A 144179-nucleotide genomic window follows, 5' to 3' on the forward strand; every position below is an offset into this window, starting at 1 on the left:
AGGTTAGATGCTTAATTTCTGATGAATAGCTAGTTAATAGTGGAAGAATTCCTGACTGCCTAGTCCTTTCCATTGCACCAGAACTGTCTTAACTAAATATAATTGTATTTTCTTTAAACACATCCTACTTGATGTTTTCAGGAATATACTTGAAAAAGATGCCGTTTTGATAACCATCAGAGTATTGAAAGTGTTTAAAGGAGTGTGTTCAGTGTAAACGAGGTGAAAATAGTCATTTGCCCCTTATAAAAATACACTCAGTACAAACTTCTATAAGACAACTTGTAGCAAAAATGCATTAGTTCAACACTGGCAAGAGCACAGCACAAATAGCCTTATTTAAGAGAGCTTTATGAAAGTTATTAAATGGAGACATTGAGCTCATTATTTATACATTTACTTTATACTTGAGTTTGAGAAGCTCTATTTAAAAAAGATGATTATGAATGAAATGACAGGGCCTAGCTGTGTATATCTTAAGGATTTTTTTTGTAAACAAAACTAAACCCTACCAAAAGTTTATTTTCACATTAAAATGAATCTTTTTTTTTTTGCAACTTCTGAATTCTGCAGTTTTTATCACATTTTTGTGTCCATGAACCTTTCTTCTTAAATTTAGAAATAAAGATGTAAACAACTTACGATCTGGCTAGTTAACACTTATGGGCTCCCAGAGCAAGAAGAGTTGGTAGTGTTGAGTAAAATACTATTTCGGCAACTTGAGGGAAGTTTGTTGCCAGTATTGTTTCTTGTGTATGCCATTGAATCACCTCCAGACATGGAGGAACATCCACTTTTTAATTTTTAAAATTATATTTGGAATTACTGCTGTGTACTAAGTTGAACTTGACCTAAATAAAACCATACAAAGTATACCTTTGTGCCTTGTGAAATTATTTATGAAAGTAATCGTTTCAAAAATGGTATGTAGGGGCCGGGAGTTTGGCCTAGTGGTAGAGTGCTTGCCTAGCATGCATGAAGACCCAGGTTCAATTCCTCGATACCACATACATGGGGAAAAAAAGCTGGAAGTGGTGCTCAGGCTCAAGTGGTAGAGCTCTAGCCTTGAGGAAAGCCCAAGGACAGTGCTTAGGCCCTGAGTTCAAGCACCAGGACTGGCAAAAAAAAAAAAAAAATAGTATGTAGCCTGAAAAAGAGGGATTTTTTTCATTGTAAGTCATCAAAACAGTTTATATTTCTACTGTCTTTAATTGAAACAAAATGTTTATAACTTGTGGAAATTTAAAAAAAAAGGTATCTTAAGTGTTGCCTTAAAAAGTATCTTAGGTGTTTGCCTTTGTTCTAGGTTTTTTTTCAAGGCAGTTCTAATTATGAACTGTACTTTCCTCTAATACATGTGAATTTTACTAATGTGGATTTTTTCAAACATAGAAAATGGAAGTTGACTTTAAAAAATGTAGACCAGATGTGATTAGCCTGTTAATTTTAGCTAACTAAATAAAAAGAAATTTCTAGTGATGTATTTGAGAGTATAATGAACACAAAGTTTTATCTCCAAGAAAAAGATATCCAAGAGTGCTGCTTCAGCTGGGCATGGTGGCTCACGCCTGTAATCCTAGCTACTTAGGAGGCTGAGATCTGAGGATCAAGGTTCAAAGCCAGCCTGGGCACAAAAGGACCTGAGACTCTTATCTCCAGTTAACCTCTGTGAAAACAGGAAGTGAGGCTTGGCTCAAGGGTAGGGTGGTAGCCTTGAGCTGAAGAGGTCAGGAACAGTGCTCAGGTCAAGTTCAAGCCCTGCAACCCACACACTCAAAAAAAGTGCTGCTTTAGTTCTTCCTGCCCTCCAAATCCATCTTTTATTTTGGGTGTCATTACATAACGTGTGATAGTGGTCAGAGAAAAGTGAACAATGAGCTAAGACATTTCTGAAAGAGTATTTTAAAAAAGAAGAGTTCTTTATAAATAACTTTTTAACTTAAGAGCAATCTAGTATCAAAAGATAGGGAGCAGGGAGTTTGGCCTAGTGGTAGAGTGCTTGCCTAGAATGCATGAAGACCCAGTTTCAATTCCTCCGTATCACATACATAGAAAAAATCTGGAAGTGGTGCTGAGGCTCAAGTCTTGAGGCTCTAGCCTTGAAAGTCCAAGGACAGTGCTCAGGCCCTGAGCTCAAGCCCAGGACTGGCAAAAAAAAAAAAAAAAAAAAAGAGGGCAGAGTTTGGCCCGAGGGGTAGAGTGCTTGCCTAGCATGCATGAAAACCTGGGTTTACTCAGTCCCACATACATAGAAAAAAAGCCAGAAGTGGTGCTGCCGCTCAAGTGGTAGAGCTCCAACCTTAAGAAAGCCAAGGACAGTGCTCAGGCTCTGAGTTCAAGCCCCAGGACTGGCAAAAACAAAAACCTTAGTATCCAGTCTTTTCTTGGTTGACACCTGTGTAATCCCATCTGGTTGAAATGTTTTGGGGAGTTGAGGGTATGCTATTATGCCATTTGTTCCGTTGTCTTGTTACCTCATGCTCAGTGTATACAGAAAAATTCTTCCTCCAAAGCCAAAGAGGTGTAAGACCACCTAAGAGAGTAGCTAATAGCAAAAAAAGGAGGGCTTATTTTTGGTTCTCAATTGATAAATTAGAGGAAAAGGGATCTGTTAACGTGAGCACACATTTACATGTATCTTGACATGGCAATCCAACAGAAAATTTCAAACCTTTGGGGGAAAAAAGCATTCCTTTTGTAGTTTGTACCTAGTATGCTTTATTTAAAATCATTCATTTACTAACATATTTAATGACCAGAGCTCTCCAGTTTGTTAGTATTATTACCCATCTCTACACTTGTGGTAAAGCCTATTTTAGGGTTACCCTGACCTCAAGCAAAACTAGGTTTTTAATGGTGTCGAACCACAAACACTCAAATCCCCACGTTTAAATGTAATCTGTGTATTATTTTTATTAAGGATTGGGTAAACTGACATAATGAAAACATGTAACTGGGAGAAACAAACCACTGGCTGGGTGACTACCGCCCTAAGCCATTGTAATAGTTGACTGACAGTAACTGGCAAGAGTAAAATTGAAAATAACTTAATCCAGCAGAACAAAAACATCAGTAGTACTGAATATATCTTTCATGTATATATAATTATATTTGTGTGTATATATATATGCATATATATATATATATGCTTGCACAAATCAGGGAGCAAGGCACATGATGAAATGGACATACATTTATACAGAATAAACAGCAACAAGGCTGAAAGATAAAAGTTTCATCTTTACTGAGCTGTGCATAATCCTCAGAATAATGTCCTCTATCTGGTACTTTAATAATGCAGTTTCTCCTGGCATCTGTTCATGCTTTGAAAAGGTATTTCTACATTACAGCTACTAATGACAAAGCTCCCATTGCCTAGAAGAAATGAGGGAAGGAGCAGTCCCTGTTAAACATGATGTGCAATTTTCCTTAAACAGTAAACAATGTTTTTACAACACTTAACACAAGTTATTGGTATTTTTCTTAAACATCTCTGTAAGAAGACTTCATAGTGGCTTAATTTTAATTTCTTAAAATTAAGAAAAATCATTCGAAACATTCCAGTTAAATGCTTAGATCCTAGATGGGATATTTACAAGTAGAGAAGAACTAGGAGGTATTGGGGAATCATGAAAACAGCAGTTTTTGGTATGAAGATAGAATTTATAAACTTATTGAACCAATGGGCAGATTCCAAAATGAAAGATACTCTCTCCCCCCACTTTTAGGTGCTGCAGACATGTTGTACTGCCTAGGAGAGGAGGTTCAGGCTTCAATCCCACTCGTGCATGTGGTATTTAGAGCTACACACACAATGCGCATACTCACTTCTTCTGAACTTGGCTGTATCGTAAACAAATAATTTTCACCATCACTGTGACTTGATTCACTTCTCTAAAATGTCTTTGGTAGAAAGCATCCAGATCCCATTTAGGTAGATGAAACCAACTCTTTCAAGAGTTTACTTTTCCTGTTTTGTCCCAAACCAGAAGTACTTCCCTTTGCTTTAGTTAGCACCTCAAAGTTTACTCGATGGTCTGTGTGCGTGCGTGCGTGCGTGCGTGTGTGTGTGTGTGTGTGTTATTACACCAAAAGGGTTCACGGCACTGGGGATTATTATAGCAAATAGTTTCCTCAATGTTTAAGCAACAATCAAACCAGTTGCTGTTTTTTTAACCCCTTAAATATTAAGTAGGTTAGTTTTGCTTGCTTTTATTGAGCCAAGTTTACTCTCCTGTTCAATTACAAATTTATTTTACAGATTTTTAAAGATTATATAACTGAGCATTTTTGATTTTTTTGAGGGTTTGAGTTGTCAAGATAAAATGTTCATGGATTTAAAAGGGAATAGCTTAAAATGGTGAAATATTCTGTTCTATTTGCATATATATCTCTTTCAGTCAGTTCTCAACTTTGCAAGAGGTTGCATATTTTTGTAGGATTAGTTATACCATGTTTTATACAAATGATGTAAAGTTGAATAAGGAAAAAAAACCCCTCAAAATGCCAAAAGGTATTTAATTCACTATCTAAAGTTGGTTTTTGTTTTGTAAAGAAAGTCATACTTTGTCAAATATATAGACCTAAATTATTAGGCCTAACCTATTGAAAACACATCATTATACCTACACACAAGGGATTGAATTTGGTCTGTGTAAAAATCTATGTGATTAGAGCACTTCTGTCAGTTCAGAAGTTACAGGGAAAATGTTTGGTAATGAATAAAGAAGGGACGGGTTTTACTGGAAAGGTATGTTGCATGTGTAACATAAAATTGGTTGTAGCTGGGGAAGAAAGGTCACAAAGGCTTCTGCTAGAAGTGGGATGAAATCAATCCACACCATCACCTGAAACTTGCTGCAGAGTAAATGATCATTTTACATCCTTGACACAAGATTAGCAGTTTATGGCAGGTTACGGCAGCATCTGAAACTCACACTGGATCTCCAGTTCCTACAGTTAACTTTGATCTTAGGAATAGCACTCTACTGGAAGACCTCTCAATTTTAACTTGCCTGACTAACTCAGCATTATTTACAGCAACAAGGTAAACAGAGAGGGGACCCCACACAGCATCAAGACTCAGCGTCAGTGGGCAGGTGCACCTTGATGCTCCAGAACCATAAGAACACGATTGCATTGCTTTGAAAAATTTTGAAATGTTACAAAAATTCATTTTCATAAGATCCTATTGTTCTCGTTTTTAAAAGTTCCAGAATTTGTTTTAAAGCCCACTTACAGTTAAATGGATATCTGTAAAAAAAAAAAAATTGGTTTTTCTTCCCAAGTAAGAGTTATATATCATATAAGAAAAACAGGTATTTTAAAATATTTTGAGTACTAAAAGCCAAGCTGGTAAAATTCAATACAGAATAGTTGGATGCTTAAGTTAACTCTTGCAAACCTTACTATGCAATGACAGATCTGTCCTTCCAATTTTGAAGTTATCTATAATGAAAGTTAGTGTCACTGATGACGCAAATCAACATCTCTCTCTCCTAGGCACCTATTTACACTGTCAATAGCAGGATGGGCTAACCCAGTAAAACCAAGTGAACTCTCCAGATGTTCTCTGCTGCCTGAAGAAGCTACATGGGCTGGAACTACTGAGCAGAAGGCAGTGAAAGAAGGCACAGTAACCAGTGTTGTCTGGCAGGAGTGACATTAACACACCAGAGAACGCGGGAAGTATGAAACTACCACGTAATACCAGGGAAAGCAATGTTACATTCAACAAAACCCCAAACTAATACAGGGTCACTTTGGGCTCTTCTGTAAAGGAACAGTTTCCATCACTGGAGAACTCTGGAAGCAGCCCGTTGTTCAGGACCACTGGGCTGGGGGCAGAAAGGACCTGGTCCCGGGCTGGCCATGCTCTTTCAGCATCACTACACTAGTGTGCAAGAAAATACACTAGCAGCAGTGGTTCAGGATGAATTCAAGGAAGATCAAGAAAGCCACATGGCTATCAGTGTGGAGGTCTAACGTAAGTGAAGGAAAATAACTACTTTCCCTCATTAAAAGGTAATTAAGAAAAACAACCTCAGAACTCCTAGAGATGAACAGTTAGAAAAGCAGATACATATTCTAAGTCTACCTTACAAGTATGGTGGCTCGAAATACAAAGCAGGGTAGAAGGCTGGGAAATTAATTCATTTGAGTCCCAGTGGAGTCTGGCAGCTTGTACCAAGGTTACTCAATTTACCGTGCATGTTTAGATGCCCAATGCAGATGTGTTAATGGTCACTTCCCAAGTCTATGAAGCCTAACAAAACTGAACAACGGACCCCCAAAATAACCTTGAAAAATCAAGGAATAAAAAAAAGGTTCACAATGCCGTGTATTTTCTTATTATCCATAACCACAGGACTGGTGCGTTGGTCTCTGAGTTGCGGAGAGGGAGGTGCCCCTCAGCTCTTGGGAGTAGCTGCACTCACATCACCGTGCATACACAGCACAACTTATGTGCCCCATTTCTTCAGCACCACTCCTGGCTTCCCCAGAAGTGTATTATCATTGCCAGGACAGTCAGCTTTACAAGACAGCATTTTGTTCCTAACAATTCACTATCAGAGATGGACAAGGAAAGTCACAGAAAAGAAAAGCACATAAAAGCGTAAAGTATATAGAAGTACAGTGTGTCATCAGAGCAGATTCCACACGCATAATATGCAATGTCACTTATTGCACTCTGCTGCCATACTATGCTGTCTAGTAACCTGAACACCTGTCTACAACCAGCAAAGTCTTAGCACTTCTAGTGGCCTTGGATAAAGCCTTCTTTTAAATTTTCTTTCTTTTCATGGTCTTACATATTACACAAAACCCATAAACAACCCGATTCAGTGACACCAGGCCCAGGATTTTTGTCTTCGTACTCCCCTCCTAGACAGGAATGCACAAAAAAGACAGGGACTGGAGAAGCCGACTTTGTTTCCTAATGACCACAATGGGTACCACACACGTACGTTTCATACAGCGATTGTCCACAGGTATCAACATCTACCTACACACACACACTATAAGAACTGCGAGCTAAAGACATACAAGACCAGCGTGTGACAGTCATACTGTTGTGCATCTTCGTAGGTCAGGAAGCCAAGGTGATGAAGCTTCGTAAAACAGTTCTCAAACTACTCAGTACGAACTGTAGGCAGAGCGCTTACCTGTTCAGAGAACTCGTCCTACATCTGAGTGGCAGCACTGCAGCTGGAGCAGGTGATTACGCCGGGGGTTTATTTTCTATGGACAGCCACGTACAATATCTGAATATTTTCCCCTTCTGTACTAGTTACCCGTTCTGTGAAGCTGAGAGATTTTCCTGATTTAAAGTGCCCCTTAATGTATAGAATAGCATCGAAATCTCAGTCAAGTTCTAACTCCAATCAACTGGGGGAAAAGAAAAACAAACACAAAAGCCCTATACAGACACACCAAACATTCTGGTGGCTTTCTCCAACAGAGGAGAAGCACTTTATGCATCTATTTCTTAATTATACAACATGCACAAATAAGCTGCACATGGACAGACACTTAGAAAAATGCCTTCTAAGAGCAATCAGAATTTTCTTTTTTTGGTCCAATCCACGTGAGAGACAACAGAAACCACGAGACTGAACACATAGCCCCTTCTACGTCTCTTCCACCGCAAACGCACGGAAGCGCACGTTCCGATCAGAAGAAGGGAATAAATAGAAGCACTCTCCGTTCTGTCCCTATATACACACACACAGACGTACACACATATATACACACACATCTGTCTAGCTCTGCGTACACGCTCGCGTACACACACGGAGGCGGACACTACCTGAATTAACATCACCTAGCAGGAGGCTCGGAGCACCTGCCGAGCAGGGGCTGGGGAGCTGATTGTAGAACTGATGAGGGACGGCCAGGAACAGTTTGGGGGCCGCTACCAGTCTCGGGAGAGCTTGGTGTTCTGGTCTCTCTTGGGGGGCGCGGGAGGGGGCCCCCTCCGCAACGTTGCATAGCCTGAAATGTGAGTGCCCCCGAGCCCGGCCTTGTGTGGGTCGGAGAGCAGCTCGGGGGGCGGGGGGGGCAGGGCCATGTCGTCCATGGTGGCTGTGGGCTCGGCTCTGGACAGGCGGGAGGAGGAGAGCGAGCCGTGCCGGGTGATGGACTTGCGCTGCAGGGTCCGGTTGAGGTCGGCCAGGAACCCGGGCTGCACGCTCAGGCTGGGCTTGGGGGAGGTGGGCACTTGGGGCACGACGACGACGGCGGCGGGGGCCGCCGGCGGCTCGGGGGCCTCGGCCAGCGTGAGGCGCGTGCTGTCGTGGCGCTTGGGCCGCGTGGGCGGGGGCGCCCTCTTGGCCGACGGAGCCCGGGCCCAGGTCTGCGGCTGGGGGGTGACCACGGCCACCTTCGGGGTCGAGCTTCCCGAGGAGGAGGAGGAGGAGAAGGCGGCGGCGGCGGGGATCTCGATGGGGGGCAGGGGCAGCTCCACCTCGGGCGGCGGGGGCGGGAAGTCCGAGTCGGAGGGGGGCGAGGGGAACTCGTCCGTCCCCCGGCCCTGCTGGGCCAGCCCGGGGAGGTGGACGCCGGACAGGTGCAGCTTTCCGGGCTTCGGGGGCGTGGCGGGCGGCGCGGCCTCCCTGCCGGGGGAGCCCGAGGCGGGCGCGGCGGGCGGCGCGAACCTGCTGACCAGGCTGTCCACCGACGGCCTCTTGGGCTCGGGCGGCTCTGCGGACTTCATGCTGGAGTTGCGCTGCGGGGTCGGGGGCGGCTTCTTCCCGCCGGGGCTGGACGTCTTGCCGGGGGGCTTCTTGCCGGGGGAGCCGCCCTTGTCCTGGGCGGGCGCGGGCGGCGGCGGCGGCGGCGGCGGCGGCGGCGGGGGGAAGGCCAGGCTGCTCTCGGGGGGCGGGGGCGGGAAGTCGGCCGCGGGGCCCGGCTGCCACTTGGGCTTGGCTTTCACGGCCGGGGGGGACTGCGGGGCGGCGGGCGGCCGGGCCTCGGCGGGGGGCGTGGGGGGCGGCGGGAACTGGCTGGCCATCTGCCTCACCACCGAGGGCGCGGGCGCCAGCGGCGAGGGCGGCGGCTTCCCGCCGAAGCTCTGCTGCTTGGGGAGGGTGGGCGGGGGCGCGGGGGTCGTGGGGGTCGCGCAGGAGCCCGGGAAGGAGGGCTGCCTTTTCACCGGGGGCGCGGGGGCAGGCGCTGCCGCCGCCGCCTGGGTGGCCGCGGGCGGCCCGGTCTTGGCACTGACTGGCGGGGGGAGAGGCTTGGGGGGGGCCTGCGGGGGGAGGGCTGCGGGGGCGGGAGGCGCCGGGGGAGGGGTGGGGGGCGCCGCCGGGGAGCCCAGCTGAACTTGATGGATCTTCAGCGGAGGGGGCGCGGGGCTGAACTGCGGCAGGGACGGGGCACAGGGTGCGGGCTTCAGCTGGGCCATGGCCGAGCCGGGGGTGGGGGGCGGCGGGGGAGGGGGCGGCGGGGGCACCACTCCGTTGGGGGGCACCGGGATCTGAGGCTTGACGGCCGCTGGCTGCGCCCCCACGGGCGGCGGAGCCTTGAAGAGCGCCCCTGAGCTCTGCGCGGCCTGGCTCTGCAGCCGGGCGATGGTGCTGTACTTGACAAACATCGTGGCCGTCGAGCCGGCCGAAGGTGCGGACTGGCTGGGGAGGGGCGGGGGCGGAGGGGGCGGGGGCGGAGGGGGCGGAGGGGGGGGCAGAGGAGGGGAAGGCTGTGAAGCAGTGTAAGGGGTGACGGTCTTAGTTTGCGGGGACAGAGGAGGCATAAGTGACGTGTAGGGTCGGTTCATGGATTCCATTCTGGCCTAAAGGGAGGAGGGAGGGAAGAGAAAACAGCGCGGGTTAGAGGTGAGCTTGGTGTAAATGGAGAAGCAAGGGGTCCGGGGCATGCACGAAACAGACACAGTGGTTGTGGATGTCAGAAGGACAGAGGAGACTGCTCCACCCAGCACTGTTCTCCAGCGGCTCGCTCTGGAGCCCCTGACCAGCTCCCCGGCCAAAGCCTCTGCAGCTTCCTGGGTGGTGGCTTCCTTCCCGAGGCTAGGGCAGGATTTCATGGGAGCTTCTGGCTGGGATGGGATACTCAAAGCCTCCCGCGAGTGTGGGTGGGCGCTAGACGTGCACAGTCACACAGGAGTGAACGGGCTGCACCACACACACACACACACACACACACACACACACACACACACACACACTTGCATCTGCCATGTGGCGGCGGGGGGGGGGGGGGGGGGGGAGACATTCTTTACATTTGCTTTACTGGAAAACTACATAAAGAAATACTTTATCAACACTGCAGCAAAAGATCAACTATCACAGGGAAAAAAGTCAGATAAAATGAAGAGGAAACTGGAAGGCTAAAAGAAATGCACCAAACTATGGGAGCTCCAGTTTGCCAGCCGCCTGTCAATCACTCCATCTGGGCCCCGTACTTATTAGTTCATGGAGTCTGCAGCTCCATGACTGTGGCTCAGATATTCCCAGCATGAGGGAAGGAAGGGCCCTTGGTGTACTACAGAGCTTTTCAGTTCTGTGAACAAGCTGAGGAAATGAGGCAGACCATCGTTTTCAGTTATGATGGCATCTGATACAGAGAATGCTTAGGTTAGTCAACTCAGGCTCAATGACAGGGCGGAATTCTAATGCTTATTAGGACATTCACACATTACTTCAAAAATGACACATCAACGTAAGAGCATTAGTTTGTAAGATTGGTTATAGAAGTCACTGGAGTTAATGTGTTCCCAGAGAGTAGCCCCTGACCTTAACTTGACCCTGTCTTGGCTGCTTCAGGGGTGCAGACCTTAGCTGTGCTGGCCTTCCATTGTGGCACCTGAGACTGAGGTAACAGAAGAAACAGAGGGGTCAGGACTGGAACAAACGGACACTGCGCAACACGGGTTCACTCTTGCTGAAACTGCAATTGTGGGACTTGATGTCTTTTTTTTTCTTTTGACCAAGCATCTCAGTATGCAGCTGGTGGCCTGGAGCTCTACGTAGCCTGACGGCCAGCCTCACTTTCCCAGCGCTGGAGCTTCAGGTGCACTCCTAGACCTGTCTCAGTTTTTGCTTAATCGCAGAATACTGGAAAGCCTTGGCTTTCCGGTCATAAGCACGTGGTTCTAAAACCAAAAATGTATATGGATCTTGCCATCAGTAATTTGGTAAAGGATTTTTGTTCAGACACCTTAATATGTAGACCAGCTTTTCAAGAATAATTTGACGATACTAGTGCCATTCAAACTGATAAAAGGAGGAATAAGAATTATTTCTTTAAAGAGTGTTCTTAAGAGTAAAGAGTGTTCTGGAAATTTACATCATTAGAATCAATTCTCAAACACTTATTTCTGAAGGAAGCTCTACCTCTCAACACTAGGAAACTAATGCCTCCTCCTTTCCTTCTCTCCATACATACTTGGCAACTACCGGTGCAAATTAAGGAATACATTTAATAAAAGGATTATGTTTAAATCTCACTTGTGTAAGTGACTCCCAAAAAAAAAAAGAACAAAAAAAATGGAAATGGTTATTGGGTAAGAACCACAGTGCAGGCAGGGGTATTACTCCTCCTGAGAGGCAGGCTCAAGTGGTGTGCGCTGTAGAACACCGCCAAGACAAGCCCTGTTCTATACAGCGAAAGCTATTTAAGGGAGGACTCTTGTGTCTTTCAAATGATTCACAGAACTTCCTGTTCTAGTGCAGTATATACATTTTATTTATTTATTTACTGGTCAACTGTGAGGCTAGAACAAAAGCCAAAAAAGCACAAGGCTAGTATTCTACCACTTCAAGCCACAGGGCCATTTTCAGTTTCGATTCTCATGTATTTTCTGGCCTGGACTGGCTTTGAATCCTCAGATCTCAGCCTCTTGTGTAGTTAGGATTACAGGAATGTACCACCAGTGCTGAGCTACATTCATTCTGTTTTGTTTTTTTTTTTTTGCCAGTCCCAGGGCTTGAACTCCTCTACCACTAGGCCAGACTCCCAGCACTACATTCATTTTTTAGTATCCCTGAATAATCGATCACACAAAGCTCAAGAATCCAAACTTTTAAATAGATAAATTTGAATTTAGACTGTCACATATTTGGGGAAAAAAACCCACCTCACATAATGCCCTTTTTCAAAAAAGAAATGATTCTTGCCAGGCATGGTGGCTTGTAACCCAAGCTACTCAGGAGGCTGAGATCTGAGGATCACAGTTCAAAGACAGCCCAGGCACTAAAGTCTATGAGACTCTTATCTCCAATTAACCACTAGGGAAAAAAAAGAGAAAGAACCGCAAGCAGCTTCTCTGAAATGTGTTTCAGGAGGCTCAATGGCACTACATGGTGTTGGCCCAGCCAATGAAAAGAACAGGAAGATAAATTTTTAACATTTTAATTTTTTTATGTTTAAAAATTTCAGGACACTTATAAGTGCACATATGTATGTGTATATATATGCACTTTTGGGGGGGTCATTCCCAGATCTTGAACTCAAAGTCTGGGCACTGTTCCCAACCTAATTGTGTTCAAGGCTAGTGCTGTACCAACTTTGGGCCACAGTACCATTTCCAGCTTTTTGGTAGTTAATTTTAGGTAAGAGTCTTATGGACTTTCCCTGTCCAGGATGGCTGAGATTGTCAGATTTCAGTCTCTCTAGTAGTTAGGGTTACATGCATGCACCAGTGCCTGACAGTGACCTTTTTCTGGGAAAGGAGTGTAGGTAATTAGAGTCCATTTATAAACATTCATTTCTGAAGGGAAGTCAAATTATCTCTCTCTGAAATAATTTTCTATATTTCAACTATCTAAAAAGATACAAATTAAACTCCGTAATACTATGGATTTCCCTAAGTAAATTAAATTAGTACTTACCTTGCTGGACTCTTCCAACTGAGTGCCTCGTTTCCAGGCTTCAGAGAAGATGGAGCTCACGATGCTCTGGGACCGGGCGTGGCCTGCTGGCTGCGTATCACAAACTCCACTGTCAGACTGACTGGAGTGATTTGACTGAGACTCTGAAACAGTTGTTTTTAAAGATTATTAACAGTATTTTCTGACAATATGACTATGCAACTGTAATTTTTTTACTCAATTCATGTCATTATAAACACAGCCAGTACTTTCTACTTACTACAGGAAATCTTTACTCTTTGAATAATTCCCATGAGAGTGATAATTACAATAAAGGTCTTCTATTATTGGCATTGACATTTTATTAAAGGAATACACTAATAACACTAAAGAAAAATACTGATAAAATGTACTACACTATACACATCACTTTTGTATTATTCTTATCAATAGTATTTACTCTGAATCTAGGAAACAATCAGATAAATCTGGGTAAAACAACATTCAGCAAGGCAATTGTTTTGGACTATCTTATATAAAATAAAAATGAACTATAATGAACAAGTAAGTAATTTCTAATCCAGACTTCACTATCAGCTCTTATGAGGCCATATCAGAGTTACAACTTATTGATTCAGACCTAAGAATGATGATCACTTCTATTTTCCAAAAAATTAATATGTTCTGTTGTCCAAGTAAGAAGATAAAATGTGCTCCCTAAAAGTTTAAGTACTGGCTCCACAGGGTAAGAGTCATCTGCAGGCTGGACTCCATGGCAAAGGGTGGAAAATAAAGGGAAGAAGGAGTGATGTTGAACACACAGTGTACCTGTCTCCTATCTGGGCTGAGGGAAAAAAAAGTATTTCTTTGGACTGTAGGTTAGGTAAGATAACTATGTTCCCTGAATAATGGCCGTATCATCTACAAGCAGATTTTTTTCATTGTCTGTTGATTTAAAAGCTATATGACTTGATTTTATCTCTTACATACTCAAAAATAACATGATGAGGAGTATGCCAGAGCAATGCAGGAGGCCAGGTGAAAGACTACTGGTCAAGTATTTTGCAGAGTGTCCCTGGAGTATTGGTCTGTCAGACAATGGGAGATGGGGAGGAAAAGCCCACAGGGAAGAATTCACTCTCATCACCTTACATCAAGGGTAGTGATTTTACATCATGGTAGTGATTTTGGTTACTTGGCTGAAGCGTAGCTCCTCAGGTCTCTGCACTGTGAAGTAAGCTGCTCTCGGGAAGTAAGTCACTGTGCACCCACACTTGAGGAAGAGAGAGTCAGGTCTACCTCCTTGAGGGAAGTATCTACATCAATCATTTGGACAACTTTTGTTTGGGATATGTGATTTATTTAATAATTTATAGCAGAATGGACTCATGGTACTTATTTCTAACATGGGTCACAATCTTATACTACATTATATATTTTATTGCTCAGATAGTTCCAGCTTTGGTCACATACAAAGAAAAAAGCCTGAAGTGGTAGTGTGGCCCACATGGTAGAGTTGTAGCCTTGAGAAAGCCCAAGGAGTGCACAGGACATGCCAAAGAAAAAGGTGGAAGTCAAGTCATATAGTTTAAAAATCAATAAAACATTGTGCTTTTAAATGATATGGATATCATTCAGAGAATATTCTGAAAGAGAAGAAGCATTAAGTTTAAATGGCATACTTTTTAGAGCATGTGGGAATCTGAAAGCCCCTTCTGAAGGTCACTTTAGAAATCTGGATGACCTAAATAGCTTCCTTGACTGTGGTTCTGAAGTTCTGGTATTCCCATTTCACTCAGTTGTCCAGAAGCCTATGTGAAAGCAAGAAGCTCTGCATGGATTTTTGAGTTCAGACATCTCCCTAAACCACTTTTTTTTTTTTTTGCTAGTCCTGGGCTTTAGCTCAGGGCTTGACCACTGCCCTTGGACTTTCTAGGTTAGAGCTCTACCACTTGAGCCTCTGCACCACTTCCAGCTTTTTTCTATTCATGTGGTACTAAGGAATCGAACCTGGGTCTTCGTGCATGCTAGGCAAGCACTCTACCACTAGGCCAAACTCCAGGGCCCTAAACCACTTTTTAATCCCATATTATTTTAGTAATATATGTGAGTTTTGAAGAAACTTAGTAAATATAAACAACTAAATGCCTAGCTTTCTTTATGTCTACAGAAATGATTTCCTGTTTCAATGATATTACCTTTTCACAATTTTGGTAAAAACCAAAACTTAGAAATTAGGTATGGCTCTGGTTTTTAAGAGACAAGTTAAAATGAATAGGTCTAATAGTTGACAGCAAAATAGTGTTTTGAGGCATTTTTAAGTACCTGGGATGCTGGAAGAACTAGATCCTGATTTAATGCTGGAGCTGGATAAAGAAGTCCAATCATAGGCTGACTCTGTCCTCTTCCAGGCTTCTTGATAGTTCAGGTAGAGTTGCTTCCCATACTGAATAGAGGTGTAAATGATCACATTTGAAGGGTGAGATGGGAAAGGACCATAGTTCTATGTAATAACTCAGTTTGAACTAATACCTATAATACTCCAAAAAGTGTTTAATAAATCTGCTCTTATTTAGTTGTAGAAGAGCAGCAGGAAGCTAACAGTTATATAAAGAAATGTCTTTCCAGTTGGGCACAATGGCTCACACCTGTAATCCTAGCTACTCAGGAGGCTGAGATTTGAGGATCAAGGCTCAAAGTCAGCCAAGGCATTAAAGAACATGAGACTCTTATTTCCAATTAATCACTAGTGCTAAGGCTCAAGGGGTAGGGCAGTAGCATTCAGCTGAAAGAGCTCAGGGACAGTGCCCAGGCCCAGAGTTCAAGCCCCATGACCCATTTAAAAAAAAAAAAAAAAGAAAGAAATGTATTTCCTCCAAAATTCCTCATTAGGCCAGAATCTCAGCACTATTTAGAATATTACTCTGAATCTGGTTAATCATGAATTCAGTAATTCATTTAATTATAATTTTATTTATTTATTTTGTAGGATGGAGGTGTAACTCTGGGGTAGATCACTTAACTATCATGTTTCTGCTGATGCTCTGAGTTTAAATATAGCATTGAAAAAAAATTCTTTTTTTTTCTTGCATTCTCCTCTGCTAAATATTTATATAGATGTAATATATTCTCCCAAGCCAAAATATTTTGAGCTGCAAAAGCTTTTAACAGCAGTATTTTTCCATAAATACCAATGGATTAAAAAGTATTTTCTCGGGCTGGGAGTTTGGCCTAGTGGTAGAGTGCTTGCCTAGCATGCACGAAGTCCTGGGTTCAATTCCTCAGTACCACATACATAGAAAAAAAAAAAAAAAGCCAGACGTGGTGCTGAGGCTCAAGTGGTAGAGCTCTAGCCTTGAGAAAGTCCAAGGACAGTGCTCAGGCCCTGAGCTCAAGCCCAGGACTGGCAAAAAAAAAAAAAAAAAAGAAAAAGTTTATTTTCTCTATCAAAAGGAAAAAAAACATTTAAGAAATAAAACTTATGGTCAGGAACCAGTAGCTCATGCCTGTAATCCTAGCTACTCAGAAGGCTGAGATCTGAGGATTGAAGATCAAAGCCAGTCCAGGCACTAAAGTCTTTGAGCCTCTTATCTCCAATTAACCACCAGAAAACTAGAAGTGGTGCTGTGACTCAAGTGGTAGAGTACTACCACTACCTTAGGCTGAAGAGCTCAAGGACTGCACTCAGGCCTAGAGGTCAAGCCCCACAACAGACAAATAAAACTTAGTAATATTAGTTACTTGGGAGGCACAGACTGGGACAGTTGTGGTTTGAGGCCAATGTGGGTTTGTCAAGACCCCTATCTCAAACTGGGCAGTATGTGCACTTGTCACCCCAGATGGTCCTGGCAAAAAAACGCACCAGCTCCTACTTGAACAACAACAGGGCTGGTGGTGTGGCTCATATGGTACAACAGTCTGCTTAGCAAGTACACAGCCCTCGATTGTTTTTTTTTTTTTAAACAAATGAACAAACATGAAAGCTAGGCTTAAGAAAACAGCGAAATTATGAACATGAAACAATTTGAATTGTGGAGACAATCAAACCTACACACTCAGATTCTCTTATCAAACCCAACAAAAAGCATACCTTTGCAATTCGGATTCCATTGACCCACTGATGCAGTGTCCTAACATCGTCACAACAAAGATATTTGATATACTGAGATTTCTTCTGAATCTGTGGGTGCTGCAAGATTAAAGGCAAAATTCAAGTGAATATCTTAAAGAACTGAAGAAATCCAAACTCTAGCAAAGCTTAAACACACCCCGGTAAGTTACAGCTCTTAAGGGCCAACTAATACCTACATCTTACATAGTCATAACTAAACAAAATAGAGTCTACATATAGTTTTGCAAATAAAACTTGTGTTACATGTTAGGGCAAGATGTCTAAGTTAAAGTAAATCTATGCATTGGGAAATTCTCAAATATCCAATTATAACGTTCATCAACAGTAAGCAGGCAGCCAGGTGCGGTGGCTCACACTTGTAATCCTAGCTACTCAGGAGGCTGAGATCTGAGGATCGAGGTTCAAAGCCAGCCCAGGCACAAAAGGACCTGAGACTCTTACCTCCAATTAACCTCTAGAAAATGGGAAGTGGGGCTTGGTTCAAGGGTAGGGCAATAGCCTTGAGCTGTAGAGCTCACGGATAGCAACCAGGCTGAGTTCAAGCTCCGCAACCCACCAAAAAAAAAAAAAAAAAAAAAAAAAAAGAGTAAGCAGGCAGAGTTCTCAATGTGTAAGTCTATGAAAAGGGAAAGGAATGTTTTTACTTTGAAGTGTCTGAAATAATGGCTTCAGGAAATGCCAAACAGGGCCATGAGAGAAGCTTCCAGTGTTTCTCAGGTAAGTGGCCCACAGCAAAGCACAGATTAGCACCAGAGACAGGAGTCCCTGGCTACACCAGACGCTGTGGTGGGGACTGAGAATCTCCTTCCCAGGATTCCCTCTGCCAAAGTACAAACAGCCTGCACCCTCCTATGGGCCAAGCAGCTTTCCAGCAGCAGCATCATTCACGTCAACAATCGAGTGTCCTTGTCAGCTAAGGGTTAGATGGGAATGAATGATGTAACTTTAAGCATAAATTGAGTGTTAAGAACAGATTTAGGCTATTGTAATTATACTGGGCCTAAAGAATAAACTCCTTAGGAAGAAAGGTCTAAATCATGCTGGGTTTCAGAGTAATGATTAATTATTATTACTCTTCTTCTCAGTCATTAAAAAAGACAATGAAAGCTGGGGGGCGGTGGCTCATGCCTGTAATCCTAGCTACTCACGAGGCTGAGATCTGAGGATCACAGTTCAAAGACAGCCCTAGCACTAAAGTCCAGGCACTAAAGTCCATGAGACTTTTATCTCCACTTAACCACTAGAAAACCAGAAGTGGTGCTGTGGCTTCAGGGGTAGGGTGGTAGCCCAGAGCACCCAGGCCCAGAGTTCACGCCCACGACCGACAAAAAAAGAAAAAAAAAAAGAAAAAAGAAAAAAAAAGACAACAAAGGCTCTATTTTACTTGATAAAGTGCTTAAATGTATGTACCATTATAAGAAAGTTTCCAATTACTTTGAAAGATTTTAGCTTTTCCAGAACTTCCTAACCCATTTATTGGTTGTGGAAACTAATGGGAACAATAAAATAAGCAATCTGAGTGAGTTCTCAGTGCATCAGAAACAGATGGCTACCTATATATATTATGTATATGCAATTACAGATTAGTCACTAGTTTGTAGTGATAGGAAACAATATAAACCATTTACTGTATTTTATTCAGTACTTTACAAAAGTCAGCTCCTTGGTTATAGCATAATTTTCACCAAGGTCAACTGACTTTTCTTCTTTCTCCCCTTTTCTTTGGCAGTACTTGGAACTGAACAGAGTGCCTTGTATTTAGGCAAGCATGCTACCATTTAGGTCAGACCTTTGAGTCCTCCCAGCCAACTTTCTTGTTGAAGCCTACAGTCAAAGTTTTAAATAATAACACTTTCAACAACAGACGGTTAGTAATGAAACGATACCAATAGTTTTCTTTCCTGGAAATGTGGGTCCCTTCTTGGAACATGTTCCTTGTCCATACTAAATCTCACTCTCATAAAAGGCCATAGCAATCTTGAAAGAGCAAAGGAGAATAGGTAAAGGAGTGTATATTTTTCTACAAACTGAAGAGGAATTTTACCTCATTTTTATTCATTCACCAAATATTTATCTACCAAGAAATACTTGCTACATGCTTCACCTCAGTTTTAGAATATAGTGAAGAGCAATCTAAAAAAACTCCTTGGCCTTAAAGAGGCCACCATCCATGTAGAAGTAAAACTAGTTGATTCAAATGGAGCTTTTTCCAGACAAGTAAGGCTGGAAAAGATTCTTCTCCTGCTTCTCAAAGGCACTGCCACATGATAACTCTCAGCAATTATCATGATACTCGCCCTCTATTGTTGACCTGTTTTGTTTTTGAGACAAGTTCTCACACAGAGTATAGGCTGAGCTTATACTGCCTCAGTTTCCAAGTATTTGGATTACAGATATGCATCATCATATGCCCAGATCTTCTGGGCACATTATAGGTATTCTCAACTGCACATGTTAAGTAGGCGTTTGTCCAATCTAGCAGCTGACCTCCTGAGTTTCCATGTGGCTTCTACATGTAAGATTTTCTACATGAAAAGATGGGTTTTATTTTTATTAACACATCAAGGATCTTTTACCCTCTCACATACCTCTCTACACTGGGATTCCAGATAATATCCTGGAATGTACTAAAAATATCTGAGTATCTATAAACTACACATCTGCTTGCTCATTTAAAAGTTCACTGTAGAGCTGGGCACTGGTGGCTCATACCTGTTCATTCCAGCTATTTAGGAGGTTGAGCCAGAGAATTCCAATTCAGAGCCAGATCAAATAGCTAAATCTGTGAGATAATTATCTCCATGTAACTATCCAAAAAGCCAGAGAAGGAACTATGACTCAAGTGATAAGGCACCAGCCTTGATGAAAAAAGCCAAGGGAGAGTAAAAGGCTCTGAGTTCAAGCCTAGTACCAGGACAAAAATAAGCAAAATTTCATTTTAAACCCCCATAAAAGGTTGAGAGACAATGCCCAGCCTCTGAGTTAAAGACTCAAAACCAACATAAAACAAGACAAAAACAACAACCAGAAAAAAATGTCTTCTCAAAAGTACAGATAGCTGGGCGAGGTGGCTTACGCCTATAATCCTAGCTACGCAGGAGGCAGAGATCTAAGCTGTGAGACTCTTATCTCCAATTAATCTCTAGAAAATGGGAAGTGGGGTTGTGGCTCAAGGCTACCGCCCTACCCTTGAGCTGAAGAGCTCAGGGACCCTGCCCAGGCCCAGAGTTTAATCCCCATGACCTCACCCCCTGAAAAAAAAAAAAAAAGTACAGATGTAATTAATAGAGGGTTAAAAACTGGATTAAAGGAGATGAAAATTTTCTGATAATTGCTTAGATACCAGGGACTATCATGACTATAGTTGGATGAAATAAGACAAAAATTATTTCTGGACTAGATGACAGTTGATTTTGAACTTGGTTGAGTATAGTGCCCTCTGATGGCTCTGATGAGTAAGAACAGAAAAATAACCCAAACAAAACATGTGTCCTACATACAGCTTTGTCTAAAATAAGCCTATTTTTTTTTTTAAACCAGTCCTGGGATTGGGCACTGTCCTTGAGCTTTCTCAAAGCTAGCTCTCTACCACTTGAGCCACAGCACCATTTCCAGCTTTTTCTGTGTATGTGGTACCAGGGAATTGAACCCAGGGATTTGTGCATGGTAGGCAAGTACTCTACCACTAGGCTATGCTCCCAGCCCAAATATGCCTACGGTTAAACCAGAGTTTCAAAGTTAAAATTAAATATATCTTATGGCTTTAGTTTATAATCAGCATACACTTCATTATTGCGTTAATTTAGTTAGGGCTAACTGGCTCACATTTAGCTGTGGAATAGCTTGCTATATCCTTCTACCACCTGCACCTCCGGGTGATGGGGAGCCAACCCCGGGATTTGCACATGCTAGCCACGTGTTATCTAAGCTGTACACCCAGTCACATCCTTTTCAATCTATAGGATTAAGGGAAAACAGTATACTTGATAGTAATTCAAACTATTCTTAAAAGGGCAATAAACAGCCGGTGGCTCACACCTGTGATCCTAGCTACTCAGGAGGATGAAACCTGAGGATCATGGTTCAAAGCCAGCCCAGGCACTAAAGAATGTAAGTCTCTTATCTCCAGATAAACCACTAGAAAACCAGAAGTGGCAATGTAGCTCCAGGAGTAGAGAGGTAGCCTTGATCTGAAGAGCTCAGGGACAGCACCCAGGCACAGAGTACAAGCCCCATAACAACAAAAAAAAAGCAATAACCTATATTTGACATCAATTAAAATTACCCAAGAGATGTATACATTTACCTTTAGCACCAGACAATAGTCTGTAGGTGCTTTGTATTTGTTCCGATAGTCCTGACCATAATAAACATTGACATGATCCAATTGGAGAAAGCACACCAGATCCCGAGACACCTGAGGCAAAAATATCCAAAAGACTGCATTAACAATAACACACAAACAAGCAAATATCATATCTGGCAGTAGTTTTTAGTTGAGAATAAAAATTTCACTAAGTAGAAATTACTTCTAATTAGAAAAAGACAATAAAATTCTGTATAAAGGTATCTTCTTTAGTCCTCAATGAAATAAAAATGCCAGTCAATTTTTCTTACTATTTTGCCATTCATAATGAATTCTGGCTTGTTCAGGACTGCTGACATTCTAAATCCCACTTTAAAGATATTATGGTATATTAAATACAACACATTGCTCTCTGGAAAGAACTGGAAAATGTCAAGTAGTTCAGCCTACAACACATATTTCAATTCTCAACTAAGAATTTTCTCATCACTTAAAAGGGGGAAATAATTTATGTCCATGAATGTTGTAAGAGTAGACTACACTCTGAAATTCATAACGTAGTCCTAACCTGAAATAAATACAAAAGTGATAACTAAGACATGTGATTCATATTATAGACAGGCTTATGCCTGTAATCCTGGCTGCTCATAAGGCTGAGATGCAGAGGATTTAAGATAGAAGCCAGACAAGAAGAAAAGCTGAAAACTGATGCACAATCAAGGTGACTACCAGTGCTTCAGGGCAAAGAGCTTGTGGACAAATCATACCTAGTAAGAACTAGCTTCTAGTCCTTCAAACTGAGGGATTGCTATTCAGTAGGTTTGAAAGAAATACATAGACTTAAGTAGAGAGGAGTTAATAGGAGAAAGAGGATGGAATGCAGAACTCAGAGGAGTTTGTGATAGGATACAACATTTGGTCAGTATTATACTATATCAGAGCCTACTACTAGTTGGACCTCTTATCTTCTAATTCAGAAAGAAATGGACCAGCACCCACTACTAAGCCATATGTTTGATGCCACAATTTCCCATGGGTTATGACTCTCTGGTTTTATTTCTGAGCCTTTAAATTGGAACAATGAGACAAAAAGTACATTTGGACATAAAAAATTATACAGGACTCTAGGCAGTCACTGAGTGAGACCAAAGGGGGATATTCTGAGGAGAGGATCACAACTGTGCAATAGCTATGTTCACATTATCATACAAAATGATGCTCATCCACATGAACTCCAAGAAATGGAAACAAGAGGGGTTTTTTGTTGTTATTTTGATTTTTCCCTTGTTGTTTTTGTTTTCCATATTGTTTCTGTAAGTTTTTCTATCTTGGGGAGGGTAAGGGGATCCCGAAATGATGGGACAAAGGGTAAACAAACGTAGCAGTAGTCTCACTAGACACTATGTAGAAAATGAACCATATAAGTTGGGGATGGGGTAGAGCCAGGAAGTGAAAAACTGAGAGAGAATGAGGGAAGAAGTGGCACTGTTCAAAAAGAAATGTACTCATTACCTAACTTACATAATTTTACATAACTAACGCCTCTGTACATCCCCTTAAAAAAATTCGACAGGTTTAGAGTGTAAAGAAAAAAAGATGGAAGCCAGAAAGGGCAAAAAAGACTGAGATTGTAGCTCCAAAGTAACCAGTGCCTGCCGATGCCTACAAGGCCTACAGCCAAATCAAACTAAACATACTATTTGAGGTTGATAGGGCTGTAATCCCAGGAAGTTATTCTCCACCAACAAAAAACAATAAAAACTGGTAAAAGCCCTAATAACAAAACCACAATTTAAGTTTTGGTAAGAAAACAGATAACTAGTTCAGTGATCAGAAGTGAAAAATTCAAGTTTCTCCTTCTTTATAATAGACAGTAACAAAGCCCTTCAGTCAGTCTGCTCTACCTGTGCTGAAACTACTAACTGAAAGTAACTAGCAGCACAGATCCAGAGGTTCATGCCTATAATCCTAGCTCCTCAGGAACTGACATCTAAGGATCACAGTCTGAAGCCAACCTGGGCAGGAAAGTCCTTGAGACTATTATCTCCAATTAAATCACAGAAAAAGCCAGAAGTGACTGTAGCTCAAGTGGTAGAGTGCTAACCTTGAGCAAAAGGAGCTCACAGATAATACCCAAGCCCAGAGTTAAAGCCCTGGATGGGGAGGAGAGGGAGAAGGGAAGGGAGGGGAGTGGAAGGAGGGAAGAAAGAGAGAGAGAGAGAGACACAGAGACAGAGACAGAGAAGAAAACTAGCACAATAAGGGAGGCTCTTAAGCTAGAAGGGACACACCTTGGCTTTTCCCTTAGGGACATAGTAGATACCAGATGCTCGCAAGAGAAAGTAACGCTTTTTCCAAGACTTTTTGCCATCATCTTTCAACCAAAGGACTCCTTCAATTTCTGGTACTGTCACAGAACTTCCACAAAAACATTCCTTTAAAAAAATAAAGGATTAGAAAAGATTTATGATCCTTGGATTTTGGAAGACAAAAACTGGTGTATACAATTCTTTGAGCTATATCATACTCTACATCAAAACGTTGCTTCTTCCTGAATTAGAACTTTGTATTTTAAACACATGAGTTTATTTTAGAATTATTATGACAATGCTAAAAATATTTAATAAGTAAAAAAATTCATCATAAACACAATGAGCTTTTAACCAATGAATTTCTGCTTAACATTGCTTTGTACAAGACTAAAATAAAATGAATTACATATAGTATTTAATTATACTTCTAAACAGCATCAATAAAAATGTCAGAAATAGCATAAATACCAGATTCTTTTTTTTCTGAGTCAGATTATTTGTTAAGAAAAGGTAATGGAGTAAAAAAGCAAGCCCAGTGTCTATGGCTCACGCCTGTAATCCTAATTACAAGGAGGCTGAGATTTGAGAATTGCGGTTCAAAGCCAGCCTGGGCACTTAAGTCTATGAGATTTTTAGCTCCAGTTAACCACCAGAAAACCAGAAGTGGTACTATGGCTCAAGTAGTAGAGCACTAGCCTTGAGCTGAAACCTCAGGGGCAGCGCCCAGGCCCAGAGTTTCAGCCCCATGGCCAACCTAAATAAATAACTAAATAATTTTTTAGAAATTTGAGAAAAAAAGGGGGAAAAACAATATGGCAACTGTATAATAAAAATTTACAACATATATCAATTTATTTGGACAAAGAGAATTTTTGTGTTTTTCTTTTTTAGATTTCTAGAGTTGAGAATTTAACCCATGTTCTTATACATGCCAGGCAAGTACTGTAACCTTGAGCCTTGAGCCATACCCCCAGTCCTTTAAAAAAAAATTAATAGTAGATGCTGACAGGCATATAAATTAACTTACATTTTGAATTCTACTGCATTCATTTAGATAAACATCTAGTATATTAAAAGATAACCATTGGGCCAGGAGGTTGGCCTAGTGGTAGAGTGTTTGCCTAGCATGCATGAATACCAGGGTTTGATTCCTCAGTACCACATACATAGAAAAGTCAGAAGTGATACTGTGCCTCAAGTGGTAGAGTTCTAGCCTTGAGGAAAGCCCAAGGCCAGTGCTCAGGCTCTGAAGTCAAGCTCCAGGACTGGCAAACAACAACAACAACACCAACAACAACAAAGAATAACCAGATAGCCTGGTGACTCATAGTTGTAATCCTAGCTCCTCAGGAAGCTGAGATCTGAGAATTGAAGTTCACAGCTAGCCCAGGCAGGAAAGTCTGAGACTTTTATTTCCTACTAAGCAGAAGTAGTGCTGTGGTTCAAAGTGGTAGTGTGCTAGCCTTGAGCAAATAGAGCTCAGGGATTGCACCCAGGCCCAGAGTTCAAGCCCCACAACCAAAAGGGGGGAAAAAAAAAGCTTCCCAGTAGCCTAACCTGCTCCCAAAGCTGACCTCTTCCGTATTATTAATGAACACATGCTTCTCCATTTATGTTTGTAATTATACTATGGAGCACTGACACAGTGGGTTTCAAAAGGTGTCTAATGGTTTAATTTCAAAATATGTCAAAAAGGAAGAGGGGATTTATACCTCTAATAGCACTTCTTTGTTTCTATCGGCCATCTCAGCTGTTTCCTTTTTTCCTAGAAGGTAATTCTGGAAACACAATGAAATGAAAGTTAAAGGACAAACTCACCAACTTGATGTAAATGCATATATTACTACTTTTAGAGGAATAGAAACTCTAGGTGCCTGTGCTGGCATGGAGTGAGGAAAATATGCCTTCAAAAAAGCTCCTACTGTTTGGACATCATCATCATTAAAATGTTCAACACTAGCCTATCCTTACCTATAGACGTGCCATCGTTTATTTCATGAACTGCCTTCCTTCTTCCACATCTTGAGGTGGCATTATTATATGCAAAGCTGACAATATTTTGTCATATTTCATGAAGGATATATTTAAAGTTTGCACAAGTTTACAAATGAATAGGGATAACAAGTTAAAAGTCTTTTAAATATGTTGAGCCAACATATCTGTAAGCAGGATTCAACATAAATTAAATTTGTTCTCTGGTGTTTTAAAAGATTCCAAATTCAGTAAGACTATAATCTCATTTGCTTGATTTACTAAAACCTAAACTGTGATCATTAGGATACTTATTTTTCAGTTCCCAATAAAAATATTTGCATTCTTCACAGGAAAAAAAAGGGATGATGGAATCTGAAGAATAACCACTTCAGCACTGCTACTGTTCTTCTCACTACCAGTTTAATGTAGAATAATGTCTAAGTTTTTGGAAGTACTAACTCAAACATTATTTTGGAATAAGGAAAGATGTCAAATAAATCAAGGTAGCATATATTATATTAGTTTACTTACAATCAAGGCTACTGGGATTTCTTTAAGTTTGAAAAAAAGAAGTAAAGACAAAGCATCAAATTGACACGTAGCTGATAATGATTTGTTTTCCCTTTTTTGAGATGACAAATGTCATATAAGCAGATGGGTTCAACACAGCTCTAGATTTACCAAGTGCAAACCCTAGAGTGACTTCTGATTCCCCCAGGGCCACCTCACTTGGCTCTGCGGGACTGGGAATCGCCTGCACCCTAGCTTACTTTCCACCTCAGTAGTAGTAATTAATTTTCCATGGGGATTTCCGGTATAATGTTCTAATCAGAAGACTATCAGTCTTGCAACTCAATAAACTTAGCTGTTATGGAATAAAAAGATGCATTAAAAAAATTCAGTCTTACCTGTGGGTTTTTGAAAAGTGCGTATTTTTCTATACGCTCCATAAATATAAGCTTGTTTTGGCTATCTCTTGTCCAATTGAGAAGATTTTCAACCAAGTTTTCATGGTCTTCAAAGATTCTCTCTGTCCCCCCAAAATATCAATATTTCATTATTTTGAAATTATTATTTTGACCCATACAGATTACCTGGTTTTCTCTCATTTTTGTAAACAAGGAACATATCCTAGTAATGTAAAATGACATAACAAAGGTCATACAATTAATATATAGTCTTATAATTTGCATAATTATTCAGCTGTTAGCTGAATTCTATACTTAAAAATAAAACATAAAACATAAGTTGCATTTTGTTAACTTTGATATCAAACATTTCCAACAGCATTTGGTTCTCACCATTCAAAAAAATTTGCAAGATGATTTCTTCCATAATCCAGAAATATTACCTAATTTCTTTTTATTTTTTGTTGGTTGTGGGGCTTGAACTCTCGGCCTGGGCATTGTCCCTGAGCTCTTCAGCTCAAGGCTACCACCCTACCCTGGAGCCATAACACCACTTCTAGTTTTCTAGTAGTTAACTGGAGATTAAGAGTCTCACAAACTTTAGTTCCCAGGCTGGCTTTGAACCGTGATCCTCAGATCTCAGCCTCCTGAGTAGCTAAGATTATAGGTATGAACCACTGTACCCGGCTATACCTAATTTTATTTTATTTTTGTTAGTTATGGGACTTATACTCAGGGCCTGGGTATTGTCCCTGAGCTCTTCAGCTCAAGGCTACTGCCCCACCCCTTGAGCCATAGCACCACTTCTGGTTTTCTGGTTATTAATTGGAGATAAAAGTCTCATGGACTTTAGTACCTGGGCTGGCTTTGAACCATGATTCTCAGATCTGTTTCCTGAGCAACTAGTATTACAAATGTGAGTCACCATGCCTGGCAATATTATCTAATTTTAAACATATGTATATTTACTAATTTCCCAGAATATAGAACATGTTCTATATACTGAACATATGCTAAAGAATATAATCTAGATACTTACTGTCTGAAATTGTTGATGTGGTTTTTTTTTTGTTTTCCCTGAAAGTACTTCAGTACAAGTACCAATAAATAAAATATAGTAGTCTAGAAAATTCATAAATTTATGCCATTCTTCTTTGAATAAAATAGTATCTGGATACCTTAAAAAACTTAGTTTTAATAATTTTGAAATCTTCTCTATTTCTCCCTATTGTGTAACCCTGTTAAGAGTAAAATGAATGACTTCAAAAAAACAATGTAGGCCAAATAATAAAATACTACCATAAAAGTTTATAGGAAAAAAATATAAAGATGACTCAAAGTGCTTCAACTGATATGAGATTGTTGGAATGACTTAGAAGTTAATAAGCAATAGATGCACTGACTTTACTCACCCATTTGTAACTCAGAAATGGTTTCCACTAGTGACCAATCTAAACTGTAACCACAGTGGGATTTGTCCATCAGGTTATCCAACACTTGTCTCACTGTCTGCCTCTCATCCACCATCATTGTTTTAGAACTATCATCAGACATATGCACTCTAATCACCAGCTGTAATATTTAAGAGTGAAATTATATGAAAACCAAAGAGTGGCATTCTAGAAAATGATTTTTCCAATACCAAACAGTATTATGATTAGTGTATTGAAATATAAATTAAAACTTTATCCTAAAAAAGACAGGCTGAAATTAAGTATCCATCTAAATTAATGTAAGAATTTTAAAAAATATATAATGTGTTCAATTATTCCGTTAAGATAATTCTTTTGAGAATTAGAAACAAGGGCTCAAAACATACTACATGTAAAAAATATGTAGGAATATTGCTCCTCTCTGTAGATGAGGAAAACATATAAGTAAGGTAATTTTTCATAAAATGGATAAAAATTCCAAGCCAGTCAATGGGACAAATATCACCTTTTTCACTTGTGCCTCTTTAATTTTCTCTAACGCGACTCTGATCTTCTCAGCCTTCAATTTTGCTGCCTGTTCTTCCTGTGGACATAAAACGTTTCAGATAAACTAATGCTAAGATAATGACAATATTTAAAAAGTCTTTTATCTTTAAGGATATTCCTAACATTGAATTTCATTGATATAACATAGTATATTTACATACATTATACTTTTTTTTCCCCCTTCCTGGGGCTTAAACTCAGGGCCTAAAGTACTGTCCTTGGGTTTCAAGGCTAGAGCCACAGCACCACCTCTAGCTTTTTTCTATGTATGTGGTACCGCGGAATTGAACCTGGGTCTTCATGCATGCTAGGCAAGCACTCTACCACTAGGTCAAACATTATACTTTTTAAAAAAGAACTGTTCAGAAAACTTGACCTTTTTTTTTTTTTTTAAAGAAATGTTTTCACAGGTTTAGTCTTAGAAATATTTTACAAGACTAGAGCCCGTATTTCCAAGGAAAAGAAAGAAATCTGTGATATAATATTTAATAAGCTAATCTATCAATATAAAACAGATAAATTTCAAAGTCTGTAATGGGAAAACATGCATGCATAGAAGATATCTGTGAGACTGCCTACACTTACCTAACCTCTGAACTTTAAATTTATATGCCCTTTCAAGTATGGCACACTTTTGCATTAGGTTTGGAATCAATATCACAAACATATATACAGCAATATAACACTATCACATACATATGTACAGCAAAAGCAAAATCCAATTATTTGTACCTATAAAAATACCTTAAAAATGTAGGTACTCTCATTAATATACTAATACAAACAAGAGGCTGTTTTATATCCTAAGTTTTACTCTGCTATAGAACACAATGATGTTATTTTAATAAATTCAGTTTTTCTACCAATTGATAAGGATTTTTAAATACCAAATATAATTTTCTAAATAACTTAATTTAGTAACTGGTATTTTAGAAATCTTTACAAACAGTAAAAATTATAAAGAAATGAAAGCAAACCATTTGTCTATTTTTTTCTAAAAACAACAAATAATAGTACACTAACACCTGTACTTACTTGTAATTTCCAGCAATAGGCCATAATATATTGCAGCATTAATCTCCACTTGAAAAAAAACTAAGTAAGTAAATTTTGATCTTAACTAGACTGTTGTTAAAACCCATAACACATGTATTTTTCTTTATAAAAGACTAAAAATTCTTGAGCTAAAACCAGAAGCTCAACACATTTAAAAATTTATTTTCTGTTCACCTAAATTCTGATGACTTTCCTATTTATAAACTGCTTCCTTTCTAATTGATACTCCAGGTTGCCTCTCTCTCATTTCGAGCTTATTTTCTACTCCTTGGAACAGAGAAACTGTGCTTAGGGACAGGCAGTGAGCTTATTTGCCAGAAATCTGATCCCTTTCAATGACGGGAGCCAGTAAATTAGCATAATAACCAAGGTCTGGAAATTTTATCTGTGAACCCAATTAAGCAGAGAACAAAGGACTTTCTCTCGAACAACAGAAGTGTAAGATGAGGCTAAGTTTTTATACGATTTAGATGAATTCCTTTAAAAGATTAAATTATCAAATAGAGTGGAGGTGCTACATATACATCCATGATAATAAAATAATAAAGCCAACTTTGAAAAGATAAAGGGAAATCTGATCAAAATACATTATATGCATATATGGAAATATCCCAATAAAATCTTTTTTGTGCAATTGAGACTAATATAAAAAGGAACAAATGATATCATTTTATTCCTTTCATCCTTTATGCAAATAAACAGAACCATGAAATATACTTACTACCTTTTAACGTAAGGTAATTTTTTAAAAATAGGCTACAAGTGAAAACACTAAACTGCTATCACTGAAACTCTTTAAAACTGAGAATCAGAAAAATAATTAGGTAAATTACCAAGCTTTATAAAAAAAATGAGTACAGGGGGATTTGAAATGCTTTGTTCAAGCCCCATGACCTACAAAAAAAAAAAAATTAGAAGATATAAAAAAAAAATTAACAGGAAAGAGCATAAACCATAGACTTGGAAGACAAACATCTGCAAAAGGCATAACTGATAAAGGGAATATGATCCAAAATATAGAAAAGAACTTTTTAAACTCAAAAAATGAAGGCCTTGATCTTTAAAACAAAGTAAATCAGAGTGGCGGTACATTCCTGTAATAGCAGCACTTGGGAGGATGAGAGAGAAGGATATGAGTCCGTGGCCAAGCTGGGTTACACAGTGAAACCTGAACAAATCAACTTGGCACTAGTGGTTTAAGCCTGTAATCCTAGCTACTCAGGAGGTAGAGCTATAAGGATCACGTCTCAAAGCTAGCCAGTGCAGGAAAATCCATGACTCTCATTTCCAATTAACAACTAAAATATCAGAAATAGAGCTGTGGCCAAAGTGGTAGAGTGCCTTAAGTGAAAAAGCTAAGGGTCAGTACTCAGGCCCTGAGTACAAACCCCAGTACTGGCACAAGGAAATAAAAAAAAAAAAAAAGAAACCAACCAAACAACAAGCCACTACTGCATAGATATTAGAATATATTAGAACAGACAAAAATCTCACACAGAACACCAAATGTTGGTAAGATATGGAATAAGAATTTTCATTGCTGGAAGGAAGGCAAAATGGTCTAGCCACTGGAGACACTTTGGCAATTTCTCCATAGCTAAACATACTCTTGGATCATGCTTCCAGGAATTTTCAAAATGAGTTGCAAAGTAAGTAGTGTCTTAAAAAAAAAAAAACACAAATCTGCACATAAGATGGAGGTCAGGCCCCCATCTCACATAGATGTTTACAGAACCTTATTTATTACTGTTGTTAAAACTTGAAAGCAACTAAGATAATTCCAGTTAGTGAATAAACTGTGGTGTATCCTGACAATAAAATATTAGCACGAAAAATAAATAAACTATCAAGCAAGCCACCAAATGGCATGCAGGACTCTTAAATAAAAGAGTAATTACTAAGTGAAAGAAGTGAATCTGAAAATGCTACATATTCATTTTCACTCTGAAAAAGCCAAAACAACAGAGGCAGTACAAAGATGAGTCGTAGACAGGAAAAAGGAAGAAAGAAAGAGGTGTGAGTAGGCAGAGTACAGAGGATACAAGGGGCAATCAAACTATTCTGTAAGAAATAACAATGATGAAAACAGGATCAAAATCTGGGCATTTGGCCTAGTGATAGAGTGCTTGCCTAGCATGCACAAAGACCTGGGTTTGATTCCTCAGTACTACATACATAGAAAAAAAGCCTGGAGTAGTGCTGTGGCTCAAGTGGTAGAGCTCTAGCTTTGAGAAACCCCCAAGGACAGTGCTCAAGCCCTGAGTTTGGGCACCAGGACTGGCACACACACACAAAAAAACCTTACAAAAATTTTGTTTCCACCATTTAACAAAACGGTCTATGAATACAATGTATCTTGAGCACTGTCAAAATTTAAGAAATATAAAAACTTACATTTATCAATTATAAATACAAAAGCAGTCTTGCTATGCTCCTGCTTTACTTTAATATACTATTTGTCAAAAAACAACACAACAGTGTTATCTTTTGAAGCATTGCTGCAAACTGTCATTCAACTATAGGCTTAGCATACCCAAACTCATAGCTTAGTCCCTTCGCCACACACTCTAAGTAAGGATTAAGCAAAGAGGCCAAGGAAACCAATTAATATATATATATAGACTTGCCAACAATTAATTTGAAGTCATTTTCATGTTGGGCAGCTAGATGGGGCTATTTTAACAAAATTCAAGTTTAGCTGTACTCCATTAGCCTAAATGCTGCTTTTCATGAATAATTTATGGAATTATAAAAACCAAACTATCACAAAAACTGTATCAAATTCAAATGTAAGAGGTAGCTTGTTTAATTTCATCATAGACAAATATTACTTCGTTCTTTGCAGGTTCTTGTAAGGCTAATCTTTGCTACAAGGTTTTTGAGGAAGCAGAGTTGAACAAAATACCTCTTCGTAGCTAAGCACTGGCGGCTTACACATGTAAATCCTATCTACCCCCAGAGTCTGAGATCTAAGGACAACAATTCAAAGCTAGCTCGGATAGACAAATCCATGACTTTTTTTGGTTGGTCCTGGGGCTTGAACTCAGGGCCTGGCCTGGGTGCTATCTCTGAGCAATTTTTGCTCAAGGCTAGTGTTCTACTACTTTGAGCCACAGTGCCAATTCCAGTTTTCTGTGTGAATTAGAGACAAGAGTCTCATGGACTTTCCTGCCTGGGCTGGTTTTGAACATGGAGTCTCAGAACTCAGCCTCCTCAACAGCTAGGATTACAGTCGTGAGCCTCCTGTTTCCATGAGACCCTAATCTCCAGCTAACTACCAAAAAAGGCAAAACTAGAGCAATGCCTCAAGTGGTATAGCACCAGTCTTGAGCGACAAGCCTAAGGGACAGTGCCCCAGGCCCTGAGTTTAAGCCTTGGTACCAACACAAAAAACCAAAACCACAAAACCCTTCTTGGTAGTGCTGACCATTCCTGGAGCAAAACTGGACATGAAAGTAATCAAATTCTATCATTACATTTCCACACATTTACAATGTATTCCAATCACTTTTATCCTTTTATCACTATTTGTCTCCCTTCTCAAAACAATTCCAACCGGCATAATGGTTCTATTTTCATAGTAAAAGCATCTACTCCCTCAGTATCCAACAACCCCCTTCCCACTAGTATCCACTGAGTCTCTTCTGATCTCTCTACCACCTATCCCCCTACGGATCAACAGTGTCCATTATGTTTCTTTATGCTGTTTTCATATATACTTGTGATCTATTTGAGAATTGTTCACTTTCTTCCATTTTTACTTTATCTCCTCCTAAGTAGTTTGATTCTGATTGTTTATCTATAGAAATACTTATACATATGTATATATATGTGTGTGTGTAATTATGTATGTGTGTATGTGTGTGTGTGATTTGCCCAATTCTTAGTATTTTATGCTCTCTGTGAGTTCTATTTGTATCTACTAGTTAAAATCACAATCTTTTTAAAATTTATTGTTTTTGTGTTAGTACTAGGGCTTAAATACAGGATCTCAAACTCTTGTTCATCTTTCCTGCACATGGCTAATTCTCTACCGCAGGGGAATGCCTCGAGTGTGGCATTTTACTGGCTAATTGGAGATGAAAGAATCTTTGACACTTTTTTGCCTGGGCTGATTTTAAACTGTAATCCTCCAGGTCTTAGCCTCCTGAGTAGTTATGATTACAAGCATGAGCCACTGTAGCCTGATTCATAATCTTTTCCTTTAACTATAACACAATTTGGGAAAGTTTTTAAGGGTGTGTATAACAGAACAGATCAATAAATCTCTGCTGATATGTCTAGATGATAGATTTAGGTGGTTTCCAATTATTTGTTTATGAAGACCAATACAAAGCTTTCTTCGTATAATGTTCTGCTGGCCAACTCAGGTCTTAAATCTGCTGTTCTTTATCTTCTGCCTTATTTCTTCTCGTTGTCTCACAACTATACTAAACATAAATACCACACACACACACACACACACACACACACACACACACACACACACACACAAAACTTTCTCTCTACCCCTTTTTCTTAAAAGAGCAAGAGACAGCCCATTTTCTATTGAAAACTCCTCCATGGCTATCAGTAGCCATCAAATGCCAAGCCTCCTCAAATTTACATAGGAGACAGAAACTGGGTGAAGATCTTATGATTAAATGAAAACTAACACTGCAGTTGCAAAGTGTTTGAACATCCTTTGTGGTATAAAAACTAGAATGACTGTACTAGAAAAATAAAGTTTGCTATATCCACTAAAAGAGAGCTAGTGAATGTCTTTGTCTGAGAAAACAAGGCTAGATGGATTCAGAATAAATCCAATTAAAAGAAACTAAGTAGTTTCTTTGGAAGCTAGTAAACATTATAAATTACAATAATTTAAAAGTTATATACAGCTAAAGATGCTGGAAAACATTCACATAATCCTAGCAGAGTGGGAGGAGAGAGGTTATATAGGAGGAACAAAGGTCTGAAGTTCCTCTGAGTAAAATCAGAAGATCCTATCAAAAAATTAACTAAAGCAAAAAGGGTTAGGGGGTTAACTTAAGTGGTAGAGTCTTGCCTACCAGGTTGGAGGTCCTGAATTCAAACCATAACAAAGAAAGGTCACATAAATTAAAATGATTCATTGAGAACTTAAGAGTTATATACAATTTAATATCCAAAAATGCTCCTGCTATAACACTGCTTAGAACCAAAATAGTAAAGTACTTCTGTATACTTATTTCATTCAAAAAAGTCATGAAATTGATAGACTTTAAGAGAACTCAGCACCCAAAACTTGCCATAAGACATACTACACATGGCATGTCATTTAGATATCTACAAAAATACCTTTTTTTTTTTTTTTTACCAGTCCTGGGGCTTGAGATCAGGGCCCGAGCACTATCCTTGGGCTTTCATAATGCTAGAGCTCTACCACTTAAGCCATGGCACCACTTCTATCTTTTTCTATGTTGCAGTACCAAGGAATCGAACCCAGGTATTTGTGCATGCTAGGCAAGCACTCTATCATGAGGCCAAACTTCCAGCCCAAGACCATTTTTATTATAACATTCACTGTACTAAGACTTTTATCTTCCAATATCTTAGAGGTATTTACCAAATGACTACTTATTTCCTCCACAATAATGTCCTAGATTTTACTTTTCAAAAGGTCATAGTTTAAGCTCCTGGGATACCAGTAAATAAAAAGTATTTGTTAATAAGTAAAAGATATCCAATAATGCAAAACACATTAAGATAATAAAGCAAGAAAATAATAGCTAACATTAGAGCATTTCTTTGACAGACTTCTCAGAGAAAGGATTAGAACTGGGACTTCAGGGAGAACCAAACTGCCCCATAAGTGGTATGTTAAGATACACATACCTAGGACTGGCCAAGTAGCTCAACAATAGACCACATGCTGTGCATGTTTGAAGTCCTAGGTTCAGACTCAAGTACCAAGAAAACAGATGGTGGGAGACACACATACTCAATTCAGCTTCACAGTAGCCAGGTTCCCCGGTTAGAAAGAACACTGACATTGGCACTAGGGCTAAGGCTGAGAAGCCCCTGTGGCTGGGGTTCCCATAATTTCTGCCATCTTTTCCATGGCTCCATCCCAAATGTTCAGATTCTATATTACTGAATTTCACTTCTCGAATTTCTTACTGTAGAGTGGTATTACTGTAAGTAGTAAATAAATAGCACAATGCTACCATTTTGCAATGGACGAAGAAGACACGAGGGCAGGGGTGAACGTCCCTGATAGAGTAAGTTACTGCTCTCTTGGGCAGAAGGGGATAAGCTGCTGACATTACTTTTCCAAGATTTGCCAAGAAAAGCATTCCGTGAGAGGAACTTTATTTCATTCACTGCTGTAGTCCATGACTATGTTCATTGAGGAACTCAATAAATATCAGCTGAATTGATGAAGTTAGTCTTTTCAATACTTTATCATCTGATTTAGAGAAAAATGCAAGTGCTCATGACAAACCTTGGTGGCTCTAGCAACATGGTCTTTGTTCAACTGTTCAGCTTCTCAAATGTATTAAGCTCATTTCCCCTCAGCCTATCTACATGATACACTCCCTTCTACAGACTGGTTTGCTTTCATCCTTAAGGCTTTAGGAAGACCCTTAGAAGGTCTGTTCTGTTCTTAACCTGAAATAGGTGAGGACTGTGTCCATTTTACACAATATTGGATCCTAGCAACCTATATAGGATATGGCCCAATAAACATTACTGAGTAAATAAACAACAGGAATGGTTAAAAAAAAACTTATAGCAATGGAAGAAATGGGTAAGGAGGGGGAAAAGTAAAAGTTAGGGTTTATTTGTAATTACTTGGATAAGAAACAAGAGCCCATTATTTGGGCAGAGGTAACAGAAATAAAAATAGATGCATAAACTCAAATTATGACAGGCTTTATTACAGATTTGAGATACATAGAAGAAATGTGCCCAGATGATCAGAGGTCTCAATCTGAGTTGTTGAGAGAATGGCATTATCCTACACAGAAGCAGAAATGTTACAAAGGTGTATTATAAACTGTGGAGCCCCAGGGAGAAAATGGATGAGAAGGCTAAACACCTGTAGGGTTCAATTTCTAGAAAGATCTTTCAGGAAGCATAGACAGGGAGAACAGGTGTTTATTTACAGTGATAGGAAGAAAGTAAAAAACAAAACAAATAAAAATCCCTCAGATATAGTAACTTACACATAATTATTATGTGTATTCTTAGAAACCAAATACAAATAAATGTTTTAATTAAACCAGATGATCATATAAACAAGAATTTCAAAACCTGCTAAAGAAACTCATAGCATAAAACCATTAGAAGTAATAAAGTTCAAATAAAAGCAACTTTTTAGACTTGTAAATTGCAATACAATATTGAACTAGAAAAAGTACAATATACATGTAAGTTAAATAAGCATTTAAAGTTTTAGAAGCTTTAACTATTGAAAATATTTTCTACTCTCAATACCATCCAATAGACATTAAGATCAGGTAGATAAAGTACCCCGCTAAAATTAACTGACATAAAGCAAAATTCTGAGAATATAATTAAAACTAAAAATTAGTTCTATCTCAATGGCAATAAATAGTTACATGTACGTGGAAAGCAGCAGTATCACCTTGGTCAGCAAATGAGAAGGTTTTCCTGCAATGTTTCTCAGAAGAAGGGAGGTTTCCCTGTCCAGATAGGAGTGCTTGTAAAGGAAGAGAGAGAAACAAAAACAAAAACAAAAAGGCAATAACAGAAGTCAGTGGAGATTTCATGTGTTTAAAATATAAATATAATGCAAACGAAGAATGATTTTCTACAATTATCTTTTTTTTGTAAACTGAGTGAAGTATGTCCATAAAGAAAAAAAAATAGAGAGAAAAAAAAAAAAAGCAAGGGAGGAGGTAACAGATCTCATCTATACTCAAGGGTGTGTTCCAGGTGATGTCTACTGATTCATTCCTGCCTCTCGGGAAACATAAATAGATGCATGAATACATGCAAAGATCACAAAGCTAGAATGGCTTCTAGGCCAGTGTTCATGAGAGTTTTGCATATAACAAAAAAGAAATATGTGAGCTGGGCTCAGTGGTTCACGCCGCTAGCTACTCAGGAGGCTGAGATCTGAGGATCAAGGTTCAAAGCCAGCCCTCACATAAAAGGACCCGAGACCCTTATCTCCAGTTAACCTCTAGAAAACGAGAAGTGGGGCGAGGCTCCAGGGTAGGGCGTAGGTTAGAGCTGAAGTGCTCAGGGATAACTCCCAGGCCCAGGGGTAGGGTGGTAGCGTTGAGCTGAAGAGCTCAGGGATAGTGCCCAGGCCAAATTCAAGCCCCTTGAACCACCAAAAAAAAAAAAAAAAAAAAAAAAAAAAGAAGAAAGAAAGAAAGAAAAAGAAATATGTGTCAGAAACGAATGATTATACATATTCCTTCCAAATGTTAAAACCTATGGAAGACCTAACAAAGCTTCAAACTGAATGTTCTGATGAGAACACAGAAGACTACAGCATTTAAAAAAAACCTCTGCAAGTATTTCTAATCATTCAGTTCAATTAATGATAGCCACACCAAGAGGGAATACACCCATATTTACAGATAGATGAGACTTGTTCTCAGTTATAAACTTAACCCCTTCATATTTGATATACAGAGGTCATGCATAACAAATGAGTAATATAACAAAATAGTTGTGTTCTCCTTACAACTGTAAAGTACAACTGTCTTGATGAATATACAGTTTTAACTTGCCTATTCTTATGTAATATCAAACTGGTATTTTCTAAACATTATATCATTAAAAAGGAACATCTGGCACAGCTGACGGGTGTTATACAGGAAATATTCTATGATACATATAACATATATCAAATTATTGACAAATTCCCTAGAAAATCACATAAATATTACAGCTGCACCCACTTTCACAAAGTATATGGTCACAGATGTTAAAAAAAGTTACTTCAATAATGGAAAATTACAAAAAGTAATATTAATTTAATCTTTGTTCAACTATATTGATTTTGCTTTATGGTATTTTTTTTGGCCAGTCCAGGGGCTTGAGCTCAGGGCCTAAGCACTGTCCTTGGGTTTTCTCAAGGCTAGAGCTCTACCACTTGAGCCACACCACCACTTCCAACTTTTTCTATGTATAAGTGGTATCAAGGAATCAAACCCGGTCTTTGTGCATGCTAGGCAAGCACTCTACCACCGGGCCAAACTCCCGGCCCAGCTTTATGGTATTTCTTGTCTACATTGTTAAAGCTATGTTTTAATTCAAGATGTACCCATACTTGACCCCTTACCAACTCTTTAAAAACAACAACAAAAAGAAACGTAAGGTTAAAAGAACAGCAAACCAAACAAAAACAAACACTCACCAAGACCAAATATCAGTAACAGAGAAAATGATTCTCAGCCCTCATTTACCTACATGGTATAGTCCTAAAGATAAAAACAGGCAAATTTCTGAACATTTGACGTAGCTTACAGGTAAAGATCAGTCAAGACCACAGGGAAAATTGAGAAGCACAAAGAATGAAAGTCTAACAAGGTGAGGCAAATGGTAGGCAAAGAAGGGGAAAGCAAGGAGTAAGGAATGCTGCCTTTGAATTTTCAGTGCCTGACACAGTTCCAGCTCAAAGCTGTCACCTTAAAACTAGTTGAATGCATTAGAGAAAGAGGAAAATGGAAAAGCAAACAACTTTAGGTTTGCAGTAGTGAAGAGGAAAAAGTAAGACCCTATTTATATGTAGCTATAAGTATTTTGATAAACTATCAACAGGTGCCAAGACTGATAGCTAGCTCATTGGATCATGTGTCAAACTAGTCTTCTTCCCTTCTCAGTCATCTCATACCTTTGCATTCTTTCCCAATGACTCTAACCTCCTAGCCAATTACTCCTTTCTGAAAAGCAAGGCATCCTGGGAGCATCTGTGAGTGGTGCCTACTAATAGGAGTATCAGTGTGTCACTTGGGCTAGCTAGTTCTGAACCTCGATCCTCAGATCTTAGTCTCCTGAGTTAGTAGGTTTACAAGCATAAGCCACCTGACTCCAGCTCACAGTTTTGGATAGTGGGAGGAAGATTTCATCTTGTAAAATCTGAGATGCAATTACTTGAATATCAAAATTTTATTCATTTGAGGTCTAATAAATTTATTTCTTGTTATTGTAAAGGTGATGTACAAAGGGGTTACAGTTACAAATAACTTTGTAAAACAAATACTATGTGTTCAGGAAATATTTTTCTTGAAATATATATGTTTTACATCTTGGTATAAAAATGTCAACAGAAAAGAATGAATAGGGCTGGTCAGTCATGCTAGTGCACGCCTGCAATCCTAGCCACTTAGAAGGCAGAGGAGCAGATAGGATCATTTGAGAACCAACCAGGAGAAAGTTTATTAAAACTCCATCTCAAGGAAATGGATGCTTGTCACTCTAGCTTACTAGAGGGATACCAGTCCACGTGGGCCCCAGCAAAACAAACAAAACAAAACAAAGCAGCCCATGAAGCCTTATCTGAACATCTTAGGTAGTTAAAGCAAAAAGTGTGTGTGTGTGCGTGTGTGTGTGTGTGTACGTACGTACTATAATATATTGTTAGGTGGTAAAGAACACACAGGAGGTGAGGACTTCTGCCAGAATTAAGTAAGTCCTGACAGGCTTATATTCCTGAAGGATAAGTAAGCAGCTGCAAGGACTGTGGACTACAATTGGGGAAATACAAAGACACAAATGATTCTCAAAGAGGGTAGTGTTGTCTTTCAGTAGGCAAATGTTGAGGATATTTAGGGCTTTCCAAGTGAAGAAGAGAGGAAGAATGAAAAGCATTTACAGTAAGTCAGAAATTCTAGATGTCCTACAGACAAGGAACTATATGTCACATAACAAAAATCACAGTCCATATGGTATTTTAATGACCTTACATGGAAAAACATACAGATGGGAAACCCTATTTATTACAACTGAGCTTTAAACTTAACTCTATTTTACATATAAACACAAACACATTTCATAATCTTAATTTTTACTTTTTTTTTTGGCTTGTTCAGGGGCTTGAACTCAGCCTGGGAGCTGTCCATGAGGCTCTTTGTGCAAGGCTAGCACTCTACCACTTTGGGCCACAGTGCCACTGCCAGCTTTTTCTGAGCAGTTCACTAGTGATCAAGGAGAGGCCGGGAGCATAGCCTAGTGGTAAAGTGTTGCCTAGCACGCACAAAAACCCAGGTTCAATTCTTCAGTACCACATACACAGAAAAAGCCAGAAGTGGTGCTGTGGCTCAAGTGGTAGACCATTAGCCTTGAGAAAGCCCAAGGACAGTGCTCAGCCTTGAATCTAAGCAGCAGGACTGGCAATGAGAAAAAGAGAGAAGAGAGAGAGGAGAGCGAGGAGAGAGAGAGAGAAAGGGGGAGAGGGAGAGGGAGAGGGAGAGGGAGAGGGAGAGGGAGAGGGAGAGGGAGAGGGAGAGGGAGAGGGAGAGGGAGAGGGAGAGGGAGAGGGAGAGGGAGAGGGAGAGGGAGAGGGAGAGGGAGAGGGAGAGAGAGAGAGAGAGACAGAGACAGAGACAGAGAGACAGACACACAAAGAGAGACAGAGACAGAGACACAAAGGGAGAGAGAGAGGGAGAGAAAGAGGGAAAGAGAGAGAGAGAGGTTTCTCATGGATTTTTCTCCCAGAGCTGGGCTCTAAAAATGATCCTTACATCTCAGCCCCCTGAGTAGCTAGGATTACAGGTGCCACCAGGGCCCAGCTTAATTTTCGCTGCTTTAAGGAATGCTTTCATCCCCCAAAAACAGATTGAGAGAATTTATGCCTTCTTTTCTCTTTGTTTTTTTGTGCCTATAGTAGGGGTTAAACTCCTTTAGCTTTCTTTGCTCAAGGCTGGCACACTACCATTTAAGCCACAGCTTTACTTTTGTCTAGCTTTCAATTGGTTAACTAGAGATAATTTCCTCATGTACTTTTTTGTACGAGCTGTCTTTGAATTGTGATCCTTACACTCAGCTTCCTAAATAGCTAGGATTACAGGCATAGGCCACTTTCTTTTTTGTTTAAAATTTATGAAGAGTTGCTCATAATGTTAGGAAATCACCAGGCAATGGAAGCCTAGCTTGAAGTAAGAACTGCCACTACTGTCAGTATTTGTGCCCTGTTATACACAGTATATGGGAGAGATTTAAAATGCCTTTGAATAGATTTATAAACTAAATAATATTAAATTAATAAAAATATGAAATACTGGAATTTCAGGGCTTAATTAGAATCAATTGTTAAAAAATATTTCTATTACTTTGCCTTGTTTAGAATATCTGTGGCAAAATCAAATATCAAAATCATTTCATAATGTCCTAATATCATATAATGCTGGGACTCATTTTTATCACTATAATTATAAATAAAATTAATCTCAAGAATAAAATGCATTTCTATAATGCCAGCATTCTGGAGGCTAACAGGAAGACTAAATTTGAGACCAGCCTAGGGCTACATAGTAAGACTGCCAGCAACAAAAACAAAATAAAAAAAGACTATGTCATTTGTTAAGTTTTGTACTTTCTCACTATCCCTACAGTGCCTGTATATTGTCTTAGTACATTATTTCTACTTCAGTTAAGGTTATTTCCCATTTCCTCTCATGATATAAAAATGTCATATTTGCTATTATCCTAACACATTTTAATTTTAGTGCCAACTTAGATTTCTGTTCTTTTTCCTGCATCTGATAAAAAATAAGTAACAAAAACTTCTGATCTTCTCACACTGGGCACTAGTAGCTCACACCTGTAAATCCTAGCTACTCAGGAGGCTGGATCAGAGAATCACTGTTTGAAACTAGTCCTGACAGGAAAGCCCATGAGACTCTCATCTTCAAAAAAGACAAACTGGAGCTGTGGATCAATTGGTAGACTGCTAACTTTGAACATAAAAGCTCAGGGACAGTGGCCAAGCCCTGAGTTCAAGCCCCAGGACTAGCACACATACACATGCAAGAGTATACACACATATACACATATACAAAGAAAACATTAAAGTAGTCTTATCTTTTATCTGAATCTGAAACAGAACCAAATAATTCCTCAACCAGTAACAATGAAACATTCTTTATTGATATCAGTCGTTTGAAACTCACTGTATACTTTATCTTTGTAGTCATTTCAATTTAGATTAGCCACATATGATTAGTGGCAACTATATGGGGACTGTGCAGCATTGAAGTGTCAAGATTTGTCAACCACTGACCAGAGAATTCATATTTGAGGAAATAAACTTGGGTTTTCAGTTAAGCATTTGTACAGGGGAGTCATTCACTAGAAAACCTCATTCTAAAGAACAGCTCGTCTTTTTTTAACATGTGGTTTTAGGTTTCAACACAAAAATTATCTCTATCAGGTAGTACAGTCAATGATACCATATCATAAAGTTAGTTGTCTATTTATTTGGTTTTGGTTTTTTTTTTTTTTTGCCAGTCCTTGGGCTTTCTCAAGGCTAGAATTTTACCACTTGAGAGCCACAGCACCACTTCCAGCTTTTTTTTTTAATGTATGTGGTAACCAAGGAATTGAACACGTGTCTTTTAGCATGCTAGGCAAGCACTCTAGGCCAAACTCATGGCCCCTTGCTCATTTACTTTTAGGATTGGTTCAATCTTTTTTTTTTTTTTAATTTTTTTTATTGTAATTAGTAAAAGGGTTACATGATATTTGCCAGATAGAAGGTGCATTAATTCACATACATTGATACCCTTTCACATGTCTTGGTACCCATTTCCCTCCCCCCCCCCACACCCCCCACCCATCTTGGTTTTCCCCCCTTCCCTAAGGATTGGTTCAATCTTATAGAAAAATTAAGGCTACATGACAAGATTTCATCATTTGGACTCTAACAAATACATTCTTCTTCATCTATATTTAAATACTCCATGACATGTGTACAGAACTTACAGGTGTCAGTTCAGCCTGCTCTTCTGTGAAGTCAGTATGATGCTTGGCCTGCTTGCTGGGACATCTCAGAGAAATAGCATGCTGTGAAAAATGGAGGAAGGAAGAAAATGATAGGTAACAGAGGTGAAAAGGGCAGCTCTCTTCATCATGCAGGAAGAGAAAAGGATCACTGAAATGAAACGAGAGTAATGAAACAGTAATGAAAAGTAGCGTGCAATCATATTTCATTCTTTTATGTAACTCAGAAAGGTAAGGAGGACATGAACTGAATCCTTCATAAAATCTTTCTACTTCTGGACAGTACAGCTGAATGGAAGAACTACACAAAATACTGTACCCAGTACCAATTTATGCTAAGAAACTTGTACTTGTTCTTGAACACTGTTTAGCTGTACTCTTTTCTCTTCACTTATTAAATCATTTCTTCAAACCTTGTTCTAAGTTCTCTCCTGTTCTTCAGGCTTTTAGCTTTTCTTCCTCCTCTTCACATGATCTTACTTCCCTTATACTGCCCAAATCACACCACCATGAGGACTTACCACTAAAGTTACCCTGTAACTAAATTTATACACACACACACACACACACACACACACAATTTTAATAACACTGGGGATTGAACCCTTAGCCTATACATACTTGGTAAGACTTTATAATTTAAACTATGCCCCAGCCTAGTTCCTGCTAAGGCTAGCATCGAACTGTGATCCTCAAATCACAGCCTTTTGAGTAGCTAGGATTACAGGCATGAGCCACTGGCAGCTGGCTATAGCTGGTTGGTTTTATTAGACAGTCTTTGCCTAGGCTACCCTCATACTTGCAATCTTCTGCTGTGCCTCCTAGGCTATTATGCTAGTTTAAATGCAAATTCTTTCTCATTTCGCTCTCTAGTTTTTGTTTTTTTATTGAAGAATTTATTAACATTGATTTTTACATCATATTTCAAATGACGTGCTTAACAAGTATTGAATAAGGGAATCTCTATACCCAATCACTGGTGCTTAGATTTTAGAACATAATTAAAATTAGGCTGAGGGTTTGTATGTTGCTCTCTAGTTTTATATGTATAATCTTCTCCAACCCCCCTCCAAAGCTAAAGTAAGTCCCAGATCCCATTCCTTCTTCTAGCCAGAATCCTGGCAGTGGAAGTTGGAGAACATACATTCTTCTTTGACTGATATGTACATGCATATTTCACAAATATTACTTAGAAATAAGTATAACACAATTGTGGAAAAGTAGGCAAGCCCTCGTGCTAGAATATCTGGGATGAAACTCCAGCTTGTCCATTTACTAACAATGTGATTTTTAAGTTACTTAACCTTTATTTTTTGTTATGTAAAGTTAGCTTTTATCTCCAAAGGCTGCTGTAAAGAACTGAGTAAGTGCATTATTATTATTATTATTATTATTATTATTATTATTATTTTGCCAGTCCTGAGCTTGAGCTCAGGGCCTGAGCACTGTCCTTGGGCTTTCTCAAGGCTAGAGCTCTACCTTGAGAGCCTCAGCACCACTTCTGGCTTTTTTCTATGTATGTGGTACCGAGGAATCGAACCCAGGTCTTCGTGCATTGCCTAGGCAAGCACTCTACCACTAGGCCAAACTCCCGGCCCCCATTATATTTTTTTAAAAACAAGAAACTATTAGCTTTCATCTGATTTTTTTTTTTTTTTGCCAGTCCTAGCCCTTTAACTCAGGGCCTGGGCACTATCCTTGGGCTTTCTCGAGGCTAGAGCTCTACCACTTGAACCACAGCAGCATTTCTGGCTTTTTTCTATGTACATGGTACCAAAGAATCAAACCCGGGTGTTCGTGCATGCTAGGCAAGCACTCTACCACTAGGCTAAACTCCCAGCCCCTTCATCTGAATTTTTGTTGTTGTTGTTGGCCATGGGGCTTGAACTCTGGGCCTGAGCGCTGTCCCTGAGCTCTTCAGCTAAAGGTTAGTGCCCTTCCTCTAGGCCTGGATGTCTCTTGGCTCAAGGTTACCACTCTACCCCAGGAGCCACAGCAACTTCCCATTTTCTAGTGGTAATTGGAGATAACGTGCCCGGGCTGGCTTTGAACCACAATCCTCAGATCTCAGCCTCGTCAGCCTCCTGAGTAGCTAGGGTTACAGGCTTGAACCACTGTGCAGGGCAGTATCTGAATTTCATTTAAGCCTAAATTTAGAATAGCTAAATTGTTATCTACAATATTAAAATACTTAAAAATATATATCACAATGCCACAAGATGGGGATGTAACTGCATGAATCTCTGCCTGTTTTTCTCCTGCCTATGTACCAATAGTATCTCTAGTCCAGTCTACTGTTGGTGTTGATTCCCTTCAGTTCTGTGATAAGGCAGTATGGTGAAGTTGGGTTCAAATCCTTGGGTAGGTTATGTAGTTGCTCCAATTCCTTCCATTGTGAAATGGAAGTACTGACAGTGCTCTCATATGGAGACCAGGGGTTAGTTGAAAAACTTTTATGTGGACTAGACATTACACCAGGCTTTTACCAAACCATCAATGAGATCTGGAATAAAACACCCAGTTAGTACACATAAATAAATATCAGTACAAAATAAAAGCTACTGGAATTAGTAAGAAAGGATAACTTCAGTAAGTGAGAAATCAACTAGTAACTCCAATCCTTCAACAGTTTATACAGGATGCAAAGGTTTCAGAAAATCCTGTGTTCTCTATTTATCATTTAATTCTTTAGCGGTAAAGCGTTAGGTTTGCTAAGAATAATTTGGGGTTATGCTGGCAGTGGGGTCACATCCTACATACTAAAAACATAATTGTAATTTTCCCAGTGTTTCAAACTTTCTGAACAAAGGATCTCTTGAAATAGTTGTAGAAGTTGAAGGAAATGGAAGAACTGCTTTGGCATTATGGTATGCTGTGTTGGGAGGAGTGTGGTTTGAGACCAGACTATGCAACAAGTTAGTGAGATCCCATCTCAACAACCAACCAGAGGTAGGGCTCCCTTCTATAATGGGAAGAACAAGTAAGAAGATCTTGATTCAAGGACAATTGCAGAAAAAAAAATGTAAGAAAAATAACTAAAGCAAAAAAAGGGCTGAGGGTTAAGCACCAGTGAGTCATGCCTATAACCCTAGTGACTCAGGATGCATTTTTCCGTGTGGGGTACTGATTATATATAAATATATATATTTATATATAAAATAATGAATAGACAAGTTAATGAGGCCTGTAGGTACAGCTCAACTGGTAAGGGCTTGCTGAATTAGTAAGCACAGGGAACTGAGTTCAAACTCCAAAAAAAAAAAAGTTAGTTTCACTGAGTGCCTTTCATATATGATTTAAAAAATGCCTAAAATTTTCAAATTTTAATAATTCACACATTAGGCAATTTTCATCCATCTTTGTTGTCTGACCATAGGGTTCGAACTCAGGTCCTTGCAATCTTCCTTAGTTGGTAATCTACCATTTGAGCCATTCCTCTAGCCAAGCTTTGTGCTGGTTAATTAGAGACAAGAGTCTTACAAGTTTGTCTGCCCAGGGGGTTTTGATCAGCCTTCTGAGTAGTTGGGATTACAGGCATGTAATACCCAGTTTCAAATTTTCTTAAGATTTAGAAAAGCCATTTGAATCTGCCGTAAATCTAGTATAGTAAGAGTATTTTTATTTTAAAAATACACTTTTATCTGTAAAATTTTAAATTCAAAAGACTGGTAATAGCTAAATCTCAACAGAAGAAAACATTAAAGATTTATTTTAGATTTACCTTTTAATTTATAAATCATATTTCATAAGCAATTTACAATATGCAATCACCACTTAAATTTGCAAATGTTGTCTTACTGGTGGTACAATGCTAGTCTTGAGCAAAAAAGCTTAGGGACAGTACCCAGAATCAACATTTATTAATAAGTCTGTAGTAACTTGAGAGTAAGTATGGGCTGAGGAAAGATGGAGAGCAACGTAAGGGGTGACACTGGTCAAGAGACATTGCACTCAACCTCAATTCTGGCACTGAAACTTCTTTGAACAACCACTTAATAGTATAACTACTGAAGGATCTTGACAGAATATTAACTATAACTATTTTATAGTTCATTTTATGTATATCCATGGAATGAAATATTCTTTTGGGGGGGAAGGGGTCATGGGGCTTGAACTCTGGCCTGGGTGCTGTCCCTGAGCTCTTCAGCTCAAGACTACTGGCCCTACCCTGGAGCTAAACCCCACTTCCCATTTTCTAGAGGTTAATTGGACGTAAGAGTCTCAGGTCCTATTGTGCCTGGGCTGGCTTTGAACCTTGGTCCTCAGATCTCAGCCTCATGAGTAGCTAACATTACAAGTGTGAATCGCCACCCGCCCCCTCCTAGAATATAGTATTAAATGCCCTGGAAATAATCCTCTTAACAACCAATCATGCTTTAAGGGTTGTTTTTTGAGGGTTTTTTTTGGTGCTGGTGGGGTCATGGGGCTTGAACTCTGGCCTGGCACGTCCCTGAACTCTTCAGCTCAAGGCTACTAACCTACCCCTGGAGCTTCAGCACCATTTAGCTTTTCTAGTCTTAATTGGAGATAAGAGTCTTATGGACTTTAGTGCCTGGGCTGGCTTTGAACTAAGATCCTCAGATCTCAGCCTCCTGAGTAAGCTAGGATTACAGGCATGAGCCACTGCACCCAACTGTGTTTTAAAGTTTTTAAAAATATAAGGAAGATATGGCTTTGGAGTTCAAATTCTCAATTATTTAATTTCTTCAGCCTGGTGTAGTTGAAATAATTTTTCCTACCAAAGGAACATTATGAGGTATAAACCAGGTAACATTTGTGAAGTACTAGCAAATACAGTATTTTGACAAAAATCCAAGGAACAAAAAGTCAGGGGAAAAATACTCTCTTTGTGATATGGAATTGCTCTATACTGTGTTTATGCTTTGGGCTTTTAGAAAGGAGACAGGAAAAAGAAAGCACAACATTGCTTTGAATTGATTCTTTCAACTTGCATTTGTGTCACAATTACAGGCGGTTTTCATGTGTCTTCACTATGGCACTCTAGTGAATATCTACTCACTAGATACTATGTTGAAAATGAACTATACAATTTTGGGGTGGGGGTTGGGAAGGAAAAACTGGGAGAACAGGAGGAAGGGGTTATACTGTTCAAAAAGAAATTTACACTTTACTTGACTTATGTAACTGTAGCCCCTCTGTACATCATCTTATAATAACAATAGAAAAATTCCAGATACCTCTATATACAGCTGTTCAAAACTAAAACAAAAGTACATTAAGTTTCATGCTAATTATGATGCAATTTTTTTTCAGGTAAACACACTGAAAATTGAAATCTGTGTTCAGATACTGTCAGTAAACATGCCAACTCATCATACAGAAAGGCAAATTGTAAAAATTAGGATAACTCATCTTTGTACAAAATCTTAAATACGGACAAATTAAGAAAAACTTGGTGATTAACTGAAGAGGATGGATTAGGAATTTCTTTAGTTCTAACAATAAAGCAAAACTGCCTTGAGAGAAATGTCAGGGTTTGAAGGGATGGAGAAAAATGATGAAATGGGTTACAGCAATCAAAATGCATTTCACTTATCAACTGTCATGTTGAATGGTAACCCCTTTGTACCATTACTGAATGAAAAAAAAAAAAGACACCAAACTGAATACATGCTTACATTTGCTCAAATATCTTGAATATTTCTATGAGCTAAATACTGTTTTAGGCATTAAGGATACAGAAAGAAACCAAAATAATAAAAAAAAAACTCTCTTCCTGAAGTTTATGGTCACTTGGGAAGAGATAAACAAAATAAAATACATAGCATGTTAAAAGGTAATTGGCATTAAAGGGCAAAATAAAGTGGAAAAGGGAAATAAATTGTAGTCATGGGACATTTAGTAGAGGTTGATTTTTAAATACCACCATCAAAGAAGGCCTTACTGAGAAAGTGACATTTCAACAAATCCCTGAAGATGGTAAGGATTATATCCTTAGATAACTGGGAAAGGGCACCTAGGCAAATAAATACAAAGGCTCTAAAGCAGTCTCTGATAGCTGGCAAGGACAAGTAGGAGACAGAGGTGCATGCAGAGTAAGGAAAGGAAGAAAAACAGGATATCTAGACCAGGGAAAGCAGATCAGGCAATGCCTCGCAGGCCACTATAGGAATTGTGGCTTTACTCTAAGATACAATGTCTGGAAGTATGAAAAGAGATGATCTGGCTTACTTTTAACACTGGCTTCAGTGTAAACAGACAAGCTAGAAGACTATTGCAAAGAACTAGATCAAAATGGTGTTGACTTGGTAGTGAAGAGGTGGAGAAGTGAGCAGAATCTGGATATTTCTGAAGGTAAAGGCAAGAGAATTTTCTACCACACTGGAATACAGACAGATAAAAAATAGTAAGAGACTCCAGGATCTTTCCTTGATGAACTAGAAAGAAAGATTAGTCATTAACTGAGATGGGAAAAGATATGGCAAAATATGTAACAGGTAAATAAGATTTATTTTAAACAAATGAAACTTTACTCTTTAGACTTGGAGAATTTGCTAATTCTATTTGCAAAAAAAACCCATGTTTATCTCTAAACTACCAGGATGATTTACAGTTTATGTTTTATATTACCTAAAAAAAAAACTACTCTATATTACAGTATGCAAACAAAAGCTGATTTTATTTAGCCACACTGATTTTTTTTTCTTGCTATATGCTACAACCCAACTGTCATCTTCAGATGAAAAGAATTCTTTCACCAACCAAATTCAACTTCGATTAAACTTATACAAAACATTTGTTCATGTCTATCACTTTTAATTCTCTGATTCCTATGAGGATGGTAGACCAAGTAGAACAAATTCCATTTTTTCTTATGAGAAACTGATATTCAGAGAGGATGAATAATCACTTGTCTTATTAACATAACAAATATATAACTAAATTCCAAGTTTTCTGAGCTGAGTAGCTCTTTATTACTGCATACTGACTTCTAATAAAATGAAGCAGACATGAAAACTGTAAATGGTTTTCTTATGCATTTTAAAAACACATCAAAAAGCAATCAGATGCCAGGCACTGGAGTCTCACACCAGTAATCCCAGCTACCCAGAAGGCTAAGATCTGAGGACTGAGGTTTGAAGTTAGACCAGTAAAGTCCATGAACCTCTAATCTCCATTTAATTAGCAAAAAAAAAAAGTTGGAAGTAGAGGTTTGGCTCTACTGGTACAGCACCAGTCTGGAGTGGAAAAAGCGAAGTAAGAGGACTAGGCCTTGAGGACCAGCCCCAGTACTGGCACTCCTCCTCTCAGAAAACAAAAACAAAGGATAGTGCTTACTAATGCCTTTGCAAATTATATTTCAATTGTTTTCAGTACTGGGGATTTCATTAAGTCTTGATAACTTTGCTAGGTCTAGTTTCAAACTTCTGATCCTCCTTTTAGTCTCCTGAGTAGCTGGAATTATTGACTTGAACTATCATTCTTGGCTTCAAGATTTTTGTGGTTTTATTTGTTTTTTTGTTTGTTTTTGTCATTGGTTGTGGGGCCTGAATTTTGTGCCTGGCCACTGTCCATGAGCTCTTTAGCTCAAAGCTGCCACCCTACCCCTTGAGCCATAGCACCATCTCCAGTTTCTAGTGGTTAATTGGAAATAAGAATCTCATGGACTTTAGTGCCTGGGCTGGCTTTGAACTGAGATCCTCAGATCTCAGCCTCCTAAGTAGGCTAGGATTACAGGCATAAGCCACCATGCCTGGCTGGCTTCAAGTTTTTTAATCATATGAAATAAATGACATTAATTCAAGGCCTTCCAAAGAATAAAAATTTCTATATCATCTTTGTGATAAAGAGCAATATATTTGAGCAATATATTTCTTCCCATCCACCTTCTCCCCCTGCTCCTGGGGCTTGACCTCAGGACCTTGGTTTTTTTTCTCAAGGCTAGAACCCTACCCTCTTGAGCCATAGCACCACTTCTGGCTTTTTCTATGTATGTGATACCGAGGAATCAAACGCAGGTCTTCATGAATGCTAGGCAAGCACTCTACCACTAGGCCAAACTCCTGGCCAGAGCAATATATTTCTTCTGATATCTTATGTCTCCAATCCATTGTATATTAGATTCTCTTCCCAATAAGGCCTCATTCTTTCCTCAGAGCACTCCAGACTTTGACCTTCCCATCTTGGTCTCTCACAAAGCAAGGATTATAGGATTGAAGAACTGTACCTAGTCTGAGAGTTTTTTGACAAATTTTTAATATAGGAGAACTAAGAAAGTTGATTCAAACTACACTTTAAAAATGATTTACTCTTTAATACTAAAATGCCAGGAGAAAAAAAAAATATTTACCTCAGTAATTGGCTGTCCTTGATAGGTTAAATCTAGTTCTTGAGGACGTGTCACTTTATCAATATCCAAAGAATCCATGCTAGAGGCTGCAGAGGTCATGCTAGAACGAGAGGAATTACTAATAGAACGAGCTTCAGCATCGCTCACGGTGCCTGCTGAGGCGGTTCTTCTGTGCTGATTCGTTCCTAAGGGTTTAGGGTCTTCTAAAAGAGACTGTTGAGCAGCTTCATCCATACTCAAGGAGGCCTGTTCTAATTGTGCAGTGATGTCATCCAGGGAGTAGTTAGCTTGGGAAGGCTTAGGTGTTCTATTAGATGAAGAAGATAATCCTCTCAAGGTGCCATGTTTGGAGGTATGTCGGCTGGCAGGTAATTTCTGAGTACTTTTTGTTTCTGTGACTTGACGCTTATTACTTCCCGAACCAATACTGCTTAGCTCCTGCTCTATAGAGCAAAGATCAGCCATCAGGGCATCCAGATCCACCGTCTCTCCCTGATTCAGAGCTTCTGTGAAACAACACACGTTTCCAGAACCAGTTAGAATTCATACATTCTATCTAAATCAGTTAAATGTGGAGATAGTTTGGGAAAGCAAAAGAAGTCATCCTTTTTGGGAATATAGTCAGTCAAATATAGTATTATCAAATAGGTATTTTTTTAATTCCCAGATAATTTTCAGAAGCACTTTCAAAATTTCTAGTAATAATGAATAAAGGTATGTATTTAAACAAATAGTTTTTCAGAATCCAAATTCTAATAATGAAAAACTATTATATTATTCTATAGTTTTAACCACATCTTCATGTAATTTTTTCTTTTTTTAGGTCTGAGACAGGGACTTGAACTTAGTACCTGCCACTTTCACTCATTGCTAACACTTTGCCAACTGAGCCATGACTCCAACTCTTCATGTAACTTTTTTTTTTTGCTAGTCCCGGGCTTGAGCTTAGAGCTTGAGCACTGTCCTTGGGGCTTCTCAAGGCTATAGCTCTACCACTTGAGCCACCAGATATCCTGGCCCCTTCATGTAACTTTTAAACCATAGTTTGTAATAAGATATTAATAGTACCCAATATGTATGTTATTATCAAAAGAGGTGAGGGCATGAAAAGTCCAATAAAAGTCAAAATAAAAAGATCAATTCTAAACGTTATAGAGTTGTCTAGGTAGACTACATTAAAGAGAAAGTCATAAGAAATGTTATTAAAATTATTAACAAATAAGGAGGGATGGAAGTTCATAGCTCTAATCCCAGATACTCTAGAGAAGGTGATTAGAAAGACTATAGACAAGCAGCCTAGATGGGAACGGGGGAGGGTTTAGTAAGACCTCATTTCATATCCCTATAACCCCAGATCTATAGGAGACCATAAGTGAGTCCAGCCACAGACAACACAATATACACACATATCAACCCATCATAACCTACATTAAAAAAAAAAGGGGGGGGCTGGGAGTTTGGCCTAGTGGTAGAATGCTTGCCTAGCAAACACAAAGACCTGGTTTCAATTCCTTGGAACCTCATATAAAGAAAAGCCGGAGGTGGTGCTGTGGCTCGAGTGGTAGAGTGATAGCCTTGAGGAAAGCCCAAGGACAGGGCTCAGGCCCTCAGTTCAAGTCCCAGGACTGGCAAAAAGAAAAGAGAGACAGCTGGGGAAATTCAACTGGCAGAAGTCCTATCCAGCAAGTACCAGGCTCTAAGTTCTAACCCTAGGACTACACATACAAAAGAAATAATATATTCCTCAACAGAACAACAATGAGATAATTAAATTTGCTGTGAGTTTCCTCCTATGCACATACTTTGTCAGTCACTAATAAAGTGACTGGAAGATATGTTTCAGTTGTTCTTTTCTGTAACAATCTACTTAGTATTATGCATAAATCAAGAAAAATACTTATTCCTACATTATCTAACATATAGTTATCATCTAACTTCTACATTACTTTATATTACATCTTACCATTCAAGTTGTATATGGAGAATCGGTAAGAAAAATTGGCCATGTTTGTTTCCTGGCGAAGAGGTGACCTTTTTACTGGTTCTGCAGGCTTGTCAGAATCCAAACTCTTAAAAAAAAAAAAAAAAGTTACATTCAATTCTTAATTATACAAAAAGATGACATTTGCCCTATGATTATGTGAACTGCCATATAATCAAGCCAAAACTCTTAAGGAAAAACGTAATTGGTTTTCCCATTACTTTCATTTATTTCAGGTTTTAGGTATATGCTTAAAAACCTGAAACTTGACACTGTCACAATTCAGAATTAGTATCTTTTTTTTTTTTCCTTTCTAGTTCTGAGGCTTGAACTCAAGGCCTGGACATGGTCCCTGAGCCTGTTTGTGCTCAAGCTAATAATGTGCTTTATCACTTGAGCCACAGAACTACTTCCAGCTTTTTCTGAGTAGTTTACCAGAGATAAGAGTTTCATAGACTTACATGCCCAGGCAGGCTTTGAACCATGATCTCTAGATCGCAGCCACCTGAGTACCTAGGGCTACAGACATAAGCACTGGCACCCAGTTCTGTCTCTGTCTCTCTCTTCTCCCTTCCTCCCTCTTTCTCTGTCTTGTGTTACTGGGGTTTGAACTTGAAGCTTCCTACACAACTCCAGGTCTTATAGTAATTCCCCCCCCCCCAATATATCCTAAACTGACCTCACATAATTCTGCTATCAAATAAACTAGGAACATGAATATGGGCATGGAAGATGGAAAAGAAACATGCAGAGTTCTGATAACTCTTTCCTCAGGGGAGATGGTTTTCTTCCAGCAGAACCTCATTCACTGGCATAAAGTATCCTGAAAATAGGGGCAGTCCTGGGCTCAAAGTTAGTGAGACCTCAAACCTTAGTAAAGACAACAACCAGCACTTCAAACAGTAATAGAAAAATCTTATCAAGATCTCGGGCTGAAGGCAAACCATAGCTCTACTGTACTGTCTGTGACAAACTATAATTAGACGTACACTCAGGTATAAGTGACTTGCAAGTTATCTGACCATCTTTTACTTAAACTTTTGTTTATTTTCATGATGCTAAAGGTTGAATGAAAGGGCTTTGTGCACAGCAAACACTCTATAACTGACCTATGTATTTCTAGCCCTTACCATCTTAGTAAATGATACTTTTTTCTCATACAACAAGGAAAAAAAGATATAACATAAGCAGGGCGCTGTGGCTCACAGGAAGTATATCTGTCCTAATTTTAAAGCTTCTAAATGAAGAACATCCGCAATCCCTTCAGTGCCCTATTTCAAAGTTTCACAGACCAGGCAGGAAATTTTCCTTTAACCTCAAACCTAACTCTGTTGCAGCAACTTAAGTCCTAATCCTCCTTCTCTCAGTAGAACTGGAGAATTAAAAAGTATCTAAAGTGTTCTATAAAAAATGAGTATTATAGGTGAGAACCTTTACCAGATTAGCTAAATCAAATAAATTGGCATTTATTATGATTGCTTGCTTGTGTCCAGAGAGCTGGGGCAACAAATGAAATAGCATATATTCCTTAGGCTAAAAATCTGCTAACAGAGTGAATGTCAACCTTTTTAGGGAGTTCTCAGAATTTTCTTCAAGAAAAATGTACAATGCAACAGTGTAGTAGAGATCCCTCCTGGCCACATCTCCGCCAGCATCTGTTGTTATTAGATTTCTTGATTATGGCCATCCTAACTGGAGTGAGGTGGAATCTCAGAGTTGTTTTGATTTGCATTACTTTTATGATCAGAGATGTTGAGCATTTCTTCATGTGTCTATAGGCCATTCTTATTTCTTCTTCAGACAAGGCTCTCTTTAAGTTTTTGGCCCATCTTTTAATGGGATGGTTGTTTCTTCGGAGATTAGTTTCGGAGTGATTCAATTTTTTGATCGGTTGACATATTTTAGATAAGGTGTGACTGTTGTTCTTAATGTACTATGTTATTTCTCATCTTACCTTGTTATCTGATATATTGTAGATATTTTTATTTGTCTATTTGAAATAGGATAGGGAAGGGGGGTAAAACAAGATGAGGGGAGGGGTCTAGGGTGGAGGAGGGAATTGGGGACAAAAACATGAGAAGGGATAGCAATGATTGTTAAGGAATGCACCTTCTATCTGGCGAATATAATGCAGCCCCTTCTATTAATTACAATAAAAAATTAACAATAAATAAATAAATAATGACAATACACACAAAACTTTTACAACTATTTTAGAAGAACTGCTAACTACTACTTAAACCCTAAATTTGATCTAATATAAAGTTGAAAGCATTATTAACTTTGATGTGTGCAAGTGACACTATATAGGGAACTAAAGTAGTGAAATAAACAAGACACTTGAACTTCTAGACACTTAGATAAGTCATGTATTTCTTAAGTTCCCAAAATGCTGAAAAGTAGTATATTAGCATTAAGGTACACTATACAAGGTTTAAAACTAAGACGTATACTTACACCATAAAAGGAACTAGAGGTTAGTTGGGGTGGCTCACGCCTGTAATTCTAGCTACTCAGGAGTCTGAGATGTGAGAATCACGGTTCAGGGCCAGCCAGGGCACTAAAGTCCATGAAACTTTTTGTTGTTGTTATGGGGCTTAAACTCTGGCCTGGCACTGTCCCTCTGAGCTCTTCATCTCAAGGCTACCACCCTACTCCTTGAGCCACAGCACCACTTCTGTCCATGAAACTTTTATCTCCAATTAACCCCTAGAAACCTGGTGGCACTGAGGCTCAAGGGGTAAGGTGGGAGCCTTGAGCTAAAGAGCTCAGGCACAGCCCCCAGGCCCAGAGTTCAAGGCTCATGAATGCCCTCCAAAAAAACAAAACAAAAAAGGGACTAGAGATAATCATGCAGAGATAACTTCCAGTCCTCAACTAATGTCTCAAGCACTACTTCTAACCTGAGTTAGTTTGTCTAGCTCCCCAAGCCACGCTCCAAACATTTTGTCCAGGTCTTGATCTTCCTTATCACTGTCTTCTTCAGCACCATGATCAATTTCTTCATCCGATAGCTGTTCCATCTGAAAAAGGAGCATTTGCATTGAGTAATTAGTTACAAAGTAAACTTGGAAAATTATGTAGTATATGCTCTGTAGTATATGCTCTGATATGTGACAGCAACTCTCAAAAGTCAACCTTTAATAGATGATTTTAAATTACATATTTTAATTGTTATTTTTTAGTTATATAACCTTGAAAACCATTTTTTTTTGCCAGTCCTGGGGCTTGAACTCAGGACCTGAACACTGTCCTTGGGCTTTCCTCAAGTCTAGCGTTCTACCTCTTGAGCTACAGCATCACTTCTGGCTTTTTTTCTATGTATGGCTCTATGTGCATGCTAGGTAAGCACTCTACCACTAGGCCAAACTCCCAGCCCAACTGAAAACCAATTTTTAAGATCTGTGTAATATATACATATATGCAAGATACAAATTTTGTGTATGTGTGCACACACCAATACTGGGACTTGAACTCAGGGCTCTGAGCCCTTGCTTGGCCCACTTCTCCCCCTCCCTACTCACCCAAAGATGGTGCTACTTGAGCCATACCATCATTTCTGGCTTTCTTTGCTGGTTAATCTGAGGTAAGTGTCAGCCCAGCTAACAACAAATCTCATTTCTCTGATCTCACCCATATAGCTACCCAAACAAGATATATATATATATATATTTTTTTTTTTTTGCCAGTCCTGGACCTTGAACTCAGGGTCTGAGCACTATCTTTGGGCTTTCTCAAAGTTAGATCTCTACCACTTGAGCCATAGGCACCACTTCCAGCTTTTGTGTGTGTGTGTGTGTGTGTGTGTGTGTGTGTGTGTGTGTGTGTGTGTGTGTTACCGAGGAATCGAACCAAGGTCTTCATGCATGCTAGCAAGCAATCTACCACTAGGTCAAACACCAGGCCACTAAATATAAACTTTTAAAAAGGTTCCTAAGAGGTTGATTAAGGCCCTCCCTCCCTCCCTCTCTCTCTCTCTCTCTCTCTCTCTCTCTCTCTCTCTCTCTCTCTCTCTCTCTCTCTCTCTCTCTCTCCCTCTCGCACACACGCACACATGCATGCACGCACACGCACGCACACACACACACACACACACACACACACACACACACACACACACACACACACACCATAAATAATAAAGGACCAAAATGATATTAGTAGAATGTCAGTCTTCAAGACTAGGTGTTTTATAACTTTTTTTTCCCCCAGTCCTGGAGCTTGACCTCAAGGACTAGGTACTGTCCTTGAACTTTCTCAAAGTTAGCCCCCTACCACTTGAGCCACAGCACCACTTCCAGCTTTTTCTATGTATGTGCTAGCAAAGAATGGAACCCAGGACTTCATGCATGCTAGGCAAGCACTCTACTACTAGGCCATACTCCTGGACTTTTACACTAACTCTTTAAGGTAATTAATTGTTCATTTGCAATTGAAGAAAATTAAGCTACGAGAAATTCAGTTACTCTTAGTTATTTTTTTTTCCAGTTATTCCAACAACCCTCAGTGACATTCTGAAATGCAGTTATTCCTTGGTAACTTTTCCCAAGGCTCACATGTATCAATAAATGGCAGTGTGAGAATTTGAAACTAATGTGTATGATTTGAGTTGTATCCTAGATTTCAAAATGCCTACTAAATAGGTGCTTTTAGTGGCCACCAGATAGAGATGAACTTGAGAAGGGTATAATAAAAACTTAAAAAACAAACTTTTTTCATTCACTCAAATATTTACTAAGTAACTTCTGCATATCAGACATTATTCCAGATAAGAAGCAACCATGTGCACGAGTAACACAGAGTAGTATTTAGTGTTCTCAGAGCACCTATGGCCTTTTAAGTTTAGTAAACTACTAAAATACCTATACTTAAGAGTAAAGTCTTGTTTTGCTTTATTCTAATTTTAAGCAGAATCTTGTAAGCAAGATAGCTGCTATGCAGTGGTGAGAGAGGAGAGAGAGGAGATACAGAATGAAAACCAGTACGCTGGTTTACATATTTACAACATATTTACAAAAGTAAAATCAAAAGAATTCAATGAAAGACTGATCTGGAGTAGGAAAGGATGATATACTGAGAAATAAAGGATAATCCTTTGATTTCTGGTTTCAATAACTAAGTGGGAAATGATACCCCTAAGACTAATGAAAGCCAGACTTTGGGGGAGGTTAGATTATTTTTAAAGTAAGGCTGGATTAAACATACAATTAGAAGAACAAGGAAGAAACATAGCTAATGAAAAGGCTAAATTTCACCTGAGTAATACTTCAAAATCATGAGAAGGGGGCATTGTTTTATTTTTTGGTTGGTTTTAGGGTTTGAACCTAAACCCTAGAGTTGGTTTTAGGCCCTGGGCACTGTCCCAAAGCCTCTCTGTGCTCAAGGCTAGTGAACTACCACTTGAGTCACAGTGCCACTTCCAGTATTTGTTTTGTTTTTGAGTGGTTAATCATTGATAAAGAGTCTCTTGGGGACTTCTCTGCCTGGGCAGGCTTTGCACCAGGATCCTCAGATCCCAGCCTCCAAAGCAGTTAGGATTACAGGCATAGGCACCAATACCTAGCTCAAAATCATGTTTATTTCAGAAAAATAAGACTATACCTAATAATTATTTAACTAATATTTCAAACTAAGTTACATTTATTTTATCCATGAAGTAGAAACAAAAATAATAGCTATGAGATCTACTATTGCTTTTCTGTTGGTTGGTTTTATCTTACCAATAAAAATAATTGAGCTTGGCCGGGAGTTTGGCCTAGTGGTTAATGTGCTTGCCTAGCATGCATGAAAACCCGGGTTCGAATCCTCGGTGCCACATAAAGAAAAAAGCCGGAAGTGGTGCTGAGGCTCAAGTGGTAGAGCTCTAGCCTTGAGAAAGCCCAAGGACAATGCTCAGGCCCTGAGCTCAAGCCCAGGACTGGCAAAAAAAAAAATAATAATAATAATAATAATTGAGCTCAATTATTATAGATTAAAATGATAGCCAGGCTAAGTTTTTCATGAAGTTTTTCTTTATGAAGTTCTTCCTTTCAGGAGATATTTACTATTCTGTTTGTGAAAGGGGGATATTACTTCTTTATCAGTAAGGCTGACTTCAAATCAGGGTTTAAGAATTTGGTTAAATACATTCCTAGAACAAATACAAAGAACAGACACAGAAGATGTGTTTGAGAGAACATCATGAGATTGAGACAAATAAAACAAGAAAACAAGAAGGGAGAGTAAGACCTTAAAGTTAAGGATCAAAGTAGAATCCTATCTTGTAAAGCCTGGAAAGCCATCACTATGGTGTCATATTATCTGCCTCCATCCACTTCCCCCCTTGCCATTATATTCTTTTTGGGGGGGAGGGGAGAAGGAAGGGGAATAGTCATGGGACTTGAACTCTGGGCCTGGGCACTGTCTCTGTGCTCTTCAGCTCAAGGTTACCGCCCTACCCCTGGGCATGGGCACTGTCCATGAGCCATTCAGCTCAAGGCTACCACCCTACCCTTTGAGCCACAGCGCCACTTCCCAGTTTTTGGTTTTTAAGGACTTTAGTACCTGGGCTGGCTTTGAACCTTGATCCTCAGATCTCAGCCTCCTGAGTAGTATTATAGGCATGAGCCTCCGCGCCGGCAACCATTAGATTCTTAAACATAGAAGTGAAGGGGGGGAGGGAGAAAGAAGTGAAGAGGGGGAAGGGTCAGAATAATACTTTGAGGTCAGGATGGCAACAGTAGGGTTTTTGTTTTTTTGTTTTGTCAGTCTTAGGGCTTGAACTCTGGGCCAGGGCACTGTCTCTGAGCTCTTTAGCTCAAGGTGAGCGCTCTACCACTTGAGCCACAGCATCACTTCCAGTTTTCCACTGGTTAACTGGAGATAAAGAGTCTCAGGGGCTTCTGTGCCCAGGTTCGCTTTGAACCGCAATCCTCAGATCTCAGCCTCCTGAGTAGCTAGGGTGAGCCACCAGCGCCTGGCTGCTCTAAGTTTTTTTTAAAAATGACAGTAGAAAATTACTATCAACACTAAGTAGAGATAATTATGGATTAGGAAATGAAAATCCTAGGATGAAAACCAACTTGCTCAAGTACAGAAAAACTCATGGCATATAGTTAGATGCCTTATAACAGCTCTTTTAATGGAAAAACATTTTCTTTTTACAAGTTTAAGTGCCCTATACTTAAAACCACATGAAAACTCTTAGAATATGGGACAGCAAAGCCAGGCACAGTGGCTCATACCTGTAATCCTAGCTACTTAGGAGGCTAAGATTTGAGAATCAAGGTTCAAAGCTAGTCCCAGGCACAAAAAGACCTGAGATTCTTTCTTATCTCCAATTAGCCTCTAGAAAACAGGAAGTGGGGCTCAAGGGTAGAGTGGTAGCCTTGAGCTAAAGAACTCAGAGACAGCCCCCCCCCCCATCGACACCCCCCCTCCCCCCGGCTCAGTTCAAGCCCTATGACCCACAAAAAAGAAGAGAAAAGAAATTTAGGAGAGCAGAGTTGCTTCTAGAGTTGTCTCTAGTGTGCTCAATGTCCCAAAGAGGCAGAGAAAGCTTCAATTTCATTTACCATTTACGGTATGTTTTCTATGTGCCAGCTATTAGAGGAACAGATGAACGCAATGACCTCTGTCACTGAGTTCTATGCGATCTAGTAAGGAACGGACAAGGAAATGTGGTGTTAAGTGTTATAAGAGTGTTAAGTGTTAAATGAGTGTTGTTTGACTCAATCTGCAAAGGAGAAAGGATGATGCTTCAATAGAGACAGGAAGAGTGGATGTACAAGGGAAAGAGAGGATAAGGTTATTTTACATGGGGCAAACATTATGTGCAAGTGTATAAAGGTATGAGGAAGTAAGGTGTACATTGAGAATTCTAAGTCGCTTAGTATTTCTGAAGAACAGAAAGGTGATATAAACTACGGGAAAAGGAGTTTAGAAAGACGTAAGAAGTATGATCTACTAAATACTAATGTTAAGGAGATGAGAAAAATTTTTAATAAGGTCACTTATATACTATTTAGGTACACTAGTTTGATAACTAAAGAAGAAATAAGTTTGTTTTGTTTCAATTACTGGGAAGATTTTTAAGGCAATAGTAATGCAGTTTTGTATAACCAAGTAGCTTAGAGGCAGAAGAAATAAGAATGAGTAATATTCCTGCAAACCATGATGAAATTAGGCAGTTTGATTCCAAAATTAAGATATCCTAATTACTCCTTCTTCATTACTAAAACCCCATTGTTTTTTTCAACTATTCAATGAGAAGTTTTATATCCAATTATGTTTCAGTAGCTTTCTCCCCAAAATGTTAAATACCTCCTACACTTCTGTAATATGATAATCATTTTAAAGATAAACACACAGTAGGAAAAAAGGACTTTCATGTTCAAGGAGTTTTCAACTGTGTAAGATACAACTATTGCAGTATAAAAGCAAAAGGAAGGAAACCAAAATTAGACAAAAGAAACAATAAAAACCTGTGTTATATTTAGTAATGCAGAGGAAAGCGGAAGAGGACCCCTCACAGGAAAGAGTGAGGAAGTGAGAGCTGAAAAGAAATAGGATACAATACAATGTAAAATGGACTGAGAATCAGGGATGGCAGGCTGTTAACTATGTATGAATACAGGATGGTATCTGGAATGTTTGACTGGGTTGTCACTTGACGTACATCTATTATTCTTTTAACCATGAATCTTCAGTTCTGCTCTGTACTAAGTGCTATCATTTATAAACTGCTAAAATAGAAACTGGGAATTTAATAATCTTTAAAAGTTGTATGATCCCCAAATTTAACACTTTTTTGTCTTTTAGTGCTTCTTTTTTTTAAAAAAATTGTTCTATACATATACCAGATTTTCTAAGCATCTTATTTTTATACCTTTTGTTAAATAAACACAATTTTATAGCTGTTCATAATTTATAAATCAGATGAATTTTATTTTAAAGAAAAAGATCAAAAGTTGCTTTTGCAATCCATCACTAAAATGCCCTCTTCAGATTAGTTGGACTCAACATAAAGGTTTCATGTTCTACTTGAGATTAAACGTTAAAAAGTACTTTTGCCTACAAACAACATTATGATAGGAACTATATAGTATGTATACACATATACCCACACGCATATACACAAGTGGCAAAAAAGCAATTCCATAGCTTTAAGAAACATTAATACTGAAAAAAGATGATAAACACAGAGATATAATGATTAACAAAGTTTTTTTTTTTTTTCTGTAGGCCCACCATATAACAATTTCCAAGGAAGCTAATTATCTCTAAGTGTTCCAAGGGATTAAGAAGGAAGCAATGAGATTACCCAGAAGTTTCATAGGAGCATGCTGCTATTTACTGGGCACCAGGGAAACTGTATGGACAGTCTGGTCCTCCAAAACAGTGCTGACAGTTTTGCAGTCTCCACAGGAAACAGAATGTCTCTAATTGAAAGCTGTACTAGTCCTGGGCCAGACAAGGTGAAATCTTTCATCAAGAAGAAAGAGAAATGTGCCGGGCCTGGTGGCTCACGCTTGTAATCCTAGCTACCTAGTAGGCTGAGATTTGAGGATCTGGGTTCAAAGCCAGCCCCAGCACTAAAGTCATTGAGACTTATCTCCAATTAACCCCCAAAGAACTGGAAGTGGGGCTGTGGCTCAAGGGGTAGGGTGGTAGCCTTGCGCTGAATGGCTCAGGGACAATGCCTAGGCCCAGAGTTCAAGTCCCATGACCAACAACAAAAAAAAAACAAAAAAAAACAAAAAAAAAAAGGAAGAGGGGGGAGGGAGAGAGGGAGAGAAAGAAATGCTACACCAGAAATATTTACATCCTCCAGCTTTCTCTTTCATTTATGTGTTTCTATCAACCTAGGATGTAAATGAACATTCTCATTATCCTGTACATTTCCTGTGAAGTAATTAGAGATAAGGAAGCACATATAGGTATTTTAACAGTTATCATAAAGGTTGTAATGCTAATGCACCTTCTATCTGGCAAATATCATGTAACCCTTTTACTAATTACAAAAAAAAAAAGAAAAAAAAATAAAGGTTGTAATGCTTAAGTGTTATAAGTCAAACCAAAGGCAATTTACCTAATTTAATGCTTTATTTATCAGCACTTAAATACATCCCTTAGGAGAGAAATTCATTTTTTCATGAGCTGTATTCTCATGAAAATAAGCATTCTTTTATTTACACAAGATTTTTATAAGATTAGATATTCTTTTTTTTTTTTTTTTTGGCCAGTTCTGGGCTTGAGCTCAAGGCCTGAGCACTGTCCTTGGACTTTCTCAAGACTAGAGCTCTACCACTAGAGTGTCAGCAACGTTTCTGGCTTTTTTTTGTATGTATGTGGTACTGAGGAATCGAACCTGGGTCTTCATGCATGCTAGGCAAGCACTCTACCACTAGGGCAAACTCCCAGCAAGATTAGATATTCTTAATCTCTTAAACCCTGAACAGTACTCTATCTAAACTAATAAAAAAAAAGAAAGAAAGAAAAAAATCATTATTAATTTAAAAAAATTCTAAGGACCAATTCTTACAGGTACCTAACTACACAACATGCAATCAACCATTATGTGAAAACACAGAAGAGAAAAAAAAAAGATGAAAACAAAAAACAAAGAGTAAACATAATTCTATTGTTTATATTTTAGCTTTTCTATTTTATTGCAAGAGCTGTGACATAAATCTTGTTCTTTTAAGCCATACAATATGTGGTAATTTATTATGGCAGCTCCAGGAAACAGACAGACACACACACACACCCCTCAAAACGTGTAGATGGGGCTTCTGCCTCAGTACAAGTTCATCTTCATCCTTTTGCACATGCTGAACTTCCTTGTTGAATGGTGCAGGTAGGCAGGTAGTTATCGCGGCCCCCAGCTTATGCTGTACATGCACTCTCTAGCTTCTCCAGATGCAGAAGCAGCAACCTCACCTTCGTGAGCAGGAGAAATCTTTAAGTTTTTGATCATAGGACACTGGTGGCTCATGCCTAGTAATCCTATAGACTCTGGAGGCTGAGATCTGAGGACCCCAGTTCAAAGCCATCCCAGGCAGCAAAGTTTGTGCAATTATTTATTTATTTATTGCCAGTCCTGGGGCTTGAACTCAGGGTATGGGCACTGTCCTTGCACTAGCTTTCTCAAGGCTATCACTCTACCACTTGATCCACAATGCCACTTCCAGCTTTTTCTGTATATGTGGTACCAAAGAATCCCAGGACTTCATGCATGCTAGGCAAGCATTCTATCACTAGGCCACATTCCTGGCCTGTGGCAGTCTTACCTCCAATTAAGCACCAGAAAATCAGAAGTGGTGCTGTGATTCAAAATGGAAGACTTGAGCAAAGAATGCAGGGACATTGACCAGGCCCTGAGTTCAAATGCTACAACATACCAAAGAAAACCAACCCCCCCCACACACAAAAAAAAACCCAAAACAGTGTTTCTTTGTTTTGTTTTTTTATACTTTCACTCCATTATCCCCTAACAGACAGCCAAATGTTTGTCAACAACTCCAATTCTAAAGACAACTCATACTTTTAAGGGAAAGAAAGTGGCAAATACCTACAGCCTACAGTTTTGATGTCATTATGTTGCTTTGAATCAACACAAGTTTTCAAACTGGGGTAATGGCGGGACAGAAATAAATAGAGAAATGTGTATGTGTGTTGTACGTATTTCCTATATGTACAACACACATACATTTCCACTGTAAGGATCTAGTAGCAGTTGCACCCCAGTGTCAATCAGCACACTTACACTTGTTGGGTTTCTAAATATACACACTACACAAAAAGTAATCAGAAATGGCTAGACAAAATAAGAGGAGTTCTAGACTATATTATTGTGCCAGTAAATGCCCAATTAATGATAGGTACAGGTCAAATGTAGATAGGAACCTGCCTGAGGCAGGTTACAGTGACCTGAGACCATTTAAACATAAAATAAATTATAACAAAAACAAACTATAACTCACTGAATAAAGTATGAACTCATACTAAAATAAACAAAAACGTTCTTCCACTGCATGCCAGTTAGTATTAGAACAGTAGATGAAATAACAGAAAAATCACCATTTTTTTTACTGAAATAACTATTACTGACATAACTATGGACTAGATTTTAAAGTAATAAAAATCCAATCTGTTTTTTTTAGTTCAGTGCAGTTCATCAACAAACACTAAAGTAGTAGGTAAAATTTTGATGAGACAAGAGGCAACATATTCTAAAAATACCTCCCTACAAATTACTGGGAAGACACTGTCCAACCAAGTGATAACAATATCATCAATACTGAGGCAAACTAACATTACACAAATCCTATTATAATGCACAACAGACACATCATTCTGTGGTATTAAGTTATTAAAAGGCATTAATAGGTCATTTTATAATTGGCCTATAGCTTTCAGAACTGTGAGGATGAGGAAATGTTCCAAATTAAGAGAAATTTAAAGAGATAACAACTCTTGTACTGCTTGATTCAAGATCCAGAACCTAGGGAAAATGGACATAACACCTATAAAGGACAACATTGGAATAAATGACAAAATATGACTATGGGTAGTAGGTGACCCAATTAATAGTTCAGTAACAGTACTGAATTAAAATTGTATTTACTGATTTTCTGAATGCTTCAGTCACATATCTCTCCTAGATCTGTAATCTCACCCCATGGGAAGAGAAGATAGGAGATAAACTTAAGACTTAGCTGGGCGCAAAGCTTTACCTAAAAAAAATAGATGAGAGTAAAAATATTTGATCTACCTATGTAACTGTTGGCAGGGAAGGGAGGGGAAAACTGGAGGAAAGTGGAGAAAGGGGTGACATTGTCCAACAGAAGAATTATATTCATTACGTGACTTATAAAATGATAACCCATCAGTAAACCACCTTAATAATAGCAATAAAATTGTTTTTTAAAAAATTGATTCTGAGGGAACATACACTAAATAATTTTGTCATAAAATGACATAATGATTCTGGTTTCTTCTCATAGGACTCAGAAGGAGGAGGAGGAAGAGAAGGAGGAGGAGGAGGAAGAGGAAGAGAGAGGAAGAGAGAGGAAGGCAGAGACAGAGAGAGAGGGAGGGAGGGAGGGAGAGGGGGAGAGAGAGAAGGGGGGGGGGATAGGGATCTAGAAATGTTAAATTGCCAAACTGTAAATAACACATGAATGTGAGTAAAGAGAATTAGGAATTGTTCATAATCTTTTTGGTGGTTGTTACTAGTACTGGGTTGAATTCAGAGCTTCATTTTTGATGCTGAGCCCTACATAAAGCCATTTTTGTTGCTTATTTTTTAGGTAAGTGCTCATTTTTTGCCCAATCTGGCTTGGACCACAATTTTTTTTATTTTATAGTTCCCACCATAACTGAGATGACAGGTGTGTGCTACTCTCTTCTTTTTGTTGTTGAGGAGTCCTGTGAGCTTTGTGGCCAACAATAGCCTGAAACCGTGATCCTCTTGACCTCAGCATCCCGAATAGCAGGGGGAACAGTTGGGTACCTCTATGCTCAGCTATCACTTGAGATGGTGAATCATGTTTTGCCTAAGCTGGCCTCAAATCAGTCTTTCTGCTTTCTGCCTCCTGAATAGCTAGGATTTCAGGTGTGAGCCACAGGCATCAATTGAGAATTGCTTATAATCGTATAACTTTAAGTTTGAAATTACATTACAAGAAACTAAGGAAGAGAGAGGAAGTAGAAGGAAAACAGGAAGAAAAAGAATACTCTGATTCTATGAAAAGTTCTGTTGTAGCTTAGTTAGGAAATATTTAAGACTCAGAAATAGATTTAAGAGACAAGAATAAAGCCAAGACATAAGACATCCTTAACCAGTGTAGTCTAAGAATACTGAAAATAATTGAGTACAGAGACCCTATTGTCCCTGGGTAATTGGTTCCAAGAAGACCTCCATGGAGGAAAATCCCCACTGCTCAGGATGCAGTGTTTCCTGCCGTATTGCAGATGCCTGATTCATTTTCCCATTACACTGTCCCATTTGCACTAAAGCCATGCCACATTCTAAAGACGTTCAATAGGAGTCATTTCTCAGAAAAGGTCATTATAGACCATAGTTTTGTTTGCCAGTCCTGGGGCTTGAACTCAGGGTCTGAGCACTGTCCTTGAGCTTTTTCAAGACTAGCACACTACCACCTGAGCCCCAGAACTCAGGGCTTTACATATCCTAGGCAAGCATTCTATCACTAGGCCATACTCCTGGCTCAACTATTCTTTTTTGTTTTTTGTAAGTTCTTTTTTTCCATACATTTTTACTGTACTTAATAGAAGTGTTACATTATATTCACCAGATAGAAGGTGCATTACTTCACAAACATTGATACCCCTTCTCATGTCTTGGTCCCCATTTCCCTGCCCCCACCCCTGCCCCTCATCTTGTTTTCCCCCTTCCCTATCAGATTTCAAATAACCAAATACAGATATATACAATATATCAGATAACCAGGTGAAATACTGTAACAATATGAGATAACCAAGGGATAGCAAAAGAGATGAGAGATAACAGTACATTAAGGACAACAATCACTCATTATATGGCTTTTGTTTCTATATCCTGGAGGTTCTTTTATTTAGCTTTATTCTATATGGCCTTATGTATCTAGGTTTTGTTTTATTGTAAATCTCTGATAGGAGAGCCCAAAGTTTCTACTGATTATGACAAATGAGGGAAACCATTGAGCCTATGTTCCTTTGAGTCTGGCTTACTTCACTTAATATGATTTTTTTCTAAGTCTTTCCATTTCCTTACAAATGGGGCAATATCATTTTTTCTGAGAGCAGCATAGTATTCCATTGTGTATAAATACCACATCTTATTGATCCACTCATCAACTGAGGGGCATCTGGGTTGGATCCATATCTTTGCTATAGTAAATAATGCTGCAATGAACATCGTTGTGCTAGTGGATTTAGTATGTCCTTGTTTCTGGACGATTGGGTAAATGCCAAGTAGTGGAATTGCTGGGTCATAGGGGAGGTCTATGTTTAGACTTTTGAGAAACTGCCATACTGCTTTCCATAGTGGTTGAACAAGTCTGCACTCCCACCAACAGTGTAGTAGTGATCCTTCCTGGCCACATCCCCTCCAGCATCTGTTGTTAATAGTTTTCTTGATCCTGGCCATTCTAACTGGAGTGAGGTGGAATCTTAAGAGTTGTTCTGATTTGCATTTCTTTTATCTGCCCAACTATTCTTAAAAGTCAGACCATACAGGGGCTGGGAGTTTGGCCTTGTGGTAGAGTGCTTGCCTAGCATGCATGAAGACCCAAGTTGGATTCCTTGGTACCACATACACAGAAGAAGAAAAAAAAAGCTAGAAATAGTGCTGTGGCTCAAATGGTAGAGCTCTAGACTAGCCTTGAGAGAGACCAAGGACTGGGGGGAAAAAAAAAGAGCTCAGAAAAGTCAGACCACACAGCAGGAAAAGGGACAGATGTGAAGGAAGGATGTTTTGCAGAACAGCACCTAGCACCTCTTGAAGGCAACTTGGCCATTTCTTTCCAGGGTTAAAGAAACTAGGAAAAAACTCAAATGTCTTCAGGAGTCAGGCAGCCAAAATAAACTCCTAACAGATATACAAGGAGTAATTAGGCATGGGAACTGTGAGGGCATACCCTAGCTAACACCATTTAAAAAGTAATAAGCAGGCCAGGGGTTTGGCAAAAAAAAAAGCAAACAAAAAAACTTTTTTTTAAAACTTTGTTAATAGCTAATGGAGACAGTTGTACAACCTTGTGAATATACTAAAACTCACAGAATTATACAGCTTTAAAAGGAAGTTTTATATATTGTTTCAGTTTAAAACAGTGAATAATCAAATGTTCAAATGTTATGTTTAACGAAAGAGCAAAGAGCTGCATACTACTTTGTTGAGGCCTATGAACTTTGTACCCTATGGGTACCCTATAGGTATTTACAGTTAATCAGCCTTGTTTTATGTAGAGGTTATTTGTATACTTACCTTATCACTTTCCACACCCAATAGATTACAAACTGTGGAAAGATTAGACTATATAGCACTCAGTTTCCACGCTTGAGCAATCCTTTCTTTCTTTTTTTTTTTTTTGCCAGTCCTGGGGCTTGAACTCAGGGCCCTGTCCTTGAACACTTTTTGCTCAGGCTAGCACTCTGCCACTTGAGCCACAGCACCACTTCTGGCTTTTTCTGTGTATGTGGTTCTGGTGAATCAAAACCAGGGCTTCATGCATGCTAGGCGAACATATTACCTAGACTATGCCAAGCTCCCGGCCCGAGCAATTCTTTCTTAATCTGAATTTCAACTTTTTTTTCAACCAAACATTTCCAGCTTAAGATGACTTAAAATTTGACAGCATTTACAATGCTGTTAAAGGTGCTCCCCTTTTTCTTTCTTTTTTTGTCTTGGTACAGGGGCATGAGCTCAGAGTCTAAAGATCACGCTTTTTGCTCAAGGCTGGAATGCTACAATTTGAGTTAGACCTCTACTTCTAGCTTTTTTTCTGGTTGGAGATTAGTCTTTCAGATTTGTCTATGTGAATTGGCTTTGAACAGGGATCTTCAGATCTTATTCTCCTGTGTAGTAGGATTACAAGCATGAGCCACTGGTGCCTGGCTAAAGGTGTACTCATTAAAAACAAAAGAGACCAATTTATGTGGTTCTAAATAAATAACCACTTGAATCAATACATTTTAAATTTAATTTCCCTAGGAAAAAAACAAAAATTTCTACAACATATTTAACTTTATTAGAAAACTAAATGTTTTCTACTTTATATTTTCCTATTTTGGGATAGTTGTTTCAATACTATTAATGACTAACAGAAATAAATGATTATTAGGAGGATTTCTGGACCTAAAAAGCAATGGTTCAACAGAAACTCCAAGTATAAGAAAGCATATCAGCATACTTGTCATAATGTATCTCTTTTCTCAACATCCTTCCCACTTTTGCCTTTCTTAAGTTTTATTCTAATGGTATATCTTTACTCTGCAATCTCCTATACATAACCATTTCTGTGAATTCTGTCTCCCATTCTAGTCACAGTGTGTGTGTGTGTGTGGTTTCTTGGTTTGATTATTTTTTTCTTTTTGAGCTGTTGTTTTAATTCCTTTCTTTGATTCTTTCTTTTTTAATTTAATTTGATTATTAGGGTGATGTACAGAGGGGTTACAGTTACATTCATCAAGTAGTAGGTGATCTTTTTTTTTTCCTCTAATGCTAAGATTGAAAACAACTTCTCATGTATGATACGAAATGCTCTACCTCTGAGCTGATGTAGCTCAGATCTGATGTAGATCTACCTGAAACTAAATGAGGAGTCCAGAGACCTGAAATTCTTGTTCTATTTCTGCTACTACCTAGATAGACTTTGTTGAGTCTTTTACCCTTAGCACTCATTTCCTAATCTGCAATGGGGGCTACACACTAATTAATATCAAAGGACTCATTTCCACTCATCTCAACCCAATCTTCTCTGAAGTTCTATTTTTTATTTTTATCAACATACACTGGTTATACAAGGGGAGATTCATTGTGACAGTTCCATACATATGTACAATATATCCCTAATGACCTTACTCTATCACTATTTCTTACTCACCATTTCTCTTCTTTTTAACTTTTATCCTTAAATAATTGTACAAAACATTCAACAAAGCAATATAAGAAAACAATGAATCTTGATCCATGTCACCTCTTTCATCATTCTCCCCCATTCCTCCCAATCCTATCCTTTCCCTCAACTTTCTTAATTTTGTAGAATGTGAACTGAATTTTATAATTGTCATTCCTCCTCCCCACTCTCTTCATTCATTTACTCTCATTAACTTCACTGCACTCTCCATGTTCCAGTATCTGACTCCTGGTGTTTTATTTTGTTGGAATGTGAGTTAACTTTTCTAAAAAATTACCTCATTTGGGGGACCAGGAGCTTGGCATAGTAGTAGAGTGCTTGCCAAGCATGCATGAAGCCCTGGGTTTGAATCCTTGGTACCACAAACACAGAAAAGGTCAGAAGTGGTGCTGTGACTCAAGTGGCAGAGCACTAGCCTTGAGAAAAAAGTGTCCAAGGACAATGCCCAGGCCCTGAGATCAAGTCCTAGGACTAGTGAAAAAAAAAAAAAGTTAAAAAAAATTACATTATTTGGGTTCTCTCCTGGATCTGCCGTATTTCTGATAATATACTGGTATACACTTGGATACTACCCCGAAGTGTATGTTTATATATTTGTAAAATTCTAGATTCCACATATGAGAGAAACCATATATATTCTCTGTCCTCTTCTTCAACTAATAATTGCAATTTTCACTTTGTATCCCTTCTGCTTTACCAGTCTTCTTTCTAATCTTAATTCCAGAGGACTGGTACTCTTTAGGAATACTGTTTAAAAGGAGAGAAAAGTTCAGGGAGCTGATCTTCTTGGCTTCTCCACAATCCAACTTCTTACCACACCTATGGATGAAGTCTTAGAAGAAGCCTGGAACTTGTCCAGAGTACTCTGACTTCTAATTAATTCAATATGTTTAGAGTTTTTCTCACTTTTTTTTGTTTTGTTCTCAGAGTCTAATAATGCACTTGAAAAGCTAAAATGATTATAAATATGATAATGAATTAAATATGATCTATCCAACAAAATGTGAATTTCAAGAAGCACAAAATATCAGTGAGAGAACAAATAATATCCAAGGATGGGCCTGTTGACATCTAAACTTTATTTTTAATCCAGTCATTTTAAATCAGGTGCCAATGGCTCAAGCTATATAATCTAGCTACTCTGGAGGCTCAGGTCTGAGGATTGTGGCCCAAAGCCATGTGAGGCATGCTCTCTCTAAGTAAGCACCAAATAGCCAGAAGTACAGCTGTAGCTCAACAAGTAAAGAATTATTGAACAAAAATGCTCAGGGACAGCTTCCAGGCTCTGAGTTCAAGCCCTAGGTCTAGCATAAAAATATACAAAATAGGCGGGCACAGTGGCTCATGCCTGAAATCATAGGTACTCAGGAGGCTGAGATCCGAGAAGTTCAAAGCCAGCCTGGGCACTAAAGTCCCTGAGACTTTAAAACCAAAAAACCAGAAGTGGAACTGTGGCTCAAGGGATAGGCAGTAGCCTTGAGTTAAAGAGCTCAGGGACAGCACCCAGGCCCAGAGTTCAAGTCCCATGACTGGCAATAATGATAATAATAATAATAATAATAATAAATATATATATATAACAACAAAATAAAAATTCAACCACTTAAAATACTCTTATCTCTTCCCTACCCTCATACCAGGAGCCTGAATTAAGGGGGCCTCCAGCTGGGCAAAATACTCTACTATTTGAGCCCTATCCCCAGGTCACCACATCAATTTTATATTTTACTCTACAATACAAACTGGAATTTAAAATGTCTGAAACTGCTTATTATCAAGTAAAAGCTTCAGGACTGTACTATAGTATTTGTTCAGTGCTTCAGCATTCCTGATCCCTCCTCAATTCCAAACTCGGTGTGCACATACATACACACACCTTGAGAGGTGGTTCTAGGAGTGTGGTACCCTCCTTTGAAAACAAAGAAGGTACCATTTCCAATCTACTATAAAGAAATTCAAGCTCAAAATTAGCCTCAGAAAGAGAAAAGATTTGAAAGATCTTATAAGATACTTATACTTGCCTTTACTAATCTTTCAAAAAAATTTGAGCAGAAGTGAAGTAAAAATCTGTAACTTCAGGAATAATTGATACTGAACTTCATTAAAATTTAAAATTTCTACTCTGTGAAAAAGTATCAAAAGAATGTCATATTGGAAGGGGGAAAATTGCTGAGGTCATATCTTTTCTTTTTGTTTTTTAGGTGTTACAATGGTTTCCAGTATGAAGTACTCAATATATATACAAGGAAGAGGGAAAGTTGTATTTTTTTCTAAGTTATGTAAGACTGATTCAAGCTGAGTGCCAATGGCTCATGCTACTCCAGAGACTGAGATTTGAGGATCATGGCTGGAAGCCAGCATGGGCAGGGAAGTCTGAGACTCCTAAAGAAACTACCAAAAAGCAGGAAATAGAACTGTAGCTCAAGTGGCAAAGTGCTACTAGCCTTGAGTAAAGGTCAGAAACAGCATCCATATCCTGAGGTCAAGCTCCAGAACTGGCACCCAAAATAGAATGGTTCAGTTAACATTCTCAGAAAATTTATATTCATTAGATAGTTGCTGAAATTTTTTTAAAAGGAAGAAAACCATACAAAAGTAAAATGATTTTTAATTTAAACATAAAAGACCTAAATATGATCAAATACTACACTTTTTACTTGACTATGTATGATTACCAAGAACTAAATATGCTCCTCCTAAAAAGCTCACAGGAAGTAAAACCAGTCATGGGTTCTGTTAGCCAAATAATTATCTCAGTTACCTGCACAGATGTCACAACATAGGAATTAATCCATTTTAGGCAATTCTCCAATATCAACTAGTCTTGCAATCAGAACAACTAACATGTCTTTAAACACTTATATCTCTGTGAATAAACAAAAATAATGTTTCATTCAAAACTTTTTTGAAAGCTTCAATTTGTGGTTGAAACCATTTCTTTTTTTTAAATGATGTAATCTTTTAATTCAAAAAACGTAAGAAAGTAGCCTCATTCCATTCTTTGCTCTGGAAAGTACTTGCAGACACCTTCCTTTCTGTTAAAATGGTAACTAAACTAAACCACAGCAAAAAATTTAAAAACAGCAAAAAAAAAAAATTAATCACCATCCCTTCACCTTTTCTCAATGTTACTATGAAACCCACAATCCACAAAGCATGAAAGTAGAGTCTCCCATAGCCAGGTGACCATGGAGTAATCTGTGAAATCTGAGGATTCACCAGCATTTCTCCACCAGCCAGCAAATACAAAAGTCACTTCACATTTCAACTACAGCAAATGAAATTCTGAACTCACGTTTCATGATTTGAGAAAACAGAAGATATGCTAATTATTAGTTTGTCACTTCAACTCCACCCACCTCAGTGCTACTTGTGCTTTGTCCAAGTAGGTGATGTATAACATGCTTCAAGGTTTCATAATGATCATAATGATCATACTCATATTAAACAAAATTCTACCCATGGTTTTGTTGAAACTATTCAATACTCTAAAACAAAAGGCAGATGTTGTAAACATTGAATTAAACTCCTTGAAGAGATTGAGAATTGACAGAAGGGAGAGGGGGGGAGAAAAGGACAGTTTAACCAAACCAAACCAAAAAGAAAAAAAAAAAAAGGAAGTAGAAAAAAATAGAAAGTTATCATCTCCAACTGCTTCACAGCTCTGTGAAACCATTTCTTAATAAACATCTACAGTAATACATTTTCCCAAGGATTAAAAGATATTACAAATATCTTTATCTTACTAACTATTCCTTCAGAAATATACTAAGGTGACTAGAAGAAAATATAGCCAAGTAGACACTGTTAAAACCAGTTGAAGAATGTTTTGGTGTCTGTAAAAATTTGTTAAGATGTCTTGGATTGTCCTTCGTTGAGGGATGACAGTGTAAATAGTTGAGGAATGTTGATAAAATCAAAGCATTCAAGCTGGGCACAGGTGGCTCACGGCTATACTCCTAGCTACTCAGGAGGCTGAGATCTGAGGATCCTGGTTCAAAGCCAGCCCAGCCAGCCCAGTCAGTGAGATGCTTATCTCCAATTAACCACTAGAAAACAGGAAGTGGCCCTGTGGCTCCAGGGGTAGGGCGGTAGCCTTGAGCTGAAGCGCTCAAGGACAGTGCTCAGGCCCAGAGTTCAAGCCCCAGGATGACAAAATAAAATAAAATAGAATAATAAAAGCATTTGGTTATGGACTTGTGTGTGGTGTTAGATGGTTTGTTTGTGAAATGCATGTATTAAAAATAATAAAAATTCAGAAATTAATGTTTAAATAAAAGAAACTATAAAAAGAAGCAGTGTGCGGGTAGCTCATGCCTGTAAGTAGCCAGTGGCTACTTATGAGGTTGAAATCTGAGGAACAAGTTTCAAGGCCAGTCCAGGAAGGAAAGTTCATTAGACTTTTTTAGCTCTAATTAATCACTAGAAAACTGGAAGTGGTAGTGTGGCTCAAAATGGTAGATTGCTAGCCTGGAGCAAAACAGCTCAGGGACAGTGTCCAGGCCTTGTGTTTAAGCTCTATGCAATAAAATAAAAATATTCATTTCATTGTTATCAAGTTGGCAAAATTGTGATAAAACTAGGAGGAAGGGCTGGGAGTGTAGCGTAGAGTGTTTGCCTAGGATGCATGAAATCCTGGGTTCAATTCCTCTGTACCACATACAAAGAAAAAGCTGGAAGTGGTACTGTGGCTCAAGTGGCAGAACTAGCCTTGAACAAAATGTGTCCAAGGACAGTCCCCAGGTCCTGAGTTCAAGCCCAGGATTGGACAAACGAACAAACAAAAAAACATATGTCCCAATTAAACTGATAAAGAGTACATTTTAGCTTTAATTCTAGAAATATTGGGCTATGTTAATATCCACAACCATACAAGCCAAAGGAATTGCCTCAATAATTATACAACAGCTTAGTTTCACACTTGTAAAACTTATTTCTATTTCTAGCATCATTACATTAGAATAAATGGTCACTTTATGCAGATAACATCATATGGAAAACAGATCATCCCTTTACATACATAATAATGCCATATGATGGAACTGAGGATATAGTTCACTTGCTTAGCATTCAAAAGTCCCTGGTTTTCAGATGAATGGACACAGAAAATCAGAAAATGTGGTGTGTGTGTGTGTGTGTATATACACACACACATTCCTAGCCATTCATTTACCAAATTGGAAGCAGCCTTGCCCATCAATGGCAAGTGGATTAGAAATCTGTGGTATATTCGTATATTCATACAAGTAAATATTACTCATCAAGACAAACAACTATTGGACCAGGAATTTGGCCTAGTGGTAGAATGCTTCCCTAGCATGCACAAAGACCCAGGTTCGATTCCTCGGTAGCACATAGATAGGGGGGAAAAAAAGCCAGAAGTGGTGCTGAGGCTCAACTGGTAGAGCTCTAGCCTTGAGAAAGTCCAAGGACAGTGCTCAGGCCCTGAGCTCAAGGCCCACGACTGGCAAAAAAAAAAAGAAAAAAGGAAAGAAAAAGAACTATTGATATAAGCTATAACACAAATTGACTCTAAAATATTTTATCATGGTGAGTACAGACGTCCTAGAAAAAAAAAACAAACACAAAATTCAATTAGTATGAAGCTACACAACAAGCAAACCCACCTGCGGTAAAGTAATTGTGACTGAAAAGTAAAAAGCAGAGTCATTAGAAATACTTTATATATTGCTCAGGTATAGAGGGGGAAAAAAAGGTGATTATTATGGACCTGAAAAAAAAAAACAGATCCATCTATCAAACACTACTGAATTAAATATTTCATGGGTATTTTGATGAAGGCACTACTAGAAACTGAATGATTCCTTGATGGTACTTTTAATGAATGATTCCTTAAAGAGTAATGTAAAATCCTAATTTAGGCTTCTAAAATAGTTCTATAATTTCAAATGAGGTAGAGAAATTTTTATTAAGGTCTCACTTTACTGAAATCCATCATCATTTTTTCCACAAATACCATTACTTTCCAATTAATAAGAGAATCAGGATGTCTTTGCTCTAGAGAAGACACTTTCTCAACAGTAAATGATTTCCTAAATTTAAAAAAGTATGAAAAAACTATGTTATCTCTCATCTCTTTTGCTGTCCCTTGGTTATCTCATATTGTTACAGTATCTCACTTTGTTACCTGATATATCGGATATATTTGTATTTGGTTATTTGAAATTAGATAGGTAACGGGGGAAAACAAGATGAGGGGTGGGGGTGGGGGGAGGGAAATGGGGACCAAGACATGTGAAAGGGTATCAATGTATGAGAATTGATGCACCATCTATCTGGCAAATATCATGTAATCCTTCTATTAATTACAATAAAAAATATATGAAAAAAGTATGAAAAACTGTATATGATCCTTCTTGAAGTAGTTACTTTGACCTGAATGAAATAAAACTGGAAGAGAAGATTAAATTTCAAAAGCAACTAGTTCTGCATAAGAGAAGTTGATGAAAGTAAGGAACCAAAGGTTGTATGTGTTATTGATGTTGTTGAAGATTGACCTTAGTATCCTGTATCTTCAAGCTTACTGATTGTCCCATGGCAAAGTATTTTAAAAATCATCAAGCAGGCATCAGTGGTTCACAGCTCAGGAGGCTAAAATTTGAGATTTGAGGTTCAAAGCAAGCCTGGGCAGACAAATCTGAAGTCTCTAATCTATAATTAGCCAACAAAAAGCTGGAACTGGAAGCACAGTTCAAATGATAGTCATATGCAAAAAAAAACAACAAAAAAAAAACAAAAAAAACCCCCAGAATGTGAGGCCTGGAGTTCAAGCTCCAGTACACACACACACACACACACGCACACACAAGTTATCCAATTTAAAGATAATTTAAGCAAGTATCTCATACAAATAAAGAGTTTTAAAATTTCCTGACTTTATGTGATGATCTTAAGCAACTGTGGTGATAAAGCTACTTAGTGCTTTCAAAACCATAATTAAACTGTCTTTCCCATAACAGCAAATGAAAAGTTAAAACCTAATAAGTTAGGAAAATCACCATCCAGAAAGGTGGAGGGACACTGTGTACTCTCGCTTTCCTTTGTATTTTGGGGGGAAACGGAGTTACTATTTATTAACATGTCCATTTGTGTGTATAGAATATCTGGATCAGTCACCACTTTCATCATTTTTCCCCCTCCCATCTGCTACTTCCCTCCCAGTCACATCATTTCCTACTTCCTTTCCTATGTATATACATTGTGTACTATGACATTAGTCCATCCTTTTTCAATTTTTCCACCCCTTGCCTTTAGCAGTCCCCCCCCTCAATTCAAGGCATGTTTTAGTTTTTTGATAATTATTTTGCTAAATCATTAATTGTTCAAAGGGTTTACATCATAAAGTTTCACTCCTACATATACCATACACTAATCAGCTAAATTGTATACATATGCACATGGCCCTGTATGTAGTCACATGACAGACGCTACAGGCCTAAGATCCACATGAGAGAGAATATGAACCTTTTTCCTTTCTGGGCTTGGTTTTATAATCAGTACTTTTTTTTACCCTTTCAGATCCATCCATTTCCATGCAAATGACACTTCATTCTATGTCTATATGTACCACATTTTCTTGGTCCATTCATTGGTTTTTCGGTCATCTAGCCTGCATCTAAAATTTGGTTAGTGTGAACAGTGATGCAATGAACATAGGTGCCTTTGTTGCATCTTGTTTTGCAGTCTTCCAAATAAATGCCCAAGGGAGATTGGTATCATGGATCATAGATGTTTAATTTTCTGAGGAATCACCATACTGACTTCCATAATGATGGTACAAATTTACATTCCCACCAATAGTGTAGCAGGGTCTCTTCTTCCCTACATCTTCACCAGCATTTGCTTGTACTTATTTTTTGTTGGTTATGAGGCTTGAACTCAGGACCTGCATGCAGTCCCTGAGCTTTTTCACTCAAGGCTGCTGCTCTACCACTTTGAGCCACTGAGTACTTCCAATATTCTGGTGATTAACGGGAGATAGGAGTTTCACAGGCTTTCCTGCTGGAGCTGGCTTCATACTGTGATCCTCAGATCTCAACCTTCTGAGTAGCTAGGAACACATTTGGGAGTCAATGACGTACTGTTGCTCATATTCTAAATGATGGCCATTTAGTGGTGTTTTGATTTGCATTAGCTTGTGGCCATGGATGCTGGGGCTTTCTTCATGTATTTACTGGCTATTTGTACTTCTAAGACATGTCAATTTAGTTCCTATGCCCAGTTATTAAATTCCCATCACGGGGGGGGGGGAAGGGGGGAGAGTTTCTTAACTGCCTTGTATATCTAGTTACTTGACCCTTGTCCGATGTAATAGTTAGCAAAGATTTCAGAGAAGCAATTTGTAGCTTTAAAAAATACCTTCCAGGCTGGGAGAATGGCCTAGTGGTAGAGTGCTTGCCTAGCACACATGAAGCCTGGGTTCAATTCCTCAGCATCTCATACTCAGCAAAAGCCAGAAGCGGTACTGTGGCTCAAATGGCAGAGTGCTAGCCTTGAGCAAAATGTGTCCAAGGATAGTGCCCAGCCACTGAGTTCAAGCCCCAGGACTGGCAAAAAAAAAAAAAAAAACCCTTCAAAGCTGGGTGGCAGAGGCTCACACTTGCAATCCTAGCTACTCAGGAGGCTGATATCTGAGGATTATGGTTGAAAGCCAGCCTAGGAAGGAAAGATCTGTGAGACTCTTATTTCCAATTAATAAGTAAAAAGGCAGAAGTGGAGCTGTAGCTCAAGCTGGGGAGTGCTAGTCTTGAGCAAAAAAGCTAAGAGACAGTGACCAGGTCCTGAGTTCAATCCCCAGCACCAAAACAAACACACACAGACACACAGACACACACACAGACACACACACACACAGAGTACCTTCCAAATGTAAATTTCAGTAGATTTTGATCTCAATTACTAAAAAAAAAAAAAAAAACAAATATAAATCCTCACGTTGGATTGAAAGAACAGCTAACATATAGGAAATCAAAACTACTAGCTAAATCTGCATTAACTGATGGACAGAAGCCTAATAATGAGCATTTCCATTTAGAAAGTACAGCTATTTGGGGGTAGGGAGGTGGGGAGGTGAGAAAGGACAAGTCCTTACATGAGCTGCCTTGTGGCATATGGACAAGTATTAAAAATAAATGTTAAGCCAGGCACGGTGGCTCATATCTACAAGCCTAGCTACTTTGGAGGTGGAGAATGAATATAATTCAAGGCCAGCCTAGACAAAAAGTTCATGAGAGCCCCACCTCAATCTTTAAAGCTGAACATGGCGGTTCATATCTGCCATTCCACCTACCAGAGCAGTACAAGTAGGAAGATGGGTATCCAGAGCTATCTGTGTTAAAAGTAAGATGCTATCTGAAAACTAACCAAATGGGGGAAAAAAACAATAGGCAGCAGAGCACCCATTTAGAAAGCAGGAAGCTCGTGAGTTTAAACTCTTAAAACTGACCAGCCACACACACACACACAAAGTACCAAAAATACATAGATTTAAAATCCAAATCTTAGACTATATACATTATCAAGTACTATAACCAAAAATTTTCAAACACAATGCATTATGTTCATCCCCTCTGCTTAAGAGAGCCATATTTATTTTAAAAACTTGGATAAACAAAAATGTTTCCTGAATCAGTGCTAAATCGTTATTTATTCTTGTGAAGTATACTACTCACAGAAAAAGAGGAATTAATTATTTCATTTACCAGTATCCAATGTTGTTACAATGAAATCTTAAGCCAAGAAAATAATAGAAATAATTATCCTTTATAAATACAAGTTGATTTTTGTGAGTCTTTCCAATTACTTAAGGTTTGTAGCTGTCCAAACCTATAATACATGTATTCTGGAGGTTGAAGCAGGACTATCTCAAAGCCAGTCTGGGTTACCTAGATGGTCTCAAAACAAAACAAGCAACTACTAGGAATTCCTCTAAGTACGTAGTATAAATCAGTAGTAGAGAGCCTGCTTGGCATGTATGAAGCTCTGGGTTTCAATTCCCAGCAACAAAAACAAGTATTTTTAAAATCCTCAAATAAAGGCTTTCATTAAAACATTATCACTGATTTTCTATTATGTTACTACTTAAAGGATTGTGGTACAGAGCAGGTAAAAGTAGACCCAATGCTATAAAACATAGAGTATAACACAGTTCACAATTATCTACAACATAAAGTCTAGGGGAATGAATTTGTTTGGGGTGTCAACAGATTCACACAAAAGGTGAACAGGATTCGGACTGAGAATCACTAGGGAGAACAAATCATGCTCAGGAGCTGTGTATAGATGGTGCACAATTTGGAACACATAAAGAACATTCGTGGCACACTTTTAGTTGTTCTACTATAATGACCTTAATATTTTTCCTTCACATCTCAAACTCAAATCCCCCTAAAAAGTTGACATATTCAATTTTTCATACACTTATAAAATTGATTCTATACCTTGGCCTAGTTTCCATGTCCACGGTCCTTAATTTTCACTAAATACCACATTTCTTTCCCAGGGCTTAAAATTTGCTTAAATTTTGAGCATTTATACAATGTTTTGACAACCATAGGTTTCAATGAACCTTTTCCCCTTCATGTTATGAACTGTCGCCCACTTCTAAACCTAACCTCCTAATCTCTTCATTCTTTCACTGGTAATTCCTTCTATTTCCATGTGGATTCAGCTTCCTCAGTTACATTCTCTGCTGATTATTTGTATCTTAACATTTAAAGTGGCATCGTCTCTAAAGAGAGCACCTAACTCTGATGTTTTTCATGCCTACCTGTCTAAACAGAGAAACTATGTGAATTTTTCATTTATTTATTTATTTATTTATTTATTTATTTATTTATTTATTTATTTATTGGTGATGGTTCTAGGGTCTGGGTACTGTCCCTGAGATTCTTTTTCTCAAGGCTAGTACTCTTTGACTTGAACAACAGCTCTACTTCTGGCTTTTTTGTTGTTGTTGTTGTTAACAGAGGGGCTTACAACTCAGGGCCTGGCTGCTGTTGCAGAGCTCTTTCACTCTTCCTTAGCACTTGACCACTTGGAGCCACAATGCCACTTCTGGTTTTCTGGTGGCTTACTGGAGAAGTTTCAAAGACTTTCTTGCTGGGGCTTCAAACCATGACCCTCATATCTCAGCTTCTTGAGTAGACAGGAATACAGTATGCATTTTATTGACAGAATAAATATATACTTTAATAAAAGTTGGATCATAAGATATTTTGGAGATCAAATAAACTGAGAGACTTCCAGTATTTCACAACAAAACTTTTCCAAGTGAAATGTAATACAGTATTTCAGATTTATAAAACTGGTGCAGTGTCTCGAGCCTGTAATCCTAGCTACACAGGAGGCTTAGATCTGAGCATTGAGGTTCAAAGCCGGCCCAGGCACTAACATCCATGAGACTCTAATCTCCAATTAACCTCCAGAGAACTGGAAGTGGTGCTGTGGTCCAAGGGGAAGAGCAGTAGCCTTGAGATGAAAAGCTCAGGGACAACGACCAGGCCCAGAGGTAGGATGGTATCCTTGAGCTGCAGAGCTCAGGGACAGCACCCAGGCCCAGAGTTCAAGCATCATGACTGACCAAAAAAAAAAAAAAAAAAATTGGTGAGGGGCCAGGAGCGTGGCCTGATGGTAGCGTGCTCCTCTAGTATGCACTTAGCCCTGGGTTCAATTCCCCAGAACCACATAGACAGAAAAATCCAGAAAATGGTGCTGTGGCTCAAGTGGCAGAGTGCTAGCCTTGAGTAAAAAAAAGTGTCCAAGGACAGTGTCCAGGCCCTGAATTCAAGCCCCAGGACTGGCACACACATACAAAAAAAATGGTGAAAGTGTTAACAATGTGTTACATTCAAATATACTATATTTATTATAAAGTAAGAGAATTATGAATTGGAAATGTTAGTCTTATGATCACCTAAATAATACATTACTTTTGGAATATTTTGTTTTGATTATACCCAGATAAATAATTGAATGGAGGTAGAGATATTTAGGTTTGATTGGGTAGCATCTTTTCCTTTCCTTTCATTTCAGATAGTGTCTCACTCTACAGCAAAGGCTGGTCTTAGACTCAAGATCCTCCAAAAGTGCTGTGATTTCATATCTGCCCCACCCTGCCTAGCTCAGTAGCCACTTTAATGGTTCATTCTACAGCCTTACAAAACTCTTCAATTACATAGATCCAAAAGTTTAAAACAAAAATATTTTCTTTTAAAACTGACTTACTAATAATACTTAACAACTTTCACGAGGCAAATAAAAACTCCAAACTTGCAAGCTACAATATGGCTTCAGAACCTGTTAAGATACTCATTGTCACTAAATTATATACAGAACCAGCACACTTAAAACAAACTGTGAAAAAATCTTTTTCACTTAATTTAGCATAGTGCATCTTCCATTGTCCTGTATTAAGGCAATTCCATATGAAAAGTTACGCATAATTGAATTTTTATAAAACATACCTCAGTTATAGGTTTCCTTATCAATAACCCATGTAAAATTCATAAATAGAAACAGAGAAGTAAAAAAAAAGCTTTATTCTAGGACGGTTTTGCATTATTATATATAATTATGTAGCAAAAAGACCCCTTAACATTAGCATTTAGTAGATCTACTAATCAGGTTATTTAAAAACTTTTAAAGAAGTGTTTCAGGTAGTTTTGATACATATCAATCAGCAGACCATAGATGAAAAGAATACTGCTCTATAGGATAAAGTCCAACTCTTCTATATGATTTATAATTTTACTTCTCACATCTTTCTAAACTCCTATTCCCAATAGTTTATATCACCTTTCTGTTCTTCAGAAATACTACACCTTACTTCCTCATACCTTTATACACTTACACATAATGTTTGCCCCATGTAAAATAACCTTATCCTCTCTTTCCCTTGTACATCCACTCTTCCTGTCTCTATTGAAGCATCATCCTTTCTCCTTTGCAGATTGAGTCAAACAACACTCATTTAACATAAATCTGTTATAACACTTAACACCACATATCCTTGTCCGTTCCTTACTAGATCGTATAGAACTCAGTGACAGAGGTCATTGCGTTCATCTGTTCCTCTAATAGCTGGCACAAAAAAAACATACCATAAATGGTAAATGAAACTGAAGCTTTCTCTGCCTCTTTGGGACATTGAGCACACTAGAGACAACTCTAGGAGCAACTCTGCTCTCCTAATTCTGATGCATGCTATAACGTAGATGACTTGAAGACATTATACTAAGTGATAGAAGTCATTAAGATTCCATTTATGGGAAGAACCCAGAGAGTAGTAAATTTCAGAGGCAGAAAATAAAGTTGTTAGTTGGTGGTAGGGTGGGCAATCAGTTATTACTTATTGAGTAAAATTTCAGTTTTAGATACTGAAAAATTCTGAAGATGAACAGTCTGTTACTCAATAGCATGAGTATACTTAATGCCACTGGAAAAAACTTAGCAATGTTCAAAAGTGATAAATTTTATGTTTTATTATATATATAATATATATATTATATATATATATATATATTGCCAGTCCCAGGGCTTGAACTCAGGGCCTGAGCACTGTCCTTGGGTTTTCTTAAGGCTAGAACTCTACCACTTGAGCCACAGCATCACTTTCGGCTTTTTTCTATGTATGTAGTACCGAGGACTCGAACCTGGGTCATCGTGTGTGGTGAGCAAGCACTACCACTAGGCTAAACTCCAGGCCTATGTTATATATATATATATATTTTTTTTTTTTAAGTAAGTTGTTTACTAAGGTGGCAGCATGGAAAGGTGGTTAAGATAACAGGTGTAAGGGCTATAAGCATAGTTCAAGTGGTACCTGGCATGCAGGAGGTGCAAATCCCATGCAGAATCCCAGATTCTGCAACACACACACACACACACACACACACACACACACACACACCCCAGCTTAAGAATTAGGCTACTTTGAAGAGTGCAAGTGGCTACTCACGAGGCTGAGATCTAAGGGTCAAAATTTGAATGCAAACTGGGCAAAGAAATCTGAGACTCTTATCAATGATTAATCAGCAAAAAAAGTCAGAAGTGCGGCTCAAATGGTATAGCACCAGCCTTGAATGAAAAAGCTAGTTGGGGACATTAGACTCTAAGTTCAAGCCCCAGTACCCATATCAAAGGAAAAAAAAAGGATTAGACTTGCTAGTTTTTAACCACTAGTGTTATATGCAGTCTTTGAACAAGGAAATTTACTGTCAGCACCTATTTTCTCAATAATTTTTTAAAAAAAAGCAATTTAAATGGACTTGTTTAAATAAATTTCTCTCTATATCTACATATCTATATATCTCTTATATGTCTCTCTATATACAATGTGCATAGAAGTTTTGGAAACAGGGACTCAATGTATACACTGGACTAAGAACTTTAGGTCCTCTAGCCTCAGACTCTTGTGTCTTGGGACTTCTGGTGTGCACCATTAAGCCAGGCTTAAAAACATTCGAAATTAGGGGCTGGGAGTTTGACCTATGGTGGAGTGCTTATTTAATATGCACTAAGACCCAGGTTCAATTCCTCATACCACATACATAAAAAAAGCCAGAAGTGGTGCTGTGGCTCAAGTGGTGGAGCTCTAGCCTTGAGAAAGTCCAAGGACAGTGCTCAGGCCCTGAACTCAAGGCCCAGGACTGGACAAAAAAAAATTCAAAGTTAGATTAGTGTTTGTTACTTTCTTGTGGTGCTAGGTATAGAATCCAGGACATTGGAAATGTCAGACAGGTACTCTACTACTGAGCTATGACCCCTTTAACAAAGCTCAGGACAAACTTCTGTAGAACCTCTGAAGCTATTCCTCAAAATTATTACTTTCTTCTTTATGGAGATATATTCTCACTAAGTCCAGACTGGCCTCAAATTCAGGATCCCTCTGCCTTATCCTCCAAGTCTTGACCTTACAGGGTAATTATACTCAAGAACACAAGTTAAAAAAACCAAAAAACCAAAAACCAAAAACCTCTTCAGAAAACAAAGGGTTAAGGAATAAGAAAACCTTACTCCAAAAAGTGGCCACTATTCCACTCCTTTTCGGTTCAGTTATCTTAATAAATTCTTAAACTTCTAAGACTGAAAATTTTGCTGCTGTCTCTGCAAAACAGAGCTAATACTGATCAGAAGGAAATATCTACGAATGATTCCTTACTAAATTCAAACACAAGAGAGCAGCAGTCCAAATACTCCAAAATATCTACTGCAAAATATCATGTAGTAGCTCCGTTGGCATTTTGCACTTACTTGAACAGGGCTGTATCTGGTTTCAGGGAAATTCATGATACAAAATAATGCAAAAATATCAGACAATTTCAAGGTCAAATTGAACAAGAGTTTTAAATTAATTGTTTTTCTTCTGAATTCAGCCCTCCAGTAGACCCTCTTCCCCTCCTCACCTCTATCTGCAGAAATCCTACCATCCTAACAGTTTCTATTCCATGACTTCCCCCTAGCTCCCGCTGACTCAAATCTAGAATTAATCTCTTCATTGCCTCTCTCCGACACCTCTGCCTCAACAGAACGGGCTGTATTGCAACGATTCACTTCTCACCTGCCCTCACACAAGAAAATTCCCTAAGAGGGACAAAAGGAGGAGAGAAATGAACATTTCTTAAACCCACCAGGCCAGACAAAAGTGCTACCAATTTTGCTGCACCGCCTCTCCTCTAACCTGTTTGACAAACATCTGGAGAGGGTCACAGGTGGCGTTATGTCTGTTTGCTGCCAGGAACTACGGTGCAGAGTTCAACAGCTTGTCCACTCCCATGGTTGCTAGCCAGCCGACTCTACTGCCTCTGGAACGTTCGGTTCCCCAGCTCCAAACACCCCGTGTTGCAGGTTCACCCTGGTTCACCCGGGGTCTCTCCCCCCCTGGCTGACAAGAGTACAGAGCCCCAACTATTTGGAGTCAATAGGACCCTTTAACAATCCGATCACACGCGACCCCTACGTCCACCGGAAGGTAGCGCCGGTTCCCTTTGCTGGTCCTTTACAGAGGACTTCACCTGCTTACTTCGGTTCTCCACGCCTCCGTGAGACGGGCAGCCGCGTCCACCCCCTCTCCGGGAGGCTGGGTGACGAGTCCTCCCAGTCCCCCCCCCGGGTTTCCCCAACTGCTTTTCTGCAAAAATGCTAAGAGATGCGCATACACACCACCAGGCACGCGCAACCCGCCGCCCGTTCTCCGGAGCTCTTCTTCCACACCGACCCGGCTCTCCGTGCCTACAAAGCGGGGAGGCTCGAGCCGCCGGCAGTCCTCCCGCGAGGCCGCCCCCCGAGGCTGTCTGAACCGGGGTGGGTGCGGAGACTCGGCCGCCTCCCTTTCGGCCCTCCCCCCCCCTCTACCCCCCATTGAAATGCAGTTTGGATTTCCGGCGGGAAAGAGGCACGGAAAGCAGAGATGGGGCTGGAAAGCGCCGGAGCGATTACTTCGCCGGCTTAATTAGAGGACACAGAAGGCGCCCCGCCTTTCTAAATCTCTGCACCGAACTCGTCTAGGAAGGGTGTTGGGGGAGGGAGGGGCCGGGGCCCCCCAGCACCCCCGCCTCCAGCCGCCGGTCCCTGCCGCAAGTGGGGAGCACAGTCCCTTTCTCCCCGTAATCCCGGGCGGCCGGCGCCGGGCCGGGTAGGAGAAGCCCGGCCGCACCCTCCCAGGCGGCCGCACACCTCATTGTCTCCCCGGGTGCAGCCCCCGGGGCCGCGGAGTACGACCCGGGCGCCGCTGAACCCCACCCACCCGCCAGCCACCTCTCCCGGCGCGGTCCAGCGGGCAGGAGCCGGGCAGCGACCCCGCCCCAGGTGGGGGCCGCTCCGACGCACCCGGGTGGCGGGGCCGGGAGCCGGGAAAATGGAGGTGGGAGCGCTTCCCGGCTCCACGCCCGGCCGACGGCCTCCCCGCACGCCAACAGAGCCGGGCAGAGCACTCACCGCGGCCGCTGCTCGGTCCTCCGGCAGCCCCGGCCGGCGTCGCGGCCCCGGGTCCGGCAGACACTGGACTCGCGTTTCTGCAGCCGCCGCCGCCGCCGCCGCCTCCTCCCCGGGCGCGGCGCTCCTTCCCTGGAGACGCTGCGAGCGCCGGCAGCTCCCGCGCCGCGCGCTCCGAGACGGACTGACTGACGGACGGACGAACGGACGGACGGACAGGCCGAACGGGCGGCGGCGGCGGCGGCGGCAGGGGCGGGGGCGGGGCTGCGGCGCAGCGCCCCGCGGCGGTGGATCTGAGAGCGACCGAGTCCAGCCCGGCTCAGGAGGCGGGGCTGAGGGCCGGGTGGCCCTGAGGGCGGGCGGACCGACTCGCGGCCGGCCGCGCGCTCCCCACCCGCCGCCCGCGCTCACTTCCGGCGCAGGCGGGCGACCGCTCGCGCGGGTACGCGCGCGCGCGCCTCGAGCCCCCGCCCCACCGACCCCCCCTGCCCCCCCCTCACACACACACACCCGGCCCGCCGGGCGCCGGACCGCACCCAGCCTGCTCCGTCCTTCGGGCCCCGCCTTTCCTCCGCGCGTCCCGGTGAACCGCCTCCAGGAACGAGTGAATCAGAGAATGAATGAGTGGGGAGGAAAATCCCGGTGCCGCCCCACCTCCGCGGCGGCGGCGGCGGTGCCGGGGACTCGGGCCGAGGGCTTGGCGGGGAGCGCGGGCGGCGTGGAGCCGACCTGTGGAGGCGGCTGGGCGCTTGGGATTCGCGCCCCGGACACGCCCCTGCTCCTTGAAATCCCATGTTGGCTCCCAGCTCTCTGTAGGTCCATGCCTTGTCTTTGAGAAGCTTTTAGAAACCAGACATCTCACTTAACCTTTCAGTACTTTTTAACCCTAAAATCTGTGTCGTCTTCTTCCTTGCTGTCCTACCTTGGGGACATGGTTGAGGAGCCACTTGGCCTTTCCTTATCACCAAGCTCCAGGGGACTCAGACACCGTTGATTTTCATGCTGTTTTTGATGGGGGGGGGGCCGACTTAGGTTTCAGTTTATGTCCTTATTCTGACCTTCACCTAAAGTTGATCCGAGACAGGGGGAGAAAATGGATTTAAATTATGGTCAGGTGGCTAGAGACAAAGCGTTTCTGTGGACAACCTTAAAACATTTGAGATATTGGAAGTGTAACGTGAGATGGAGTGCGATAAACATTCAGCATTTTTTTTTCTTGCCGTCTCATCTGCCGGTTAATAGTTTCTATATCTTGAATTTTCATAGATAAAGAATTGACGGTGCATTTCTGAGATCTTGCCTCCCTTTCTAAGAATGGGAGTGTTCATTTCTCTGTCCTGGGAAAATTCTCTGTCGTGGGGTCCAAATCCCGGTTTGGTTAATTGCACTCTTAATTCCTAATATTCTTGAGGACTTCCTAGTGGTTTTGAAATTTTTATTTTTGCAGACTCTGTTCCAAACTGGTACACAAGCTGTTTAAAAACTGGTGTTTAGAATTTGAGAGCCACATAACACAGGCAGGCTGTGTTCACACTTGACATGACTATACTTCGGACACACAATGGCATTTTTGTATTTTAAATTTAGTAGGTGCTTTAATATATATTATAAAGAAAAATGGTAATGGTGATTAGTTGCCATAGCCTCTTCATCTTTCCTTTACCTGTAATTACAATTGTTTGGGAAAGTTATGCTTTTCCCTAAATGAATGCATTAGAAAAATGTATTCATTCTTCTATCCCTGAAATATCTGATCTAGTACTACTTTGCACAACAAATGTTTATAAATAAACACTTTCAATTTTCTTAACTGATAATATCATACAAATGTTTTTGTAGCCACTGTATTTTCTTTGTGATTGGGTTTATTGAAATTAAACACACCTAGGTACCAAACAGATAACCTCTTGTTACCAAATTCTGTTATGAGACTGTGTTATACCTTAGAAGGAAGATACTCTTAAAGGGAAAAAAAAAAAAAAGGCAATGGAGTGCTTTTCAGATTGCTCTAAGCCAATTCTCTCTTCTTCAAGAGCTAATCTGAGAAAACAGTCACTTTCTGCCATTGAGAAAAGTTCTCACCGTGAAACCACTCACTCAGTAAGAGTTTATTAAGGTCCAAATAAAGTGTAAGAATGAAAACAAAGACAAAAGACAAGATGCTTCCTGCCCTCAAAAAACTCAAGGTCTGCCTGATAAAGCAGGTGAAGAAGCCATTCTTAGAAAACAAAGTCTGTCCCCAGATCTGGAAAGCGGACCCAGTGGGAAGCTAAACTGTGTTTAATGACAGGGAGGAGCTAACCAGATAAAGGAGAAGGGGGCAGTCTTTTTGGACAAAGGCAGCAATATCTCTACTAGAGAAGAAGTTACCAAAGGTATCACGCCTAAGAAACCTAAGTAATTCTATTTCGTCTGGTCAGAAAATGTTAGGAGTCAAATGAGGTGGGAGAAAGGAAAGACTTCATCAATAAATGGTTCATGTTCTACACTAAGGAGTTTGAATTTAGCAATCTGGGAAAAATACTTGAAGTGTTTTAGGCCTCTAGAACAACTGAGTTGGTATTTGGAGATTGTGGAAAACAGACTGGAGGAGATAACTAGAGAGTGAAGACACCCCAGTGCTCTAGGGTCTGTAGAGGCAGAGGTAGTAGCTTAAGGCCAAGAAATTGATGGGAAACATATTAAGAAGATAAAAACTATAGAATTTGAATAAAATTGGCTCTGAAAAAGTGCATGAGGTGGAAACATCTAGAATAACGCTCCGGAGTCTGGTCTGGGACACTTAGAAGGTAGAATTCAGGTAACTGGTTGAATACCTATAGAAGAAATAATGCCATCATTCCAGGCATTTCAGAAGATCCTTAAAAGTTCATCCTTTCCAGTGCTCTTTTAGAACTGAAGTTGCACAGAACTTTGTGATTTCAAAAGTAGTGAAAACCTCTTCTAATCATTATTAGTGGAAGGAGAGAAGAAGCTAGCTTAAACAAAGTTGAATGAGTGTCTCAACTAGAGTTTTCAGTGGTTTTAATAATGTACACTGTGACGTTCTGAGATATTAAATGAAGTTCTTCCCAAATGTGTTCAACTATGAAATATTTCTTCCAGTGGAACAGCTCATAAGACATGTGTTCCACAGAACACACTGAGGGAAATGCTAATCATGCCCAGATTTTTAGTTTACAGTAGAGAAAACTATAGCCCCAGGTCATGAAGTGATTCAACTCAGGATAAATATTACTGACAGATAATTGGACTAGAATCCATATTTTTTGACCCATCACATTATCGTTCCACTACCTATGGCTTAAGGAGCTACAAACTCATTGTAGCATGTTCTACCAATCATGAGGAGGAAACATTATAAAAGAATTATGGATGGGGCCGGGAATTTGGCCTAGTGGTTAAAGTGCTTGCCTAGCATGCATGAAGACCCGGGTTCGATTCCTCGGTACCACATACATAGAAAAAAGCCGGAAGTGGTGCTGAGGTTCAAGTGGTAGAGCTCTAGCCTTGAGAAAGTCCAAGGACAGTGCTCAGGCCCTGAGCTCAAACCCAGGACTGGCAAAAAAAAAAAAAAGAATTATGGAATATTTCCCTTTAAATGAGGTTTCAAATCAGTACTTTTAAGACTATGCTGCTTTTTAATGTTCACTGCTTTACATAAGGTGACATAAACTGTACATTGGAAAAATGGGACTAATTATTACCAAAGTTTGATCTTTCTGATATTGAACAGGAGACTTGTAAAATTAATTATCAAGCTAAACAAGACATTCATCTATTCATCCCTACCCTCAAGGAGTGGATAGAAGCATTAAAATTCTCCTTGAAAATTTTAGTGTTGACTTGTCCCCCTTTATATTGAAGGGGGAAAACAAATCTCTAATACTGTGAGAATCCACACCAGGTTTTACCTTTCTCTCTGGCACTATGCCTCTGATTTGGAATACTAGTATCTAATGCATGGGAGGGTTTTCTTATTCTAATTTCTAGTCTTAATCCTCTGAGGAGAAGTTTTTAATACTTCCTGTTCTTAGAAAAATGAGACAAATTGTTTGTTCCCAAGGGACATCTTAGGACTTCTGGGCAACTTTTAAGAGTAACTTCTCTACTAATTACATTTGAAATTAGTTACCAGCATCTTAATCTGTTTTAATAATTCATACAAGTATTTGTTTAGTCTTTAAATGCTGTTTTCATTTTTAGTGGGCAAGGCAAGGACCATCTTGTATGGGGTGAATGTGTTTGTTGAGTGCATCTATTTAATTATTTTAAATATTTGTAGTCATAAAGAGCAGAGAAAACAATTTATTAACTCACTTATCAAAAATATTTGAGTGTGGGACCGGGAGTTTGGCCTAGTGGTTAAAGTGCTTGCCTAGCATGCATGAAGACCCGGGTTCGATTCCTCGGTACTACATACATAGAAAAAAGCCGGAAGTGGTGCTGAGGCTCAAGTGGTAGAGCTCTAGCCTTGAGAAAGTCCAAGGACAGTGCTCAGACCCTGAGCTCAAATCCAGGACTGGCAAAAAAAAAAAATATATATTTGAGTGTTTATTATGTCCACTACAGAAATGCAGGAAATAAGCTCTATTCTTTAAAAATGAAACCACCAAGATGGTGGGAATATAAATCATTTTAACCTTTTCCTGGAGGAATTGGAAATAAATGTTAACAAGAATAAGAAGAAAATATGGCTTAAAAAATATTGTGAGGTGATGACAAATAACTATCTCCTAAATGTCAACAGTAGGAGATAATTTTTTTTAAATGTGACTTGAGGCCTGAAGCTGGTGGCTCATGCTTGTAATCCTAGCTTCTCAGGAGGCTGAGATCTGAGGATCGCCAGGGTATGAAAGAACGTAAATTAACCACCAGAAAACCAGAAGTATTGCAATGGCTCATCATGGTAGAGCTCTAGCCTTGAACTGAAGAGATCAGGGACAGTACCTGGGCCCAGATTCAAGCCCCATGACCCACCCCTTTAGTCCCCCCCTTAAAAAAATAAGTGACTTGATAGCACCCATCTATCTATAATCTAAGCTACTCAGGTGACAGAGGTTAGGAGTTTCAGAGTTGAAAGCCAGCTGGGGCAAAAGTAGGAACCTTTCTGAAAAATAAACTAATGCAAAAAAGAATGAGGCCCTGAATTCAATCCCTAGTACTGCTAAGAAAATAAAAATGAGTTAATTCATATGTATGAAGATAAATATAAATTTGAACACACATTATTATTTAGAACAAAGTTAATTTTAATTTAAAAGAGGATCTTTTCCTTCAAGAAATTGGGTTCATGAGACTAGAACCTATAAAATAACCAGAAAATAACTGAATATTAAGTTCTGATACAGACTAAGTACCACAGAACTTAAAAGAGAATAGAAAATTCACCTGTCATGTGAGCAAGTACAGAAAACTTCATGGAAGAAATACAGCTCAATAGGCACGTAGAATGTAAATGTGAAGGGGAAGAGAGCAGAGGTTGGGGTAAGGTGAGGCAAAGGTCTCATATGGCCCTCATGGACTACATAGCCTTCCTTCAAACCTAGCGTTAACAACTGGAGAATACTTGGCCTTTGTCTTTCAATATATTTCTGCTTCTTTCATTCAAGTGGAATCTGTGTACACTTTGTAATATGAGTATTGTATATCCTTTACAGTATTGAGTTATTTTAGTTTCTTTTAGGAGTAGCCCTTTTGGACAAGGAAAAAAATCTATAGAACTGGATATTTCTAGCTATTTACTGGGAACAAATATAAACTGTTACACAAGGGCAATTTTCATAACCATCCAAACTCTGGGAATATTCTGACATTTATGTAAGTCAGGCCATGAATGAATTCAACCAGTTAAACCTCAACATATAACTCTCTGATTATATGCATGTTACAAAGTACATAACTAAACAACCAGAACTAATACCAATTTACTATTGCACACAATAGTTGAAAGAGTAAAGGTTTTGTGTTTAGTGCCCAATATTGAACTAAAAAGTTTATACCTATTGGGGCCAGGAGTTTGGCCTAGTGGTTAAAGTGCTTGCCTAGCATGCATGAAGACCCGGGTTCGATTCCTCGGTACCACGTACATAGAAAAAAGCCAGAAGTGGTGCTGAGGCTCAAGTGGTAGAGCTCTAGCCTTGAGAAAGTCCAAGGACAGTGCTCAGGCCCTGAGCTCAAGCCCAGGACTGGCAAAAAAAAAAAAAAAAAGTTTATACCTATTTCAAAAATGTAATAGAAATGACAGAAGAGAAGATGAGTTTGCATCAAGTTATTTCTTTACAGAGAAAATGTTGTTAGGTCTGAAGTTGCCACTCTAAAGAGGCACTTCAGCTGAGGGGTTGGTGTACCAAATGTATCCAGTGGATGGTATTTAATAAATAACAGGAAAGAATGGTTTTATTAGCATTGAAGAAGCCTGTTGAGGAATGTGACATGAAAGTAGCACAAAGATTATGAACACCGTTGGAGATGAAGCAGAACGTCTTGGAAGCAATATGGAAGAGTTAAGTCCATTCTTGAATATTGCAACCATTTCCCTACCTCTGAGCCTTTGCAAATATCATTCCCTTTGTCTGTAATGTGTTGTTCCCCTTTGCTGTCTGATCTACTCCTATTCATTACGGTATTACTTTCTCCTCCTTTCTCCCCAAATAGCTTTAGCTAAAGCTATTTGTGGGGCCAGGAGGATGGCCTACTGCCAGAAAAAGCCAAAACTGGTGCTGTGGTTCAAGCGGTAGAACGCTAGCCTTGAGAAAGCCCAAGAACCCTGAGTTCAAGCCCCAGGACTGGCAAAACAAAATAAACAAACAAATAAATAAAAGCTATTTGCCATATCCTATGTGTTCCCTAAAGCTACATGTGACTACGGCAATTTTTTGTATGTGCATCTGAATCTTGTAAAAGACCAGAAGTTCCTTAGAAGACAGAGATAACGACTTATTCATAGATTTATTTTGTCGGTTATTTTGCACACGGTCTTGTACATAACAAAGTGCAGCATTATCCATTAAAGAACAGGAGGATGAAAATTATAATTAAGAAAAATTTGACAGCACTTTCAATAGGTTGGAATAAGGAGAAAATTGGAAGGAAATTATATTAATCTAATTCTGGATTAATCCAGAAATGAGTGATTAAAAGTGAAAAAGGAGGGGACCTGAATTACATTTGAAACAACTGATGGCTGTGGGTGACAAACTGAACAACAGAAGCAAGAGACCAAGATAACACCAAAATTTAAAAGCTGGTTAAAAATGCTGCAAGCGAAGGACTGCCAAGTTCAAGGTGTTGTGTTGAGTATCAAGGTATAGTGTTGAGTGACAAAAGGCCACATGAAGAGTTAGAATCCATCAGTATCTTTCAATGTAAAGCCTGCTCACAAGTTCTCTTCTGAACAAGCTGCATTAGGTATAGCAGGACATTCAAGTGTGCCTGTTTTTTGATTTGCTGGCAATTACGAAGTAAAATGCCCTCAAGATGAGGAACTGTGCTTTTTAAAATGGCTGAATATCAATCTCTATCCAAATATCACAGTGTCTAAGACACAGTAGATAGCTCCATTAGCTTTCTAGGGGTACCATAAGAAAATACCACCGAAATGGGTGGCTTCGATAACAGATCCATTTTCTTGAAGAAAATAAAGTTGGAGATCAACATGTAATCAGGCTTAGTTTCTTCTACAGCCTCCTTCATTGGCTTAGGGATGGTCGTCTTCTCATCATGTCTTCCCATGGTTGTATCTCTGTACACACATCTGCTATCACTCTGTGGTATAGTCTATTTTATTTTATTTATAGTCTATTTTATTTTAGAGTTCTACCACTTGAGCCACAATACCACTTCTGGCTTTTTTCTATGTATGTGGTACCAAGGAATGGAACCCAGGTCTCTGTGCATGCTAGGTATAGTCTCCTTTTATAAGAGCACTAATTGTTTTGATTGTGACCTATCCTAAAGATCTCATTTTAAGTTAAATCTCTTTAAAGACTTTATCTCTAAAGACAGTCATATTTTCAGGGCTTTCCCATATAAAGTTAGGATAAGGGCACACAACTCAGCTCATAAACATTTGATACCAAACATTTGTATTCGAGGTAAGAAATCTAGATCTAAGATTTAACTACATACATACTAGCTACAAAGACTATAAATCTTGCAAGAAAAGACTTCCTACATATATATGTATATTATATAGAATAAATGATTTATAGATATTTTAATACATAATATATTCAATGGTATGCTTAATGCATTATTGATATACAATTCAGTTCACTGTGCAAAACTGAAACAAATATGGTACATTAATACAATTTTCCACCAATCCCTTTGCCCTGAAATTATTGACTTCAGATGATCTGTATTTTGTATTTTCATTGACCATATTCCCTATACTGCGTCCTGGAAATAATCAAGGGATTTAATCTTTAAAATATTAAGTATTATTTTGGTTTTCAGATTTCATGGCGAATATATATGTATGTGTTTATACATATATATGTATATATATATGTAACATACAGACAATGTTTAGGGGATTCTGTTTTAACAGCACAATACACTACAAAATGATATTCTTTTTGTCTTCAAATCCTTGACTTAGTTGTAATTGCAGAATTTTCTTTGTTGCATAATGTATTCACATATTAGCATTAAATACTTTTAAATTATTCACCCATACCCACAAATACACTATTAGGTATACAACACACACATACACAGACACACACACACACACCAAACCCCCAAAAAAAAAAAACTGAAAGAAAGCCAGGTATGGTAATATGTAAGCTTTTGAGAGGACACGTGTACGTTTAGGCCAGCCTGGGCCAGATGGAGAGAGCCTGTCAAATACAAACCATTAGGGGCTGGGAATGTGGTAGAATGCTTGTCTCACATGCATAAAATCCTGGGTTTGACTCTTCAGTACCACATAAACAGAAAAAGTCAGAAGTGGTGCGGTGGCTCAAGTGGTAGAGGGCTAGCCTTGAGCAACAGAAGCTCAGGGACAGTGCCCAGGCCCTGAGTTCAAGCCCCAGGAATTGCAAAAACAAAACAAAATATCAAAACCCAAGTAAACAGAAAGAATAATAAAAACTTGAAAGAACATCTAGTATTAATAGGGCAGGGCTGGGAGTTTGGCCTAGTGGTAGAGTGCTTGCCTAGCATGCACGAAGACCAGGGTTTGATTCCTCGGTATCACATACGTAGCAAAAAGCCAGAAGTGGTGCTGTGGCTCAAGTGGTAGAGCCTTAGCCTTGAGAAAAATCCAGGGACAGTGCTCAGGCCCTGAGCTCAAGCCCAGGACTGGCAAAAAAAAAAAAAAAAAAATGGGCAATGAACTCTAGATTAAGACCTTAAGAACTTGAGATTTTTTTTTTTTTTTTTCAATCCTGGGGCTTGAACTCAGGGTCTGGACACTGTCCTTGAGCTTTCTCAAGGCTAGTGCTCTACCACTTGCACTACAGCCCCACTTCTGGCTTTTTCTGTGTAAGTGGTACCCAAGAATCAAACCCAGGGCTTCATGCATGCTAGGCAAGCACTCTACCACTAGGCCACACTCCCAGCCCCTTGAGATGGTTTTAATCTTGGTTTTTGATCAGTATTCTTAAAGATCTTGTATTATTTCTACATTCATAGAGATGTCAGAAAAACCAAAGTAATTTAATATTCCTATAGGGGACCTAGATATTTCCTTGCCCTTGCACTCTTCTCTCCTAGAGCTAGCATATTTCTTTTGAAATATTCTTCCCAATCCCTCCCCTAACCCAACTTGTGTAGTAGGAGGAGCTGTTGCCAATTGTGGCACTTCTTTGTGCTAACCAGAAGGAACAGCACATTCCCCACACTGCTGGGATAACTAGAGGAATTTCAAGCTTTTCTTCTTTCCTTTCCTTTTGTTTGCTAGTCCTGGGGCTTGAATTCAGGACTTGGCCCAGTCCCTCAGCCTCCTTTGATCAGGGATAGTGATCCTACCACATGAGCCAAGTGCCACTTCTGGCTTTTTCCAAGTAATTTATTGGAAATAAACATCTCAGACTTGGGCTGGAAGTTTGGCCTAGTGGTAGAGTGCTTCCCTAAAATGTATGAAGACCTGGGTTCGATTTCTCCCTACCACATACAAAGAAAAAAAGCTGGAAGTGGTACTGTGACTCAAGTGGTAGAGTTCTAGCCTTGAGAAAGCTCAAGGAAGGACAGTGCTCAGGCCCTGAATTCAGTTCCATGACCAGCAAAAAAAAAAGGGGGGGGGCAAAAATAAAGTCTCAGACTTTCCTCCTGGGCTGCCTTCAAACTATGATCCTCAGATCTCAGCCTCCTTAAGATTACAGGCATGAGACATTACTGCCTGGCAATCTATTTTTTCTCTGTTTTGAAAACAGAATTTTTCTGATGAGGCACTCTGGGAAATGCAAACCAAAAAAATGCCACTGACTATAATTTTAATATCATAAAAAGCATGAAAGCAAAGCAGAGATGAGAAATGCTGCAACTATGTGACTTAGAAAGTAAATCCTAGCATTATTTGTATCTTTGATTCAGGGTGTCTGAGGACCAGGTATATTTCCATCCTTTCTTGGTTTTGAATACATAAACCTATAGATTCCCCTTTCTCCCTAAACTGGCTCTTTCCATCATTTGCAACAAAGAGACAGGATTAAAATAGTTAGGAATCTTTAAAAGCCTGCAACAATTCCCTGTTGTTTAACTATCCCAAATTAGCTCTTCTTCAAAGCTGTCCGCACCCCCACTTCTCTGCCCCCACTCCACGCAGGCTGGCCTTCTCATCTCTTTCTTACTCATAGAGTTTCTTTTTGTGGCTTTGGTCTTGTTTTCCTTGTCTGGGCTCTTTCTCCTCCCCTCCCTGTTTATCCATATCCTGTTCAATCTTGCCAGCTACCTCCAGGACTGCTCTACCAAACTTGCTCAAAATTACTCAGTAAAGGCTTCTTTCTCTGAATGCTTATACTATGCCAGGTAGTTACCACATTCTATACCTATGCTGATGTTTTTTAGTTTGAAGTCACCACAAAGAAATTACCAACCCTGGCTGGGAGTGTGGCCTACTGATAGAGTGCTTGCCTAGCATGTATGAAGCCCAGGGTTCAATTCCTTGATACCACATACACAGGAAAAGCTGAAAGTGATTCTGTGGCTCAAGTGGTAGAGTGCTAGGCTTGAGTAAAAGTGCCCAGGCAGAGTTCAAGCCCCAGGAGTGGAGAAGGAAAGAGAAAGAAAGAGAGAAAGAAAGAAGCAAACTATCAGCCCAATGAAGATACAATACTATCTGTGTGTGCATAAGTGTGTGTGCGCGTGCGCGCACGCGTGTGTGTGTGTGTGTGTGTGTGTGTGTGTGTGTGTGTGTGTGTGTGTACAGGTGCCTGCATGATGCCTGGAACTTGAACTCTGAGTCTGGATGCTGTCTCTAAGCTTTTTGCTCAAAGCCAGTGGTCTACCACTTGAGCCACAACTCTACTTCCTGCTTTCTTTTTTGTAGTCAATTGGAGATAAGAATCTCCTGCATGGGCTAGCTGAGTTTGAACAGAGATGCTCAGATCTCAGCCTTCTGAGTATCTAGGATTATAGGTGTGAGCCACCAGTATTTGGCCTATGAGAGTTTTTATCCTGGTTCTTTTGTTTATTTGAGACAGGGTATTCTATGTAGTTCAGGCTAGCCTCAAATTCACAATCCTGTCTTTGCAGGTTTGTGCTGCCATATTTGACATTAGGAACTCTATCATATCTTACAAATTGCATTCATAGAGTTAATTGTGCTTGTTGATTGCTTAAGTCACACATGAAGCTTAGAAATACTAAAGTAGAAGAACACACAGTGGACTGGTAGTTTAGTCTTTAGGTTTTTGAGACTAAATTGTAATCCTTATACTGCATGTTTTCTCATCAGTTCCATCAAGACAATGACAGAATGGGAAGTAAAACCTGATGAGAAAAGAAGTTAGACTTTGTGAGCTGTGAGAAGAAATTTTAAGAAGGGAGAGAAGAAAACAATCTTACTATTTGTGATAATTTGCTTTACAGAAGATACAGTTCTTTGTTAAGAATTAAAATTGAGATGGTGATAAATATAAAATCATATAATGAAAATTAAATGTATTTTTGTAGGGATCACACAGTGAAATATTAAGATATTTTATGGTAGTTCTCAAAAAATCTTTTGTAATTAAGTTAAGGTTGTTTTGCCTAAGGTAAGGAGTTGAATAAGATTATTAGACAAAAAAAAATGGCATTTCCCCCTCCAAAATCTATCTATGTCTAATAGAGAAAAACACTCAAATAGCATTGAAATTTCACAGCCATATGTACAGATGCTTTTTTAAAAATCATTTTGTCCATGAAAATGATATGTATGTAAGTACTTTTCCAAACACATACAAGGATAAGTTCAAAAACTTGGTCTAATCTATTTATCTGTTCTCTCCAAGGGGAAACTTTGTCTGTCTTTGACATCATTCTCTGTGTTTTTATCTTTTGTGTGTCTTTCCTTACTAATTATGAACCAGTATTGGAGAGAACATCTGTCCTCCATAAGTAACTGAAGGTATTTATGACAAACTTCCCTTTTTCCTCCTTTACTTATGCTTTTGCAGCAATAAGTCAGTATCCCTTCTGGCATTAATTGTGGGGAGGAATGCAATACAGGTATTAGTAGGTGAACATGACAGATAGCAGGTAGTATTTCCATTCACTGCTGTTATTGTTACAGTTGTTTAGAACCTGAACAAATAGTGGATTTATCAGTGCTCCAGAAAGAATCATACTTTTAAGGGCCCTTCTCTAATGGACTTAGTAGCGCAGTGAGGAAGTTGGAATGTGAGTATTATTAAAGGCAGTAAAAGGGTTGTGTGGGAGCACATATCCGGAAATGGAGGCAGAAAATGAATGATATCTATGACCAAATGAATGGAAGAATGAATAGAAGGCTGGAGAAATGATAAACACTGGCCTATTTAAATATAACTTGTACAATAATACAATTGAAAGCATCATAAGTTTTCCAAGATCACATTCTCAAGGTTAACTAGTTTTTACATGTGGTTCACAGAAAAAAAAAAAAAAAAGCAGCGCAGAAAAGATGTTTTCTAAGGACTCCATTTCTCTGAACTAAGTTACTTCTTTTGTTGGTACTGATGTACAAACGTGGCTGTTCAATGTTATTTAAGCCTCTTTTTCCTCTAGTTATTATATATAATATATTTTATTTTATATAATTATATATTTACATACATAATATAGATATAAATATATATGTATTTATATATATACAGTATGGATATAAATATATAATTATAAATATAGATATGTGTATATGTTAAATATATACATCGTGTGCATATAAAATCATTAAGTAGTTGCACAAAGGAGTTCTCATAGAAGAAGGAAGTCAGGAGGAGGAAAACTGGGAGAAAATGAGGCTGGGAGATGAAACCATTCAAAAAGAAATGTACTCATTACCTTATATAATTGTAACCCCTCTGTACATCACCTTTACAATAACAATTTAAAAAAGAAATATTTTTAAAAATGAACCTTAAATTCCAAGAGTTGTTGTGAGGGATCTATGAAATCATTTGTTGGATCTATAATAAAGGTCTCTACAAAGTTCCCATTTTACACACAAGTTTATGAATATATCTTGACAAATGTCACCTTTTTCAACATTCTTACCCTCTCCCGCTCTTCTTAATTTTATAGGATACATATTAGATTCTTTTTTTCCCATATATTTTTATTGTAATTAATAGAAGGGTTACATTATATTCACCAGATAGAAGGTGCATTACTTCACATACATTGATACCCTTTCTCACGTCTTGGTCCTCATTTCCCTCCCCCCACACATTAGATTCTTGACTGCACTCTCCGCCTGGGTCTGGTTATTTTTTAAATTGGGTGTAGTTGGCCTGAACCCAGATCCTCCTATTTTGCTATCTGCTGTTGTTGGTTGGTGGGCATGCACAATCTTGCCCTGCTTAATTAATTAATTGTGATGGTGTCTGTAGGCCAGACATCCAACCTTAGCCATTGCCTGGGTTTTCCTCTCTTGTTCTGAACTGCCTGGTAAGGGAACACCAATGCCTTTGGTAGCTGCAAAGCATGGGGAGTTCCTTTCTGTCAGTCATCTGCCCATTTGGGTTCCATGGAAGTTCTCCCTGTCTTGGTCCTCAGTTCCTCAGATACAAGAACTCTGCGGCTTTGGTGAACTAGAAATGCTCACCAGTGCTCTCGGCAGTACCTGGAAAGAGTCCCAAGAACAGGGCTGTGCAGCCTTGCCTTACATTCCAGGTGCACCATCTTCGCATTGGCAAACCCAGTTCTCTTTTCTCTCCAAAGGATCCAGCCAAGACTTCTATGGGTTTAGGAAGTTGAAAACAAACCCAGAAGAGAAGTATCTGGAGGCAACTTCTGCTTTGCTCCCTGTGACACATTAATTCTCTCAACTAAAGAAGCATGGGACTTACTCTCTCCTGAATAGAAAACAAGGGGGGAAAAAAAAGAGGAAACAGAAGAAGCCATAAATATACAGCTTCATCCCTCAAAAGTTTCATCCCTTAGCCAGACATGGTGGGTCACGCCTGTAATCCTAGCTACTCAGGAGGCTGAGATATAAGGATCACGGTTCAAAGCACAAGTATTCGAGAGTCTTATCTCCAATTAACCACCAGAAAACCAAAAGTGAAGCTGTGGCTTAAGGGGTAGAGCACTAGCCTTGAGCTGAAGAGCTCAGGGACAGAGTTCAGGTCCAGAGTTCAAGACTCACAAGCCCCATGATAAAAAAAAGTTTCATTCCCTGCTGTTAGCTTTTTCAGGTTGCTAAATTGTTACTAGGTGCTTATTAAGCCTGAATACTTAGTGCAAGAAAGTCATATCTCCAATAAGCTACTGGGTCCCTACTACCTTCTCTAAATTCTACCACATGTAGGAATATGAACCCTTAAAATATGGGTCAGTTGAAAATTCCAGTTGTGACTATGGAGAGCCTGACTCTCCCTTACAAAATGTTGATGACGATTTGAAATAAATCTCATATGTGTTTATATTTAACTCATTCTCTGATTTTTTTTAAATTCTTAAAACAATTTGGTAAAGAGAAAGGCAAAGCACTACTAGTAGTTTCTAGTTTCAGCGACATATTTGCAACTCCTGTAATAAACTTCACCCAATAATTACTGTTTTTCTTTTCCTAGAAGTTCATGAATTGACGAAGAGAAACAGGAGTTTCCATTTTGTCTGAAGAGTTTTGGATGCTCTGTTTCTCTGCTCCAGTTTTGGCTACATTTATGCATGTAATAGTAATGCTTAAGTAGAAGTTATAATTAGAATATCGTGGTAATGTAGGATGAGTAAGATATACACACACACACACACACACTGCAGAGCTTCATGGCTGTTACCACAACAAATATTGAGAAACCACAAGGGGTTCTTTGCACGTTTCTATTTAAGGACTATCCATGTAGATGATCTCTTTTGGACTAAATAACATTTTTTTAACCTGAATATTTTTGTCATTTCTCTTATTTATATTTTATGCTTTTATTTGTATTACAAAAATAGTTTTCCTTTAAGTATTATCTAAAGGAATAATGATTTCTAGTTAAATATCTGTAATTGTGCTTAAGCTGCTCATTCTTTAATTAGATCACATATTCTTGAATTTATTCTAGAGAGGAAGATACATCCACCTGTCATTGTTTAACCCCTGTCTATGTATTATGGTTTATAGAATGACAATGGAAGGAAACAAAAAAAAAAGCTTCTTAACTCTCAGTGTAATATAAGGATGTGTGCGCTGTAAGGAGGAAGAGAAAAGGCATTTTCTTCTAGCATTCTTTCAGCAGCATAGCAACTAAAGAATTCATATCTGTATGTGAACTTTTTTCCTACATAAAAATATGTACTCCTAGAGTATCATATAGAACAAAGACTTACAATTCCGTCTGTAGCTTTGGCTTTGCCTTATCTTCTTTCACTTTAATCCATACTTATGGTGTAGACCTAGACATTCAGTCATTCAGAAAAACTATCCTGAGATCTTTCCGTATGTTAGGAATAGTGCTAGAAATGTAAGGGCAAATGCAGTCTAGGGCTGCAAAGATGTTATGTTCTGCAGCCTCGTTGGGAGCTCAGTCCTCTTGACTAGATGGGCCTGGGGAATTGGGGTAAAGGAGATCCGAGTTTCCAGCTGAGTACCTAACATGAGGTGGGTGCATTGAGGGTGCATTCAGCTAAGGCAATGAGAAGCCATTCAGCTAGGTAGTCTCCTGAGAATAACAGCCATGCAGCCATCGCAGAGCTGTGAATAGAAGGCCAAGCAGGTTGTGAGTAGTAGAGAGGCCATGTATGCCTTGATATAGATCTAGGACTCTGGATACCAATCCCTCTTCTAGGACAAAAGCACACTGGGTCCTACGTCTAGGGTAGCTAGAGTAGAAACTACAGAATATACTATTATTTGTTATTCAGAATCTTATCTTTCTTCCTGGTTGTCAAGGAAGGTCATGTGATTTAAGAAAAAGGGATATTGGCTTTTCTGATAAGTAGGGTTAAGCATGATTGGCAAGAACCTTTTTGATTCCTTTTACTTGCGGCTTTCTGCCTTCATAGATTCTGATGGGGCCCAGGATGCTCAGTGCGAGAGCAGGAGAGACTCAGGCTGAGTCATTGCTTCAGTCTGAATAGCCTGTCTCTTCAGCAGGCAGGCGGTTGGGGCTTTTATTGCTTACAACCAAACGAAACAGATTAGTTAAAATAGAAAGCAAGGTAAGGACAGGGAGTGTGGCCTAGTGGTAGAGTGCTTGCCTAGCATGCACAAAGCTCTGGGTTCTATTCCTCTGTACCACATACACAGGAAAAGCTGAAAGTGGTAGTCTCAAGTGGTAGAGTGCTAGCCTTGAGAAAGCCCAAGGACAGTGTTCAGGCTCTGAGTTCAAGTCCCAGGAAAAAAAGAAAGAGAGAGAGAGAGAGAGAGATGGGGGCGGGGGGAGAGACAGTGATGAAGTGGAGGTAAGAAAAAGAGAAATAGACCACGAGTCATCAGAAATTGGGACCAAGAAAACTACCAGAAAGAAATAACCAGCAGAAAGCTGATTTTCAGGCTTCTTTAAATCCCCCTTGTCCAGAAACAGAAAGTAGCAGAGGCATGAAGAATTTTTAGAGCAAAGAAACAGCAAAGTCTTTTTTTTTTCTTGCCAGTCCTAGGACTTGAACTCAGGGCCTGGGCACTGTCCTTAGACACTTTTTGTTTAAGGCTAGTACTCTACCACTTGAGCCACAGCAACACTTCTGGGTTTTTCTGAGTGTGTAGTACCTAGGAATCGAACCCAGGGCTTCATGCATGCTAGGCAAACACTCTACCATAGGCTATGCCTCTGGCCCTCTTTCTTTTTCTTTTTTTTAATTTTCAAATTTTCCTTAAATTTTTATTTCATTGTTTGAAAGCTCTAAGATAATATCTTTTATTCCATTACCAAAATGTGGAGAGATCAAACAGGATGAATACTTAAGAAGCCCGTGAAAAGTAACAATGATATGAATTAATAATATGTACTAGCAAAGGAAATGAATTCCATTCAAATATGTTTAAAGGGCTGGGAGTTTGGCCTAGTGATAGAGTGCTTGCCTAGCATTCATGAAGACCCAGGTTCAATTCCTCAATACCACATATATAGAAAAAAGCCAGAAGTGGTGCTGTGACTCAAGTGGTAGAGCTCTAGCTTTGAGAAAGCCCAAGGACAGTGCTCAGGCCCTGAGCACAATCCCAGGGCTGGCAAAAAAATATATGTTTAAGATAATAAGTTTTGAAAAGTTAGAAATGCTATTGTAGATGTGAGGTATAGGGAAACACAGTTATCTTCTCAATTAAAAAAAAAATTACAGCTGGAGCTAAAGAAGACATTTTGGGAGTCCATTCAGTAGTGCTGGAAAAAGGAAAAGGAAAGGTGAGAGGAAGTGATGATGACATAGGCTGTGTTGGAGTAACGAGGTAGTGGAGAGTAGTGAAGAGCTAGGAAACAGGCCTGAGGATAGATGGGGTCCATTTTGCACAGATGAGCACTCTTCTGATTTGGGATATTTCTGATTTGAAAGTTCTAGGTCCACCAGAAGGAAGCTCTGATCTACTGATTTACACAAAATTCCATTCAGAAGGAATCCATCCATACCATAGAGTCTAAGGTGTGAACTCTCTCCACCAAAATCCAAGGCCTGTTTCTAAAGCTCCTGATCCAATTGGCTCATTTGCACCCATATAGAGCCATTTTGTTGTTTAAAAAATGACTTATTATCTTTTAGTCTTCATTCCTAGACTGTATTTTCCTAAGATCTTTTCAGCCAACATTGAGCCATTGGTCAAATGGTTCATCTCACCTACAAATCTGATCAGGAACATGGATAAACAAGGAAGCCTTAGCTTCTGGCTCGGTGCGGAGCTGCAAAGAATTGTCCTTTTTTTTTTCCCCCCTTGGGGAATTGAAGAAATTGATAGAGGAAGCTATGAGAGGACTCCTCCATTTAAAACTGTTGTTTCTTCCAGGAAAGCAATACTGGTTGGTGGCAGTGAGGACTATGCTATACTTATCATACAGGAGAACAATTAACTCTTTGTTCAGACTACTCAAGCCTTTCTAGGAGTTCCTTATTTCTACAAAGATCACTTTATCTGCTTGATTATGTCTGAAATTCTTGTCCTTGACAACTACTCTCATCAACAGTCAGAGATAAAAGACAAATAAATGTCTGGTGGCAGAGGAACATTAACTGGGCTGCATCTCACACTATGGTAAGAAGCCAATCTTTTAACTGGCCTACGTGACTGATTAGGGGAAACTTCTAGGAATAGAGAGAGGTCTAAAGTGGAGGAAGACTTGAAAGAATCTGATTAAAAGGGGGAGGAGGGTGGGATTCTAAAGTCTAATTCCATGTACTCCATTCAAGAATACTGCTTTTGAATTGCACAGTAGATGTTTCTCACTGTAGAAGTGTGTGTGTGTGTGTGTGTGTGTGTGTGTGTGTGTGTGTGAGAGAGAGAGAGAGAGAGAGAGAGAGAGAGAGAAAGAGAGAGAGAGAGAGAGAGAGAGAGAGAGAGAGAGAGAGAGAGAAAGAGAGAAAAAGATACTTAAACTTGACCACTATGAATCTATAAACACAATTTCATTCCAGATAGAATAGTTCAAGGTTTACACAGTAAGTTTGACTATCAATTGATATTTCTAGTAATTGAAACAATGATGACCATACAAAGACAAAATGGTCAAATTGTCTAGTGTTATTTTTCCTTCTGTATACTCAACATATGCTTTATGGGTTTGATGGAAAATAGTAAGTTTTAAGAATATTGGAGGTTGTTTTGTGATGGTTCTAGGGTTGAACTCGGGGTTTTGAAGTTGCTAAACAGGTTTTCTACTACCTAAGCCAAACCTCCCGCTCTGAAGTTGAGTTTTCTTCCTTCTTCCAATTCTCCTCCTCCTCCTCTTCTTCCTCTTCCTTCTCTGTCTTTTCTTTCTTCTTATAGGAAAAAATATCATGGGCTATTTAAGATTTGCTTTGAACTTTCACTCCTGCTTCAGTTTCTCAAGTGCTGGGATTACAAGCTTGTGTCAACATGCCCCACTGTGTTTCTTACATTTTAGAATCTAGCAGAGAATTTTGTGATCCTAGAAAAATTTTAAATCTTGCTTAAAAGTTTCCAGTAATAGAAATTAAAGACATATGGAGCCAGGCATGGTGGCTCATTCCTGTAATCCTAGCTACTCAGGAGGCTGAGATCTGAGGATCAAAGTTCAAGCCTGCACTAAAGACCATGAGACTCTTATCTCCAAACCACCTGAAATCCAGCCATGGCACTGTGGCTCAAGAGGTAAGGCAGTAGCCTTGAGCTGAAGAGCTCAGGGACAGCACTCAGGCCCAGACCAACAACAGAAAAGAGAAAGAAAGAAAGAAAGAAAGAAAGGAAGAAAGAAAGAAAGAAAGAAAGAAAGAAAGGAAAGAAAGGAAAGAAAAGAGAGAAAGAGAGAAAGAGAAGGAAGGAAGGAAGAAAGGAAGAAAGAGAGAGAGAAAGAAAGAAAGAAAGAAAGAGAGAAAGAAAGAGGGAAAGAAATTAAAGACATATGGGCCAGGAGTTTGACCTAGTTGTAGAGTGATTGCCTGGCATACATGAAGACCCAGGTTCAATTCATCTGTACCACATGCATAGAAAATGCCAGAAGCGGTACTGTGGCTCGAATGGTGAAGCAGCACTATCCTTGATAAAGCCCAAGGACAGTGTGCAGGCCCCAAGTTCAAGCCCTGAACTGGAAAAAAAAAAAAGAGTAAGAAAGAAAGAGAGAGAGAGAAAAGAAATTAAAGACCTAGCAAAAGCAAAGTGGAAAAGTTTTGATAGAAAAGAATCCCAAGGCAATTTTGTAGTATTTTTTCCATTAAACTATATTTAAAGGACTGAAGGTAATATCAACATGTAGGGGGTTTGAAGTTAAGATCAAACAAGTTTATAGACATTAGTTTCAAGTACTATAGCAGAAATGGTCAGGTTCACCAAAATTTGTCTTCCCTCATGTGGTGAGTTATTACTGAAACATGACTTCTGAGACAGGCCTGGATTTTCCAGCATTCTTTGCATCTAGTTGTGGTCATGTGATGGGAAGACTGCTAAGAAGGTTATGTCTTTTCTACCTTAAAACTCCTCTGTCATCTCTTCCTTCTCCTCTCTCTGGCTGGAGACACATGAAAACTGGGCCCTGGAGTCACTGAGCCATAGATACTTTGAACCTGGGTCACCAAATTGTCCTCTTAAAGAAAGCTGCCTGCCACTCATGTTAGAGAAAAATGGCCTTCAAATATGTAATAGCCATGAGACAATAAATGTTTATTACAGTAGCTAGTATTACTCCAATAATGCACATTCCCTTATTAATGTCATTTACTGGAAATTTCCAGGAGGAAATTCTGCTGAACTTAATATAATAAATAGACTTGCTTTCAATTAATAGCACCATTTGGACAGATTTTTAAAATTATGGTAAAATGCATAGCAAATGAATTCTCTTAATGATTTTTAAATGTGTATTAAAGTATTGTTAACTATCTGCATATTGTTATACAACAGCAGTCTAGAATTTCTTTTTCTCTTGCATGATTGAAAAGTATACCCACTCAGCAATAATTGAATAGATTTTCAAGTAATCAATAAAAGTATGTATTCTGAGCCAGGTGTCTGTGGTTACTGACTTTAATCCTAGCTACTTAGGAGGCTGAGATCTGATGATCAAGGTTTAAAGCCAGTCTGCGACAAAACGACCTGAGACTCTTATCTCCAATTAACTTCTAGAAAATGGGAAGTGGGGCTTGGCTCAAGGGTAGGGTGGTAGCCTTGAACTGAAGAGCTTAGGGACAGTGCCCAGGCTGAGATCAAGCCCCATAACTCACAAAAACAAACAAACAAACAAAAAACAGCTGGAGCAGGAAAGTCTGGGAGACTGTTTATGTTGTTGGTGGTGGTTGTGGGACTTGAACTCTGGGCCTGAGTGTTGTCCTTGAGTTCTTCAGCTCAACTCAAGGCTACTGCCCTACCCCTTGAGCCACAGCACCATTTCCAGTTTTCTGGTGGTTAATTGGAGTCTCATGGACTTTAGTGCCCAGGCTGGCTTTTAACCATGATCCTCAGATTTCAGCCTCCTGAGTAGCTAGGATTACAGGTGTGAGCCACCATACCTGGCTCCATGAGGCTTTTGTCCCCAATTAGCCACCAAAAAAAAAAAAAAGCCAGAAGTAAAGCTGTGATTCAAGTAGTAGAATGCTAGCCTTGAGCAAAATAGTTCAGAGACATCACCCAGCTCCTGAGTTCATACCCAAAGCAGAGTTCAGGCACAAAGCAGAACAAAAAATATATACTATAAAGGAGATTAAATGTTTTCATGGAGGATAACACAACATTTCTTACTGTGTTACTGTTCTTTGGACTAGGTACTGATGCAAGTGCATTGAAATTATTACTTTTATCTAATAATATCACCACCAAGATGCACAAGACTTGCAGAAGAAAAATAAAATGATTTTGAGAGGCAAATTCTCTTTTCATATTAAACCAAGGACTGAATATTTCATGTTTCACATTAATGAATTGTAAGTGAATCTTATTATTACATATTTCAAATCAATAACGTTCCATATAAGAAAGGATGTTTGAAATAACTGCAAAATCCCATTTGTAAGGAAATGGAAAGATTTAGAAAAAAATCATATTAAGTGAAGTAAGCCAGACTCAAAGGAACATAGGCTCAATGGTTTTCCTCATTTGTCAAAATCAGTAGAAACCTTGGGATCTCCTAGCAGAGATTTACAATAGAACAAAACCTAGATACATAAGGCCATATAGTATGATGCTAAATCAAAGGACCTCCAGGATACAGAAACAAAAGCCATATAATGAGTGATTGTTGTCCTTAATGTACTATGTTATCTCTCATCTCTTTTGTTGTCCCTTGGTTATCTCATATTGTTACAGTATTTCACCTTGTTATCTGATATATTGTAATATATGTGTATTGGTTATTTGAAATTGGATAGGGAAAGGGGGAAAACAAGATGAGGGGTGGGTGTGGGGGAAGGGAAATGGGGACCAAGACATGAGAAAGGGTATCAATGTATGTGAAGTAATGCACCTTCTACCTGGTGAATATAATGTAACCCTTCTATTAATTACAATAAAAATATATGAAAAAAATAACTGCAAAATTTATTATTTATTCCCTCATGAGTGAACACAGATCACAAACCCAGCATTTTCTCAGAGAGATGTTTGTCTTAATCTGTGGTGCTTCACAATGTGAATGTGTCTGGCCTAGACTTAGGCATCTACTAAAAGAGTTGGTTAATGGAGTGATTATAGCCTATGATCAGTCTTCATCCAGAAAGCACATCAAAGGCGTGCTAATGGACCTTCAGCTAGAGCAGGACCTTCATCCTCTACCGCGTCCACTTCAGCATTACTCTTTAGAGTGTAAACGAAACCGTAAAAATACTGAGTCTCTCTCTCCCTACCCACAAAAAAGTGAATGGCCTACAAACAAACTCCCAGAACATGCTTTCAGTCACACACACACACACACAAAAATGCTTGCTCTAAATGCACCAGGACTACTCTCTGCATGTTCTAAGTCAATTATACAAGCACAGAATCTTCAACTGCTTAGTTTAAATTTAGACCAAGCTCCTTTATTGAAGTATCAAATCCCACCCTTTCCCCTTGATTTTGAACCTTCCAGAATCAGGCTCCTTTTAATCCTTTGTCCTCTTCCTGCTTGTCCATTTGTTCTTATATCTTAACTGCCCCCCTTTTTTGCTTTTCTTTCTTTCTTTCTTTCTTTCTTTCTTTCTTTCTTTCTTTCTTTCTTTCTTCTTTCCTTCCTTCCTTCCTTCCTTTCTTTCTTTTCTTTTTTCTTTTTTTTTTTTTTTTTTTACAAGATCTGTTCAGTCTCCTACAGTGACTAAAGGTTTAGCCTCGGCTGGGTTCTCTGCAATGTCCTCCTTTTAATCAGACAGCTGGGATCCCAAAGTCCTCCATAACAGGCTCAGCCCACATTTATATTTGGGAACTACCCTCTGTCAGATCTGGGAGTAATTTTAAAGAATCCAAGGTTACTTTCTGGACAGCTAAGCCTCAAGTCAGACTGCCTGCAATGGCTGTTTCATATTTATCTTGTGTTTATTCAGGGACTGCCATCCTCTACCATTCCCTTGGTGGAGTTCCAGGCACTATGAGAAGCATTGGCGACACAGTATATAAGATATAGTCCCTGCAGGCCTTTTAGTGGAGAAGAGCGGGTGGGCAAGCTAACCAGCATCATGGCAAGGTGATCCTAGGACATGGGACAGCAGTCTGAGAAGTTTCTCAAAACAGTGGATTTCTTTAAGAGATCTAAAGGATGATTAGGAATTAATTTTACGTGTGTGTGTGTGTGTGTGTGTGTGTGTGTGTGTGTGTGTGTAAAGCTATAGGATAAGTGGGGGCTATCACCTCTCAGGACCTCCAACAAGTAGCTCTCTCTAACAGTACAAGAGAGTGTCTGACATCATGAACTCAAAGTCAGACCACCTGGTTTGAATTTGACTGTTGTTGGGTGACATTGGTCAAGATGCTCTTTGCTTTGGTTTCCTTATCAGTAACAAAAGAGGGATGAGAAGATCTGCTTTATGGTTACTTTTATGAGGAATGGTGAACCTAATATATAAAAATGTTTAGCATAATAACATAACATATAACGTAATTCAAAAGGTCAGTTCTTATTTAGTCACAGCATCTCATGAAAACCAGGGAGTAGTCAAAGAACCCTGTGTGCCATGGAAAAAATTTGGACTTTAAAACCATTTACTGGATCCCTATTGCCCTCAGGATAAATAGAGACATAAGGTCACTTGGTGGCTGCTGTAAGCAGATAACCTATTGCAGTGTGTGTATCTGCTTGCAGGGCATTAGAGGAAAGCCTGCTCTGTCCTTTGCACTGTGGGGCAGATGTTAAGCTTCTTGAGTAGCAACCCCACTGAGAGGATGATGTCGATGAGGGGATGGGCTGGGAAAATGGTAAGCTCAGAAGTGGCTTTGGAGGTATCTGTGGAAGCTAATGTAAAAGGTTTCCCAAGCAGGAGGTATTTAGTTCTGAAGACAAAAGTAAGATGTCGTCAGCTCTAAGAGGAAACTTGGAAGGCTTAGAGTGCAGTTAAGATCATCAAGTGGGCTGAGTAGATTGAGTAAATGTCTAAGTACCTTCATCATGGAAGAAACAGGAAGAAAAATAGAAGGGCCCTTGAAGGACGTTGAGCAGTAACCAGAGAGGCAGAGAAAATCCAGAAGTATTAGTGTCATATAAATCAAAGGAAGCCATCTCAGAAGGCAAGGAGCAGGCACAAGTGACTAATGCTGCTGAGACTGTATAACAAGAGAGGAATGAACACAGCCTCTTTTGCAATAAGGAGAACTTTGGCCAGACCAGTGTTAGTGGATGTTTCATTGCAGAAGCTAGGTTACAATGACCTCTGGGCAAACAGGCAGAGAGTTAAGTCTAAGAGACAGAACAGAATTCAGGAGGATTGACTCAAGAGGACAGAGAGTTTGGGAGGCTAATGGAATCCAGAAATTTAGCAATAAGAGAAGAGATAGACTTGAGAGAAGTCTGGGACAGAGAAAAGTGAGTGCTTAAATTCCAGAAGCTATAGAGAAAAAAGAAGGGTTTCAACTGGAAAGGAAAAAGTGTCTCTAATGTAGGACAAAGGGGAGATGGGATGAGGGCCTAGCCTTGGAAAGCAAGAAAGACTCTTGCCTTGGGGATGGAGGGAAAGAGGCAGGAATGTGTAGGAGTACAAGAACATAAGAGTGACCACAAGCTGAGAGACTTCCCTTTTGATCTTCACTAATGTCTTAAGAAACAGAAGGCTAAATTTTTGGCTCAGAGGAGGTGGGCTAATGGAGGAGGTGGGGAGATTCAGGGATGCCATACAAGGGTTTGGAAGGGGGAGGGAAAATATTGAAGAGTGAGAGTGTTTCCTGGAAGAATTGGAAGAATTTTGGACATGGCTGATATCCTTAGTGCTTTTGTTCTTGTTTTTGTTTTTCTGGAAGCCTCATGTGTTTACCACAAGGATGCTGGTGTCTTTTTTAATGGTGTCCCTGGGAACAGTGTACAACCTGCTTAACTCTTTATAGCAGATAAAAGGGATTGTGAGACTAGCTGTCCATAAGCTCTCCAAATAAGAGGAAAGACACAAGTGGGGGGAAAAAGAAATTTCATTTTACAGGGAACAGCTAAACATGACCTACACACCTATTATTGCTCAGAGGATCAAAGCTCAGGACTCACTTTGCCTGTTAGAAACTACAGTAGTTCTGGGAGCCCTAGACACAATAAGTATTGATGTGATGTATGTTATAAAAAGGCAATACAGTATTTAAAATACTGTATGTTATAAGTACAGGATACGTATAGTCATTAGAATCCCAACTATCATTTGAGCTATGCATTCAGACCTGTTGTTTTTGGAGATAAAGTCTTGCTTTCTGTGGGTTATCCCCCAACTCAAAATCCTTTCTTTGCCTCCTGAGAAGCTGGGTTTACAGGTGTGTACCACCATACCAAACTAGAACCCAATTTTATGCTATACCTGTTAACTCCTTTTAGGACTTTAAGTTTCACATTTTGCAAAATACTGGGTTTCTTTTGTGTGGGGAGGGTGAATAGACACAATTTAAACATCATTCATGTATTCATTCAATTATATTCCATTCACTCAATCAAGACTTATAGAAAAAGCCCACCACCTCAGGTATAGGATTATATATTAGAGACAACAGCTGTTTAGCCTTTGACAAACATATACAAGCTTGGTCATGTCCTCTGAGCTCAGACCTGGTAATTTCCCTCAACAATTGCTGGTCTTAAAAATCATGTTTCACCACTTACTGATCCCATGTGAAATTTACTATTTCTAAAAATTTTCAGGAGTTGGTATAGTGGAAAGTTTTCTGGGTTTAGAGTCAAAAGGGCTTGGATATGCTTATCCTCTTTGGATTAGCTTTTTACTCTTTAAAATAGGAATAATATTCTATTTGGTGGGGTTGTGGTTAAGATTAAATGGATATATATATATATGAAAGGCATTTACAAAGAATTATGAAAAGCTATATAACTTATTTTTCAGAAGGGACTATTTACTGAGAGGAAAAAATGCTACAATAGCAGCCTTAATTTGATATGGTGAAGAGTTCAAGTTTAATTTTCATTTTTTGATAATACTCCTTATTAGGCAAGAAACAACAATAATAAGACAATTCCATGTTTTTGAATTTAACTTTTTTAGTATTCTACAGGACACTGTAGAATTTCTTCCTAAATTAACATTATAATTATACCTATAGTCTAAAATTGGGAATGGTGGTAACTTTTCTGCTGACTAGTGTATGAATTTAATTATTTAAGAGGTATCTTAAACAAACTAGATTTTTTGCTGTTGGTCATGGGGCATGAACTCAGAGCTCCAGGCACTGTCCTTGAGCAATTTTGCTCAAGGTTAGAGCTACTGGAGTCACAGCTACTACTTTGAGTCACAACTCTACTTCCGGTTTTCTGGTAGTTAACTGAGATAAGAGTCTCATGACTTTCCTGTCAGGCTGGCTTTGAACTCTAATTCTTAGATCTCAGCCTCCTGAGTAGCTAGGATTATAGGCCTGAGCCACCAGTACCCAGCTCACAAAGTAGAATTCTTTAAGGATTATCAGATCATTTTTATATGTATTGGGCCCTAAAATGTCTACCAGAACCAATTTAATGGCTCTGTGCAAATTTTAATTTGAAGGTCAAGCATGATAGGAAGAAAAAAGAGGAAAACAACTAGAAGAATGCCATCATCTGAATTAATGATTTTGTTTATCCTTGGCAAGGGAATTCACACAAGTACTTTGGAGAGGCTTACCAAAAGCAACATTCTCTGTTTCTTAAATACCAGAGATTCACTGGGGAATTCAGCCTAAGACAGTGCTTTTCTTGAATCATTAGTCAATAAATTTCAACACAATAGATGCTGTAAAAACAATATGAGGTCTGGGAAGGTTCTTAGCTATTCGGAGATAAATGGCTTATTAATAAGGAAAAATATCTTGTTCCTTAAGTTACAAATTAAACCATCTGGGTTTTCATTTAAGTTCAGGGACTTTATTAAAATGGTAAGACATAAAAGAATTGCCCAAGGTAAAAGTCATATTGTCACTGATTCGATGCATTTAATGGTTTGATGAACTCCCTTCTTCCACCCCTCTGCGGGAGGCAGGATGAGAAGCTTGTGAGCTGAAGAGGAATATATTACAGAGGGAGAGTCTTGGGTAATTTTTACTAATTTAGAAAAATGGAGATTTCATCTGTATACAGATTTTATCTGTATAATACTTTACTCTGATGTATCGCTACTTATAATATAGGTAGAAAGACAAATCTTTAGGTTTGCTTTTGTTCGACTTAAGCACACACACACGCACACACTTCTAATTATAGTAAAATTATTGTCAATATTTGGTGTATAAATAAGAGAACTCTTAATCCTTTCTTTGAATAACAAAATAAGTTCATCCTATTCTGTTTGAAAAACACTAATATCCAAATCCTTCTTTTTTTGCTAATGTTCTGTGATTTTTTTTGGAAGCATTTTTCTATGTGTTTGAATTTGAAATGATATTTTTGGGATTAAAAATACTTCTTTTATTTTCTTTCCAAATAATACAACTGACTTGGAAAAAAGGTGTTGAAAACACTAGTTGGAATCCCCAATAGTTGCAAAATTTGTACAACCTTGACGTTTGGAGCTGGTTATGGAAACGCATGCCATCAAATGTCCAACTCAATGAAACTCAAGTTTGCTAATAACACTACTGGCTGTGTAACCTCAGTATATACAGGCAAAGAACTGGTGACAAGCTGCTGCACAGCACTGTAATTTCCATCATTTGAGCTTGGAGCCCTTCAGCTAAGGGATTTTTATTCTATGAATATCTGATAAATGGCTAAGTCACTGATGAAACACAACATTGGAACATTGTCTCCCATTAGCACCTCAAGAACAAGCAGTTCATTCACTCTGGAACCCCCTAGAATACTTTAGAACAGGGGGCCACTTAGGTAGAGCTTAGCCAGAGTGCTAAGGACATCACTGCTGATTATGACCCTCTCCCACTCAGCTTAGCTGGCCATATAGATGGAAAGAGTAGTTCAGCTCCACATGTCTACAACTCTACTAAGGAAGGAGAGGCAAAAGGACGTAGACTAAGTGAGTGTAACAGTGGGTCTCATTGTCCCTAACATCTGTGTCTGCCAAAGGTAGAGAGCTTCCAAGCCAAGTTCCGAAGTGGTTTTCTAATTCTAGCTCAGCTTTGTGTTTTTATCTTTACTTGTCTTAGGTGAATAAATAGTCCTTCATCAGAGAGCAAAGTCCCAGTGGCTGGATTCGAACTTCACCTAGCTTTCCTCCCCCCCCCCTTTTTTTTTGCCAGTCTTGGGCCTTGAACTCAGGGCAATTTATTGAACCAGTGTCTCAACTGATGACCCTTTTAACTTTAAAAAAAAATAGCTAAGGTAAACGGACAAAGGCCTCATATCTAAAATATATCAACAGCTCAAAAAATTGAATTACTCCAAAACTAATCTCCAAAGAAACAACCATCCCATTAAAAGATGGGCCAAAGACTTAAAGAGAGTCTTCTCTGAAGAAGAAATAAAAATGGCCTATTGACACATGAAGAAATGCTCAACATCTCTAGCCATAAAAGAAATGCAAATCAAAACAACTCTAAGATTCCACCTCACTCCAGTTAGAATGGCCAGGTTTAAGAAAACTAATAACAACAGATGCTGGAGGGGATGTGGCCAGGAGGGATCACTACTACACTGTTGGTGGGAGTGCAGACTCGTTCAACCACTATGGAAAGCAGTATGGCAGTTCCTCAGAAGACTAAACATAGAACTCCCCTATGACCCAGCAATTCCACTACTTGGCATTTACCCAGTCGTCCAGAAACAAGGACATACTAAATCCACTAGCACAACGATGTTCATTGCAGCACTGTTTACCATAGCAAAGATATGGAACCAACCCAGATGTCCCTCAGTTGATGAGTGGATCAACAAGATATGGTTTTTATACACAATGGAATTCTATGCTGCTGTCAGAAAAAACAACATTGCCCTATTTGTTAGGAAATGGAAAGACTTAGAAAAAATCATATTAAGTGAAGTAAGCCAGACTCAAAGGAACATAGGCTCAATGGTTTCCCTCATTTGTCATAATCAGTACAAACCTTGGGCTCTACTAGCAGAGATCTGCAATAGAGCAAAACCTAGATACATAAGGCCATACAGTATGATGCTAAATGAAAGGACCTCTAGGATATAGAAACAAAAGCCATATAATGAGTGATTGTTGTCCTTAATGTACTATGTTATCTCTCATCTCTTTTGCTGTCCCTTGGTTACCTCATATTGTTCACTTTGTTATCTGATATATTGGATATATTTGTATTTGGTTATTTGAAATTGGATAGGGAAAGGGAGAAAACAAGATGAGGGGTGGGGGTGGGGGGAGGGAAATGGGGACCAAGACATGAGAAAGGGTATCAATGTATGTGAAGTAATGCACCTTCTACCTGGTGAATATAATGCAACCCTTCTATTAATTACAATAAAAATATATGAAAAAAATAGCTGAGGTAGATAAATGTTTCCTTTCTACAGTGTTTCCTTTATAAGATTAACTCTGGGTTATTATCTTTTTGTGTTTCTTGAGATAGCAGGTATAGTATCTGCAGGCAGATTTCCTGTACTGTAAAATTTACATATTAGCTGGTATAATTCCATGTCTTAATGTGTCATTTAATTGGCAATAATTATAATGCTTCATGATCATGAGAGGTCAAACTACCGGCTGATGGAAGTGGAATAGGAACCACCATTTTTCTGTCCAGCTTGCTCTTTTCTCAGGAACACTTGCTCATTATTTCAGGGAAAGTTGTTACCAGTTTAAAAAGCTCATTTCAAGCTGGCAAGAATAAATACAAACCAGAAGACGGATAAATCTCAAGACACAAAAGCAAATCTGATATACAAGAGACGGAAAGGGGTCCATATCGGCAAATCAAGAATGAAATATTATTGTTACCGGTGGATGTGATGACCCAACTGAAATGAAATTATAAAATTACATTGCCAGTTATTTATATATTAAAAAAAGTACAAAAAAAGTCTCCCAGGATTATTCCTCAGAATGAGCAGAACTCCAATTTTATGCAGGATAATTCTCTCTTCTTAAGTGCTGCTTCTGTAATTCTAGGGAGATGTGCTCTGCAGTGCAGTGAGCAATAGCAATTATCCCATTTCTCCTGCGGGCTGCAACTAATGCTCATTCTCACCTTGCTTCTCACTAAGACTTGCAGCAGACATCAATCATCATTACTGCACAGCCTGTCTGCATTCTTAATTAGGAAATAACATACAGTAGAGCTTAGTGGCAGAGTATGCACTTTAAGAATGTTATACATTTTCTCTTGTTGGTGGTGAGAAGCAGTCCCAAATAAATCACAGTAACGTGTACAGCAATGAGCCCAAGAAACCACAAGTTCTTAGAGAGTCAAAAATCATTTGTGTGATAAAAATTTCAGAGTCTACTTAAATATGCTTTGCTTGCCTAAGCAATTTGCAACTAAGCTTTGGAGTGCATATAAGGATTCTTTCAGGGTTAGCTTCATAGTTTTATGATAGGTTTCCAGGTGAGTTTATCCCCACCTCCCCACCCTATGGCTTCATCATGCTATGTCCTGGGCTGTTTAGTAGGCATTTGATGCAATTTGCTAGTGCTGGCTCCAACACAATGACAGACTGTTACTGGGCTGAGAAACATCATGATGTATTTCTTATTATTGATGCTTTGTTGCTGCATTAATGGTCATGATTCATGCTGGCTATGATTAGGCAACAGAAATTGGTGGAAATTCTTTGACTTCAGGAGAAAAGGGGAATTAAAAGCTGAAGCAAGAAGGGAATTGTAGCTAAGATCTAGTGAATACTTTCTGTATTCCATTTGCTCGTTTTATCCTCAAAACACAGCACTAATATCTTATTCTCTTTTAAAAAATGAAGAAACTGAAGCAATTAAACATGTTGTATTTAAAAATTATCTATAATTGGGCTGGGAGTTTGGCCTAGTGGTTGAGTGCTTGCCTAGCATGCACGAAGACCCAGGTTCAATTCCTCGGTACCACATATATAGAAAAAAGCCAGAAGTGGTGCTGAGGCTCAAGTGGTAGAGTGCTAGCCTTGAGAAAGTCCAAGGACAGTGCTCAGGCCCTGACCTCAAGCCCAGGACTGGCAAAAAAAAATATCTATAATTATATATAAGCAATTATATAATTGCTTAACATTATACAGCTTAAAAGTGATAGATTCAGGCTTGGAACTTAAGTTTTTATAGCTCTTATAATTCTATTTCTTCAAAGAACTGTAGGATCTTAAGCCAGGCATGGTGGATCACATCTGTAATCCTAGCTACTCAGAAGGCTGAGATCTGATTATCATGGTTCAAAGCCAGCCCCGGCACTAAAAAGTACATGAGATTCTTATCTCTAATTAATCACCAGAAAAACGGAAGTGGCACTGTTGCTCAAGGGTTAGGGTGGTATCCTTGAGCTGAAGAGCTCAGGGACAATGTGCAGACCCAGAGTTCCCACAATTGACCCTCCCCTAAAATGTTTACTGTAAATGAAAATTAAGATGCCACAAAAATAGAATTATGAAGCAGAAGGCACCCAGTGTAGGTAAAAATTGGCTCACTCTGTAGGGGGCACAAGGACCACACTCACAAAGATCATTTATAGTCAGATTACTGGCAGCATCTATCATCTGAAATTTCACTTTAAAAACAAATTTAAGGGGCCATTGGCTACGGGTGAACTTTTAGCCAGGGAATATAGAGGGTAAACCTTTTACAGGTGCCTCAAATCTCCACAAACACATAGCTTTACAGGAATAAGCCTCAAAGCAGGAATATCAGGCCATGTTGAAGTATACCCTTGAGGGGCAATCTGCATTTTAGGATGTTTGAACATACTGTTTCTCCTGCTGGATAGTTTCCGTTGAAGGAGGAGTGTTCTTTTTCCTCAGTATTAGTTTTCTTCAGCTTTGATCTGTCAAACTTCTCCACTTTGGACATGTCTGGCTTATTACTCATCTTGACTGGAGGCCTGGTGACTCCCGAAAGGACCTTGGCCGACTGAGAATGCTCACTGGCACCGGGCAGGTTGGGTCAAGGAACTGTAGGATCTTATATCTTTTTTTTAAAATTGAATTTTATTGTCAGGATAATGTATAGAGGGGTTACAGTTACATTCATCAGGTAATGGGTATAATACTTTTTGAACCTTGATAACCCTTCTCATGTGGATCTTATATCTTGACAGAACTCTATACTTCTTTTTTTTAAATAAAGCAAGAGACGACTTCTAAGTTTTTTTTAAATTATTGTATGTTATTCAGAACTCTATACTTTACAAAGCTTTTGCTATGTGTTACCTCAACTCCCCTCACCATCACTGTGAGGTATGTATTATTATGAGGAAGCTGTGACATGACTTAACTATGGTCATGGGTTAGGATTGAAGACTTAGGAACCAAAGGTCATTCCTTTTCCTGTGATATTAGCGGACTGAGGTAAACCACACCTTACCTAAAACAATGCAGATTATTCTGCCCTGGGTTTCATATTTACCTCTAATTCCATATAGTGTTAGCAAATGTACTTGGAAAGACAATTTGTGAGACTCTCCACATACCTTTCAGCAACCTAAGTTTATAAGGCACAGTTTGTGATGGGCACTTTGCCAAAGCCTGGGGTTATGTTACTGAGAAACTAGACATATTCTCTTGCAGACTATAATCTGCACAAAAGCAGGGACTATAATGTTTGGAGTTAGCATTGCTTTACAGTAGCCACAATCGCTTTCTCATTTTGGCAAATGGCTCTGCACTCCTTGGGGTTCAGCAACAACTGAGAACTAATAGTATATAAATAGGTTTGCAGATACAATAATTTACAGAGAAAAGAATAAAACCATGAGTGTGTTATCTGCAATGGATGTCCTGTTTCAGTCTCCCATGTTCCTTTTCTCTTCTTTCTCTCCTTCCTTCCTTCCTTCCTTCCTTCCTTGCTTCCTTCCTTCCTTCCTTCCTTCTGCCTCCCTCCCTGCTGATTTTCTTCCTATTGCTATTCAAGTTATCCTGGAGCACTGAGAGGGATGACTCTAGGGCAAAGTTCCTTTGGGATCTAACCACACAACATATACCTTACCCCATTTGCCTGTTTGCTAGCTATTTTCCCCTGAAGTTCATTTGCTCCACTTGTCAAATGGTAGGGGACAGTTAATAGCTAGTTACATGTAAATATATAGTTTATGTACATAATAGGTGCTCAGTAATCAGAGGTTACATAATTATGATTATTTAGATTCAGAGCATTCCATTGAAGAACTCATTGATTTAGAACACTGAAGGTGTTTATCAAGGGTTTTTTTTGGGGGGGGAGGAGGTGACATTTATAACAACTCATCACCTATCTAATTGCATTATTTTACTTTAGGACTTTAACATTTTCACGGATAAATTGGATTGTCTTAGGTAGGTTCCTTATGTCCTATTAGATCAGCTAAGCAGCTGAGAGGTGAAGAGGGATTTTCTTTACACAGACTACCTACAAAGTCACCTAGGGAGCTGGGTCTGTTTCTCTCTGAGTCTATGACTCACCTGTGCTGTTAGTATGCTCTACCATGTCTATAGATTCTGTGATCTAACTGTCTTCAAATTCTGTCTTGAAGTAGAGCTAAAGTTCCAATGCCTAAGCACTGGGTATGGAAAGTGTCTGCAGAGTGTTGGAGGCTTTAATTTACTTATTTTTTTTAATTTTTTTATTGTAATTAGTAAAAGGGTTACATGATATTTTCCAGATAGAAGGTGCATTAATTCACATACATTGATACCCTTTCACATGTCTTGGTACCCATTTCCCTCCCCCCCCACACCTGGAGGCTTTAATTTATAAGACTGTGTTTTAGCACTATTTGGAAGAACAGTAATTCTATGGTAATAAAATAAAATTAAATGATCATAGGAAACATTTGCAGTTTACAAAGTGTTTTTCACCATGAACACAGCTGTGAGGTGTAAAGGAAGGCTTAGCTGAGTCCGGTGTAGTTCAGCTTTAGCTGTCCTGTTTTGGCTCCCACTTAAATTAATCTTCAGTAGAAGGATAAATTTTTTTTGAGTACTTCCTTTAAAAGATAGTATACAGACTCTTTTATCAAACCTTAAATTATAGGAGGAATGGGTTTAGGAGACCTAAGGGTGACTAATTTTTTTCATATATTTTTTATTGTAATTAATAGAAGGGTTACATTATATTCAGCAGAGAGAAGGTGCATTACTTCACATACATTGATACCCTTTCACATGTCTTGGTAATTTTTTTTTTCTGCCAGTCCTAGAGCTTGAACTGGGCACTGTCCCTAAGCTTCTTTTGTTCAAGGCTAACACTCTACCACATGGGCCACAGAATGACTTCCCGCTTTTTCTGTTTATGTGGTACTGAGAAATCAAATCCAGGGCATGAAAGGACAGCACTCTACCACTAAGCTACATTCCCAGCCCCCTGGGCTGGGAATAATGTATTATATATTTGATATTTACTAAGAGAATAGATGAAGTATTCTTACTATACACATCATATTGTTTACATAAAACACATAATTTTATTTGCCAGTTTTATCTGAAAAAGGGAAATTATTTATCCTTAAATGATTTTCCTATTTACCTTTTGTAGTTTACTTAGAAACATGCTAAGTATGACTACGAAGTTAATATATCTGAACAAGAGCATTCTAAGTTTTCTTCCTTCCTGATTAGATTATACATTTATTCTATTAATGCTTTTATTGTTAAAGTATTTTTAGAGTAGGCTTCAAGGCCTCTGGCCTGTTCTTTGACTATATATATATATTTTTTTTTTCTGTTTTAAATCTCTATGGCATGATTGAGTAATTAAGACAATTACATGTAAAGTTAAAACAGAACAAATCTGGTAAATATAAAATTGAACAAAAGCCTTTCATACACATGGCAGATAATTTTGGCTTAGGAAAAAATCCAATAAAACAGGGCCAAGAGTTTTGCCTAGTGGTACAGTGCTTGCCTAGCATGTGCAAAGACCCGGGTTCAATTCCTCAACATCACATATAATTACATTATCTTTCAAGGTATTATTTAAAATTTTAACTTCTGATTCATTTTGAAAATTTAGTCTTGTAACTTATTAATGACAGTTCATGCTAATGTGATCTGACTCTGAAGGAAATTCCAAGCACCTAAGCACTAACTCAACAATCGACCTCTATTTTACTCAAGGGCTGAATATGAGGCCAAACATTCGGAGGCAATTGAATAAGTTGTAGATGATGATGATGCATGGCTTTGATTTCGGTAAAGCTGATAATGTAAGGAGACTTGGAAAGACATTAGAATCTGTGTGCTGCTTGCTTCAAGATTGCTAGCAATGACTAAGAAAGAAAGAATAGATTGTTACATACTGGCTAAATTAATTTTTTTTTGCTCTTTTTCATGGCAATTTAAAAACATATGCTTTGTGCTTATTTCTGACATAGCTTATGGAGACTGTTATGAAACCATACTCATTTTAAAGAACAACACTGACAGTGGAGTGGTTTGTCATAGAGTAGATATAGGAATAAAATCATGAGAGGTCAAGCAAATCCTATCCGTGACCATTAATGTTCGAAGGCAGGTGACAAGCACGAAGGACTTTCAATCCACATGTATAATTTTTGAAATATTTTTACTTTTATTCCAAGGGATATTAATAGATTGCTGTATGTATGCCAATTTGGCATATGCTCTAAGTGTATAAGAAAATAACTTCTCTTTGGCACTAAGGGAGTTTACATGTCTAGCAGAAGAAATTAAGATAGGCAGAACTACAAGAAAATGCAAAGTAAAAAGCAATGGTCATTATTTGAGAGTTACAGATAAAGCACAGTGTTGGTCAGAAAGAGAGCCAGGGAATTTGACATTTGAATTGAGATTTCAGAGCGTGAGAGGTCAGTGAACTGGTGCATCTAATTTCATATCAAATATGTAGAAGCAAAAGCCCATGATGGGGAAGAGTGAGTTGTTCAGTTCTCTGGAATGTGGGAGTGTGAAGGAGGAAGGTTTGGAGAAAGGTAGGAGGGGCAGATGCGACTGAGATTGTTGGAAGTGAACTTTGCTTCATTAAAAACAATCTGGCAGCATAGTTTCAGGGGCAGACATATTTTAGCTAATGTTGACTAGCTTGAGATGTTGGCAGCCATTAAGTGTGAATCAAACTTGATTTGTAAATGCATGTTTGATTCTGTCCTTTTAGTAGTCTAGATTGACTTAGCAAATTAAACTTTTCACAGATGAATGGTGTTGATATGTATGGGTTAGCTTTATACTGTCCACCACATAAAAGGAGAAATAAACAAACAAAATACCCATTGAGTTGGATGAAGTGCTCATGAAAGTACCTTATTTACTTGTTTCTAGGCCATTTAGTAAGAAGGGACCAATGAGAGGATTTGTTCAGATTTTCTTCTTCTTGTCCATGGCAGAGTGCAGGTTGGTGCAAGCTTCTTTTGAGTGCTCCAGGCTGCAATAAACCCAACATCTGCTCTTTACCTACTGGTAGATATAAAGCTACACACCTGGAATTGGAATGCAGGCCAGGAAATTAGGAAGGCTGGCCAGGTTACCTTCTAGTACTATGCTTATTCTATTACCAAACATTAGACAAGCAAATCCTAAACCCAAAATTTGTGCTTAGTTAATTCCAATGCATACCAAACCAGATCCGGTGAAGCAATCAGCAGAAGCAGGAGTGTGGACATCATTATGGTGCTGAGTCACTGTCAGAGGTGTGTGCTCTCACTGAATCAGAGTTGCAATGTTTTGAATGTAGCCTTGAGCATTCCAGAACTCTCATAACCCAGTGTGGGAGTAGCAACAAGACAAACAAATTACAGGGAACTGGAGAAGGGATTCCACTACTGCACCATTGAGGAAGCAAATAAGGGAAGAGCTTTAACAAAAGACATGAATTTGGTTCTCACACATTTCAATGTCCCTTCCAAATATAGACTTTTTTTCATGTGGTTCCAGTGATGGAAAATGTGGGCCATATGCATAATAAATTCCATACAGTAAGAACTCCACATGAGGTGGTATCATTTAGAATGTTTCTTTGGTAGTTTTCCTCGAAGTACTAAGATTAAGTATATTATAGGTCAGTGTGGTTACTGTAGATAACAAAGGACAGTGGAAGATAAAGATAAAATATATTCAAGGATGCTAACATATGTTTTCAGTGAAATATTCTTACTGTGCCTCAGATGCTGTGTTAGACCTGCAGAGTAGACCAAGTTGAGTAAGGGATTATCTTTTTCTCCAGGGTAAGGTCAAGTAAGGAGCATAAAATACATGCATAAATGACTAATTTACAAAGGAGGATGTGTTACATGCCATGACATGAGTCTATAGTAATATATTATGGTAGCTTGAGACAGAATGTCCAGAAAGAGTGAAATGGTTGGATTAGGTGTGAGTTGTTAAGAATCTGGGGTCTGGGAAGATGGACCCATTCATGAAAATAATGGAAGTCAGGGGGAAAAGGTAGGTTTGCCTGTGAATGTGTTGAGGAATAAAACACGATAAATATGATATCTCACGGGAAAATGGAAGCTTATCTAGAGACATTTGGAGACTACATACAGTAGCTGAAGACATTCAGATGGGCATGCTACTAGCAGAAATTGTGGAAAGGGAAAGATCACCAGGTTGAGAGCATCAACTTTTAGGGACAGCACAACTTAAGAAGAGAGGAGAAAGTAGAACAAGAGTGTTAAGGCCCCAAAGATATATTCTGAGAAAGAGGAGAAACTGCAAAGTGCCCCGTATGGCATTTAAGTTTAGGAGGAAGTTATGTGATGAGAACTTAAAGAGAATTCAGATGGGAAAAGAAAATGTGATTTATTTAATAATTAGGAAATGGATAAGAAAGTGTCGAAAGAAAGAAAAAAGGAAGGAAGAAAGAAATTGTCTCCAATGGGATGTAAAAACCGGCTTATTTAAAATTGCTGATATTTATATATGAATGGCATAAAGACAATAAACATTATGTTAGTTCAATTGGCCTGTCCTTTAATGTCAGGGAAATAATATAGTAGGCAAGAGAATGCCATTTGGTGAGGCTATCTGGGTCTTTCAGACTCATGCTGATGTAAACCCTTCCCTGAGATAATGAAGTGGCTGGTTTTCACACTTATTATTCACCCTTGTTAATACCACAAATAGAAACTATCTGTCACTGGGCCCAGAAGAGGGTGATATCTGGACTCAGTCCTGGATAATAGCAGAGAAATGTCCACTTCAAAAGGCTTAGGGTGTAAAGCCACTTCAGTCATTGATTTTTCAGTCTTGTAGTGTTAACTTGCTCTTCTTGATTTGCCTGTTTCTGTTTGGATCCTAAATTTTTCCTTCATTGGTATCTTGGGTGGTTGAGCAATGGATTATAAGACACTATAACAAACATCTGATAATTATGGTAACAAGATAGTTGAACTAATATCTTTTATTTTTAAAATTTATTTTTATTTTTTGGCCAGTCCTGGGGCATGAACTCAGAGCCTGAGCACTGTCCTAGAGCTCTGTCACTTGAGCTACAGCACCACTTCTGGCTTTTTCTATGTCTGTAGTACCGAGGAATTGAACCCTGGTCTTCATGCATGCTAGGCAAGCACTCTATCATTAGGCCAAACTTTTTATTTTTGTAGTGCAAAACCTATTTGCATATATGATTTCATTTGGCTTCAAATGAATAAGCAGAGATCTTTTTGAAGTGGAATAAAGACGTGATTTCTTGGCTGGGAGTTTGGCCTAGTGGTAGAATGCACTGTGACCTGGATTTGATTACTTAGTACCACATACATAGAAACAAAGTGGTGCTGTGGTTCAAGCGATAGAGCTCTAGCCTTGAGAAAACTCAAGGATAGTGCTCAGGCCCTGAGATCAAGGCCCAGGACTGGCAAAAAAAATGTGATTTGTTTATTGAATTTTTCCAGTACTGTTGTAAATATTATCTTTTTATTAATTTATTTTGTTTCTTCTTGTTAAAGATTTATAGACAATATTTCTATGCCAGCTTATTGTCCGTGTGTGTGTGTGTGTGTGTGTGTGTGTGTATGTATGTGTGTGGGTGTGTGTTCTGGGGCTTGAACTTAGGACCTAGGGATTGCCCTGAACTTTTGTGCTCAAGGCTAGCACTCTACCACTTGAACGATAGCACTATTTCCTGCTTTTTCTGTGTATGTGGTACTGGGAAATTGAAACCAGGGCTTCATTCATGCTGGGCAAGCACTTTACCACTAGGCCACACTCTTGGTCCTAGTACTCTACCTTTTGGGCCACAGCTCCACTTCCAGCTTTTTGGTGGCTAACTAGAGATGAGTCATTAGGACTTTCCTGCTCAGAGCGGCTTTGAACCACAATCCTCAAATTTCACTCCCTTGAGTAGTAAGGATTGTAGGTGTATGTCATTGGCAGCTGACTTTTGTCCTTTAAAAAATCATCTCCACCCCATCTGTGTGTGTGTGTGTGTGTGTGTGTGTGTGTGGTGTGTGTGTGTGTGTGTGTGTGTGTGTGTGTGAAGGTGTTTGTGTGTGTGAATGTGTGTGTGGATAGATAGAAAGATAGATCTCCTTATCTAGCTATCTATTTGTGTATCTATGTAAGTATATATCTATCTATCTACAGAGAGATTTACACACACACACACACACACACACACACACACATAAAGGGGATGGTACATTTCTCAAGTAGAGCTTCAAATAAAGTCACTATTGTCAATCATCTAATGACCGGCAAGCTGGGCTAAAGTTATTTTGCACAAATAAGACTTTTATAAGATGTTGAAAATCAAGACCAGCTTTCATGTGAAGCCATAAGAATATTTGGGAATGAATGATGATACCTTGTCTTTTATAGTCTTTTAGTGAGCAATGGTACATTTTCAAAAAATCAAAATATCTGAAGACTGGAAAATCATGTGACATACAGTAAGTTGATTTAATTCTTATTCAAGAAATAATCTATTAAATATATTCAATCTCAGTTTCTGTGGAATTAGATTTTTTCTTCTACTCTGAAAGCTCTTATGTGAACACTGTCTGAAGTTAAATGAAGGGGAAAAGTTCACAACCCAGAGAGAACATTGTGTCTGTGTGCTATTAAAATGTTGATCCGCTAGAGCCATTCAAAAGGGTTTTCCTGGAAAACCAACTCCCAGGACAAATCACAAGTTTGCTGGATACATTATGCTACCTGCTTATGCCTGTAGAACCCAATGTTTTCCTCGGTGAGATTTGTTCTTAACTCATTAAATATTTATTGGGCCTCACTTTTATCATAAAATACATAGATTAAATCACTTCAACTACTTTCCCTGGCATATAACTTAAAGGCAAAGAGAAACAAGATGCTTCCAAAGGGCCTTCTCCTTCATTATGCTACACAAAGGGTAAAGCCAGAAATTTCCATGATTGCTACTCTAACTTGGATGAATAATCATCAGAATCTTGGATAATCACCAATTAACCCCTGGAAGGCATCTGAACACCTACCTTATTTTAGACACCAGTAAGCTATTCATAGTAGAAATATATGGGAAGTCTAGATTTGGAAAGATTTTGGGGGGAGAGGAACGCACACCGATGACAGAACACAGATGTGGGCCCCATGAGCTGGTGGAAGTATGATTATGTTGGCTGTGTTAACTGTTGATGGACGGATATCTTTGAGACACTGTTGTAAAAAAGTTGGGTGCATTTTTTTTTGTCTAGTAGTGTTAGGAGTGCAGCAGGAAGGGGTTACCTATTCTGTACTGATAGGAAAGTCACAGCATCTGCAGAGTTCATGGCTTTGGCTGGCCTACTCTTGGCTGGTGAAGACTGCTAGAAGGGAGCAATTCTACTGGGGCTTGTCTCCACCAGTCTGCACAAGTCTCTGCTCTGAATCAGCACTTGTTAGGTTCCACACGCAGAAAGGAACCAGTATTTCTGGTTCCTACCAATCCTTGGACTCAGAAGGATGGGTGTGACTAAAAGGACTGCAACTGGCAACCTCAAATGCTTTCTGGGAGGAGTCAGGGATTATAAATAAACAGAAAACAAACATGACTGACTCCATCTGAAATTTGTGGCTTTGGTTTGATGTGGAAGATAGGCTTAATGTAGCCTGAAAAAAGACTAGGGGGTCTGTGTACCTATGAAATTACAAAGAGATTGCAATCACTGTTCAACCTTATCTAAAAGAAACATGTTGCGTTGGAGACCCATAATAATCATGTGACTTGAAAAGGGATTACATATACTGTAAGTGAGAGTATAACATGATAGTGGGTAGAGCTGAGTATGGTGATATCCCCTTGTAATTCCAGCCCTTGGGAGAAGGATCTCCAGAGTTTGAGGATAGCATGGATTTTGCAGACTTTTCACAAACAAAGAAACCCCAAAAGTAAGTGGAGGTGGTTAATGGATATTTTAATAAAACAAAATTTAAAGAAGATCTGCCAATAGTAGTCATTTGAGTGTTAAGGACTCCTGGACTCATGCTTCCAAATTCTCTTTGTAATGATGAACAACCTCATATTAATTATATAATTATTCTTCCATCTCTGCCATTCAAAACTAAAAATTCTCTTTTTAAAAAGCACTCACATGTTGGAGGTACGGCTTACATGGTAGAACACCAATCAGTAAGGGAAAGTATAAGATACCAAGTTTGAGTCTCAGTCCAGGACCAAAAAAATACCCGAAAAACAAAGCAAAACAATAAAAAAACAAAAAACAAGCAACAGCAAAGTAACAAAACCCAAACTAAAAAAAAACCCCAAAAACCCAAACTCACAAAAACACCCCAAACACTCAAGATTCTGTACTTTTCTGTCTTACATTTCTTTTCTTTTCTTTTATTTTTTTTGCCAGTCCTGGGCTTGAGCTCAGGGCCTGAGTCCTGTCCTTGGATTTTCTCAAGGCTAGAGCTCTACCACTTCCGGCTTTTTGCTATGTATGTGGTACCGAGGAATCGAACCCGGGTCTTCGTGAATGCCAGGCAAGCACTTTAACCACTAGGCCAAACTCCCGGCCTCTGTCTTACATTTTTCTTTCTGTATTTGGAATTCGGAGCTCTGCTATGAAACCAACCCCCCTCCCACTCTTCTACCTATAATCCTAGCTACTCAGGAGGCTGAGATCTGAGAATTGAGGTTTGAAGCCAGCCTAGGCAGGGAAACCTATGAGACTCTCATCTCTAATAGGCACCAAAAAAGGCTTGAAGGGAAGCTGAAGCTGTTGGCTTACATGGTAAAGCACCAGCCTTAAGCAGAAAAGCTAAAGGACAGCACCCAGTCCCTGAATTTAAATCCTAGGACCAACACACGCACACACACACACACACACACACACACACACACAGGCATTAGGAATATCTGAGGCAAATACATTTTTTACATTTTGGGCAAGCCTCACTGAAACTATATGCTTTGGGGGTTTTGGAATGGTAAACAGAATGGTAGCTTTGGGACCTGAATGTATTGTTGTTTATCTCCAGACTGATTGAGCAGAGTTTAACACCCTGATTCCAGGGATTAGAGATACAAAAACTGATCTGTGGGGACAAGGAGTGCTTTCTGGAGGCACGTGCAGCTGCTGCCAGCCCATGCCAGCACATTAGCCAGTCTGATAGCGTAGCTGACGTCCACTCTGCCTTTCCTTTTAGGGCAAAGAGAAGCAGATGCTGCCAAAAGCCCTTCTTCTCATTCTTCATTGTACACGTTGAAGGGTAGAGCCAGACATTCTCATGATCATTCCTTTCTCTTGAATCATTGGCCATCAGGCTCTTGGGTAATTGCAAATTAACCCCTGGAAGGCATCTAAACACTTAATTTTAGCTATTAAAACTTTTTGAGATTGCCATTGTACCCTGCCCTTGTCTTGCCTCTTTAAATAGCATTGGAACATGGTTAATTTAAGTGGGTGATTTTTTTTTCTTTGTGGAGTGTATAATTTTTTTCCATTTCTACAACAGGTTCCATATCAATAAGTATTGAACATTGGTTTGCGAGCCCTGATTCATTTGATACTGCTGTTTTACTTTGGTGGGGGGTGGGGATCATGGGGCTTGAACCCTGGGCCTGGATGCTGTCCCTGAGCTCTTCAGTTCAAGGCTACCACCCTACCCCTTGAGCCTCAGCCCCACTTCCCATTTTCTAGTGGTTAATTGGAGGTAAGAGTCTCTTAGTCTTTAGTGTCTGGGCTGAGGATGAACCACCATCCTCAGATCTCAGCCTCCTGGGTACCTAGAATTACAAGCATGAACCACAGGCACCCAGTTTATAGATATTTAAAACAAAACAAAACAAACAAACAAACAAACAAAAAACACTAGCATTGGTTGGGAGTTTGGCCTAGTGGTAGAGTGCTTGCCTTGTATGTATGAAGACCTGGGTTCAATTGCTTGGTATTACATACATAGAAAAAGCCAGAAGTGGTACTGTGGCTCAAATGGCAGAGCACTAGATGTGAGAAAGGCCAAGAACAATGCTCAGGCCCATGAGTTCAAGCTCCAAGAGTGGCAAAAATAAACAAACACATACTAGCATGTCTTATACTTTTTCTCAAAGCATCTCAGTAACAATATACTCCAAGTACCTCATTAATAATGTAGTAGTTTTTATTTCTAATTAGACAGCTAGATTGATTCAGCAATGAAAGCCAATGATAGGGAAACAACTCACCAATATCTTTCTCATGCTGAAGTCAGTGCAAATTAGGCAAATCAGAACATTCTTCTGGGTAGAATTGTAAAAAAGTATGGAGAATTTCTAAGTTGGACCAAGAGGGGCTATCTAGGTGAAAGTCTTAAACAAAGCTATTTTTTTTAAAGAAGTAATTATGATTTTTTTTAAAAAAAGGTAACTTCAGAGAAACAACATCTTCATGGCTTCTGATAAGACATTTGATGTGTTTCCCAGCTTGCGCTTTTCCCATTTGAAGAACTCTGATTCTCTTGGCTGGGAGAAGCCTCCTCCCTGAATTTCAGAAGTGCTAAAATAACAAGCCATGTCTGGCAGGGTGATTTTCCACATTTGCCCTGTTTAAAGGAAGAAGCTTGTTCTATGGTAAACAGTTATGGGAACTGTTTGCTTTGGATAGGCTTGGTCCTCACCGGCTGAGGAGTGCCTTCTCACTCTGAGTTCTGGCCAATGTGGAAATGTGATGTCCAAAGGCACCCTTGTCCCATTGAGACCTTCTCAATTAGAATAAGTTTGGCCCTAAGAAAGTGTATTGGGAAGTGGCAAGCATAGCTGAACAAAAAACTCGATTATACCCACCTCTAGACTGGTGCTGAGTTCATTATTGTATCTTAGATAGGATATGTCTTAAGTCTGTTTGTGCTCCCTTCTGATTAGGGAAACCTCGCTCCTGAGATTCCATTATGCTTCTATGGAAGCCCTTTGAGATACATTCTTTCACATCGATTAAACCAAGAAGTGAAGCATTCTGGGTGATTTAATGCAGTCATGAACTGCTCATGGGCTCCAGTGAGTATCTGAAAGTAAGCTGGCAGGGATTCTGGATGCCAGTTTTGCATTCTAGTTATTCAAAAGCTGCTGGTCTGTATAGAGCTGCAGTTCTAAGCACAGGCTTGAGATAAACTGGTCCCAGTTTGAACCCTGCAAGTGACCTTGAAGAAATTTCCTATTCATTTCGCCCTTTCCTTTGCTTCTATAAAATGGAGGTTGTTGTGAAGTCAATACATGTGAGGAACTTAAGAGTTACACCCACCACCAAACAGATATTCAGTATATATGTGCTATTATGTATTTTTTAATTCTTCTTTTGAAAGGACAGGTTATGCTACCTGACTCCTGACCTGTCCAGCCTGAGGGTTCTAGTGGGAAATGGATTTATTTGTAAAATGTGAGGCGGTGTCATCTGTTTACCTTACTCCGGAGTATTAGTTATATTCTTGTGCAACAGCAAGAAAGGGGCCATCACATGCTCAAATATTTATGAAGCAATCTTTTTAGCTGCATGCTATTACCAGGACACTTCTGTTTACTATCACTCTGCTCTTTAGATGGCTTGCATAGGACCTGTACTTGTTACAGCCAACTTGTATCCAGAGGCTGTTGAGTGCCTATTGTGTTAGATGGCTGACAATGATCTATGGGAACAGTCATTTCCACATGCAAATTGTGGTTGACCAAAGCCCATATATTCTCCCAGGTGTGGGACAGAACATAAAATACCGCACAGCAAGTGAAAGGCGGAGCATTTATAAGTAGCTGATCCTTGTACAAACATTTCCTGTGCTTTGACCTCCTCTGACTTCAGCTACTTTTTTAAGCTACTGACCCACAGCTCCTGATATGAGCAATATCCTTGCACCTCCCTCATGTTCCCTCACTACCCTTTCCCTAAGAGTGCTGGCTCCTGGCCTGCTTTCTGTTGCACACTTGTACAGATCACACCAATGAAATTCAGTATCCCCTAGCTGCTGCTTCTGTTAATGACCCCACAGCTCTTGCCATTTAATGTACCAGGCACATGTTCTCTCATTTATTCACCTGCTCATTCATCTATCAGGCATATATTAAGGCTCCCTAGGTGCTAGGCATTACAGTAGGTCCTGAAGACCTTGATAGGAGGAACCATCGTATCTTAGGTCCTAGAGGGGAAAATGCAGATAAAGTATGACAAAGGTAGCAACCTGGTGAAGGGTTGTGGCTAGAATGATAGATGACTTTGAGCTTGAAAGGTGGGGTTCACATCCTTGAACTTCTGCCACTTACTGTTATGTGACCTTGGGCCCTTACTTACCTTCTCTGTGCTTAGTTTATTTACATGTAAAACAGTAATCATCATTGTACCAGCCTCAGCAGGTTGTTGGAAGAGTTCATCTTTATGAATATGTAGGAGAATGCGTGGAACATGGCAAGTTCCATGTATGCATTTATTAAGTAGGTGCATGTAAGAGAGATAGACACAGGGTATTACAGGAACATCATCATTCAGGGCAATTAGCAAGACTAAACTTTTATTTCCATTTATCTCTGTCCCAGGTTTGGGGATTCAAACTCAGGAGACAGATGGGGGATGTAGGGGTAGTGAAGGAGGAAGGGAAGGAGGGAGAGAGAGAGAGAAAGAGAGAGAGAGACAGAGAGAGACAAATCTGGCTAGATTTTGGCTGTGCTGTACCTGCATGGTATCAGTGCAGGTCTATCCACCCTGATTTTATGTCTTAATTCTGGTAGTGAGCCTTTTCCTGACCCTTTGTCCAAATTTCTGCCTATATCTTTGTGATAGTAATTGGACTGTATCCTTTTTTTCCTACATCCTAGTGTCTTCCTTAATTTCTAGAAAAGCCCCCAGTTCTGCAGAAGTAAAGATTCTATCTCGATCTTTCCATGATGCCTTTAAACCCCATTTCTCCAAGCAGGGTTCTAGGTACCAGCCACCAGATCTTCTTGTCTAAATATCTATACATTTGTTGCTCCACAATTCCCCATTGCTATGCTTCTTCCTTCTTCCTCTTGTTCAGCCACCCACCTGCCTAATTGTTCTGATCACCTGACAGGGCACTCTGCCCACCTGGCTGGTCTCTTCTAGTTGCCTGTTTCTCTTGTGGGGGGGGGCGATCTTTCATTTAGGTCTGATCATCTCATTTATGGCTTGCTCTGTTGCCACTTCATCTTCTCTACTGACAGAAAGGAGGAAGCAAGGAAGAGGGCTGAGTCAGACATTCTCTGTGTTACTAATGGTCGATCTGGCCAGTCTGTTGCTGGTTCAAAGGAATTTTGGGGTGTGTACATTAGGAGGTAGTTGTAATAAATAACGGTGTATAGGCATAGGTATGTTTAGGAAAGGATTGCTACATGTAAAGTTTCTTCATGGGAGTTCTCTCTTTTTTATGCTCAAGTTACTGACCTATCTTTGTGAACATTAAGTCTTTCCCAATACTGGTTATACATATTGTCCTAATGCTGCTAAATGATTCCAGTGAAGACATAATATTGTGGTTCTGGATTTTTTTGCTTTCATTCTTTCTAAGTAATTTTTATTCTCAGTATTTGCACAAAGGCTAAATGTTTCAGGAACCCATGAATTCCCTCTGTGCTTCCCCCACTCCTACTTTTACTTCCCAGAATTTTCTAAAACCAGCTATAACTTAAGTATCATCCCAAAGAATGTCTTTTTAGACTCACTTCTGTTGAATGTAGCCACTTTCTTCTTGAATAAGAAAATCCAATCATCTCCATTACAATAATAACCTCAAAGCTCCATTACTGGTAGGGTGTCATGAAAGCAAGTCAATAGTGGAAAGGAAATAAAGAGCATAGTTAAACTCCCCTGCTTTTAGCGACATAACCTAAATTTCATTAGGCCTCTCCTAGTTGCCTAATTTCCATTAGGCACATGCTGATTTCTTTTAGCCCCATGCATAGAATACGATCTTATGTTTCCTTCAGCTCTTTTTGGTACTTAGATTTAATTGAAAATGTAATTATAAGTACTAGATGTCATTTGCAGAGTCTTTCTCATTTGTGAATTATTTTTTATCCTTTCTTATGGTATGCATTTATTTTCTCAATTGAAATATTTTCACTTTAAATAAGATCTGACATTTGCTAAGGGCTACTCATATCCACACATGTCTCAGTGTTCACAAAAGCCCTGTGAGGGGAACAACTCTGTCTTTATTCCAATGCTACGTGAGGAAACAATGGTGTAGAAAAAGATCAAAGGAAGACCAAGTAAAAAAGCATTTGAGTGGACATCTGAAGGTCCAGAATCATTTGAAATTTTGCATTGCTGACTGCTTACAAATGGTATACATTTGTCTACAGCAGTTACTTAATCAGACATATTTCTTCATCTGGAAAGCAAGGAACTTAGATTTAGGATTCCTTCCAGTCTTCAACCTGTATGCTGTTTTTTAATTAGTATATTTATATTTACCTCTCTACTTAACCTCGGACAGATGAGGAATGTGAGCTGCACATGTGAGCAAACACAGGATTCTTTTCAGCCAGGATCAAAAGCCAATCCTGAAGTAAGGGTGTGGCTTGGCTAAGAGATCCAGGAAGCCGGGCATGCTTCTTAAAAAGATGTGATGGATAGTCATTCCAGATTGAGTAAGGGGGGAGTCCAAGTTGGGACCACTTCTGGTCTAGTTCAGTGAAAATGTGGAGGAAGTAGAGGTTAGGAGATGATTAGAAAATGTTTCACTTTAAGGGAGAAACAAACTGGTTATCAATGACAAAGTTTTATCCTATGCTGATTTAGGGAGATGTGGGAACAATCAGAATTTGAATTTGGAACTGGAGGAACAACCTGAAAGTGTAACTGCTTCCATAAATGGAAAACTGTGAAATGCCTTTTGGAAAACAACAACAACAACAACAACAACAACAACAACAACAACCCACAATGGATTTATTAACCTTTCTATGAGTCTTGCTGTAAGTTTTTGGGAAGGTAGAACTTTTTCTTCCTCTTATTGTGTTAGTTACAATGTAATGGCAGCAATACTTTGTCACAAAAGGGCGTGATCACAAAAGTATATGAATTGTGACACAAACTCTGGACAGATTTGAAATCTAGCATTCACACAGTCCCCCTTCCCCCTCCCTCCAGTCCTCCCTCTCTGCAACTATACATTACTAAGTGTTTAATGGGTATAATAGCTTAGCTCTTTCCCTAACTATGTAAAGTCATCAATTTATACCCTCCCTTCCTTGCTTCTTTCCTCTTTTCCATACTCTCTTCCTTCCTCCTTTCCTCCCTCTTTTCCTCTCTCCCCTTGCTTCTTTTGCTAGGGCTGAACACGCTCATGAAGTTTTCTATCATTGAGCTACACACATCTCCACCACCACTCTCTTTTCTTGATCACTAGTCATCACTGTTAGAAGCATACCAATCACTGAAATACCCTTCAATTGATGGCAAAGTGAGGTAAATTCAGTATTGACAAGGAACCTGACTTTGCCCTTCACTCTGATCACTTTAGCAATAGCTGTCAATAAAATTCTAGGTGACTATCCTACTGAAATTATAATATACTCAGCCATGGAAAATATTGTACGTTGCTGTAAGATGAATAAAATAAGAAATTTCTTCTCTCTGGGAGGTGAGGCCACCAGGGCTTCATGTTGTACAACAGTGATGATATTTAGTGAATATGTGTTGCTTATTTCAGCGATCACAATGGCTCAGTTATAAGCCAGCCAATTCTCTTGCTTTGTTCAACTCATTCAATCATCATATGTGTCATTTGTGCAAAGTACTCCTGGTCAATCTTTGCCTGTTGGAGATGAAAGACATATCCCATCTGCTTGTTGTCTCTGGTTCTCTTTAGATAAGCAAAAGGTAAAGTCCCCTGTTTTGATTTTCTTTGTCCCTTGTCCATCATCTTTTAGACTCATCGATTGGCTTGCCCTTTGGAAAAAGTTTCAACAACCATGTTTGTTACACAGTGGATAAAGTGAGTGTGTCTGGGTTGTTTTCTTGAAAAAGATTTCTAATTTAAAAAGTCACATTAAGTGCTCCGGATTAGAAATATATTTTTAAACGCTGGAATTGCAACTATGTTCACAATTCTCTAGAAACGGAAATATCTATTAGGGCTAAAAATACTGTACAAGATCAATCATCCTAATAATCAAATCTTATTAAAACAATCTTTTCTCACCACAGGAATGTTAGTTATGGACCTTCATTAGGGAGATTTCCTTCTGTGGCAAATAGATCATTCTCCAAGTGTTTTTGTTTACTGAACATTTTGAAATTTCACAAAAGTCTTCCTCTGACACAGTTCTGCCAAAACAACACTTCTGTGTGCAAGAGTTGGTTAAAGTAGCTAGAGAATAACGAAATGGTCCTTTATTCCTTGACTAATATTGCTGATGGCAATAAGATGAACTGCAACAGAGATCAAGTCAATAGACACAGATAAAAAAATTTATGGATGTTTATTCTAGCATCAAGTGAGTTTAGGAAAAGGCAGGTCTGGTTTGACAGTAACTCAGGCAAAAAATGACAGAGAAGCTATATGCATGCAGGGAAGAGCTGAGAATTCTCTGCATCTTCAACTCAATTTTTCTATGAACTGATAACTGTCTTAAAAAATAAAGCCTGTATTTTACAAAAGGCAGAGAGTTGTGCATCTGCTTTAACTTACTATACGAACAACACAACAAAAAAGGCCACTAGAAGTACCAATGCAAACCAAAGTAGCAGTAAAAGTTCAGCTTGGGGTCAGTGGGAAGAATCATACTCTTAGTCTTTTCTAGTTTTACCATCTCTAGAGGTTCACTGAGCACCAGGCTTAAAAGAGAAAATGGCAAGCCGGAAGCTTCCAGTTTCAGACAAGTGGACTATAAAAGAAATCCAGATGTAATTATGGCAGCAAAGATCACAGGAATGCCAGTTATCTTCAAGTTATCTTTGGGAGACCTGTTTGTGAATAAGACTTGCAATCTATTAGACTGTACAACACCTTACAATTTTCAGACTGTTTGGCTTTTTATTACTTGGCTTGATTCTTCATACTGGCCTTGTGAAGTAGACCAGGCAGACATTGCTTTCATTTGAGAATGGAGATAAATGAAGTACAAAGAGACTAAATTCACTTTTGTCCTTGTAGCATGGGCCTAAACAAAGATGCTAGAACAGAAGACAGGTCTTTTGATGTGCTTTGTGTTATTGTAATTATGTAAGTGATGCTGTGCTGTATGTGAGGTCAACCTCGGATGTCAGTAAAGCAGAAGGTAGTAATTCAATATGAATAGTTTAAAGTAAGGGTTTTTAAATTTAGTTTTTAAAATCAAAAGGAGGGGTAGTTTTCCAAAGTCATGAACTCAGTCAATAGTACTTTTCCAATGGAAATTAGATAATATTGTAGGATATTCTGGGGAAGGGTTCTGAGATAGGAACTGGGATTGTGATAATCTTTGTTCCCACAACTGTTACATTTACTTGTTTTGGGGCAAAGAAGGAAATAAGCATGTCAATAAATTGGCAGACTCTAAGGTTTTTTTTTTTCTTTCAGTTTGCTGAGGTCTGAAAATACAATTTCACTTGAAAAAAATGTTATTCAGGCTAGTGGCAGATAAGTGACTCATGTAGGTATTTGTGTCAGTCTTTCTTTTCTGTTAATCCAGTGATAGAGGGCATTAGTGTTAATGTCTCTCATACGTCAGCTCTCCCTCAGTACCAGTTACAGAGAGTGACAAAGAACGACAAAGAACCATCCTGAACAATCAGGCTCCGGGAGCTGAGATTCTAGGGCTGAAGACCAAAGTTAAGTTACTTCAGAGATGCCCAAAGTCTGATGCTTGTGTGGCCTGAAGTATCTCTATTTTTACTGCATCTCTGCAGCTCATGACATGATCTGAGGTTAGTCACTAAGGAGACTGGTGTGATTTATTTACTGCTGAGGTTTAGCACTGACAGAATCGGAACAGGCTTCCCCATGCACATGAACCTGAAGATCAAGATGTATTAAGGGAATTGAAGAAGCAGAAGCAGAACTTCAAATGCAGGCATATAAAGCGAAAGAGAGAGTTTGAAGAAATGTAGGAGCCGATGCTCTCTGTCCTTACTCATCCATTCCTCTGGGTGAATGCCCTTCCCCCAACATGACCACCTTCTACACAGACTTTTCCTAATTACACTAACCAACATTCATGCCTCCCATTTCTGGTATGACAGGTAGTTTTTGTGTCCTGCCTACTTGCATTCTGTTGGTTCTCTCTCCACACCAATAGCCCACTCAGGAGGGGAGGAGCCTTTTCAGGTTCCCATAAAACATTGTAGTGATGCTCTTGATTGTCCCTCAAGTACTCCCTGGGGTTTGCCATGTCTTATCCAATAAGCTCGTCCGCCCCATGAGATGAGGGACAGAAAGGAGGCCTTTTCTCAGAAGATGAAGCAGAGAGAAAGTAATCTATAAAGAAGAGGGTGAAAGACCCAAAATTCTGTGAAAGAAGGCTCATCACGCCAAAGAGTTTAAAAATACAGAGACCATTAATGACTCTGCTCTTCTTATGCTTCCAAGGGAAGATTGGGTTTCCATGGCATTTCTGGCTGCTAACTTCTAGATTTCTAGATCTCTAGATCTCTTCAAGGGTTATTGAACACCAGGAAGAAAGTCTTGCAGGCTAAGGCTCTGGGCTTGTCAGAGCTGTATTAGCAGTGTATGAGTTTTGCCAGTTGCCAGGGTTGAGGGAGAGGGCAGTGAGTAAGTGATTAGGCTAGGTATGGATTTGAGTCACAAAAGGGAAAACAGAGATATCTTAGAGAGATATCTTGACATATTTCAAAGGATCGCATGGGGGAAAATCTCAAGAAAATCCCTTTCCATCCAAAACAGTATCTTTCACTCTTTAAAGTGATGTCATGGCCCAGGCACACTGCTTTGTCTCTGTTATCCACAGCTTGATGGGCTGACATCAGATGCTCATGTAAGTCGGGTCTGGCTAATCTTCTTACATTCCATTTCTCTATTTGGGAGTCAGTGTAAGCTCAGTGCCTGACTTAAGATGATATCATAAGTCTATGATAAGTCAATGTTCCCTCACCAAACTTCCCCTACCTCTAGCTCCCAACCAAAAATACCATCAAACCCACTCTTGAGGAAGCAGCTAGAAGAATTAGAGCATGTCTAAGGAGCAGTTGCAGCCAAGGCCTAGTTTCAAAAAGAGAGATAGAAAAAAAAAAGCAGAGTAGTTGCCTACAAAGAAAAAAAGATAGGAATAAAATTGGATCCATTCACTACCATGCAGACTTATTCTCAGGGATTGGTTTCAGATGATCAGAGAGTGCAGGAAGACTCGCTGATGGAGCTGTTCTAAGGAGTAATTGAGTATATTTCCCCTTTGACATGAGCACAGACCTCATTAGCTAATGTCTTTCACATCTGGGTAGAAGTCACACAAATGAAGTCACAGTGAGATACAGCAGAAACAGATGGGATTTTTACTGAATGGCTTAAAAAAAAAAAAAGCAAGACATGAAACCTCTGTCCCCAAGCAGATTTTTGTTTGTTTGTTTGTTTGGATGTACTCTGGTATCCATAAACAGCAAAAAAAGGGACGGTCCCTTGAAGTAGATGTTGTAAAAACAAAATGAAACACAACGAAACTCCCAAACCCCAAAACAATACTTTAATGTGTTCTCATGGGTGTATAAAATGGCAAAAAGATTCAACACTAGTTTCCTTCTTTTGGACTTCTGGGACTTTGGAACAATTCTCTCAATGTATCTAAACTAGCTCAGCTTTCCACGGGGGTTATCATGATACCATGTGGAGCCACTGTAAGAATTAAAACAGATGGTCTCTGTGACGCAGGTGCTTAGCACAGTGCCTAGAAACAGTATTTGCTGTCTTTCTGGTTTTACTCATTGGTTAATTACATAGACCCAATACCAGCATGTTTGTCTTTTGATCCTGCCTTTACTAGTTATTGGCTGTTCAACTTCTAGCATATTACTTAAGCTTTCTGTCTCTCCATTTCTTCGACTATATATTTTCAACTATTTATAGTCATATTTATATTTAATTATATTATATGTATTGTGCATGCGTGCATGTTAGTACTTAAGGCTTGAGTTCAAAGCTAGTTCTATCTACTACTACGTGAGCCTCTGTTCCACCTCTGGGTTTTGAGTGGTTAACTGGAGATAAGACTCTCACAGACTTCCTTGCCTAGAATGACTTTGAACCTTGATCCTCAGATTTCAGCCTCCTAAGTAAGTAGAATTGCAGGCATGAGTCACTGGTGTGTGGCCTCCATTTCCTCAACTGCAACCTGGGGAAAGGACTAACAACTACTTGTATGCTTCTTAGGAAGAGTAAATAAAGTAAGGCTCTAGCATGCTCCTACACACATAATGAGCACATATTAAATATTATTTATTTTTATTATTCTGTGAATGGAACTTTGTTGACTAGATGCTTCTTTTATCTTATTCTCTACTTTAGTGTTTTCAGATTATGCATCTCATCTCTTTTTGTTATTGTTATTAGTATTTGCCATGCTTCGGTTTGAACTCAGGACCTCATGTTGTTCATCTTGCTTGCTCCACTGGTGCTCTACCACTTGAGGTATATTTACATTCCTCATTTTTTTCCTGGCTATTTTGAAGATGAAATGTCATGGACTTTTCTGCCCGGGCTGCCTTTGAGCTAAGATTCTCCAGGTTTCAGCCTCCTGAATAAATGGGATTGCATACATGAGCCACTGGCATCCAGATTCTTATTCTTCTTCTTCCTCTTCCTCTTCTTCCTCTTCTTCCTCTTCTTTTTCTTCTTCTTCTTCTTCTTCTTCTTCTTCTTCTTCTTCTTCTTCTTCTTCTTCTTCTTCTTCCTCTTCTTCTTCTTCTTCCTCTTCTTCTTCTTCTTCTTCTCTTTTTAAGTTAAGCTACTTAGAAAAGCCTCAGTTTACAATAGCTATGAATACTGTTCCCTCTCTCCTATATCTGAGGGATATATACTCAGTGATGCTGAAGTGGCAAAACCAGAAACCTTATCAGTGCAACCCCTGTCTGTACTCTCTTCTTCCCTGGGAGCTCAGGTTGGCCTCAAGGGCCTGTGGAGATGTCAGATTTTCATCAAGGAAAACTCCAGAGGCCCAGAGAAGACCCCAGGCAACAGAACAAGGTAGAACTGTCAGGCCCATCAATAGTTCAGAGAGGCCCAAGTTTTAAGAAGGTCACAATGCAAACTAGGGTACTGTTTCTTAGTGGCAGATTATAATAGCGGCTACAGTTATAGGAGTGGCAAAGCTAGAGGCAGTATAGAATGTCATTCATTTATGTCATCTCATCAATCTTGACCATCACCTTTGCAGCTGGGTATTGTTATTAATTTTTAGGAGGAATTATCTTTAAGTAGTTGTACAGAGGGGTTGCCATTCAACAAAACAGTTTATGAATATGAGCCCTGATCAATGTCACACAGTCAGGTATTGTTTTTTTTTTAAATTTAATTCTATTGCCAGGGTGATGTATGCTGTCCCTAAGCTCTTCAGCTCAAGGCTACCACTCTACCTTTGAGCCAAGCCCCACTTTCCTTTTTTTCCATATATTTTATATTGTTATTGATAGAAGGGTAACATTATATTCTCCAGATA

General features: G+C 39.2%; 1 protein-coding gene and 2 pseudogenes across 1 annotated transcript; all 3 read right to left on the reverse strand.

The window, feature by feature from the left end:
* Positions 1–7915: 7915 nt before the first annotated feature.
* Positions 7916–9595, reverse strand: LOC150048663 (ras-associated and pleckstrin homology domains-containing protein 1 pseudogene; annotated as a pseudogene).
* A 123-nt stretch (positions 9596–9718) lies between these two features.
* On the reverse strand, positions 9719–88468 carry Raph1 (Ras association (RalGDS/AF-6) and pleckstrin homology domains 1). The gene is made up of 17 exons (XM_090354667.1): positions 88308–88468; positions 56634–56753; positions 53713–53818; positions 51750–52255; positions 43421–43501; positions 37107–37181; positions 28398–28475; positions 27872–28031; positions 26460–26581; positions 25290–25355; positions 23557–23700; positions 21266–21376; positions 16918–17016; positions 15153–15273; positions 12849–12991; positions 10752–10827; positions 9719–9790 (listed from the first exon to the last, which is right to left on the reverse strand). The coding sequence occupies exons 2-16, from the start codon at positions 56751–56753 to the stop codon at positions 10753–10755; spliced, it is 2007 nt and encodes a 668-aa protein (XP_090210793.1). The 5' UTR covers positions 88308–88468; the 3' UTR covers positions 9719–9790; position 10752.
* A 32466-nt stretch (positions 88469–120934) lies between these two features.
* Positions 120935–121073, reverse strand: LOC150048665 (thymosin beta-15A pseudogene; annotated as a pseudogene).
* Between the last annotated feature and the right edge of the window lie 23106 nt (positions 121074–144179).

The sequence above is a fragment of the Megascapheus bottae genome, chromosome 21 (assembly GCF_031878675.1).
Source record: "Megascapheus bottae isolate mThoBot1 chromosome 21, mThoBot2.hap1, whole genome shotgun sequence".
NCBI lineage: Eukaryota > Metazoa > Chordata > Mammalia > Rodentia > Geomyidae > Megascapheus > Megascapheus bottae.

Coding starts and splice junctions, on each gene's coding strand:
- Raph1 (XM_090354667.1), bottom strand. CDS start 56,753: ATGGAACAGCTATCGGATGAAGAAATTGATCATGGTGCTGAAGAAGAC. Junction 53,819..56,633: donor AGCTAGACAAACTAACTCAG/GTTAGAAGTAGT, acceptor TTTTTTTTTAAG/AGTTTGGATTCTGACAAGCC. Junction 23,701..25,289: donor ACAAAGAAGTGCTATTAGAG/GTATAAATCCCC, acceptor ATTTTTTTAAAG/GAATGTTTTTGTGGAAGTTC.